The sequence below is a fragment of the Amblyomma americanum genome, chromosome 2 (genome assembly GCF_052857255.1).
Source record: "Amblyomma americanum isolate KBUSLIRL-KWMA chromosome 2, ASM5285725v1, whole genome shotgun sequence".
NCBI lineage: Eukaryota > Metazoa > Arthropoda > Arachnida > Ixodida > Ixodidae > Amblyomma > Amblyomma americanum.
The window spans coordinates 161,661,396-161,805,574 of NC_135498.1; the positions used below are offsets into that span (position 1 = coordinate 161,661,396).

At 47.1% G+C, this 144,179-nt stretch overlaps 1 protein-coding gene and 1 pseudogene across 3 annotated transcripts; one reads left to right on the forward strand and one right to left on the reverse strand.

Moving 5' to 3' along the window:
• Window positions 1-33,805: 33,805 nt before the first annotated feature.
• LOC144121935 (uncharacterized) lies at window positions 33,806-94,892 on the reverse strand. Of its 3 annotated transcripts, none has more exons than XM_077655386.1 (5): window positions 94,773-94,892; window positions 48,698-48,886; window positions 46,329-46,472; window positions 43,638-44,816; window positions 33,806-34,722 (listed from the first exon to the last, which is right to left on the reverse strand). In XM_077655386.1, the coding sequence occupies exons 2-5, from the start codon at window positions 48,867-48,869 to the stop codon at window positions 34,577-34,579; spliced, it is 1,641 nt and encodes a 546-aa protein (XP_077511512.1). In that variant the 5' UTR covers window positions 48,870-48,886; window positions 94,773-94,892; the 3' UTR covers window positions 33,806-34,576. The 3 variants fall into 3 exon arrangements, with proteins under 3 accessions (XP_077511512.1, XP_077511513.1, XP_077511514.1); XM_077655387.1 differs by lacking the exon at window positions 94,773-94,892 and adding an exon at window positions 52,753-52,892; XM_077655388.1 differs by lacking the exon at window positions 94,773-94,892 and adding an exon at window positions 52,388-52,546.
• On the forward strand, window positions 74,456-114,950 carry LOC144120182 (uncharacterized; annotated as a pseudogene).
• The last annotated feature ends 29,229 nt before the right edge of the window (window positions 114,951-144,179 follow it).

A 144,179-nucleotide genomic window follows, 5' to 3' on the forward strand; every position in this document is an offset into this window, starting at 1 on the left:
GTTGACACGCTTCTGGGAGGACGCTTCTCTAGCCGTGGCACTGGGCTCGACCGACATGGTGGCAGCCGTCTTGTGAGCAACCAAGCCTTCACTGAGGTAGCCGACCTCAATTTACGATAACCATGGCTACCGACACAACTGCGGTGACATTTTCCGTGTGACTGCGCAAAACTATGGTTAGTATTAACTGATATAAACTGAACCGCCGTTAGGTCGGCCGTGTAACTAGGGTATTAGACGCTCTTTGAACGACGTACTTTCACCATACATGGTACAGCGAATTTGATATGTAGGCGGACCGACCACTACAGCACGGTGCAAACGAAGGGCGACGACTCCTCGGAATTTGGACTGGTTTCATTTATGGGGGTGTGACGTTCCAAAGCGACTTAGGCTATGAGAGTCGTCGTAATGAAGGGCTCCGGGAATTTCGACCACCTGGGGTTCTTTAACGTGTTCTGACATCGCACAGGAAACGGACCTCTAAAATTTCGCGTCCATCGAAATTCGACCGCCGCGGCCGCGATCGCATCCGCTTCTTTCGGGCCAGCAGCCGAGCGCCATAACCACTCTGCCACTGCGGCGGCTCCTCTGAATTTATCTGACATGTTTGCCACTCCTTAATTTTGCAGTACAATTCCAGAACGGCCGTCTTCTCCTGATTCCCAGCTCTCCTGCTCTCCATGCCGCATGCGGACCCAGGACTATTAGGCACACTGCACGTTCGCGGCCAGTTGCGTGGTTTGCGCACGCGCTCCCGCCCCGCCCTCTTCCTCTTCCACGCAGAGTCGGAACCGCCACACTACCAAATGGTGGCCGTCCAGGAGCCGGCATTATAGGCGTTTCGAAGGGGTAGTTTCGATGGAGGCAAATTCCAAAACGCGTCTTTGGGCTGTGCGACGTCATTTAATGAGCCCAAGTTGGTGAACTCGATCAGAATAACGCTAATCTCTAATCGAGGTTAAACTGATATGATCTGTTTGTGCCGCAGTTGGAACCTGATTAAGGCAACCACGTGCAATGCTGTCATTTTTTCGCGCACTTCAGCGTGCGCACCCAGACACCTTTAGACCGTGGGGGGGGGGGGGGGGGGGGGTAGTGGTATCAGTCACAAAGGAGATGCCCTCGACTCGGTGTGGCAAGCTCAGCTGGAGACAAGCTACCAAGTGACAGGGGGGGGGGGGGGTCTCTTGGTGCCAAGCTTTCGCCGGTCGCAAGCCATAGCCAAAGAGCCAAAGGTCGGAGCCAAAGGTTCACAAACAAAACAAAATTTGTGCAGCAGAGACGATACATAGGATTTCGCAATCACTGGATGCGGCTGAACCCTTTAAATCGGGCGGTGGCTAAAGCCACCTAACAATGACTTCTGAAAATTTGCTCTTATCTTGATTTTAGCCAACAATCAGATAACCTTCGCTTGGTTACTTCTACCCCCTTAAAATCTACTTTACCTTCACTGTCCTTAAACGCCAATGCCTTAGATAAATAAGCCCCGCTGCTTTCTACTGTAGGGTGAAGCCCTTTGCAGAAAAGTATGTGTTCAGCCGTTTCCTCCTCCTCTCCGCACGCAACGCACAACATGTCTATCTCAAGGTACCTGACTCTATTGTCCCATCCTGGCCTCAAACAACAAAGAGCTTCCCCTACAATTATCATAGATATTTCCCTTCGCAATTTCCTGCTTAAAAATCCTGTATGTTCCCTGTGCTGATTTGGCCAGCATCCCTGTTTTCCACAACGCTCTCTCTGTTTCTTTAACCTTTTCCTTAACTGATAACTGCTGATTTGCCCCCTACTGCTGTCCAGGTATTTGCTTGTCAATTTTCTATTCCGCTTTCTCTATTTCGTATCACCATTTCTTATATACAGGTATCTAAAAACTTTCCCACCCCACTGCTTTTTCCCCATTTTTCTCAATCGCTCCTCAAATGCTATCTTACTGCTAAGTTTCTCTGCTCTCGAAAAACGCCCATCCCATATCACCTTGTACCCCCTGATTTGGTGTATTGCCATGTGCTCTCAAAGGTAGCCTCCCTACGCCATGTTGTTTATTTTCTAACCTTGCTTGAACATCCGGTAGCATGCACAAGACCGCATTACCGAAAGTCAGGCAAGGAACCATCACCCCTTTCCAGATCGCTCTTACCACTTCATACCTATTGTAATTCCACAGTGCCCTACTTTTCGTGACAGCTGCATTCCTACTACCCTTATTCATTACATACTTTTCATGCTCTGTCAGATACTCAGCGCCGTTATTTATCCACACCCCAAGATACTTGTACTCGTACACTATTTCTAGCGTGAACTCCTGTATTCTATGCTCGCCGAGCCCCGCCGCGGTGGCTCAGTGGTTAGGGCGCTCGACTACTGATCCGGAGTTCCCGGGTTCGAACCCGACCGCGGCGGCTGCGTTTTTGTGGAGGAAAAACGCTAAGGCGCCCGTGTGCTGTGCGATGTCAGTGCACGTTAAAGATCCCCAGGTGGTCGAAATTATTCCGGAGCCCTCCACTACGGCGCCTATTATTCCTTTGTTCTTTCACTCCCTCCTATATCCCTTCCCTTACGGTGCGGTTCAGGTGTCCAAAGATATATGAGACAGATACTGCGCCATTTCCTTTCCCCAAAAAACCAATTAATAATTATTATGCTCGCCGACCTCATCATTAAATATAATGACTGCAGATATTTCCTTACTAAACTTGAAACCTAATCTATCTCCCTCTATACCACATATGTCTATCAACTTCTGCAAATCTTCCTTGCTGTCAGCCATTAGCACTATATAATCGGCATATATTAGTCCCGGTAATGACCGTTTAACCAGTTCTCCTTGCTTGAAAAAAGAAAGGTTGAAGCCTAGTCCGCTCCTCCCTAGCTTGGTCTCCAACCCTTGCAGGTACAACATGAACAACAAAGGAGACAGAGGGCATCCTTGCCTAAGCCCCCGCTTTATGTCTACAAGCTCTGATACATTTTTTTACCATTTTGTATGCACCCTGGTTGCTTTATATATTTATCTGTTAAAAAATTAATTACCCCGTCGTCCACATCCAATGTGCCCAGTATGACCCACAGATACTCTTCAATAACGTTGTCGTAGGCTCCCTTAATATCCTGAAATGCTAGCCATAGGAGGCCTGTGTTCCTTTTCAGCAATTTCTATACACTGCGTCAATGAAAACAGATTCTCCTCCAACCTCCTTTGTTTCCGGAACCCATTTTGTAACTCCCCTAGCACCCCCTCGTTCTCCACCCAAGCCTGAAATCTGTCCTTTATAATCTTCATCACCACCCTGTACACCACAAATGTTACTGTTATGGGACGGTAGTTACTTACGTCAGCTTTGTCCCTCTTTCAATCATATATCATGTTCATTCTACTTAATCGCCATTCATAGGGGACTTTCTCATCGATTATAATTTTATTCACTACCTGTATTAATGTTTGCTTGAATTTGTCCTAGCTGCTTTATTAACATAATCGGAATATCATCTGGTCCTGTCGACGTGCCACTAGTAACCTTCTTCTCTGCCCTTTCCTACTCTCTTTGCTCAAGTGAAGCTATTGCAGTAACCGGTCTCTCTCCTTTGATAAATTGTGTGCAACACTTCTTTCCTTAAAATTTTCTGTCATCCTTGTTCCTATGTGTTTTATCGCTTCATCCCCTTCTAGTCGAATACCCTGATCTGTAACAATAAAAATTTGTTCTAGCCTAGTCTTATTACTCATTGCATTTAGATGCTTCCAGAATTTTTGAGCTGCTTTTCTATCCTTTTTATTTACTTTTGACATCCATTGGGCACCCTTTCTTCCAATTTTCTCATTAATCAAATAGGATGCTTCTCTTCTACACGTTATGAATGTATCCCATTTTCTGTCTACTTCAACTTCTGGTTCCCCCTTCTTCTTGGCACATCTGTGTTCCCTGGACGCTTCCTGACGTTTCTATATCGCCCTCTTGACCTCCTCATTCAACCAACTCTTGGGTTTGCGTCTTTCCCTTTTAGCTTTACTCGCCCCTAAGCTCACTCTTGCTCCAATAATCGAGCTAATTTGGTATAAGTCCATTCTGTTTCTCTATCCTCAAAGATTATATTGTCAATTTGTTTGGCTGCTGCTTCCAATTGCTCTCCTGAGAAAAAAATTCCCCTCTGATTGTTCATCTCGCTTCAGTCCTACTTTGGTTTCTCTTCTGAAACTCAACTTGATACACTTGTTATCACTGCCTAGACTTCTGGAACCATGTTCATCTATGCTCATTACCCCTAATCTATTATACATCTTCTGTGACATTAGTGCATAATCTATCGCCGAGTGCAGACTCCCTGCCTCCCATGTTATGAGCCCTTCACACTTCTCGGTACTGTTGCATAAAACTAAATCATGCCTGTCACACATTTCCTGCAACATGCTTCATGTGGAATCTTTGTACCCATCCAGGCCTTATATATGGGCGTTCATGTCGCCTAATATAATTATCTCGCCCTGTTTTCCTAGCTCATATATGTCGCTTGGAATACATTCTAACATTTTCCTGTTTTCCTCTTTGGCGTTAGGTCCTGTCCACATGTATACCAAGCCAAAGAGTGTTTGCTGCCCTGCCACTTTTCCTTTTAGCCATAAATGCTCCTTGCATTCCAGTTTAACCCTTTGAAAATTCTTACTTTTATGAATGAATGCCCCAATTCTGCCCCCTTTCTTCTGCCCTCTGTTCTATTGCAATATTCCTGTGTAGTTTGGGTTACAGGGTGGTTGCTCTATGTCTCTAAGATGCGCTTCCACTAAGCCATATACAATTAATTCCTCCTGCTTTAACTGTTCTTCTATTTCCTCCCATTTCAGTCTATTCCTGCCACCTTGCATGAAAATGAAACATATATCTGAATTAATTTGGCCCTGGCGCTTGTGTCTTATTCTTTTCCTACGGTTCCATCGTCCCATTGATCTTGGTTCTTCCTTCTCTACACTGGTTCCCTCATAGCTCTGGGTCCCCCCAAAAAAAGCTGTTGCCTGGCGACCTATCCTACTACCCACCCTCTTGCCAGTGACACCACCGCAGTGAATGCCATCCTGTGCAAAACGGTGGGGCCTGGCCTCGTACACATCCCTGTTAACTTCCATTACCCCTTATCTTAGCCGTAGACTCATTAACCTAATTACACGGTTAGCCTCAACGATCCTCTTTTCTGTTTCGCTAGCCTGCCTCTGGACCTCTGGGATTGTGCATATGGTCACATGCACACTCTCAGAGGCCTCTCTAAGCCTACGCATCCCCACTCCTAACTGCTTCTCGAGATTCTGGCTCCTCCCCTTCAGCACATCTTTGAGACCAGCATGGATAACGACGCGGTGTTCGCCATTCATGCTGCCTCCCACCACCTCCTGGGCTTTGCCCATTGCATCTACCATGCACTTCCCTGACTAGGCCTCCACCCGCACCCGCCTGTCCGCCTTCACTGTCGTCAAAACGCCTCCCTCAGCCCTCGCTACGTTCGAATCACCGACTACCAGAACCCTCCTCCGCTCTAACCGTTCGCTTCTTGACTGCGACTGTTGCCCTCCGGATCGCACTACCTGTCTCTCCCGCCGCCGTATACTACGGTCGCGAGTGTTTATCTCCCTCTTTTACCCACTCAAAGCCTGCTGCGCTACAGTACTGTAGGATCGACGATCCTCGCCCCCCACCTGACACTGCTCCGAAACGGGGTGCCCTGCCGGCCGCGACCTGAGCGCTTCTACCTGCTCTTCTAGCTGGGCCCGCTTTTCCCGCTCCTCCTTCAGCTCGTCCACAACTCACTCCAATAGGTCGGCATTAGCCTCCTCTCTCTTAAGCTTCTCGGCGACCTGACTTTCTAACTTAATCGGTTCCCCTCGTTCCACCTTCAGGTCCTCTTTGAGTTCCTTAATCCTAGCTGCCCATTCCCCTTTCAACGTCTGAACGGCCTCCTCGAAACGCTTACATATCTTGCACGCGAAGCTAGCCCCATCTGCCACGGCTAAGTTCCTGAACTTGGTTTCGTCTAAATACCACCAACGGTCGCACTCCTGGCACTGCACTAACTCCCCGTCCCCGTCCTTCTTGACTTTCCTAGCTTGTCGACCCAACGTCCAGGCCGACTACACAACGTTAAAGCCCGCCAAAAATCCTAAACAAAAACCATCGGCACTACACAATGGAAAAGCCCGCCAAAATTCCTATACAAAAAAACCTTCGGCCCTACACAACGTAAAAGCCCGCCAAAATTCCTGCAGAAAAAACCTTCGGCACTACGCAACGTAAGAGCCCGCTAAAATTCCTGCACAAAAACCTTCGGCACTACGCAACGTAAAAGCACGTCAAAAATCCTACACCAAAAACCTTCAGCACTACGCAACATAAAAGCCCGCCAAAAATCCTACACAAAAACCTTCGGCACTACGCAACGGAAAAGCCCGCCAAAATTCCTACACAATAAATCTTCAGCACTACACAACGTAAAAGCCTGCCAAAATTCCTACACAAAAACTTTCGACACTGGTGACGTAAAAGCCCGCCAAAATTCCTGCAAAAAACCATCGGCACTACGCAACGTAAAAGCACGTCAAAAATCCTACACCAAAAACCTTCAGCACTACGCAACATAAAAGCCCGCCAAAAATCCTACACAAAAACCTTCGGCACTACGCAACGGAAAAGCCCGCCAAAATTCCTATGCAAAAAACCGTCAGCCCAACGCAACGTAAAAGCCCGCCAAAATTCCTGCAAAAAAACCCTTCGGTACTACGCAACGTAAAGCCTGTCAAAATTTCTACACCAAAACCTTCGGCACGCACACTTCCGCTAGTTTTCCTACCCTTAACACGGTTTAAAACTACTGCCCGACAGCATGTACAAGCGCAAACACCAAAAAGCACTTAGCTTCAGACGTAGTCGCTGGAGCTCCGAAAAAAAGCGTCCTCCGAGGGCGTCACGAGCGAAAATCGACTCCGGCTGACACCGGCGCCATCTCTCGGCTTGCAGCCAAACTGCATGGCGCACGCCGCCGTGGCCAAACATAATCGGGACGCTCCAGCGGGCGCAGAGTTAACACCTTAGTATTCTTGCACCGTGCTTCCAACAGATCGTCTTCAGATGCCTCCAGACCCGCTCTCTGTCATCCCCTCAGCTGTTATCCCACTATTATGGCACGTCCCCTGCATGCTCCCTATGCGGTGACCCTCAGGCCACACTCCCCCACATCCTTTTCGGCTGCCCTGCTGACCCTCCTCCGCAGGGACAGCACGGCATCTCGAGCTGAGAGGACTGGGAGGTCCTGCTCAGCTCTGCAGACTCGATATCGCAGCTTGATGCTGTGACTCGGGCTACCAACATCGTGTCCCGACATGATCTACATGATGCAGTGCGGGACCGCGCAGTGGCCCAGGGACCCTGCAGGGTCTAAAACTCACTTGCAGAAATAACGTTTTTCTGTCTATCAGTCTTCATGCAAATTTTTCTCCACAGCGCTTCTTAACACGTGGGTGGAGATGGCAAAAACTGCATTAAAGACAAGAGTTGCATGTAAAAGCGTTGACAATCTTGGTTACGTGCCTGCAACACGCAAATTTGACATTTCTGCTGCACCAGCCACAGCAACTGTCTAAGAAATATAACAGTGCTAACACATGAATTCACAGAATGAGAGGAGAAATATTAGAAAGAAGCGCTGGCTGTCAACTGAAATTTTATTGATGGAAGGCAGACGCCTTATAGCAGTAAGGAACAGATGGGAAAAAATGGGAGAGATACAATCGGGGATAAAAACAGCAACAAAAAATGTAAGCACAAGCAAGCAACATAAGAAAAACCAAAACAAAGGAAAAAACTCATTTTGTTGGCCACTCCTAAAAGCCGCCCTCTGCTGCAAAGAGTTATAAAAACAGGCTGCTAATGCGCCTACTCCCTTACATGGTATACTTCAAAGCTGACACGCCGTTTTGTCTGCACTATTGCAGAGAATCCTGATCTCTCCCAACCAAGCCATGCATCCTTTGCACTAACCAACGTGCACAACCAAACCTATGTACTCGCCCCTTTAAATCACATCAGTTCCAAAAAATGTGGATGCCAGGTAAAACATGAAACTCAGTTCAAGTGTTCCACATTAGTGGTCTGCGTTATTGCCTTGACATGTGGAAAGCTTTGTCAGCCAAACTGGCCCGTGCATTGGGGAACGTCTGGTGGAGCATGCCCGAAATTTCAGTGATTTTAAGGACAAGTACGCACATTTGGTTATGCATGCAATTTAGGAAGTGCAAAGGGTGCGTGGCTCCGCTCAGAGACCAAGATTCAAAATGAGAGTGCCGACAAGACAGCGCAAGTCAGCCTGGAAGCATACCATATAAAGAAATTTTGTTGTAGGTGAATTAGCACCACTCTTCATTGTTCTTTGCTGCAGAGGTCAACTTTTGACAAGCGGCCAACAATTTTCTTTTTCGTGCGTGTTTTGGTATGTATTAATTTTCTTATACTGCTTGCTAGCGTGTGCATTCTTCGATGCTGTACGCTGTATCGCTGCCATCCTTTTCCCTGCCATCCTTTTCCCAGCCATCCTTTTCCCTGCTGTATCGCTGCCATCCCTGTATCGCTGTCATCCTTTCCCCACCTGTTCCTCGCCTTTATAAGGTGCCTGCCTTCCATCAATTAAATTTAAGTTGACAGTCCGCGTTTGTGCCTCGTATTTCTCCTCTCGTTCTGTGGATGCATGAGTTAGGGCTGTTACATTTCTTAGGTTCAGAATGCACCAACTAGCCCAGAAAGAAGTTTTAATGAAACAGCAACTGTCTCTCTTTTTCATCGCTGGTAGCCAAAATACCACCTTATGGCCGCTTAGGCAGCAATCACGGTATTCGCCCCAGGGCAAGCCATCCTGTGGCTGCAGCAAACGAACATGCCAGAACAATGTTGTGTGTATTCTTTCTCATCATGGAATGACAGTGGCAAGTGACAATAGCCAGCGTAATATGCCTTTATGCAAGAGCTGCCAGACCCAACAGAAAAGTCAGCTGTGCTTCCAAGAGAGAAAGCATTTTTTATGCACCTCTATGCAACAAAACAAAGCAGTCTGAACAACGTATTACGAAAGAGGTTTAGTATAATATGTAACTTGCAATCTCTTGCTACTGAAATAAACATGTACATGCTCACCTGTCCATTCACGGCATCAAGTGTGTTTAGTGGCAGGGTAGCAGGAGCCTTTGCTTGAGTAGTGTCCTCTGCACATATCGAGGTCAGAAGACATCACACTTTTGACATGAAACGCAGTTTGGCCAACTCAGAAACCATGACCATAACTCGATGATGGGCTGCAGAAGTCTGGAAGTCAGCTACCCAGCAAAGCAAGAACTCCGTCATGGCACGTGTTGCCCTGCCCGCAGAAGTTGGGTGCAGTGCTGGAGATGATCGCCTTATACCCCACATGCATGTGACAAGCAGCAGTTAGGAACAGCTCTGCTTCATCTCCCATCGCAAGTAATGGCTCAGCACGGGTGTGCTTAATCCTTTTATCACAACATAAAGCAGGAGCGTGCAGAAAAGATGTGCAACGTTTCTGTGCCTCCCTAAGTCTCCAGTGCTGCACCAAATTTCTTCAGCCAAAACAGTTCTAGTCATCATGGTTAAGGAGTATTCACTCTGTACGGTAGCAGACCAAGATTTTTGCAGCTCGCCCATTGTGCAGGATGCGGGCAGTGCTCTTCCAGTAAAAAAGGAGAAAAGGGAACGAAGCTTTCTAGGTTCTACCCGCATGTGAAGTAGCGTCGGCACTCGATGTTGCAGCACGCTACTTCTCTCCCAATGAGAACTCTGACGTTGCACTGGAGCTCTTGGACAAGCTCCAAATGATGCTGATGGAGTCTCAGCAGAAGAAACAGAAGCAAATGCACATCACCGATTACTTTTAATTTTGAAAATCCTTCCCCATAAATAAACATGCATTGGAGCATAAATTGTGTCCTATATTAAAGCACTAAAGCTTGATTCTTACGCGAATGCATTCTAGTACTTGTTTCCGGTGCATAACTGGCCAATCAATTTTATTTGCCATCAGGACCGCAAGAATTTTATTCTCAGAATTGTTCGCCACAAACTTGTGGCGCCCAGATCGTGATAATAATTCTAGGTGTGACTGCTTCGAATTCAGCCCGTGTGATAGGGCGCAATGACCGCTCATTCCTGCTGCCATTCGCTAATTCGAACTTCGCCTAATTCGAACAATTTTCCAGTCCCTTTCGGGTTAGATTTAATGAGCTGTCATTGTAAAAGAAAATGATGCAAATAAATCAAAACAAACATGAGTGCTTGATTTTAATGGGTCACGGAGGTTTTTTTCAGCATAGTTGGAAATTCATTTTATGGTGAACAATTGCACAATTGTTTTTTCTTCAGAAATTTTCTGGATGAATCGGTCTCTAATGAATGAGCAAATTGTCGAGCTGTTAAGAACCATCAGGTACTGCTCACCTTCAACATGCTCCCCTCGGACGACGCATCAGGGGCATCCAAAGTACCCGTTGAAGGGGACCATATTCAGTACCGCTGCCCTTGCGGGCGCATCGACTGAGCAACACAACACAGCTGGTTTAGAGTAGTGTGAAGTTGTCAGATATGTCCACTTAACCCCTTCGGTAGTGTCGACTTCAATTACAAACTTCTTCAAGAAAAGTTGCATGTTCGGGTGTTTCTTGCCGAACCAGAGCCCAGCAAGTACAGGATGCTTAAAGCGCAAGTGCAGTGGCAGTTCATTCAAAATGAACTGTAAGGGCCGCACTGAGGTCTTTGACGATTTCCGAACATGACTCCCGTCAGTGTTGGTAGTGAGTGAGGTCATCTTTCGGAAGTCTTTCCCACATTCTGCTTGAGCACTGAGCACTTGTAATGTCAGAAATGACAGACTGTGGCTCTTGAAGCTTCTCCAGGTTTTCATGAAGCTTGGGCTTCGTGCTTTCAGTTGCAAAGCGGAGTTGCTTATGCAAATTCAGAATGATCAAAAATGAGCCGCGGTCCTTGAGTTTCTGCAGGACACTGGTGCACCGCCAGTTGGGGCACTGTGCTGACATCTCAATCATATTTGAAGAGCACCGCATGTCTCGCAGAAATAGTGGTACTGCACAATGTCTTGCTATTCCTTGCACCACAGTTTGCGAAAAGCATATGTGCTTTGGGGCAGATTTTGTCCAAATAGAAAATTTATTAGCTTTATTAATTCCCCTAAAGCGGCCCACGTTAGGCCATGTGACACTGCATATGCCATAACAGCTGCTATAGCACCCATCTTCGTCAGCTCTGCATTTTGCAACTTTTTGTTACTGAATTGTGCAAAGGATGACAGCAACCCATCATCTTCATCTTCAGAACTCTCAGATTCTTCACTGAGACTGCCACTGCTGAGGCCAATGTCATCACCCACCTCAGAACTGGCTCTATTGCAGGTGTCACTTTCTGGTGGCAGCTAATCATTTTCAAAGTCGTAGTCACTCTTCTTGCCAACGTCACCACTCATATTACAACTGGCGTCGGTGCAAGAATCACTTTCTGGTTGCAATTTGTTATTTTTAAAGTCGTAGCTTGGAGGCTCTGCGTCGGCCACTGCACCACTGGCTCCGTCTTGCGCGGCAACTTCAATGGGCAGAACGTCTGGGTAGTCAGTGGAGTGCACTTCATCCCTCGGCTCCGTACTGCCCGCTGCGTCGTCCGTGTTGCCCCACGCGGTGCTTTCAGTGGAAGGTGCGTTTGGTTGACCGCTGGAGACACTTCCATTACATGTAGGTTTGACCGTGAGCACGGTGGCACTCAACGGACCGACAACGGCTGCCCCACAATGGCCCTTTTGACGCCTGTAGAGAGTTGCGCTCGGCACGTCAAAGTCAGCGCCGGGCTCCAGATACTGCTTACGCCGTTTCTTTGGAGCAGATCCAGACATCGTCAACGTCAGTAAACCTCAGATACGTATGACCAGCAGATTAAGATCTCGGTGGATTTCGCAATCGCGGATGTTTTGAATTCGCACCGACGGAAGGCTACTGGCAACCTAGCAGACGCTTTTATACAACACAGCATCGGCCGCGAAATAGTAGACGCCAGCACGTTTCGTACACGACCGGCTTTTCCAGCTTGCCTGCACTCAAGACTCAAGCGCGATGGCATAATGGGTGCTTTCTATTCTGAGCAGTACACCATTGAACGCATTTTTTCAATTGTTTCAAAGAATTAATTTTATCAATTATACGCACTAAATTTTTAATTAGCATCATCATGCTTTTCAACCACCCTTTTTCTCAAACTTATTTTATTTTTAATTAATAAAATAAAAACAATGATTTCATTACCTTGTCATCGCACAAAACATGGCAATCAATCATAAAATACTAGAGCCGCCAGTTACCATGATACGTTTTTTTTACGCAGTCCCCGAATATAGGTCGTTGGTTCGAATCTCAGACGCAAGCTAGGCTCTAACTTGACTAGTAACTTTATGCTGCACGAAACGGTGAATCGTATGACGCCATCCGGAACAGCAGACTGTTAGCATGATGCGAGTTTTTTTAAGCAGCACCCGATTCCGACACGCACTCGCGCCGACAGGTTTTCGCCGAAGCGAGCTCCTGTCGCGTAATATGAAAATTTGTCAGCGTGTATTTAAAACTCCCTTGTTATCAAAAATGATAAGAATGGTTCAATAACTACAGATCACGCACAGCGCCTTCTTCCACGCTCAAAGAAGGAACTGCCGCACATTTATGTGAAGTTAATTTCATTATCATTTCAAGCTGTTTTCGCAAAAAAAATCAGCTGCAGTGTCCTTTACTGAATTATTCCGTTACGTTAGAGAAGAAAGAAGCTACACCGCCAGACAGCACTCATTTTTATTACCTGAGTGCAGGTGAATAGCCACCTGATTCTTGGCCGATCCCCAGTGTGCGAATGTGCCATCTTTTGATAGGCTAACAACACCAACACAAGGCGTACTGCAGGAATTTGTGGCGTACATCTAATTTGCTTTGGAAAGGCATTTGTATAGTGCTCTAGAATACTTTGTGTCCAGCAGACATTTTAAACGCAGGCGGCACCACCGACATCGTGAAAACGACGCTATGCGATTCGAGAAAGCATGTGAAAAATTTCTTGCACTAACGCAGACGCCGTGCCACAAAGGGCTACACAGTTGCGGCGCGAGCACTGCGTTATTTAATATGATCGCCGCGGTAAAGTCCTCGTACTACACTGCATTTGAAACCGGGAGAATGGCCATACAGTCACTCCGGCAAAGAAATTAACTGTCGCACCGCGCTGCTATGCTCACGGATACCTACACACAGCCCCTATTTGCTACATATATGGGAGCCAAACTGGCCTCATCAGGGCGGTATAAGGGTGCCGACTAAAGTACACAGACTCAGACCTCGAGTGTGATTAACGTATATTTCCCCATTTCCCCCCACAGGCTTTGAGCCTTCCTCTCAAAATAAAGGTCGTTGAATCAGTTATTATTAACGAATTATTAGAGTATAGCATGCCTCCTCTCTTCGCTCTATCTCTGCGGTTCAACGTACCCCAAAGTTCTTTGAAGGCTCAGCCTCTGTGGGGTTATTTAGAGCACACTGACATATGTACCCCTGTCCAAGGCAAGAATCAAGTTCAGGAAATGAATCAATAATTGTACCAGCGCACGAGTAAAATGCTCTTTTTACCTAGAATCAGTATGCATGTTCTCTTGGACATACTGGACTCGTGAGAACTCGTGTGGACTCGTTTTCATGTCATGCAATGTATACATGTGACGCTCCATTGTACTTACATGACGATATCTACAAGGAGTAGAATTTTCTGTGTGTCAACCTTTCCTGTGTGTCAACCTGACTATGTACTGCACTGATATTCGTGACTATAGCGCTGAAGCATTCTTGATAATGTTCAGTCCGCGTATCAATACTGTTTTCTTCAGTGCTAGCAAAGGGGAACCAAATTGAGGTATGGTTCCAAACACCGAACGCAGCCATTCACGGATGTAGCCGTAGCCATGCCGTAGCCGAAACTTGAAATATATTGGTGCAGTGAAGATGGAGCGGTACTAGGGTACTACCTAGCGTGCGTTCTCGCACTTGCAGGTAAGCCTGCCTTTGTATGATTTGCTTAACCGTATCCAGAAAGAGCTTAGCCGGCGCCAGCACTTGTTTAGAGCGCGCGAGCTGTTTGCTCCGGTCCTGAGTAGCATTCGCCATTAGCTGCAATTGTGCCTCGAACATGCCTGGCACCTGCCGGCCTGCGGTTGGCTGTGTGCGTTTTGCTTCTGTTGGCTGTGCAGACTCAATCAGAGGTACTGACATTCACTGGTAACATTTGCATTCGAGCGCAGTCGAGTACACAATTTATAAATTTTATTTTGTGGGGTTAAACGTACCGAAGCGACACATGGACCATGAGGGATATAAAAGTGGTCCGGAATAATTCAGACCTTCCGGGATTCTTTAACGTGCGCGTACATTGCACAACTCTAGGCCGATTTGTACTTAGCCTCCATCGCAATACGGCCACCACGACCGAACGCCAAAGCCACTGAGCCACGGGAGGGGGGGGGGGGGGGGGGGGTCCGAATAGACATGCAGACCGTACAGGCACAGTTTGGCCCTAGCAGATCAGCTACGCTAAAGTATCGCTTCATTTGTTTCTAAGCACACCGCTCGAGCGCTCTTCACAAGTGTAGTGCGGTCCTGTTCTGTACTCGCGTGCGGTCCCAGGCGCCAGGCCGCAAGGCATTGAATACGGCTGTAGCGATGCAGCACCACTACAGCCATGTTCGCCTTGCGGTCGTGGTCAAATGGCTGCCATCGAATGTGTTTAGCTATTTGTCCGCTGCTGAGAGCACGACGACCAGGCGAAGTGCAAGCAGTAATGTTCCGCTCTTGTTTTCCCAACACTTGGCTGTACCTACAATAACCTATACCTACAGTGTACAAATTGTGTTCTCTACATCAAAAATTGATACCACCATACTGATGGTCAATGTACAGCTGCACAGATGGTGTAATATAGTGTGGTTTTGAGTAAGGTATATTTGGTGTTGCCAAGGTGTGAAGCTTTGCGTCTGTGCCGAGTTAGTTCTGTTCATGGCAGGTTGATCAGGAGCACAAAAGCAACAGAAAGTTTCTCATCTCATAGCTGTATTAAAGCTGGAAAGTTACCCCATTTTAACCCATGAATGCAACTAATTCAAATCTGGACCACATTCTCTTTTCAGATGCATTCGATTCATTAATGAAAAAAATAAAACTGATGCGGGAACCGCTGCCGCGTTCCATTGAAAAAGCTGATGAGAGGGTGCCAGGCGATGAAAGGGTGCCAGGTGAAAAGAGGGTGAGTATGCAGTCACTCATGTGTATTCTTTGAATTCTGTAGGTTTGCACCAAGCGCCTTTGGCGTACATAATCACCTATCTTGTGGGTCCATCTCAACCCTATTACTTTTTCAAAAAAGGCAAAAACCATAGAGAATTGAGACTTATAGTACAACAAATAAATTCACTGTATTTTCTTTACCAGAGCTTGCTACAAAAAAAGAAAGCTCTCAAGAAGCAGAAAGCTGAGAGTAGCAGCCTTCATTCTGAAATTATTGAGGAGCAGGAGCAAAAGGTAAATTTATTGGAGGTTTTTTTTTATTTTACGAGTAGCATCACTGGCGGCAATTTATTGGTGCACATTATTTCTGTTTTCTACGTTATTGTTCTTGTGCATTCTAACTTTTTGACTGCGGTGTTCGGCAGCATAAAGGATGCCCTGGCCCGAAAAGATAAATAGGCGAATGCGTAGGGAATTACAGGCTGCCAATGAGTTAAATAGGCAGCTTACGAGCGCCCTGCTGGGGAAAATTGGTAAGCACCTTTGGTTTTATTTTTGCGAGTCGGTTGGCATAATACATTAAACTTCAGTGAATTACACAATTCATGCTGTACTCAGGTGCGTCTCTAAACACATATTGACACTTTGGTCTCACCAAGCATCAGGTATGGTTTCAATGATTGAGCACAGGTGAAGAAACGCAGGCAGGGCATAGACAGTAGGAGTTGAAAGAGGGAAACTATTCACTTATTTATAGCATGGCTCAAGATGGAGACAAAGAAGTCACGTTTTCTCTCCTTGAGGTTTTTTTGTCCACTCTCTTGCAGACTGCATTTTTGTCACGATATCCCCCATCCAGCTGAGTTCTGACCCCTGAAGCCATTAGCAGCAGGTTGCAGTAGGCGATCATGTACAAGCGCAAAAAACAGGGACAAAGAAGGACTGGACAACACGAGCGCTTCGTGTTGTCCAGTCCTTCTTTATCCTTGTTTTTTGCGGTTTTACATGATTGCAAAGCAACAAGTCGCCCAAAGGTCTGTGCTCCTGTGCAGTAGGCCTCCCAGTTTCACATCACACGAGTCCCATGCCCATGCACTCTGCGACGTCGGTGCACGTTAAAGAACCCTAGGGGGTCAAAATTTCCGTAGCCCTTCCTTACGGCGTCCCTCATAGCCCGAGTTCCTTTGGGACGTAAACAGCCATAAACCAAACCAAACCAGTTCAACATCGTCCGAAGGAGCAGATTCCCGGGAGGTTCTCCTTCAAACTGGCCACCCTCTGGGTCCGCAGGTCACCTAGAATATAGCCCAGGAAGTTCACTGAGCAGCACATAAGGCTCTTCTCTCCCACATGTCGAGGCCGCCCAATTTTTCCATCGTCGCACTGTCACGGTAGCTGTGTGACCTTTGAAATAATCTTACCAATAGCCATTTCTTAGCAGAGATACGCAGATGCATGAAATATGTAAACTTTTCAATGCTGCTGTGCTGTGGACATTCGTTTCATGGCATAATGGAAAATCAGTGCTGTCCCACTGATTCGACGCTCCCAAGGCACCCCATTCTGACTCTTTGTTTGCGATTGCCGTCGTTTGCTTCCTGCACATGGCAGACAACGGCATACACCGAGCAGATGATGTTCACAAAAGTTAGCTGTACAACTCACAGCGCTGCTTGTTTGTGGCTGTTACGAATTTAAGCTTAAGAGAGGCCTTCCTTTGCTCTGCAAGAGCATCAACATGCTTAAGAAAATGGAAGGAGTACTGCTATACACACCAGTCTAGTGAGCATGCCATAAGTTCACGACTTTCAGATAATTATCTGCCTTTTTAGGAGCCACTTCGTAACTGCACGTGCTCTGCAATAAGGAACACGGTGGGAACACAGACCACAGAGCAGTGGCCTGATGTGCCCAGCACACCGCTGCGATTTTCTTCTGGTAAGTAGGATGCACTCCGCAACATGGTAGGGGCTTCCAGCCTGAAAAGGCTGGAAACCACTACTAGTCAGGTAATAAGTGCACTATTCAGGTAATAAGTGCAGAAAAGTGCTGCAGCTACAAAGGTAAACATCAGCATCAAACCTCTTGTTGCGGCCAGGACACAGCCGAGCCAACTGCAATGCTGCCTTCCCCGCTGTCGCCCCTACCACCCAGCTTCAGAGCGCAGGGTGCGCCAACGCCACAGAAGCAAAAGGAAGCGAGTGTGGTGTCGGAGAAATTTTACAGTTTTGATTGGGATTGAGGTGAACAGCGAGCTACAGAGCTCGACACCACATACATGCCTTCATTTCATACAAGTGTAGGCAGGTATGTGAAGTGTATGGTTAATACTGTAACACCTACACCAGCATCTGCTCCTGTCACAGCAACCTTATGGTCACTGTTTGGTAGCTCAGCCTGAGACTGTGTGGTTAATTCTTGCCCTTAGTGAACAATTTTTGATGCATGCAAAATGCTGAAGGCATCCATATGCCGAGAAATGTGAGATCATATTTAAGAGCTCCATTTAACTGCAATAATTCAAAGCCCTCAACTATGGTGCCTTTTTCTTTCCCGTTTTTCACTCCTTCCCTCATACGGCATGAGTGGTATCCGTTCAAAAAGACACACGAACTGTGCTTTCCTTTTTGCTCATAGCCAATTTATGTGTGCATGTGCTGAAGTGCACTCTGAAATAGGGTATATGCAGTGTTTGATGTAGGGTAGCATGTCAATTACTTCAATAGGTGTTGAAGTCATAATAACCTCAGCGTTAGCGCCAAACGGGCCTATGAAACGTGAAAGCCACCAGGAATGATTACTTTGACAACATTCATTTTGCATTGTAGGAGTTCACTTGTGGAAACATCGGACAAGGGAAGCTCAGTGAAAGGTCCAACGTTTTGTATTGCAAGGAAAAAAATATATGATGAGTGCATGGCAACTGGAATGCAGTGAAATGCTATTTATTTTCAGTTCACGTGCAGATGTACCTGTTCAAGGTGAACGAAAGTTCATTGCATTTGTGAGGTGCCTGCAAGAGCTAGTGGGCATCTGCAGCACTTGCTGTCATCCCTGCCTCAGTCACTTCACTGTGGAGGGCACACTTCTCACAGCGCAGGCTGTGTGTGCACTAGGCCATAGTTACACCTGGGACAGCCAGCCACATGTGGGTGATAAGGCAGCTGGCAACCTACTAGCTGCGGCAATACTGTTCTCCGGAAACCCTGTGGCTGCATCACTGCATTTTTTGTTGAGGTCCATCAATGTAAAGACCATCTGCGAGAGAACATTCCACAATAATCAGCGGGCCTACTTGCTGCCCGCTGTAAAGAAGGTAACGACTGCATGCTGTACAAAGCTCTGTGCAACTTCATAGCCCGGAAGAAGCTCCAGTTTCATCAGAGAAAGAAAACATACAAAAGCAATAAATCAGTCAGTAATGATGCAGGCCTAGTTCGTTTGTTTTCTGGAAAGAATTTGATGCAAGTAGTATCTTAAAGTTGTAAGGATACATGATGTGTATAGCTGCAAGTGAGGCTTGACATGTACAGGTTCCAATGAGCTTTTAAAGTTAGTATGGCAGACCATTTTTCAAATGAAAATATGCGTTGGAGCTGGCACTGTGAACCTTGGCTAGTCGCTGTCGGATTCATACTCTGTACAATGTTTCGAGATTTCAAACGTCCTACTTTGATTGTTTCATCAATGCAAAAACATGTTTTCTTTACAGATTTTAATTATTGACAAGTTGGCACTGAATTTAGAAGAAAATTGAATTTATCCCTTCTTAGAGCTGCCTATTCAAGCATTATTTACCAGCATATAGCCTTTACTGAGGCCCTTAACTTTCCGCGGTAGAAAATTAAAAACCATGCTAACTGAGAACAATGAATTGTGATTTTACGTGGGAGGTACCAAGTAATGCTTCAGAATACATACTACAGTGTGAACTGTTTTCAAGCTTTTCCTGGTAGCTAAAGTGATTTTCGTCATGAGGCTTGAGAGCAGCTTTTTGCCGGCCTTGGGGCAAAGTACTATGCGCAAGTGCAGAAAAGGCGGCTATGGATGAAGAAAGAAAGTACGGTGGATCGCAGCGACAGAGAAGGCCCTAAAAGAGTTGAGCAGAGTAGGAGAAGAAAGGGCAAACAGGTGCCGGCCTGGCAGCTTTCAAAACCGAGCAGTGGCAGCAAGGTAGTGATGTCCACTGCTGCCGCATCAGCGGCGGCTACATGTCTTAAATGTATTGCAGGCTTCACTTCCCTCTATTGTGGCATCCGAATCTTAAGAATCGCCTCCTTGGTAGCATGTCATCTGCATTTTTTGGAGGCTCTCGGCGATGGTTGGCCAGCCGTGACATAACAAGGTTACGTAACCTAGGCGGATGCAAGCATGAACCATTAATGGATATATAGCCTTAAGATAAATCATTGATTTTTTTTATCATACTGCCATACCAGCTGATCTACTGTCGAAACAATAGCACTAAAAAGAGAATGTGGCTGCTAACAAATTTGCGAAAAATGCATGTCTGTGATTTTTCATGGAACCGCAACAAACCAGGGGCCTTAGTCATGAGTGTAAAACCCTAAAATATGGAGTCTATATCATGTACTGAGATATGGGGCTCATATATGTCCCACAAGTGAGCAGTTTATTGATTGAGGAACGAAATGTAAAGTATGTGTTGTCTTGCATGAAGCTTTTCCAGGAGCAGCAGGCAACGCTGACAGAAGAACTGCAAGGCGTACATCTTGAACTGGCTGGTTACGGTCGCTGTGACTCACCAGAATACAGCACTAAATACCTGACGTACAGCCTGCTCGCCGTTAAAGTGGGCAAAATTGTCTGAATGGAACAAGTTGAGTTTAATGAGGCGAGTTTTCATTAGCTGCGAGCAAAGAGCAAAGAGCAATGCAATCACGTCACAATGCTGACACAAAGATTGATCACCTGACTTGTTTGTAAAAGTCCCTTGGTTTAAATTCTACTGCCACCGAAAAAAAGAATCGCGGCTACATTAGAAAACCCATTCCATTTAGTTAAAATACCATCAGTCATGCAAGCAATGAAAAACCAGAAATTAAAAGAGGATTATGTAAAGGTTTCAGAGAAGGCCTGCAGACTGCACAGTAATTATGCTCCTTTACGCGAAAAGTTCAAGTAGTAATCAGAAACATACAAAACTGACAAAATTCTTGCACTGCTCACTGCATGTTTACATGAGGAATGAAAACTTGTTATAAAAGCTAATGAACAGCACCGTGGCAACATTGATTTGCTAATGACAGTGCTCTGTAAGTAATTGAGGGGAGGTAACACAGGACGTGAACATGTCAAGGGCAATGGTACGACTGAAAGCGATGAAGATAAAACTAAATTAAAAGTAAATACAGTTTAAAGCGAGTAATTAGGTATCAAAAGTAGAAAAAACATCTGTCTTTGTCAAGTAGCAACTGCTCACCAGGCACACAAGAAGGAAGCCACCATGAAAATAATATTACTATAGGGCACTTGAAAGACCCCTGAAGTAAAACCGCACCTTCCTAATATTTCTCAGCTGAAGCCGAGATGAAGAGGAGGAAATGGTAGAGAGCAGGTAACTGACAGTCCCTTAGCATAATGAACAGGATTCCAAGAGAAGACAAACACAGCTGGGTGAAACAGAGTCAAAGAAGCAGGTGACATGGGGAAATTTCCAAGCCGCAGCTGGCACTGGACAGGGTTAGTTGGAAGTAATGGACACAGCTGAGCTGATAATTGTAAGGAATGAAAGAAGCTGCTCAATGAATCAGCATGTTGTAACTTTTTGTTTCTTTCACAGTCACGTGCAGTGCCAGACAGTGTGGTGATGGAAAAGGAAGGTCTCGAAAAGTGCTGGAGACCCTTGAGAATGCAGGTGTCACCGTATGCTCTCTGACCACAGGAAACACTCTAGGGTTCTGTACATTGCTACGGCATGAAAAGACGACGTGTCATGCATTGCTAATACCCTTGTCACATGGGCACTTCCAACTGGCCAGTGAGCTCAGACGCAATGGCCACATGGCAGGGACGAAGTTGCGCAGAAACCAGCAAGCTATGCTGGGTGTGGAATATTGCAGTTGCTCAGTCGATGATCGTGAGTGTAATCTTTGAAGGAGCTTGTCTGCTTTCCATAGCTGGTGGGATGATGCACTGGAGGCCCTGCAGGAAGTCGATCAGTTCTTGCCCAGAGTGTGTCACCAAGATTGTCAATAGCCACTGAGCTGCTAAAAATGTGCCGCTGCCACACGACAAGCTCGAGCACTGCTGGAAGATTCCATTTTTCCACACAAACTTTTGTGTCACCATTGCACCACCAATATTTTTTGGCTTGCAAACAATCAGCCTGCAAATTTTTTACCTTGAAAAGGCTTAAACTGGAATGGTTATTGTTACAGCAATAATTTCCCCAAAACTGAGAATTGTTTTCGGCGAGCTGTAGTAGTATTTATGCAATTTCGAGCAAGCCAATTTGGATGTTTTTGTAAGTCTGGAAACTGACATTGTTACCTGTAGTGTTTTGTGGTTGCCCAATTTTTTTCTCTGCAAAATAAGCTGTATTTTTTAATTGCAGTAAATTTCCCCGCTTTTACTACTATGAATTCACTCATTTGTGCCTGGCTGTGGTTCCCGCCTCTGCTTAAAGCCCTTTCAAATCTCACCACATTTCTCCGCTCCTCTGTTCGTTGAATGGCCATTACAGCTGCCCATGTAGCAGCGTCCAATAGACCTTTGAGTTGATAGACCATCAGTTAAGGGGATTTCAAAATGGAACTCTGACCGGGATATGCGTAAGCCCTGATCTTGTGCTGCTTGTGCAGACAAATATTGTTCACAGCAATTACAGTGCCTGGCTAGCTATTGTAGTCCATTTTCTGACAGACATCCCGGTGGCAGGCGTTTTTGCCGGTTGGAGAAGCCAGGCATCAAGCATTGGTTTGATGTATGGCATGGTGCTAAAGGTAATTAAGGCATCGTGTTGTTAGTGCGAGAGGCCCAGTATATGCTTTGCAAGCAGGGTAATTTTATCTTTGTTCTAAGCCTCAAGAAAATTCTCCAGGCATGCAGCCGCACACAAAATTTTTGAGGGATGGATTGTGAGCATTATTTACCACCTCTACTGGGTGGCTGCTATGGGCCGCGGAGATAAGGACATCGTGGTCAGCATGTATAAGAGCTTGCTGAACCATGTCTGCAGCAAGCACAGCGGCCATGAGGGACCCTACCAAAATTAGATACATGGCCCTCATGAAAAACGCCAGTGGATGAAGCGAAGTAAGGGCTGGTGCCGAATGCTGTTACATTAATACTTGGTCAGTGATGAATTTTAGGCTCAGCTAAAGATAATAAAGCAGCGTTTGACCAAATGTCTTTTCTTCCAGACTCATAAGCCGTCCAAGAGCTAAAGAAAATTGTGAGCTCCCCTTTGTTGCTGCGTGACATCCGTCAGCTGTCTCCTGACGTGCAAACGTTTTCGTTAGAGTCGTGCCACAGCCTGCTTATACCTTTCGCTCCCAAGGCAAACGCCTTCTCGGAGGAAGGAATGCAAGCAAGGTACATGCGCACTTTTACCTGTGGCATGCAAGCAGATGAGATGACAATTTCTCTTCATTCAGGACTCAGCTGGCTGTGATGCACTACAACGAGAACTTTACGGAAGTGCAAGTGGAAACAGCTCATGGTGAACATTGGTGGAAGGTGAAAACATCCAAAGCGAGAAAGGGGCACTTCACTGTCTGCCCACTGAGACCACATACAGTAAGCAGACAATTGCTATAACTCGGGTAGCAGTATTTCACCGCAGCCACCAGTTGTTATAGGCGGGTAGCATGGGCGGTTGTTGTAATGCAAGGTAGCGTGTTTGGGCCGGAGAAGGGATGAGGAAGGATGGAAACTGACATTTGGGAACGACGAAAACACAAACAGGTCTACTGGTAGGAAACTTAATTACATATTTTACGAAAGAAAGAATAAACAATCAAGTATTAAGAGTTAATAGCGTCGAGCGGCTGGATCAGCCTTATCACCAAGGCCCAGAGCCTTCGTTCCTACTCAGGATGCTCGTTAAGTACACTAAGGTTTCGCCCTTTCACCAGGCGTTATCTAATTGAACACGAGGCACAGATCGGAAGAGTCACCGCACATAGCACGCGGAGCCCCGTGGGAATGGGCGAGGAGGATGCGGAGGTCCACTGCTACTTCGCCCGAAGCTGTACGTCCATTCAAACACAGGCACTTGTGAGCCACGGTTAATTTCCCGAAGGCACTGTTCCCTTCTTCCCCTGTTTCTGACCTCTGTCCGGAAACAGACAAAGGCAAGGTCATCTCTTTCTTCCTGAAGAGCGTGGTAAAGATTTCACAGGCAGGTTCCCAGCACATACTTTTTCGTGGGGTCCTCGCGGGGTCAAATCACCTTTCGAAGTTACCGCTACCGCGTGGTCATCCCAGCCGATTGAATATTCGCTTTGATCTTCAGCTGGCGTGCATCCCGTTCATAACACAATATATACCTTAAATATCTGTAATATTGTGGCAGTGAAATTAATTTTCTGGAATTGTAGCCTTTCCATATGGGTCATTAGATTTGCAGCAATACCAAAGGAGTTACTAGCTTATCATTCAGTGGAAACACACATGCTGAATAATCAGCAACTCGATGCTAAATGCACAAACTTGGGTAGATTCTTCGCCTAATACCGCTGTTCTGTACTCAAACAACATCCAATTCGGTGTTTTTCTCCGCAGGCTATGTTAATAACCTCTTGCTCAATGTTGTCGAAAGTTGCGAGGGCTCCTCCTACAAGCAAAACTTTCTGAGAATTCAGCCACCAACTCTACACCACATGACAAGCCACTAGAACAGGACCAAAAAGCAAGACCTCATTTCTAAAAGACATTCCCGATTTTCAAAAAACCCTACCAGACCCGCTCTCACTACCTGCCCTACCATCGGCATTATCATCGTGAGCAACACCTCTCAGCACAACGTGGCAGAGTCCTCCAGTCTGGCCCACAGAGAAAGCATTCGACCGTTTAATATCTTGGCAACATTCACCCTGCCCTGTGTTTGGACACTACATAGACTATATCACTGCCATCTTGCTGGTCTCGCACTCCTATTCCTGTGTGCCAAACTACCCCCCTCTCTTCAAGTACAGTATGCCTTTGTGGAAGGTGATCAATATTTATTGGAGGTCCCAGCAGCCGCGGCTGGTGAGCAGGCGGAACAGGCTGTCGATGTTGCTGGCCAGGCCGGTTGCCGAATGTGTTCTATTCTGCGCGAGCCAGGTCACGCTCCCAGCTTCATCTTCATCAGCGCTGCTGGCCATGCCCCCGCCGCTACAGTTGCTCTTCCCCTACTGCGATGCGCGAAGAAAGAAAAGTAAATACAATATTTACAAGTTTCTTCATGCCAGTGAAGTTCGTGTGAGAGTTCGTGATGGTCGCCGGCAGAAAAAACGAACTCGGGCCGACGAGCCTGGCTGCATCGCAAAGAGCGAGGGGGCCAAAGGATGAGAATGATGACGCAATGAACAGGCTGGAAAAATCGAGGAATTGGAGGCGAGCTAGGCGTGTTTCAGTCGTAAGGTCTACTGGTGGTGCCGCCAGTTGGGTTGATGTTGGCCGGGAAATTTCCATACAGGAAATGCAGCCACGTGGGGATTTACAGGAGGGATGCGGTGTTCGCTGGCCCAGTCGTTGCGGACGAAGGTATGGCGGGGGGAAGCCACAGCTCTGGAAATGAAGACGATTCCTTGGCTGCTGGGGACAGAGAAACGACGGTGCACGACACTGGGCTGGAGATCTGCTGCGTGGGGCTTAGGCTGTCATTTAGGGAAGTGGACGAAGCGGTCGACGGGATGGACCGGCTGTCTGCAAAAGCGAGCCCACTGTGGCATTGGACCGCTTGCTCGAAACAGAGGGCAAAAGTCCGTGATGTAGAGGTCGGAATGGGAAGGAAGCAGTGGTGCTGAGTTCATTGGCGGTAGTGGATGGGGCACGCTGTAATGTGTTGGAAGCATGGAACCACCTTCAGTGTCTTTCTCGTCTGTTTCGGAGGCACAGTCACTGGTGAAGGCGTCAGGTGGGCAGGAATCTGTGGCAGCCGGTTCGGGTGGCGTGTTATGCGTATCAATTATCTGTTGTGGCGTGCATGCATGCCTCGCGACAGGAAGGACACATGGGCTCACTGTGGTTGGGCATGAGGTAACAGGCGAACAGGCGACTAGAAGCGAGTTGGGGCCCGGGTCGGGAAAAAGCTCTTCTTGTGATGGTCCAAGGGCAGGCATCACGGTTGGCAAGCAGGGCTGGGCAGGAGCCGCTGCGGGACGGGAACTCGCAGGTGGATGGCCGTCCATAAGGGCCGGTGGAGCAAACTTGGGAGAGACCGGGATGGGGAGCGGCTCCGATGTAGTAGCTGGCAGAGGGAAAACCGAAACCGCTATGAGGAGGGATTCGACCAGTCGTCGCAAGTTGAGTGGCGGCACTGCTTCTGAGCCCGGCACAGCAGCGCAGAGAGTCGGCGGGAGCTCCAAGCCAAAATACGTCGTCAGGCCGTTCTTGAGCTCGACGTAAATATCGGGGCCAAGAGGTGGCCACTGTTGCTTTGCCAGCAGACTGGGTGGGAGTTCGCGGCTGGCATGGTTATAGCGCAGCAGCTCGCTGGACACGTGGTTGATGTGAAAGTATAAGTCCAGCAGCACCAGCCAAAAAACGAGGTCCCTGGCATAAAACGCAGGCAGTCCAAGCAACCGAGGAAGGAAGAAGCGCTGATACAGCTGGAGGAGCTCACCGGATGTGATGGCAGGCGTGTACATGGCGGCGAGAAGTAGTTGCCGAAAACCAGGCGCGAACAACGGGCATGCAGCGGGAAGGCCAAGTGGAGGGACAGTACGAGCAGGAGCGCAGAGCCGGTGGGGGAGGCGTTGCGTGCATCGAAGCTGTCGTCCAGACGAGTCACCAGATGTGGAAGGTGATCCACATTTATTGGATGGTACCGGTAGCCGCGGCTGGTGAGCCGGCGGAGCGGGCTGTCGACGTTGCTGGCCAGGCCGGTTGCCGAATGTGTTCTGTTCTGAGCGAGCCAGGTCGCACTCCCAGCTTCATCAGTATTGCTGGCGATGCCAGCCCCGCTACACCTTCAATGATTCCAGCTGCGCAGAGTGAAGGAATCCAATGTGTATCAGTCCCAGTGCATCCACCTTTTCAGCTGACCTGTGCTGTTATCTTCAGCTGTGCTAACACTGAGAAACTTTTCCCCTGGCGCCATCAGCCCCCACTATACGCTCACTACAGGTGACTTGTGGGGTCTGACATCCCAAAAAACTCAGACTGTTGTCAAATCTAGAATGGGAATGGGTGCACAGTTTTTGAATTGTTTGTTTTTATTTAGTTTTTGTGTGGTTGATTTATCGCATTGTATTGCATTGCCTTTTTCTTCTTCCAAGTTAATTTGCAACCTAGAGTTTATTTTTATTATGATTTGTTATTGCTTTTTTTCATGTCTGCAGTAATCTGACTGTAAACGTTTTTCATGTGTGTATACAATTTATCCCTGACCTGCAAAAGCCTCCACTCTGAGGCTATCAGTATGTTGTAAATAAATAGAATAAAATGAGGGAGGGCCGCGAATAAATTTCTGCTAACTAGGGTTCCTTAACATGCACTGACCTCGCACAGTTCACAGGCGTTCGCATTTTACCTCCATCAATATGTGGCCAACAAGCTCAGGATCGAACCCGCATACCAGGGTCAGCAGCTGAGCCGCGTAACCATTGAGTCGGCAGAAAGGTTTGAAGATGTTCTTTCCTCACTTGATGTGAACAGGAAGGTCCAAATTTTTACAATATTGTAAAGGCTATGTTCGAAGCCCATTTCATACCACATGTCATGCGAATATGATCTACGAAAGTGCAAAATGCAATATGAGGAAGAAAGCCCAGCAAACTGGTGGAGGCTTTCATAACAGCACTGCCCAGATTGGCAGATACATGCAGACACACAAACAGAAGAGAGAGTGAGAAACTGCAGGTTGATGCTAAGCTCACCCTGCAGGGTGCTGTCATTTTCTAGCGTGTCCCACTGCTGGGCTACCTACAAATGTACTGAAGCCCTTCACCTGCTCAAATTTACCACCATTTTCAGCTGCATCCTGAGCGGCTGTTTCGGAAGCTGGTGCATGTTGCTTAGCTGGGCCCCAGCATTGGTGAGACTAAGGGTGATGAAGAATCTTAATGGTATACATGACTAGGCACCAGATGCTGTGATATCCAAAGGGACAATAAATAAGGTAGTTTCCTAGAATACAAGTTAGGAATTGAAGTGCAAAACACCACTTTTCTGTAAGCAGTGCACACCACCAAAATTGCAGAAAAAACCGCAGTCCCTGTTCTTGCCCATTGTAGACCACTACTAAACTGGCGACCGCCACAGTGGCGCAGTGGTTATAGCGCTCGGCTGCTGGCCCGAAAGACGCGTTTTCTATCCCGGCCGTGGCGGCCAAATTTCGATAGAGGCGAAATTCTAGAGACAGTGTACTGTGCGATGTCAGTGTACGTTAAAGAACCCCAGGTGGTCGAAATTTCTGAAGCTCCTCACTATTTATTTATTTATTTATTTATTTATTATTTATTTATTTATTTATTTATTTATTTATTTGTTTGTTTGTTTGTTTGTTTATTTATTTATTTATTTATTTATTTATTTATTTATTTATTTATTGATACTGTCAGCCGTAAGGCCGTTACAGGGTGGATGCATACAATTGAATACATACACACAGCCACAAGTACACAAAGCCACAAGTACAAAATTTATACAACTTAAAATCATCAATTATTTTGCCAGCAGATAAAGCCTTCCTCATAGCCTGAGCCTCTTTGGGACGTTAAATCCCGATAAACCAGTAACATTGCATGACGGCCAATATAAGAGCCCTATCTACTGCAGAACTGGTTCAGGTAAAAATAAATATTTAGTGGCAGACAAAACCTGCAATGCACAAATGATGGTGACACACAAAGGAAGGAGGAATGATTAGAGTAGATGTAAAAAAACGAGATGACTACTGTGTCCTTTCCTAATAAAAACTCACAGCTGCCATACATCTAAATACTGCACCCATGGAAAGCAGCCCAGTCGCATCTACCCTTTGACCATTCGTGTCCTCGTGACATCCAAAATCTATTCAATGTTTTCCAGCAGGCACGAATTGCACTTTGTGCTGCATGCTGTAATCCTACTACATTGGGGAGAAAAAAAAAGTGGTGTATTCACGATACCGCCTGCACCGATAAAGCTATGCACAAAAGATTAAACCCATAAAGCGCATGTATCTGTAGGCTCTAGAAGGGCCTATATAAACTTGTTGCTGCTTCGCCGAAGGAATGCCTCTGGTCAACAGTATCAAAACTGTTAACGACAAACATGAGCCAACGGCGACACTAAGCAGCAAATAGACAGTAATCTGCAGTTAATGGAAAATGTGAACATCATGGCATTAGTGGACCATTACCTGCGCTATTGGGCAGGGTGCCGAAAGCCCATGTAGCTGGCTGAGGGAAATTACCTCCGAAAGCTGCACACGACGCAGGCTGGCAGCACCACACGGTTGGCTCTGCCGAGCGTCCCCCATATTCATTGGGTGAATGCCCGGTACGCAAGGAACCGGTTAGATCTCAAACAACCAATGGTTATGGTGAACATATAACTGTGTTTCAGTTGTAAGACACTTTTGGCTTACCTGTGCAGCTCCTCGTCCTCTTCCAGGTGGGCGCCGTACTCCCGCATCGCCCAATAGACCAACCTGAGAACCTCTAGGGTGCAGCATACGCTCTGGAATGCGCGATGCTGTGTCACGCACCCTTCCTCGCACTCCGCAACTACTGCCGGAACGTCGAGGCAGCAAACTTGCTCCAGGGGTGTCGGCATTAAACCGCAGAAGCCGCAACTGTACCTGCGCTAGCCCTGAATGTTTATCTGCAGAACATAGCTCGACGGGCGACAGCTCAAAATATTGATGAAAGCAAGCACTCACGCTAGCTATTATTTACCATTTTGTATGACTTACATAACTTGTACAACTAAGAATATGCGTACGATCATTACCAGACGCATCACTTACCCGCCAACAGCATCACCACCTCCATCGTCGGGAGAGTCTGGTGAACCCGCCGACGAATCGCTTTCGTCGTCGTCAAAATTCAACGCCGGCTTTTCAACGGCGTATTCTTGTATGGCTCGAAGCTCATCTGGGCACTTATCTGTATGAAGCGTTGCTTGAGATCGGGGTCCATAAAACGACAAATAAGCAAATCTCGTCGATGGCAGACGATGCGATGATGCGCCAGGCGTGAAGCGAGCGAGCGAGAGCGGCTACCAGAAGTAAACAATGATGACGTATTCGTAGGCGGAGAGTCGCGCCAGCATCTATTCTTTATTTTTTATGGCTCCCTTTGGCGTATGAGTTGAGAGGGAAAAGACGGACTGTCATTTTTAATCACCTGCATCTCTGGTGTTGCCAGAAATACGTGGAAAATTTTTGCGGTAGAAAGATGGGCGGTTCAGTATTTATCAGTGTTCTGGCTTTTCTTACACTCGGTACAAACCCCTTTCTGGGTCCGTTTAAGGACGAGCGGTTATCTTGCCTTCACATTACATGACCTGCCCAAGGCCGTTTCTTCCTCCTGATTTCCACTAGGATGTCATTAACCCGAGTTAGTTTCCTCACCCAGTCTCGCTTCTAGTCTCTGAATGTTACACCTATCGTTTTTCTTGCAATCGGTCGCTGCGTTGCCCTTAATTGAAGCTAAACCCTTTTCGTCAGCCTCCACATTTCTGCCCCGTACGTGAACACTGGTAAGTTACAGCTGTTGTATACTTTTCTATTCACACATATTAGTAAACTGCCATTCATGACCTGAGAGAGCCCCATTCTTATTCTTCTAGTTATTTACATCTCATGATCCGGATCAGCGGTCACTACCCGACCTAAGTAGACATCTTTAGGACTTCCAGCACCTCGCTACCAGTTGTGAACTTTTGTTCCCTTGCCAGACTGTTAAACATTACTTTTGTTTTCTGCATGCTAACTTTTAGACCTACCATCCTGCTCTGCTTAACTCATTGCTCATCATCATCATCATCATCATCATCAGCCTTACTACTCCCACTGCAGGGCAAAGGCCTCTCCAATGTCTCTCCAACTAACCCTATCCTTTGCCAGCTGCATCCACCCTTTGCCTGCAAACTTCTTAATCTCATCCGCCCACCTAACCTTCTGCCGCCCCCTGCTGCGCTTACTTTCTCTTGGAATCCACTCCGTTACCCTTAAGGACCAGCGGTTATCTTCCCTTCGCATTACATGCCCTGCCCAAGCCCATTTCTTTCTCTTGATTTCGACTAGGATGTCATTAACCTGTATTTGTTCCCTCACCCACTCTGCCCGCTTCTCGTCTCTTAACGTTACGCCTATTATTTTTCTTTCCATGGCTCGCTGCGTTGTCCATAACTTAAGCTGAACTCTTTTCGTTAGCCTCCGCGTTTCTGCCCCGTAGGTGAGTACCGGTAATATTAAGCTGTTGTACAGTTTCCTCTTCAGGGAAATTGCTTCATTGCTCATGCTTTGCAATAAATCTCATGAGTGACTCAGCAAGGCGATGTCATCAGCGAATCGAAGATTATTTAGGTATTTTTCATTAACTCTTATCCCCAACTGTTAACAATTCAGGCCTCGGGATACCTCCTGTAAACAGGCGGTGAAGAGCTTTGGCGAGATCGTGTCTTCCTGCCTGACGCCCTTTCTTATTGGAATTTTATTGCTGACTTTATGGAGGACTGTGGAAGCTGTCCAGTTCCCATATATATCCTCCAGTATTCACACATAAGGCTCCCCTACGCCGTCATTCCGCAATGCCCGCATGACTGCCGAGGTTTCCACTGAGTCAAATGCTTTCTCGTAATCAATAAAGGCTATATATAGGGGTTCATTATAATCTGCGCGTTTCTCTATCACCTGGTTGATAGTTTTAATATGGTCTATTGTGGAATATTCATTACGAAAGCCTGCCTGATCATTTAGTTGATTAAAGTCTAAGGTTACCCTGACTCTATTAGCGATTACCTTAGTGAATATCTCGTAGGAAACAGACAGTAAGCTGATCGGCCTGTAATTTTTCATGTCCTTGGCGTGTCCTTTGCCCTGCAGTGCGCGTAGTGAGGGTGATGATGATGAGAGTACTCTATAGTACCAATAACAATGATTGCAGCGAGAGAAAACAAATGTGAATACGAGGACCGGAAATAGGGAGTGGAAAAAGGAAGGAAAGTCAATGCCCACAGACGCCGCCATTTTCGCACTGTGAAAAAGTACTCCTCACGGAGTTAGAATACTTTTTACCGCTGTTCCAAGCGAAGCCAAATGGTAAGCTCGGTTTGCCGATGCCTTGTGGCGTATTACAACTGGCGATTCGAAGCAGAACCCCGATTCTTTGAAGGAATACAAAATCCGTCTTTGCCAATAATAATCTAGAATTTGTATCGAAGTCACCGATTTATGCATGTTTTTCATTTTTTCGGAGCAAGAAAATGTGCTCGGGATCGCCCATGGAACACGTCATTAGACCCTTAAGCCTTCACCGCCACCCCTTGCGCTATGTATTTGCCGTGCTTTTGGTGTTCTGGTCACTAGTACGTGACGCTGCTGTTGTACATCAACGTCTTAATCTTTCTGCCGTTAGTTATGCGCTGACAAATTCTCTACTGCTATAGTATTGCCCTCGTAGCCATGCAATAGAGCCGGCCGAATCAAGAAATAGAAGTGCTCGTCGATGTCGCCAACTGTAGCTTTATGTAGCCGCACACCGAACTGACAGGGCAGTCTGAGCGGCTTAACACATCAGTATGGACGAATAGTGGTAGGCGAGTCTTGTGGCACGTCAAGCGCCGAGAGCGGCCCAGAGACAATGAGCACACCGCCTCGCACGGAAGTGAGAAGGGCCAAATAGAGGCAAGGAACTCCTAGTGCGCCAGCAGCCTGGAAAGTAAGCGTCAGAGGGCGGCGCGATCTCAAGGCGCTAAAGCAGCCTTGCACATCAAGAGCGCTGCAAATCTCCAAGATAATGGACGTTTTTAGCTTACCGAGACGTATTACTGGAGACATGTGCACCGGTATACCGAATGCCTTCCGCGTACGCGCATTGACATGCGTGCGGCCAGGCGGGGCCATTGCGCGTACGCGGAAGGCTTCCGGTTAACCGGTGCACGTCTCCGGTAGTACGCCTCCGGTATGCTAACAGGTCTAATAAGAGGGAGAAGGCGGCGTCACGGGCAGTAATCATAGGACATGGCTGATAAACATGTGCGGTTACGACCTATTATGAGTCGTCTGAGAAACCAACCCGGCTTTAATGCAATGCATTGCATGTTAGAACCTCTCGATGTATGGAAGCTTGTATGGCCCATTCTGTTTCGTGCTGTCACCCGAGCAGCTGGGTAAGTGTACTTAGGGCTGCAATCCTGGGTGGTGCTATAAGACGGCTAGTTTTAAATACTGCATTGCAAAAACTCAATCCCGGCTAGCTTAGTCGGGCGGATTTCCGAGTCGTGGGCTGCAGCCCACGTTGGGCGTGTATGTACAGGGTTGGTCAAACGTTTCCAGGCCACAGGATCTGCTTTTGGGCGGCAAATCCTGCCAATTATGATAGCAATGAGCCTATCAACGTCCTCACAGGTGAGAATGACAGTTATCCTATCTGTATAGAGACCCTGTAAAGCTGACCCTCTTACCTGGGAACTTTTGACCGACCCTCTTACACAAAGAAAGAGCGCCTGCCCATACACTGCGCGGAAATAAGTTAGCCTTCATCTTAGGGTCAGTCTTCCTGCTGCTGCCCTATATTTAGCCTCTTAAACTGCTAGAATTGATTTCGTTTCATTCATAGCATGAAGGCTGAAACGCTACAAATTAAATGTGCCTGATTTATAGGGAAACGCATCGGCTTTGAGACATACCTGTATAGGAGATGTGTTTATAAAATGCGTTTACTTAGCTGCTTTGACACAAACCTTGCGCATAAAATATTAAATGCTTGAAGACTACCGTAGGCTGATTATACTTGCGCCCTCTTTCATGTAGGTGAATTACCTTAAATGTAACTGTCGGTAGCACGGGCTGTAGACTTAGCACAGATAAAGCAACCATCCACTTACCATGATAGTGCTGATACCAGATCATCTGCGTAGGCGACTCTTACTATATTGAGCTGAAAGCAAATAACACGTGCTCAGTGCACAAAATTCTCTTCAAACATGGAAGAAGGTCATAAAAGGAAACCCCTAGGCGCACGTGAATATTGTGTTGTGCATTTAAATCGAAAACATGGCTCACATTCAGAAGTCAAGTCCAACAGCATGTTTCTTTGTGTAGAGAAGTTTTGAAGACCTGCAGCTTTAGTTAACAGATACAAATTTATTGCAAACCAAGTAAGAGACACAAAGTTAGGTTTGTCATTTCTTTTAATATGCAGCCCTGCAGAATTTTCAAGTAACAAGATTTATGCCCCGAAATTATGCAGGCGTGTTCGAAATTTGTTCCGTCCCCACTAAACTGATAAACGCAAGCTGTACGCAGCCAGATGAGGACCGAAGTGAGCGTCATAGTTCAGGTGCCACCCCACCCCCCTTACTCCGTCTTCTCCCATCCTTTTTCTTGGAGTTCGTGCTCTGCTGTGCCCTGCGAATTTCCATCCCCACCCACTTTTGCAAAATACACTACTTTGTCCTCTTCCCGTGCTGGAAACAATTATTCGTACATGTAAAAGATGCCCTAGAAATATATCCAGGGAAGAAAGCACTATCGTCTTTTAAAACTAGTAAGGTTTCAGTGAATTTGTCTTTCGGTCTTTTACGCAGAACCTTCCTGTGTGAATTTTCACATGTAGTATTTTAAAGATTTCCATCTGTGACTAAGAATTTACACGTTTTAAATTTCAGTTCTCATGCCTCGCATTCTTATGACAAATAAACGATATGTCTAGAGGTTATCAAGAGCCTAGCTGGCTGTTGAGTACTTTAGCCAAGCTCCCCACAACATCATGCGACAAAACGGCGTCCTCAATCAGACACACCGGCCTTCGTGCTGAAGGCTTTAGCCGCATGAACGGCGCTATTAGCTGCCGCTGTTAAAAAGACACCAGCTTTAACAGAACTCGCAAGCAGCAGCTAGGCCCTGCACTTATGCGCCCGTTCTTTCCTTGTTTTTCTATCCAGAAAGGACAAAATCCCGAAGAGGCATCCGACGCAGCAGTGAATGGCAGCTTGGAGCTGGTACAGTCCGTCGTAGCTCCCCATGGTGTCTCGGAAAAAACCTGAAGAAAGAGATCCAACTTTACACCACCAACAACTAGTGTTTCATTGTGACAGACACTGTGGGGAAAAATTTGTTTGCTTGTATAGCATACCGCACACCGTATCGACTGGAAATGTAAGCATGTCTTCAACCACTGACTGTGCTCTGGCTCTTCATGTAGACAAATATGATTTTTTTTGTTGAAATTGTGACCTTAAAAGCGCCAAGAAACTTCATTGAGTTTTTCAAACAACGGCACAGGTATGTAGCTTATTGAATTTTACAAAGCTTGGAATACCTTAGGAACACTCATTCTAATATTGTTTCGTTCCATATTCCTCATCTTCTGTTTGTTAATGATCTAGAATGTCGACTCAACAAGAAATTGAATACACGAAATATTTAATGTAACTCCTCCTCAGTGCAAAAATACCGAGAACAAATCGTAAATTGTGAAATAGCAGTAATTTTTTGAAGCCTTCGTGGTTTCACAAGAAAAAATGGCGCGCCAAAAAGAGGGCTTTTGAAGAATAACAACAAGCGCGTTATTTTTCCATCGTCAATCCACCAACCATCTCAAGTAGCCACACTTAAATAAATTACGTTGCCGTGAATGTATCAACGAAGTAACACGTTTTACCACGCCAAATATATTCTCTGTCGCATCTCACAGAAGCGTTTCACATGGTTTATGCTTTCATGGAGCAGCTACCAGAGTGACGTCTTAGGTCATTCATTATTGGTGTGCCAGCGCCACACACGAAATAATGGCACGATGGATACTAAGTGAAACGGCGAAGCACGCTATCTTTATAAGCGGGGCGTCACTTTTGTTGGTTCACTTGATTCGAGGAAGAATAGAGGCGATCATTTCAGGCATCCTGCAATATCCTATTACTGTACACTTTTCGCCACTCTCAGTTTAGCAGTAGTCGGACCCGGATACATCATGAAATAGTTCAATATATCGCTTATTCGATATATAGAAATGCAACCAGAAGCGCTTCTCTGTGACATAGAACAGAAGAAACACAGCGCCCACGCAAGTGACGCGCTTCTTGAAGAGACGTGCCTACTGCCCGCTAGCTAGTCGTGCAGCACTCACCGGGCGTTGCTAGGTCTAGCCTGCCTGGCATGAAATCCGCTGAGGACGACACTTTAAAAATGACAAACTGCCTGTCAAAAGATGTCTAATCCGGTTACTAGTGCCCTGTAAGTTGAATGTTCGTTTTTTTTTAATTAATGTGGGGTTTAGTTTGAGTTCATTTCAGAATTTATTGAATATGCAATTGTCTCGGTGAACAGGGTTGAAGGTAACGCAAAAGGTTCACTGATTACGCCCTGTTGCCAGCGTTTGGTCATTTCAAGCGCCGGCGGAACAGTGCGAATGGGCACAGGAAGTACAGAAACAACGGAGAGCGTTCCGCGACGCCATCGGCACCGAAGCACGCCAGGCGAGGGCCACCATTGGGCCTTAGTTAGGTTGGCTTCGAAGCATGATAGCGATGCGGCGTAGCAAATGTGTACTCCAAGCCGAAGGCCAACCCCAAGCACACCCCATTTTCAACCCATCATGCGGTTAACACAGCGAGCGCTGGTAGCATGCAGGTGACCAAGGCCGCGCAGCCGACCCGTCTCTGCACATGGAAAGTCTTCTAAAAGCGACGTTAGGAGAGGCACTACGTTCGGGACCACCTCCCGCAGTTTGATAAATCGAGCGAGTAGCAAAATAACAATTCGACGTACAGGGTGACATTTCTTCACTTTTAGGCAGAATTTTCAAGGGCATAATCTGTGTGTTCTGTATAGCCGATATTTTGAAATATGCGGACACGACTGTACTTCTTTCATAGTGACCTCCTATCCCATTTGTTATATCTGAGTGTGATGGTAAAAGGCGCTGCAGAACTCGTTAAGAAATATTTTCGGGCGCTCCTCTCTGACTGTTTTCTACGGTCTACATCATGACACACGTACTCCCACTGCCGCTGCATTAAAAAATCGTGCTCACTTATAAGATTTATCTCACCGCCGTAAACTTTCCCAAGACGCGCTCTTAAAAAACGCTTAATCAGTATCCTTCACTTCCGCCCGACCATCCCGTCAGCTTTCTTTTCATGTTTCGGTCGTCTGCCGTGACAGTCAAGTGCATCGCGTGTCGTTCTTCCGCACTTCTTAAGTCCTTCATACCGCACACTATCATTGAGTGCAACAGCTTACTAGCGTACAAAGACATTGAACCTAACGCAACAAGATTTCATGATCTAATACGCAGGGACGTTCATATTTAAATACTTTTTCGCCTTATTTGTTCCCTGTTGTTTTAAAATTGCTTCTTTTTTGGTGCCTAAAAACTTTTGTTATATTTTTCGTTTCTTCTACGCCGTTATTAATTTTTCCTGCGTGGGATTTTTTTAAATAATTTTCTGTTTTGTGTACTTGTGAACTTAGTATCAGGAGTAAGTTATACTACTATGTTTTATAACTAACCTAGTGATTGTACCTTTTCCTAGATCTTGAAGTTCCTAATAATACGTTGCACATTACCCCCTTTGCTCTGGAATACGCTGAAAATAGGGACTTCAGGAGTATCTTCAATAAAGAAATACAAATGTCCCACGAACGTGGAAAAACCTATATAAATATCTCGCAACAAAAAGCGCAATTCGATTGGCCGCGCTTAATTCTAATGTAATAGACACCGCTTTTTTAAAGGCTACTTCGGTAGTTTCTCAATATGCAAGTATTTCAGTTAATTATTTACTGTAGGTTCGGCCTATTGTCTTCATAATTCTCGCCAAGTCCAGCAGCCGTGCTATATTTCTTCCCTGCATGTCAGTTTTGAAATTTGCTTAATTATAGGAAAAAACAGCGCTAGCACATTCAAACACAAAACGAGAATCGGAACACGAGACACAAGAGCTGATTGTGAACTGAAATTTATTGACTGAAGGTGGACATCTTATGAATGCGCGGAACAGATGGGAAAATGAAGGGAACGAAACAGTGGGGGAAAATTATACAGCGTCGAAGAATACACACGCGAGGATTCAATAAAATTCAGTTTACAGCCAGCGCTTCTGTGAAGTGTTTTTTTCTGTAGTTCTGTTGTTTTATGTGTTAGCGCTGATATTTTTTCTAGAATCAGGATGCACGCACTCGCCAAAAAAGCAGCTTTAATTGATATTTACGCTTTGCGCGGTGTCTCTTGGTCTGAATTCAGGGCATGAGCAGGAACATGTTTGCGACGTTATTAATATTACCCGCACGTTTATGAGTGCTGTGCACTTTCTAAGGCTCCGTTTACGCTTGTTTCAGGTCCTCTGCGGAATTTAAATACGGCACTTCGGTTTGCTGTTCTTGTCGTTTTCAAATAGTACCAATCTGTATTTGAAAAAAAGAAAGAAACGACGTTGGGCCAGAGAGGGGAGACTAAAAGGAATTCGGTGTAATTTCGACTCAAAATTCGCAAAGAAACCCTGGAGCTGCGATTTGTGACAAACTCACACATGCGGACATGAGATTACATTGCCGCTTAAGGTGGTTTGAAGGAAGTAATGCTTCATGCGAGTATTTTACGTAGCCGTCCTCATGGATTTCTTTCTATTGATGGGCTGCTTCGGTAACCCATGTGAAAAAGCAACTCCACAGATGGGGAACGCTAAAAACATTTATTGATCGCTGACATTACAATGGCCACTGCTGCTTCTCCAGCCACGCGTACCAAACGAGACCGTCCTCGTTTACTCCGAGGACATGGCGAAGCTCTTCCGCCGGGCTGATCCCAACATGTCCGAAGAGAAGAAGCTGCGCTTTCTTATGAGGGGCATCAAGGAGCAGATCTTAGTTTGAAGCCCGCTCAGAACAGTCGGCGAATTTGTTTCCGAAGCCAATTCGATGGGGAAGATGCTCGACACCCGATCCAGACAGTACGAGCGTGCGCCGTCGCTGATGGCTACCAGCGGTGTCGATGCTTCTAGCCAGGACGTCCTTCGGGATATCACTGATCACAAGAGACAGCGACGGGCTTCGACGAGCCTCTTCAGATCACAGCTCAAGATCGCTGTCACTTCCTCTTTTTAGGCGGCGCGTGCTTCAGGTCAGCGCTAAGCGAACATGCGGAATGCACTGTGTGACTGTGTATAGTGCCAATGCGTCCCAATCGCAGCGTGGTCAATGGCCTCGTGGTGCTTCGGCCCCCGAAGCACCATACTACTGTGCCCGGTCGCCGTCACCACGACGTTCTTCCGCCGACATTACGCGCGGAAGGTCTCCTAGACCACGTCGGTAAAACTAGAAGCGGCAACCTTTGGGGAAGGTTGCTCCCCGTACGACGCACCGACGATCACCAGCCCGATAGCACGCCTCGACGCATCAATTCTCCGCCGCAACAAAACCGCCTGGCGCCGCTCCGCAGTCGTGACCTGACTCCGCGACGCTCCCGTACATCTACGGCTACAACTGCTGATCTGAACACTTCAATCGACGGTACCGAAGTCACCGCACTCGTGGACACCGGCGCCGACTACTCGGTAGTCAGTGGACCTTTTGCCGCGACTCTGAAAAAGCAGCCACACCCTGGACGTGCCCACAGCTTCGTACTACTGGGGGCCATTTGATCACCCGAGCTGGCAAGTGGACGTCACGAGTGACCATCGAAGAGGACACGTACCTGGCCGCCTTCGTCGTACTCGACCAGTGTTCCCGGGACGTAATCCTCGGAATGGATTTTATAACAGAAAATGGCACGGTCATTGACCTTAAATCGAAGCCAGTGACCAAGACCACAATCCACAGTGCTTCCGAACGTCCCGCGGCTCTTTACATCCTTGATGACGTCACCATTCCACCCCTTTCGAGCGCTGTGGTGTCTGTCGGCGCGGAGGCGCTGCGGAAGCTTGAAGGTGTCGTAGAAAGCAAACAAATTATGCTTTTCGACCGCTGCCTGGCTGTCGCCAGAGGGTCCGCTTGCCTCGAAAACTGAGAAACCGAAGTGCCTACGAATTTTGGAGGTGAGCACCGACATGTCAGCCTTGGGACCACTGTGGTCCGCATTCATGGTATCGCCGACATTCGACGAGCGCCCAACCTTGCCATGGTGTCGTCAACTGAAGTTCCCACCGGTGTTCACAACTTCCAGTACGACATTAACCCCGCGCTTTCGCCGCAGCAGCGAGGCCAAGTAGATAATCTCCTTCAGCGCTACGGTGATAACTTCTCGACTTCTTCCAGCGTTGGAAGAACACACTTGGCAAAGCATCGGATAATTACGGATGACACCGTGACCCTATTAGATAGTCACCTTACCGTGTGTCTTCCACTGAACGCGCTGAAATCAGCCGTAAAATTAAGGAGATGCTTCGAGACGACGTCATTCGGCCCTCTCGTAGTCTCTGGGCAGCAGCTGTCATCCTCGGGAAGAAAAAAGATGGTACATTGCTGTTTTGTGTTGGCTACCGTCACCTAAACAAAGTAACTAACAAAGATGTTTATTTCCTTCCTCGAATTGACGATGCTCTCGGCCACCTCTGCTATGCAATATATTACTCATCCGTGGACCCCAACTCCGGATAATGGCAAATCGAGGTAGATGAACGGGACCGAGAAGAAAAGCATTTATTGCTCCGGGCGGGTTCTGTGAGTTTAAGGCGATAGCATTTGGTTTGTGCTCTGCACCCGCAATGTTCCAACGGCTGATGGACACAGTTCTGGCAGACTTGAAGTGGCAGACATTCCTCGTCTACATTGATGACGTGGTTGTGTTCGCCCCAACGTTTGAGGAGCACCTTCGGCGCCTCGAAGTTGTACTCCAAGCCCTAAAGTATTCTGGGCTAATAACGTTAAAAAAAATGAGAAATTCCACTTTGCTTACACTGAGCTAACGTTCTTCGGTCACATAGTCAGATACGATGGAGTTCGGCCGGACCCAGACAAAACCAAAGCTATTGCCAATTTCTGTCCACCGCAGGACCCAAAGGCAGTCCGCCGCTTTCTAGGATTATGTGCTACTACCGTCGCTTTGTGAAAGGTTTCGCTTGAATTTCCGAGCCCCTGACGAGTTTGACGAGGACAGACACACCTTTCGCGTGGGATGCCCCTCAAGCACAATTTCCGAGCCCCTGACGAGTTTGACGAGGACAGACACGCCTTTCGCGTGGGAGGCCCCTCAAGCACAAGCATTCAAAACGCTTCAGCGCTACCTGCAAGCACCTCCAGTTCTGGCTCTCTTCGAAGAAAGCAAAGATGCTGAGCTTCATACTGACGCAAGCAACGTAGGCCTGGGTGCCGTTCTGCTCAAATCCACAGCAGTCGAGAACGAGTCATCGCTTACGCCAGCCCCTCTTTGTCTCACGCTGAAGCTAACTACTCGGCAACTGAGAAAGAGTGTGTCGCGATAGTGTGGGCGGCGTCGAAATTTCGACCCTACCTTTATGAAAAACGTTTTACTGTAGTTACGGACTGCCTTGCGTTGGCTCGTGACCCTCGAAGATCCGTCAGCCCGCCTTGTCAGATGGAGTCTGCGCCTCCAAAAATACTACATGGAAGTGGCGTACAAGCCCTGCCGGAAGCACTCGGACGGCGATTGCCTCTCGCGCGCCCCAGTCGAATCCCCAGCGGAGGACGGCAACTACGACGACGACATCCCCTTAAATGCGATCAGTGGAACGAGCATCGCTGAAAAGTAATGCTCCGAACCGGAACTTCGGGACCTCATGGAATTTCTTAGCGGTAGCCGCCCGACTGGCCCGAAGGCTTTTAAGCGCTCGGTAGCGTCACTCTGCGTTCGCCATGGTGTGTTCGTGAAGAAAAATTTCGCCGCAAATAATCAGCAATACCTTAATGTCATACCTACGAGCATTTGTGACGAAATTCTTCTAGTTCACATAACAAACCGGCTTCTAGACATTTGGGAGTAGCACCCACGTTTGCAAGGTAAAGGAGAACTATTACTAGCCCCGCCTTCAGTCGGACGTTGCGCACTACGTCAGAACGTGCCGAGGCTGTCAGCGTCGCAAAGTGCCCTCAATAAAACCAGCTGCATTCGTGAAGCCTATAGCACCACCATCGCGGCCTTTCCAGCAGATCGGGATCGACATGTTGGGCCTATTCCCTCTTTCTCATTCAGGAAACAAGTGGGTTATCGGGGCAATCGTTGCAACTGACTTCCTGACACGATACGCGGAAGCATCAGCTCTGCCAAGCGCCACAGCCCTTGACGTGGCAAAATTTTTCATCCATCAGATCATTTTGCGTCACATTGTACCGGAGATCCTAATCACCGACAGGGGTACAGAATTCATGGTTGACCTCCTACAGCATATTTTACGCCAAAGTCATACAGACCACCGAAGGCGACATCCTACCACCCTCATACGAACGGTTTAACAGAACGATTAAACAAAATGCTAGGTGACGCGCTCTCAATGTATGTCGACGTTCAGCACAGAACTTGGGACGAAGTACTCCCATAGTCACCTTTTCATACAATACAGCCGCACAGGAAACGATAAACATGCCACCGTTCGGTCTAGTTTACAGCCGCGACTTGATAACAATGCTCGACGTCATGTTACCGCACATGGACGACATCGACAAGAATGCGAATCTTCCCACCTTCCTGCACCTCGCTGAAGAGGCTCGTCAGCTGTCCAGAGAGCGGATTCTCGAACAACAATGCCGAGATTCTCAATACTATAACCTCCAACACAGTGATGTTCGGTACACATCAGGAGACCGTGTGTGGGTTTGGTTTGCCATTCGCCGACGCGGACTTAGCGAAAAGCTCTTCTTTCGGTATTTCGGTCCCTACAAATTGACCAGGCCAATAGGAGCCCTCAACTATGAGGTTGTTCCTGACGGCTTTCAGAAATATCGGCGATCTCTGCACACTGAGGTGGCACACGTTGTCCATCTCAAGTCTCACTACGGGCGGTAGCGGTAGAGCTGGATTTTCGCGCGCACATCATGCTTCCCCTAGTGAAGTTTTATAAACACAGAGGCTACGTATCGGGACAATGATATTTCTTTCCGGGGGCAAATGACACAGTGCATTTCTCGTGTTCGCTTAGCGCTGGCCTGCAGCACCCGCCAACTCAAAAAGAGGAAGTGGAAGTGACAGCGATCTGGGGCTGTGATTTGAAGACTTTCGTCGAAGCCCACCGCTGTCTCTTGAGATCAGTGATCTCCCGCATTCACGCATGACACTATGCGCACCGCTTTTAAATAATTGAACAATGACTCTATGAGTATTTAGAGAAAAGTAAAATTTATGTTTACAAGTTTCTTTGTGGGCAGTTTGTGGCCATAGGCAAGGTTGCACAAACTTTGCCTAGTCCGCGAGTATATTTTTTTGCTGGAGCACCACGTAATTGCTTATTCAAAATCGTATTAACGACTCTTTAGAAGCGGCACTCTTTACGTCCAAGCTTGGCACATGCACCAATGATCATTACACGGCAATATGCTTCCACACTAGTTGTAAGGTACAAAAAGTTAATGGCTTTTACTTTCGACCAATTTATGCACTATTCCGCCTTCATATCATATTGCGTTTATCAGTGTAGAGAAGCCAATATGTCGCGCTTACTTTCGCTCTTCGTTCCTGCAAAGTCTGATAGAAGTCTTCTTATCAGAACGTACTGTGGTGCGCTAGGTATTTATTTGCTTAAGTAACACCAAAAGTTGGGCGAGTTTGTTTAAGCTCATATTTTAAAAATGCGCAAACAACTGACGAGAAAAACACAGGACGAAACGGCGATCAGCGCCTGTGTTATCGTGTCGCCCTGTGTTTTCCCCGTCAGCTGTTCGCGCTTTTTTCAAATATGAACTTATTCCATTATCCATTCTCCGTCTCCTGCTTGAACATACAGTACGCACTATAAAATAAATAAAATAAATTTAGAGCTCTTAGAAATGAAAGAAACAAGTTCTCACCTATAATGGATGGATTGCACAGGAGCAGAGGCAGTAGAGTCACTCCAGCGAATCCCCAACTTGCAGCGACACTCTGTATTCCAAAATAATCGGCAATCACAACGGGCTTCATACTCATTAGGCATCCTACGAGCATCGTGGCGCATGCGCAGACAAGAATGTACGACAGAAAGGAACTTGTGACCGGCAGGGCGAACATTGACGCAGCTAGCAGGAAGAAAGTCGCAGACACTAGTGTGGTCCTGCTGACCACCCTGCAGTCGCCCACCAGGGGCAATGCGATACGCCCTACTAATTCCGCCGGAGCACAGTACATCACAGATAGGTCGGCGTGGCGACGGGCAGATCCCTTGTCGAGCGCGTAGTCTACAATTGTCGTCGGAAACACGGCCACCGTGTAATCAAGCGCAACAATACCCAGCACGACAATGTAGAACCTTGGCTTTGATAACAGCTGGGCAATGTGACGGAAACCCGAAGGTGAATCGACATTACTAGCACAGCAGCCGACCTGTTGTGAAGCAGCGCCGCAAAAACATTTTTTGCTGTTGTGAGCCATGGAAGTTTGATCTGTGTTTCTCGGACACGGCTTCCTTGCGTCGCTACTCTGGTCATGAAGGGTCTTCGTCGCGTGCGACATCGCTTCTGGTGGGAGATGAGGTGTGCCACTTGGGGCTGTTTCACGATACACACCTGCTGACGACTTACATGGTTTCCCAATGCTACAATTACTTTCTATGGCGTCGTTTATTGGTGTGAGGGAAGGCTTCTTTGAGTATTTCGAGTAGTAAATTGGTCGCTGCAAAGGGCGACCAGAACTTAGAGCTTGCACTGGCATGGTTTTACTTGAAATTGTTGCAATTCCGTTCGCCTCTTCAGGACTCGCGTCGGTTTCGCTAGCTGTGGGTTTCTTTTCATTATTCTTCCGGCCACTTTTGTGCCATGGCGGCTCCTTGAGAAGCATTGTGAGTGCCGTGACGTTCATGGTAAGGGCGGCGTACACAAGCAGAGTTCCCCTGACACCGTACGTTTCCTTTAAAGAGGTCAGTATCACTGGGTAAACAAGGGAGCATAGCGTGTATCCCGCGAACTTGAGGCCGCTGGCTATGCCGCGGTATTTGTCAAAGTACATCATGACCACGATGATGAGAGTCACGCAGACGATCCCGACGCCAGCCCCTTGGAAGGAAGAGAAAAACAGATAAGGTAGTGAACACGCACACTTTTCTGGGACAATTTGGCCGCGTTTAACGTGGTATACAGCTAATGGGTGGCGAATGGTCATTCAGTGGTCTTTGCCTATCCGATGATGATAACCTCTTTGCTATGGTGCTTATATGGTTTGCGAATGTGGGCCCCGTTGCACACATTCGGTGGCAGTGCTCACAGAAACTCAGCCTCCCCTGCTACCGACCCGCGTTCTAGGAACTTTTGACCAGCCTTGTAGATTTTTCAGCCTTAGCGCGGATTGCATATATGCTTCTGACTTCCCCGTCCAGGAGTAACTCGGGTCATTCTTTCTATTGTATGCTGGAAGGGGTCTCTTATATTAATTAGGTGGGCACTTCACATTACAGTTACCCTTCCTTATACTAACATAGTTTAGCACGACGTAGCTGGTGCAGAATACCAGTAATTTCTCTTGACGACCACGATACAAGCGTGAAAATCTATTCGTCTGTTGAAAAAGAACAAAATCTAGCAAGGAAATAGTCCCCTAAAATGTATGGCCCTGAATGCGCCGCGTTTCCCAGCACTGCTTGCATAGTCAACCGGCATCACAATTGCAATCTATGCGGGGCAAGAGGCCCTGAGCGCGTTATCCTTTCCTTGTTCATGACGCTACTAAGTGTTGACATTGGCTTTAATCTTAGCTGCTGGAACTGTATCTTAATAACCTCAACCTTCTGATACCGCCTTGAAGGGCCTTTTCACCCTCTAATCTTTAATGCTTATCACTTCGAAATAGTAGGCAGCGTTTGTAGCAGCACATTCCGCGAGACGCGGCCATTACAAGCTGCGAATATTGAAATTTTGTCTTAGATTTCCTGTCGCATAGACAGCACGTAGGTAATATCTCCTTTGTCAGTTTGTAAGCAGATCGCAAGGTATAATATTTCCATGAGCCAAGAATTTAATGCCACCATTATTTGCACTAAATATATTCATTGCCCTTAAATTGGAGTGAGGTTCAAGATTATGGGGTATTATACCTCAATTCGGCTCAAACAATAATGACTCCTTGGACACCCCACGCTGCATTGTGTGGACATGCGGTTGCTGGTCGACCAAAATTGTAATGGCGTGGTCGCTGCCCAAAGCGATAGTGCGCAGCCGACCAGCAGCGGGGGCGGTTAGGCGCAGTCTATCAGTCCCAGAGGAACGCTGAACTAAGACTGGCTGAAATGCTTTAGCCTCTCAAACAGGTTGGCATTGAATTCGTTCACGCCTATATCAAGTGGGATTTTTTTTAAACCGATCAATGAAGCAATGCATCACTATTTGAAGAGCTAATAGAACGAAAAATTGTATATAGACTTCGTTTACTGTCTTTTTTTCTTTTGAGGTTTCTACTTTGCCGCGCTGCCTATTTTAAGCCGACCATCAACGAGTGTCATCGCCATTTTAAACTACTACTCTCTTGCTCCCACGAGAACATCGCGTGCGCTTCTGAAATTCTTGGAAGCTCACCATGCACGGCACCCATCGTCACTGTCATCCAGGTCATATTCGGGGCGAAAACAGCGCCCAGTATGCCTGCCCACAAGCAGATGCTGCCAGCCAGTCCCATGTGGAAGACGGACAGGCGCCGTTGACAGAAGGATAAGAGAAGACCTGTGCACGAAGTGAGGAACGGCGGTAGGGCAAGCATATTCGTTCAATAATTTTGATGATGATATATTTCTACGGCACAAGGGCAGCAATGGACAAAAGACGGCCATGACACAAGGCGTCTCTCTTTACTCAAGGTTGGGTCAAAAACCGAATTTCCAAGCATGTCCCCGGATAAGCCGAGCACCAGGCTAGGGGAATGTTTGCACGCATTTTATCGCCGTCGAGTAACCGGCGACACTGTGGATCACACTATGCAAAAATTGTCTTCCGGTAACCTCAAACAAAGATTAACCCGTCTTTAAAAAAAACTGCTGATTAGAGTAATGTGAAACGTGCACTAGAACAGTGCAACTATTTGTTGCGCTTTTAAAACCCTACATATGACCTATCCTGTTGTCATCCAGTGACAATCGACAGGAAATATTTCTCAGAGAGTAGCGGCTGAAAACCGTCACACTGCGCAAGTAGGCCAGAAACGAGAGCCATCCGCACAGCGTGAAAGCGAAGCCTAGTGTTTGCGAAACATTGAGAGATCTCGAGGTTCGCAACCGCGAAATGCACCTGGCTCAGGGTTAGTCAACTTCCCGGCTCGCAGTCTGGCGAGAGACTTCGTTCCGTATATTGCCCTGCTGCTTGCCGCAGTTAAGATATATAAAAAGAGAGGTAGCGCAGTTAAACATCTTTTTTTTTTTCGTTTCGCACCTGATCTGACACAGCTGATGCCTGCCGGCTCTGCTCGCTGCCGTCACGAGTGTATCGTTTCATCTTTACACTAAGCACGGCCATGCTGCGCAGGGCGACGTTGAGTGCACGGTGCCGCTACGATGACGAGCCGTTGGCTTCCCTCGCCACTTCCCTGCCAGACAAAATATAATAAATACTTAAACCTGTGAAGCGAAATTCTGCGTATCCCTTACGAGCACCACGCTACTTCATGCCAGGTATGTTGTGAAAGGCGTTGTATACACATTCTCAGTTGGCTATTTCTCTGAAGCCTCTAATCTTAAAGAAACCTAGTGGGCCCTAATTTTTGGAGCACTTCACTACGGATTCCCTCATAGCCTTAGTTAATTTGGGACGTTATACCCCGATAAACCAAACCAAACCTTTCTTGAAGCAGCAGTCTTGGCCTGTGTGCTCCTGTTCATAAAGAACCTTATCAGATTCTTTTACGCTCGCCCACTTGGATTACAAAAGTCTACAGTGCGAGGACGCGAAGACGACGGTGGCAAGTGAAGAGCGGCGCCGTCGCTCAAAATCCTTTTCCCTGTGTTGCTTGCATCGCCGCTCGGACCTGCACCCACAGAAGTCTTCACTGGTTGCCCAAAAGTCCTCCCGCGATTAGCGAATAAGACCCCCACTGGCCATTTCCGATTTGTTACAGAGCTCCTGTTGTGTGCGTCTTTGTCTCTTGTCCCGTTTTGCGCTGCACTCACATACAATGGGTCCTCCCCTGAGATCTGTATTCGCCTCAACAAGCACCTCGTTTGCCACTTCTGCGGCTGACGCGAACCGCAGGTATTATTTTCTCTTATCAAGCATCGTCTCCAGAAACAAATGGGCGTCTTTACTTCCGGAAGGCCAAAAAATCTCTTAAAGTGTACTTTTGAGTTGCTAATCTCAATTTTGCCTTTGTCTAAACATCTTGCCAGTGTCATCATCATCGCCATCATCATCAGCTCTGACTACAACCACTGTAGGGCAAAGGCCGCTTGCATGTCTCTCCCACCGTACTCATGAGCATTGCCAGCCACGACCTGAGCAAGCTAAAAAAGAGGTTGACAAAAACGCGATTCCGCATTTACGAAGCTAGGTAATATTTGCGTGACAGAACCGGTGAAACCAGCGTACTTGAATGGGTTCTTATCAAGGCGGTTTTGGTTGGCAAAGATTTCATTACGAACGATGATACATAAGTCATTGTTACGTAATACGTATCGCAAAGTACGTCCAGACATTAGTGGAAACGCAGAAAAGACCGAAGAAGGAAGATTTAGGGAACTTGCGGTGCGTTAAAAAGCACGTGTACTTACTTTGCCTGGTCGTAAGCTGCAGCTACAGCAACGTACACACAAAAGAAGAGATATCAATGAAACATTATGCCGTTCTTTTCTTTTCAAGTTTGGCTTTCACTCGAGAGTTAACAGCAGGTTATAATTCCCCTCGTATGTGGCAACCATACCTTAGACCGAATTTTGTTCTTAATTAGATAGAGTGTTTCTCACCGAACGAGTGTGAGACGCCCGACATGACGCTGGCAGGCCACGATGCAGTCTCCCTGTTGACATCAAACTCCTCCATGAAAGACACGTAAAAGAATCCCGAGTTCATCATCATCGTCACGGTGAAGAATGCTGTCAGACTGGCTGCAGCGGCCACAGTCCAACCGCGGTCCATTTGGAATCCTCGTGTGGCTGCGGTAAGAATTAATAGTGCGCATTCCTAAACATTGCTGCTTCTTGTGTATGCTGTCTGAGTATTGATACGCTGAACCTATAGCCACTAAAAAGTGGTTACGCATTCACAAAGTTAGTTCGTATAGCACGTGACGTCGTGATGCAGATAAACCGTACTAAAATAATGCCTAAAGGACAGTCAACAGGGTAACATGTCTGCATCTAGAAGGCACCACATTACAACTACAAAGTAGGAAATTAGGAAGACGAAATGCGTCAAGCGAGTTACAAAACAGCTCGCGATCTATGCCTACCGTGGAAGTCTACGCTCCAAAGCACCTCAGCAGCTAGGATTAAGAAAGCACCCATGTAAGGCCTGTAAAAAAGTTGCGCATCCTAAATCATGACAAAAAATAAGAAAAATTGGAATTTTGTTATCGTCGTTTCCAAAAAAGCGAAAGCAGCGCATGCAACGCTCAACTTTTGGAGGACAGATGCAATGCCTTTTTCCGCCGTATAGGCGCATATGTGTAAATAAAAGGCACTGAAAAAACATTATTTAAAACACGCCATCATTAGAAGGTAACTACGCTTTTGACAGAATTTAAAAACATGATATCTCATCGTCTTGAAGCTGCATCTGATGGCATTGCGGCCACGCAGGGCAGCGGCTACATTTTTTTAGAAGCGTAAACGTCTAGGCGAGTCGAACACGCGTGCTTCAGCACCAACTAGCTAAGCGGGAAACGACACGCACAGTCGCGACCATACAATACAGAACTTGATACATGTGCGAGAAATCTCTCCGCTGCGCTCGCTTCTCAGCCGAAACAACCGTTAAACTTTTTTTGCACAAAGCGTGGTAAACGTTTAACCGCCGAAGAGTGCTCGGTTATATTTGTATTTAGCCTGCACATGGACGAGGAGCTTGTGTGTGTCACTTTCGTGCAATGCGCGTCGTTTCCCGCTGCGTCAGCTGTCACTGTTGTAGTGTGTGTTTTCTAAACAAGCTACCGGGGACCTGTGCTACCTTCCGTGGTGCTGTATATGTTGATGTAAAAAAATAGATTTGATCGAAAATCTGACAGAATACTGCCTGTCGGGGGAACCGTACACACACAGAGTAAAGAAGGAGAAGGGGTTAAGCCTCAGGATACTTGCTACAGCTTCGACAAGAGGACAGGTATAAGTAATAATACATATTGGCCGCAAAACGAATATCTCTAACATTGAAGTTTTAGTACCAACAGAATTCCCTTGTTCAGAATGAAGTAGGTTGGTTTGAGCCCGCATATCAGGAGTGCGTGCGACGGCCAGATGAGGGGACGTGGACAGCACAGTTTTCGCTGTTTCTCCTGGTAGCTAATCGTTGCTTGCTAGCATATAAAACATTCCTAAATCAAATGTGATTATTATTTCTCCCTGCCCTTTGTGCCGTTATTATTCCAGTCAATGGCTTACCCTTTGTCTTGCGCATGTGATCAGCGTTTTGATAGACGTGTGCCCTTAGGTGACGTCTTCCTCGTGGCAGTGTATAGTTAGAAGTTTTCCGCCATAAGTTAATAAAATGAGAAAATTTTTTCCCGGTTTTAACCGCATGATTGTTTTGGCTATGTGCGGTTTTTCTCCCCCTTTTATTCTTTTCACAAAAAGTATTAGCGGCTTAACAACGTTTTGGCGTAGCTAAAATGCCCGCCGAGAGTTGTCAGTGGTCATAAATGTGACGCGGAGGCGGCGGCTGGTTTAGCGCTGACGTTTCGTACACACCTACTACTGCACGACCTTCCTAATATGAACCTCGTCCGAGAGGGCAGTTCAGGGTGCGATCCCATGGAAGAAAAAATCGGGGTCTGTGCGTGTGCGTGTGTGTGTGTATGTGTGTAAAATTTGGAACCGATGATAGCTCGTGTAGGTGGCAGGTGAAACTGCTGGAATATGGCGATGGTGGACTGGCACCAAGCCCATCGCCCTTAGGAGAACGCAGGAGATTGCAGTATCCATCGGGCCCGCAAGTGCAGCCACCGAATGCACTAACCCTGCGATTGCTGAATGTCAAAAAACCTACAAAATTACGCGTACCACGGTTACACCAAGGCCCAGGGCTGGCTCTGTTTATCGGCACTCGCCACAAAAAGACTTGGGTACTCATGGGGATAAAAAAAAGCAGCCGCACGAGAGAAAATCGGGCTTTCCAGAAATTCTGCACTGCCCCGAGCCAGGAAAAGAATGACCCTGACCCGTTTGGAAATTGAGCATTTGATTGTAGTAGGCGAGCACAGAGCAGGGATTAAAACGTCGTTTCCAAAGAGCCGTGTTAAGAACTCAAAGCTACAGAAACGCAGCATGATGAATGAAAAACTGCCTCAGAAACGTATAAAAGTTACGTACAGGCGTGATTAAATTTGGAGGCCGGGAAAATATGACTGGATTGATTGTCGGCGCTATCTTACGGAAAGTGCTTGTTGTCGGGGTGTGCGCTGTGCTTGCTCACTAATATGTTGATCTGTTCGCACACGCATTGCCATCAGTTCTGGCTTTTTCGACAGAAAAGCCGCAGGAGACGCTCTTCACTTTCGCGGTGCCATGCTGCCTCAGCGAGGAAGTCAGAGCGCACCAGCCATTTTTTCAGTAAATCTCTATCGTAAGTCTATCGCAGCAAACCTTGGCACGCAGGCTAAGCGAAGAATGCCTTTAAGCTCTATGTAGCATCTTGCATGATGACCTGAAGGAATGGTCGTCTTTCGTTGACTGGCGCAGGCGGTGACCGTCATAGGATACACAGCTTGGCAGGAGAAATTAGCTGGTATGACATTCACACTGCAGCATGGACAAGTGGGAACAACCACCGTTGATTCGAAGCAGGGCATTGTTTTAGAGAGCATGGCGAACTAACCCACGAAGTTGTGCTGTGAAAGCGGTTTACGAAAGAGATTGCTCGTTAAATGGCTCGCTCAGTGACTCGCTTGCCGAGACAGTATGCCACCGCGGAAGCGAAGAGCGGCCCTTGGCGGCTTCTGTCTCGAAAAAGCCGTGTCTAACTGAAATGTCAGGGCGAACACGCCAGCACAATAATAAGGGTGCGCTGCGCATATCTACACAAGCACGCACCAGCAGATAGCACTGCCAAGCAGTTCTGCCATCGCTTCCATGATCTCTTCACTTCAGCTTCAGCTTGTAAGCCGGAAGACGTACAGACTTGATCTGAAGCCCCACGATCAGAAAGATGTATCTGGGGGCTAGAGCTGCTGCCGCTGTCAGTGCCGAATTTGATTAGCGACGTCACTTCAATTACCGCCACATCATTGATGTTCACTTGCTCTCGTGATCTCCTATGTGTTCGCGAGTTTGATACCCGGAAAAAGGAATATTTCAATGCAGTGCATCAATTGGTTCGTCAACAAGCAATAGGTGCGCTGTCGCTCACCTGAATTGAATTGAATTGTCGCTCACTTCTGCGGTCACAAAACACGCCGCGGAATACGCGTGAAATTCGCAACAGTACAAGGGGAAAAAACTTACGTTTTTCAGTTTGGAACGCCACCTGAAGCAAATAGAAAAGCCTTCGTGCATTTACTGGCGAAGACTGACAAAGCACGAAACTAAGACTGCCACTGGAGCTCCGAAAGTCAACTGCTGTCCTGTGATACGCCCGCTGCAACACGTGTAAACACGGCCTCTCGCCCCAAGCATACAGGTGTTTTAACGCTGACGACGCCAGCATGCCTGCGCGGGGGGTGCACCTGCGTGAATATGAAGCAGCGGGCCAGACATCCGGGGACGTGCCTCGTAGTGCGACTGCTCACGCAAAGCGGATTTCCGCGCGACAAACGGAAATTAAAAAAAATAACACACAGCTGCCTTAAATAAACGGTGAGGAGCCATACCTTCGAAGTTGTTATATCGGAGGGGCTTGCTTTGTGCGGCTATTCAACTTGCACTAGCCGTCGTTGACTGCTACGTTAAGTAAGTGTTTCGGGAGGCACCTGTACCCGCAGCAGGTTCCCATCGCAATGACACTTTCGCCGTCGCGCCGGTCTGCGCAGGTGCGAAATGCTGCGTAGGGGTGAGGACTTGGGCGCCGCGGTACGTGATAGCGGGAACAAAAGCGGCGGAAAGCACACAGATGAACACCGAGGAAGGGCTTGGTTCATAGCTGTATTTTTGCCTTCGGACGGCGCACGCAAATAAACCATTCAACACTGACTCTGCACTTGCGCAAAACACTATCGAGAAGTTAACAAGGTAACAAATAGAAAATAAACCTGCGCCCTATACAAAGATTATCCCACATACACCAGACCGTGCTACTGGCATATTTGCAAAAGGTAGCGCTCTTAAAGCCGAAGCCTTTCCCTACCGCACCCTATGCCTATCTTTAGTTCGCTAACGATGAAACCCAAAGCAAATTTCAGCCGCCGCGGTGGCTCAGTGGTTACGGCGCTCGGCTGCCGGCCCGAAAGACGCGGGTTCGATCCCGGCCGCGGCGGTCGAATTTCGATGGAGGCGAAATTCTATATGCCCGTGTGCTGTGCGATGCCAGTGCACGTTAAGGAACCCCAGGTGGTCGAAATTTCCGGAGTCTATCACTACGGCGTCCCTCATAGCCTGAGTCACTTTGGGATGTTAAACCCCCATAAACCAAACCAATCCAAAGCAAATTTCAAACGTTTCGAAGCCATTCGTGAAGACGCTGCGCAATCAGACTCGGTGCTGGAAAACTAGAGTTTAACTTTCTTTTTAGCTCGTTTTCCTTTCCCGAGTGGCGGGATGTTTAGAGCGTTAAGCTATACTTCTCGCATTTCGGGTCCTAGCGGTATGCGTTATAACGCAAATCGTCAACCAGTGGTTGCCATGCTAACCGAGGTGGTTACATAGTACATTAGAATAACAGGCGGCAGCGCCATGCGTGGGGCACTTAGTCCTTACATTCGTATAAAATCTGTGTGTCAACCGTTTGCCGCAGAATATTCCGTATGGTGTCATACAATTCAACTTTCGGGCAGCATAAACTTGCTAGTTAAGTTAGAGTCTAGCTCGCGGCAAGGATTCGAACTGGCAACCTATGTACCGCCCATTCCACGTCTTTACGAGTCTTCACATGAGCACTGTGGCTCAACCATTTGGGCGTTTATTGCGCAGTATTCGGGGTGGTAGCATACGTTTTCGCGTTCCGTGCAAGATAAATTTATAGTTAAGCTAGTACGTCTCTAGCTTGAGGTAGGGATTCGAACAGCGACCTATGTTAGTTGTACTAACGATCGATATTCGATCTCTGCCTTAGCTCATTTTTGAAACGCTTGTTGAAACAGCAGAGAGTATACTCTCTGCTGTGTGTTGAGAGTATACTCTCTGCTGCGTCTATAGACGCAGAGAATGTCCGCCGCGGCTAGCGTGGGACATGCCCTGACAAGAGACAAATCTGATATTAGGCTGTGTCCAGTTTGCACACGAGCTGGAAAGCAGTGACTGTGAGGATCATCCGACTTTAGATCGGACTGCGAAGAGGACCCCAGCAATCAGCTCGAAGCATCGATGGCAGCACCTGGGTTGTTTTCTTATTCGGGCCTTTTTTGACTCAATAGTTGCGTTGAAAAGGATATTGACATTACCGATGCTTTGGTCCCGTTCGTAAGGTTGTCACAATATTTCGGCAGGATTAGATAATGCCTGTGAAGCATAGGACTCGGCCGGCTTTTTCGCCCAATTGCCTGCATAAGTAAGGCCCGGAAGCGATTCGATTGTTTTCTAGGCAGAAAATTGTAGCACCTCGAACTATGTTTATTTTTTAAGTATTTACTATTACACAGTCGTATGTTTTTGCATGCTTGTAAATAATTTAGCTTGGTCAACTCGAGTGGGTATTAATTAGTAATTACTTCTTTTTTATTTTTAGCTTAGATGCAAGTTTATTTTTACATATTTTGTTCAAATATTATGCCATAAGTTTTGTTTCGCAATAAAATATGGTAAGAAAATAATTTGACGAAGCTCGTAATATCAAGAGTAATAACGCATTAAACATTGATCGTGATATTTCTTGGGTGTAAAATATTTAAAAAAAACCTCCCAAAATATGGCCACTTTTTCTAAGGCAGTGAAAAGGGTACAAATATTATTTATGCGTTCCACAGGATCACTGCAGCACCTCTAATACTTTTAGCCAATCTTACATTCTTGACCTTGCCGCAAAGATTTCATTTTTCTTCATACTGAAGGAGCCGTCTCGCTGCTTTATCGCTTTCCTACTGCCGAGAGATGCTGCCAGATTTATCTGGAAATTTTATAGCAAAGTGAAATTGGTTCTACACCTTTAGAGATTGTGGGATGCGATTTCCTTGCCATATCTCGAAAGTTCGTCGGCTGGAAACTGAGCACCGCGGAGAGCGGCGGTAATTTTTTTCCGCGACGACCGCTAAGGACGTTTATTGCTATCAACGACGCCGCGAGATGATTTCTTTGGGGGCCCAAATCAGACCAATAAATTGTTTTGTTTGGATACCATTCGCCCTCTTCCTGACTGCCCAACGGTCGTCACCACTACGTAACTTCTGCAGGGACAAATACTGGCAAACCCAGTGAAGCCGGCCAGACCGAACAGCAACTTGGAACAGCCATCATCTCCCAGGACGGTCCACTGAGCACTGAGACATTCAAGTGGGAGCTAGTGAAGATGTTCACGAGCGTCGTCTAGAAAGAGATGGCCCAGATACAACTGGAACCACGCATCTAGCAGCCAAATGAGGCAGTGGCGATGACGGAGGAAAAGAAACTAACCGCCGTATTCACAAACGGGCCTTACCTTTACCTTACCTTCACTCCAGAGGCGACTTTCGTAAAGGTCACCGAAAGTGGAAGGTACGGGAAAGGTGAAGCCGCGTTTCAGAAACCTACCTTTCGGCGTCCTTACGGAAAGCGCCCTTACCCGCGGAAGTAAGAGGCATGGTAGCGAGGCTAAAAAATTATTAAAGCTTCCGTCATTGTTGCATGCACTCATAGCTTTTTTCTATCCTATAAAAAGTATTTAAACAAGTGCGGGAGATGTAATACACATTTATTAGGCGAAATCAGGTAACATAGCTCTAATTTTGACGCACGTTTTTTTTTTTGGTCTAGCCACAATGATAGCCAGCGGTCGCTATAAGAAGCTTTGTTGAGTCGACGTCCGTTTTTGTTTATTTTCCTGTGCCTCGTGTGTTGTGCGTGTGCCTCGTGCGTTGTGCTTGTGCTTTTTGGTTATTCGTGTTTTCTTTAATAAGTAAATCTAGAATTTAAGTTTTCTGTATATATCATATTGAATTTTACTGCCTATTTTATATTGAATTTTATTGCCTATTTATTTGTTTAAAACACGTGTAAATGGAGCAAAAAAAAGAACAACGTTTACGGAGAGCGAGCGCCGCGTCCTGAGGGAGTTGGTAAACACGCACAAGACTGTGATCGAATGCAAAAAGAGCGACGGGGCCTCCCTGGAGAAAAAGAAGACCTGGGGCGCGATTACGGATCAGTCTCAATCAAAATTGTCTCAAAAAGTATATCATTTGCCTCTCTCCTATTGGTCGGCGGCCATTTTGATTTTTTTCGTCACTGACTGACGTCGTAAATGGCGCAGAAGTGGTGACGTTGGCCATCTAATTATGCAGGCAGATTGAGACGATTTTTTGAGACTGGAAAAAGTAGTATCAACACGTTTGAGACAGAAAATGGCGGCTGTTTACATCGTCGTATACGCGGGTGACCGCGCGAGCAACGGTGTCGGAGGGTGCATGAAGACGACTTTGACGCGCGGGAGAGTTATTTCGAGGAGACTGCGCAGTGTCTGTGCGACGAACTCGCCGTTGAACTGGGAAGTGCGCGGGTGAGTGCGCGCTGCGCTTCTTCGCCTCCGGTGGGTTTCAAGGCGCCGTTGGAAATGAAGAAAACGTCGGCGCAGCCCAACCGACTGTGAACAAGCCTTTGCGGAGGGCAGCGGAGACCAATGTCAACGTTGGGTCACAGAAGGGGAGTGTTCGCTTTCCGAGGAGACCCGAGGAGAAGGCGGCGGCGAAGGAGGATGTCCTTTGCCTAAACGTTCGCCGCGCAAGCATCTCCGGCGTCGTCGGGTGTGTCGATTGGGCACTCATCACTATCAAGGAGTCTGGGGGCAGTGCTGCGAACGAGCCGCAAGCGGTTCTACGCTGCGGACGTAATAGTGAGTATACCTCGGCCACTGTTTTTGACCGCATGAGTTGAAGTGCTACAATTGCATGAGCTACAAGTGCGGGCCTCGGCAGCGAGAGTGAGTACGGGCTGTGCTTGTTTTTTCTCAGATCTGTGGCGCGAACATGTGCATCCTGGCCGTGGACTCGCGCTGACCCGGATCCTTCCGCGACGCGTTTGTCTGGCGGCATTCCGAGGCGGAGGAAGGCCTGCTGGACGACGGTGACTTTTTTTCTGGGTAAGCAGTAAAATAGCCGTGTCACCCGTCGGGCGAACTCAGTCACATCTATTGAGCTCCAGCACTATGCATTTGGCCGGATCTGCTAAAGCTACAAGAATCAGTCTGGACAGTTACACAAATGCAGACACTTTACAGTATGATACAGTGTATTGCCACCCTTTCCTTTTGTTAAATATAATTGCAGCAGAAACACAGGACACATATTACATTGTTGAAATGCATAGCCTTTCCTGTTGAAGAAACCAAAGCAAAATGCACATGACAGCGCTTGTGTTTTGTAGGCAATCATAGCGCATCATTTATATAAATATGCTGGTAAAAGACTGACCTTACAGTAGTGCTCACTTATACATCTAAATCCTGCATGTATGTATGCTCTTGAATGTCATATTCAGCAAAGCCTGGATGTGGGCTACTTGGCGTGAGTCTTCTACTGTATAGCAGAGTGTCCTGTAATGCTGTTGAGATCAATGAGAAAGGACATGCTTAGCCGCATCATTTTTTTTGTTATGCAGGAGACTATGTCTACCCACTGGAGCCATGGCTGCCTGCACCAGTTGCATGACATTACAGACCTGACTCAGCAGAAGGCCTGTACAACACGCCACATGCTTTCACACAATTTGTGGCTGAGCGCTGTATTGGTGTGCCGAAGAGCTGCTTCCGTTGCTTTCAAGGGCACCGGATGCACCAGTGCCAGTGGAAGTGGACAGTGCACATCATCACCGCACGTGCTGCACTTCACAGCCTCTGTTTGGATGTGCCCATATCAGCAGAGGGTGCAGGCGACACTGCCTCTGACCCAGATAACAACGGGCCACCTCTAAATGGTGGCTGCCTCGTACAGACGGGATCCCTCCTCACCTGCCTCCTGAGAAGAGCATGCGGTGCTGTACTTTAGGCCTCTCTAGGACGACCCGTCTCCAGAGGAAGGCGTACCGAGGGATGGTGCAGTGGCAGTTGCGATGGAAAATCTAGCGTCCAGAGACGACTCACCATGCTGGCATAGAGAGTCATATCAGGCACTCTTCCCCTGTTGCCACTGTCATTTCCTTGTGTCATTGCACAACACACATCTGCAAGTGTGTGAGCAATTGTGTGATGTGGTAGTGCCCTTGGCCAACCTGTGTGCAGCGAGAAGCCAGCAGTGACAAACAAGTGCCCCCCACCGGCTGCCACTTCATTTTCAGTGTGTTTGCTAGTATATCTTCCAGTCCCTCAGCAGCGTGTTGCACAGTCTCTTCCTGAAGACGGATAAGGTGTTGAAGCAGCTCGCCCAATTTCTGAAAAGCATCATTTTGAACTCTCTTTTGTCAATGCTTATGTCAGCCCACCTGCCCGTTCTCTGCTGCCTCCTTCCAGCTTGGTGGAGTGCCTGTGGTCATTACCTGTGTGACGAACATGCATGAACCAAACGTGTAGTGCTGGAATAAGGCATGAAATATTTGTGATGCTTGTTGGAATCAAAAAGCTGTTTTTTATTGCATCATACATTCAGTAAGCGCGTTTATTTTTTTAGGCACAGCATTTGACACGAGTGTTTCTATTGCAGAAAAGGCAGTGTACATACAAGCATACTTTACCTTGATGTACAATTACCGTATGGCATTTCTGAGTGCAGTTAAGAAAAAAAATCTGAATAATTGAGTTCAAAGTGCATGTTTTCTTTCATACAGAGGCTACCTGTACAATAAATATGGCATAGTACAGTGTACATGATGCATTTTCCAGACTACAAAACATTTTGGCACATATAAGTAGTGTAAATACCAAAGCTAAGCTTTTAGCGTAATGGTGTGTGGCTAGGGGTTTCGCTCTGTGCTAAAAGCTGTACCTACTGCAAGGAAACCACTGTACAACAATGCATAATAAAGATTGTAAGGTGCAGTGGCTACAATGACTGCTGAATGACTAGAACATCTTCACTGATAGACAAAGATGTGTAAACACCACAGACACATCATCAAGGAGATGGTGTGTGATTAGCGGTTAGTTTACAATCACAAATCATGCAACACCGTTACTGGAAATGCTCTACAGCTCTAAGAATATACATGCAGCTCCATTGTGGGAAATTTTGAGCACTCGGTTATTGCCCCATAACTGACACCTTGCTTGGTTTGCGTAACACAGGGCTATGAAGTCTTGTCCATGATGACACGAGACGGTGACAATGCCGAATGGCCGGACAAGCTCCTTGTGCTATCATATAATATGTGTGATAAGTGCAACTGCTGTCAAGCTACTTTTCGCCTAGTTATTTAATGTCCTAGTCATTTTCAACTGGCTGTTCCCTTTCAAACTGGAGTGGCCTGTATACAGGGTGTCTCAGATATGATGGACCATAATTTAAAAAAAAAAAACAAGTGCTCTTCCGACCTGAAAGGAAGTGCATGTTAGAAGCTGCGCAAAGTATTTAAAGCCCTTCAAACACTGCCCTCACCAAACCCAGTTATAGCAACATCACTCCGCCTGCTGAGCAAAATACAATAACATATTACACATCACTGCCCTTTCCTACCTACCTCACTGCCCTGGATCATATGCAATTCAAGCGCTGTGTACCAGCAAACATGAACAAACTTGCTCAACTTTCTGCCCAGTTGCAATTAGCCTCTATACAAGCAAACTACTTTCCAGGTTGACCCTGGATCTACTACATGATCAGTAAATAACGTTAATGGAACAAGCTCGTTCTCTCCTCGGTGACAATAGCAAAGTTATCAAGTCAAGTGCTTCCTTTCTCTCTAAACAAAGTGGAGCATAAACATCACAATTTCTGCATCTTGCACAGGAAAAAAAAGAAACTACGGCAACAACTGAACATAAACCGAACGGAGCTACAAAAATACAAACGGAACATCAAGTGCTTAGCCCGATGTGGGCGGCAACACTTGGTTACGAGGCAGAAGAGTGCTGCCACAGAGGCAGGCCGTGTCGGCTCTCATTTCCCGCACCGAGATTGCAAGCTATCAGCAGCTGCACCTGTCTGTCGGCAGTTGCTTCTATGTGATGATTCATGGTTTTCTGGTATTTTCTAAAGAAAATAAACAGAACCACACGTCACTCGGCGATCGATAGGCGCCGACCGAGAACACAGACTAAAGTTGTCTTCGTCGATTTTCGAGCCGAGCGCTACTTGTAAGTTGATCTCGGCAGGCCCGTAGCATTCACTGCCTTCAATCAGATTTTTCTGCGCACTTAAGACATCCGCAAAGTACCTTGATTTTAGACGACACGCGAAAAAACAGGAACTAGCCGTGGAATCAGCTGTTTTCTTGCAGACCGCCATGTTCACGTTATGCCACGGCCAGCTTGCCCTCATGGCAAGAGAAGTTAACCTGCAGCAAATTTAATTGCAAAACTGAGAATGCTTCTAATTTTCCCTCGTGTTGTTGAAATTGCAACACAGTTTACTACCAAAATAAAACATTGCTTGTTTTCTTCATTGCGTTTTTGTTCATTTTCAGACTAACATGTTCACGCTATACCGCTGACAGCACACCTTCGCGGCAAAAAAAGTGACTGAACAGCAAACTTAATTGCAAAAATGAAAACACTGCTTTTTTTGCTTGGTGCTGTTGGGTTTGAAATACAGTTACTTAGCAAAATAAAACATTACTCGTTTTTATTCACTGCGTTTTTACTGCAAAACATTAGTCTACGGTCCCTTGTCGTGCGATTAGTGGTTTCGGGGCGGAGCCCACCGCCTCCTTGCTCCGCATTGGCCGATTCGGCGGTCGGCATTTCTCGGTGTCGTCATTTTGACGTCACTGTCTCAATATTGAGACAGTTTTTTGAGACTGATCCGTAATCGCGCCCCTGGAAGCTGCTCACTGAGCAGTACAACTGCCGCACCGACGTTCGGTCCCGCACTCAGGCCCAGCTGCGCAAGTGCTGGGACAACTTAAAAGATAAGTGGCCAAGAGCGAAGGCAGCAGACAAGAAAGCTATTTTCGGCACAGGTGAGCTCTGCTTTCATTATTTTGCTTGTTAAAAAAAAAAGCAATTGCTTGCTTTCTGCCTCCATCATCGCATTTAATTTTGTAATCCTTTGTGCTTTCTGCGAAGCAGCTTTCCGCAACACGGATGGCGACGCGAAAACGATGCCAAGGAACAACACACGCACTCATGTTGTTCATTTTCTGGTCCCGTTTCGTTGTTCATTTTCTCGCTCCGTTCTTGCTTCGTTTCGCTGAAGTCATAGTTTTCATGTGACATTTGCCTCGTTTGTAGGCGCTGAAAAATTAAGGAATTTTCAGTAACATTATTGCCTAATTTCTGTGCCCTTTCTCAGGGGGCGGCCCGCCACCACCCAGCCAGCTGGACGACGAATTACAGCACGTTGGAGACGTGGCGTCCCATATGGGAACGAGGGTAGATAACCCTTTTGACAGTGACGGCAGGCGCTACAGCAACAGCGGGCCATTGCAGCGCACCCCGACCGCTGCCACACTGCTGGAGGCGACGCAGTCCGAGCCACAGGCGGAGGCTGATGGTATGATTCTTGCTTGTGTACTTATATATATATATATATATATATCCGATTATACATACCGGCGTGAAAGCTAGGTAATAGTTTAGGGCATGTGTGTGTTGGAAATATCGCTCATAATAAATCTTAGAAGTTTTTTAATCATTTCTCACGCAATATTGATTGTGAATAAAACGTGTCAATTCACCGGGTAATTTTGCTGTGACAGCCACGCAACTGCAACACGAATTAAGCTGCAAGCATGGGATGCGCAGGGGTCATGTTATTGAATCAGGAAGTAGGAATGAAAATTGCGGTCACACTTGCTTAGCCGGCACCAACTTTTTAACCATCATCCAACAAATGAGAGCATATGACTGCATAGTTAAACTTCCTGCACAGTTATCAGGAGCATGATAAGCCCTGCATATTGCACGGGCTTTTAACCTCAGCATGGTGATGTCTTTATTCCTTAGCCTTTGTTGGCATGCCTTGTTCAGGCGGCCTTCTACTTGCCGTTATCTAGAGCATGGAAGTTTAGGGATGAATGCCTGAAGATGAGATTTTGCAGCCTCACTGGTACTGAAAAACAAAAGGCAGAACAGGGACAAGCAGTTTCCAATTGGTTGCAGATATTTTGGGATTATGTTGCTCTGTGCAATTTACCTGCCATAATAATCTGTGCTTAACTCTGTGGTTTGCAGAGTGAGGGAATTGAGTTACTGTAATATCACAAAGTGCTATGCAATATGAATGATAGCAGTGTACTTTGCAAATATCAACATTCCCAGCCTGTACAGGTTCATCTGTGTGCTCTATCAGTCTGGTTAGCCGACGCTTGTGTTGTCATATGCAGCTGTCTAGCTTTGCCTTAATTTTTTTTTCTGCATACTACTCAAGATGACAAAAGGAAACATACCACCAGATGTTTCTTGTTTCCATCTTGTCTTTTGTTTCCTACCTTTTGTAAGCCTGTGTAATTTTTTCTGGCATGGAATTATTTTAAAAGTGCCAAATAGTTGTTTATGGCTGCTAACATACAACTGCTACTGCCTTACAGGGAACATGACTGCTGTTCTCTGTACCTACGGCTACACATTCTGAATGCAACATTCTCATGCACTCAAGATAAGCTGGCATATTTGTGGCATTATGATACTGTGCACACTACTACATCTCTGCTTTCGATGGTAGTGAGATATTGTATTGTTATGAGCACAAGACTGAGAGTTTAATGAAACATGTTTAATTTACGAACAATTCTTCAGAGTTCGACTTCTCATGAGGCCAAGCAACGGACAGCAGTCAAGCTGAAAGTGGCGAGGCTGCTGAGGTTGCCGAGGTTGCCCCAGACGACCAGGACCTGCAGGAGCAACAGTGCAGCGACGAAGAGCACAATACGCCGATGCTGGCCACCACTTGTGAAGTCATTCTTTCTGCTACACAGCCGGCTGGCTATCAGCGACGCAAGGCTGCGCCTGCCCCGAAAGAGTCTGTACTTGCCACAGAACTGAGTTCCCGTCTTGAGGCTGTGGTAGCAGAAAACAAACGAAAAAGAAAAGAACATGTGTTAAGGGTGAAGCACATGAAGGCACAGCATGAGCTGCACATGAAGCACGCAGTGGAAATGCATGCACTCCAGAGTGCGAACAAAAAGGCTAAAATGCAACTTCTGCAGATGATAATTGCTGCGTTGAAGAAAGACCTCAACTTAGAATAACAATAAACACATTGTTTCTTGAAGGAGCGAGTCATGTACATTCATTCATATTACCTAATTTTGTGTAAAGTGGTGCCGAATGATGCTTCCCCTGGCTCTGAACCCACTTTGCGAGTCCAGAGGCAATGGTTGCAGCTGTGGTTGAGGCTGTGGCTGCCGAGAGTTGCAGGTGTTTGTGTGCAACAGAGCAGGAGGCATTTCCTCTGTAGCACGACGACGGCCAAAATTGTGCAGTGCAGCACAAGCTGTTATTACAACTGCAGACATCCTGGTGTTGATTTGGAGCTTCATGTCCAGGCACGGGAATCTCCTCTTCCATATTCCAAATGCCCTCTCCACAGTATTCCTCGTCTTGATCAGTGCCTTGTTGTATCTAACTGAAAACAAACATTCCATATGATGAGAGCACCTGTTATGTTATTGTGCGGTCATATATTCTGCCAAATAGTTTCTGCTTACCGGTACTCTGGGCTGCCTCTCTGTCCTGATTCCCTGAGGGAGGTCATGAGGTAAGGCCGGCACGCATACCCCATGCCGCCGAGAAGCACTCCTGGGATGGTTCCTTCCTCGTAGCAGAACCTTGCACGGCTGTTGTCAAATATACGGGTGTCATGTGTAGACCCAGGCCAGCTCGCCACCACATCAAAAAACTCCATCTGAGGGCCAGTTAGTGCCTGCAGAAAATATGCGAAGAAACAGTGTCGCAAACAAATTACACACAGCTATTCCTTTCCATTCAAGAATATTGCAGCTACATTGAACAGATGTGCAATTTGCGCATAACGTTCTCGTAACAGCTATCTACTTTATGCCGTGTACACCCAAATTTACTGAGCCTTTACTCTCTCATAATACCTTCTTGTCACTGTATAAACTCACCGATGAAAGATTAACATAATCCATAATTCATGATCAGTCAATGAGTAGTTCAGAAAATTAAAAAGGTGCTGTGTGTCCCTGGGCCTAATAAAGCAATGTGTAGATACGGGTATTTGATTGTGCCGTCGGCAAGCCTCGGAGTCTCTGCAAATGTGAAGAGGCTAGCCCCAATTAGCACTGTCAGTAGCTTGCACACTACCAGTCGATGACCTTTGTACTATCTACTAGCATGCGACTTCTGCCCAACAAAATATGATTTTTATATTTACTCGCATGACTGCTGACCAGAAAATATGATTTTGGCAAGTATTTCTTTTCCACGCATAAGCACAATTCACTTGTTAAACCACTTACCTTAATCATTTTGTGAATACAAAATTGAAGGTTGCCAAATACTGCAGCATTTTCTTTTTGTTATGCCTTGAATTAGCAGTTACGTGGCATACCTTGCGTTACAGCTTCACAGCACTGCTTTGTTTTACTCAACTATGATAAAGGAGAACAGAATTGATAATTATTTTAGTTATGCACAGTTCTGCTCTCTCTGTGGCATTCCTCTGTAGCCTCCCATTCCTTTCTTCACCCACGATTAAAAATAAATAAGCCCGCCAAGACGCGCGGTAAAAATTACATACTTGACATGAAATGAACAAGTATTACAGCAGCTTTAAGGTTCTTCTTACCTGCACATTGAAGGAGAAATACCCTTTCCGATTCCGGAACACTTCGGCATTTTCTCCTCCCGGGCTCTTTGTCCGCACATGAGTGCAGTCAATGCACCCAGTGAAGCCGGGAAACTGAGCGATGCCGTAAAAGGCGTGCATCACTTTGTGCATATCTCCGGCCGCAGGAAATGTCACCAGTGCCGGAAACAACGTTTCTGCGACGACGGCGGACACAGTCGACACCACCCTGGAAACCGTGGGTTGGGAGACATTGACGAGGTCGCCGGTCACAACTTGAAAAGTCCCCGCACCGTAAAAGCGGAGGGCGATAAGTAGTCGCAGCAGCGGCGGCACAGGACAACCTCGTCCGTCAGGGTAGTGGTGCAGTGGAAGCATTGACAGCAGTTCCAGCACGGCAGGCTTCGAAAACCGGTACCTCGCGAGAAACTCGCCGTCGTCGAAAGGCTCCATCGGGTTCTGGCGATCCCTGAGCACCCTCCACGATGGCTTTGCGCGGTGGGGAACTTCGTCATTCACAACTTCCATAAATTCCATGAACTCGACGAGCTCGGAAAAGCTGTCGTCGTATTCCTCCATGTTGGATTGACGAAAGGAGCTGCTAAAGGTAGGCCAGGGGCCACCTTTGTGAACGCGCCCTTTCCGAGGCCTAAAGGGCGGCTAAAGGTGCAGTTTAAGGGTAAGGTCGGTTTCTGAAACCCGGAGAGGAGCCGTAAAGGTAAGGACCTCGAAAGTGGAGGTAAAGGTCGGTTTGTGAATACGGGGGTAAGGCTTTTGATATAAGACCTCAAAGCGCAACTCTTTCCTGGCCTCGTAGGCAACGCACAAAAAACCGCTACAGAATTCAAGACGAGCATGCCATACAAGAGAACTTCGACGCATGAGTCTTCCAATAGAACCGTCGAGCCCAAGTCTCCCTTTCTTAGGGCCGTTTCAAATGCTGCGACTGGACAGAAAATAGTCGGCCTAGTCGGTGACGCCGCAGTGCTATTTTTGGTCAGTGCTTTCACACGCAACGCGTGCACCGAATTCTGTCGCAGTGACGCGCACGGTCGCTTGACATTTACATAGGCAGCTCATGACTGAACGCAACATTAACACATTTGCAACTGTTTTATTGTTGCTGTAATTATAATTTTTCTTAGGTGAAAGTAGTCGCTGCGGTGGCTGAGTGGTTACAGCGCTCGGCTGCTGGCCCGTATAACGCTGGTTCGATCCCGGCCGCGGCGGTCGAATTTCGATGGAGGCGAAATTCTATAGGCCCTTGTACTGTGCGATGTCAGTGCACGTTAAAGAACCCCAGGTGGTCGAAATTCCAGGAGCCCTTCACTACGGCGTCTCTCATAGCCTGAGTCGCTTTGGGACGTTAAATCCCCGTAAACCCAACCAATCTTAGGTGAAAGTGAATATTTAACCCTCAGCCCGATGCACAGCGCGCGTTGCGACCTATGTTGCGACCTCCGTTGCGCTACGACAATGTTCGCGCTAATTGATCTTGGCCTTGGATTTCCTTAATGGGATTGATGCGATCACCGACCTGCGATCCAAGATGATCACGCTTTCGACGCACAAGGCCATCACTTTGGTCAAAACTCTTTGAAATAAAGTTGCCGTGAGTGTCCTGGAAGACGGAGTGAGCGTCCCACCCCGTTCAAGCATCATCGTTACCGTAGGCGCACGGAAAGCCAAAAACACTCAAGCTATCATCGAAGGGAATGTGCAGTTGCTTCTAGACCGAGGAATCAGCATCGCACGTCTCTGCAATGGCCAAGCCGAAGTACTGCTAACTTCAGCGAAAACTGGCAGACTAACAGAGGAACAACGATTGTTTTCTTCGACGAGATATCTGACGTGCGAGATTCTTACACCAGCTCCGACCCATCCACAAAAGATTCGTCTGACCAGGTCGTTGTGAAACGCTTTCAGTCAGCCTGCAGCTCTTTTCGGTGTTTCTGCGTGTATACTGCGGGGATGCCGTCCCCCGTCATACGGCGATGAATCTGAACCCTCCTGGGCAACCTAATGGCCTGGCGGCCTCCTCCTCGAGCTCGTCGACGAAGTGGTGCAGTCGTCCGAGTGAACTCGACAGCGAGGTGAGACTTACCTCAGCCGTAACACCAAGAGAAGACTTCTAAAAACCGGATCGTCACCCAGTGAGTCGTCTGTAAAAACAAGTGGCAACACACCGGCACACACTATCCTCGTCCTGCCTGTGCAGCCAACCGACAACATGAGGCGGCTTAACAGGCAAGCCGTCTCTGTAGAGCTCGAGATCCTCGTGCCTAACGAAACCAAAGACGTTCGAGTGAATGCGCGGAAGAACATTGTAGCCGTTGATGTCCACCACGCGGCTGCGTTGGAACCACTGCGGGCCATAACCCAGCTCGGCGGTTTATCAGTACGTACTGATAGCCCGCTCGACGGGATGAGTCCTCTTCCGGCGTAATCTATGATGTCGACGAGGCTATTACGCGGGATGGTTTGCTCATAATCGTGAGGCCGGCAAACGGAGGCACCGTAAGTCTACGGGTATCACTTCTGGGCAATTCCCGCTGTGTGAAGATTTTGCTCCAAGGCGACAGCCTTCCATCACACGTGAAGGTGGGCCATTTTCGTCATGCCGTGCGGCCATTTATTAAAAAACCCCAATGCCACAAATGTTTGAAACTGGGTCATGTGAGAGGGGTCTGCGACAACACGAGAGTGTGCTTTCGTTGTGCCAGTGCTCACAGCGCTGAGTCCTGCAATGCACAAGTGCTTATGTGTTCCAACTGCAACAGGCCTCAAGACGCCTCATCTAAGAATTGTCCGCGCATAAAAAACGAGCGTGCCGTTCTAAAGCAAATGTTTCGAGACAAATCTATGCACTGTGAAGCTGCCGCGACTTTTCTGAAGAGGTGTTCTCGCCGCAAGAGCTCAAGAAAGTCTATTGCAAAAAGCAACCACACCGACGCGCCTACGGCACTTCCTTCTCAACCTCCTCCCGTGCCGCCACGTCCGAGTGTGTCCAGTAAGCGAAATATCGTCAAGGATAAACAGACCGCGTCGTGTGCGGATGATTGGCCAGCGCTCCCGCCCTTACGTCCTGCTGAGCTTCCTCAGTGCAAGCTTCTTTCGCCGAGCTCACCTGTCGTTAGAGAAGGGCTCCTAGAGCAAGATCGCCAAGCCCTCGTGATTCTTGAGACGGCGGTCTACGCCATTCGCCCTCTGATACAGGCCCTGCAATTGTCAACCGCCCGACGCGTCTTACTGGTGCAAGACTCTGGTTTCAGCACTACAAGATCTTTAAAACAGAATGGCTGGCCAGCTTCCCACGTTTCGTGAGGAAGTAAGGGCCGCTGCGGTCTTCCAGTGGAACGCAAGAGGCCTAAAGTCACGAATCGCAAGTTTTCGGCAATATGTTTTCAACCACCACTTCCCGATATTAGTCATCTGCGAACGTAACTTATCCCCTAGCAGTCAGGCTTTCCGGAAACCAGCCCTTCTTTGCTCCGACATGCGGGGAGCGCAGCAAAGTTGTTGTTTACATCCGCAGCGACATTACGTACGGTTCTGCCCAGTTCAATCCCACAATCACATTGAGTACGTGTGTTTCGTAGTCAAAAAAGGACCCATGGAGTTCACACTGATTGCTGCCTATGTCTCCCCCTCCTCTCAATTGGACTGCGAGAGGTTGAAGACAATTAAGGAGGCAACCCGGGCTCCTTGGATTATTAGCGGAGATTTCAATGCCCACCACCAACTGTGGGGAAGTCCTATAGCTAACGCCAGAGGGAGGAATCTTTCCTTATTTGCTTCAGAAAATGAACTTTACGTAACGAATGACGGCAGCCCGACATACCTGAGAGGCAGTTCATACAGCAGCTGCCTAGACCTGACGCTAGTTTCGCAGTCTCTGCTGCGGCGTGTCCAGTGGTTTTGTAATGTGGAGACCCACGGTAGTCATCACATACCAACCTACCTCAAGACTCCAGGTCTTGGGGCGTCCGACCCAGCTAAACACGCGCACATTGAGCAGCGTTTAAAACTGGATCTGCTGACCTATCAAAGGCAGGCAGATTTAGCGACCCGCCTTGCGAATCCAAACTCATCACCACCTCGGCTCCTTCATGTGGACAATTTTACCCTACTTTCCTCAAGAAAGGAACTCCTTTGGCGCCGCACACGTGCTCTCATCCCTCCGTGTGCGGTAACTCTCCCCCGCGGTCTTACCCGTGCTGAGGCGATTGCGCTTAGGAGGATCCGGGTCGGGGTTGCCCTCACACCAGCCATCACTCGGAAGTGGCCTCAGTACCGAGAATTGTTTCCTCGGCCAGGTTGTCCGGTATGTAAACACGAGGACATTGAGGCCGACATTCATCACTTACTGTGGGACTGCCCAGCTCTCAAGCCTACAAGGATCCGGCACCTGATGGTAGCAGGTCTTTCACCAAGCAACCCTTCTTCATACATTGCCTGGACGCAGGGACCGTACCATCGTTCTCTACTGGACTTCACCAAATCAGCTAACCTTTTTTTCATTCATTTAGATCATTCATCACATCTTCACTTATCACTGATGCCCTGGGGCAATAAATTTCGCTTTAAAAAAACTGCAATGGAAGAGGCGTGCAAAGAAGCCCTCACTTCCAGTTTGCAGGAAATTCTAGCAGCAGCAATGAAGGCTGCTAGAGGCTTCCTGACGTAAACAAGAATGCGCACCGAAATTTCTATCGAATTACACCACTTACGTGCAATTCGACGGCGTGCAGAAACACGTTACAGACGGAGCAACTGCGTAAGGGACCTGAGAGAGGCGCGTCGTTTGGAAAGGAAAGTCAAGCGACGAATGCACACGCTGTCGAAAAAGCGTTGGAAGTCTTTCTGTCAATATCTGGATTCTCGAAATCCCATGTCCCTAATTTGGCGGACAGTGCAGGGCTTCGAAAGATTCCACAGCAAAGACAGCCTTCCTGTGCGTTAGCTCTGCATCAAAACCATCACCATATTGAAGTTGAAACTGACTTCTGCAGCAAAGCCGCGGGTGCTCTGAATACCTCGGGTTCCCAGCGTGTTCCTCTTGCATCACAAGATTCAGCGATGGATGTTGTCGTTACTCGTGAGGAACTTGATACTGTCGTTGCAGAAAGTAAGCGTTTTTCTGCACCAGGTGCAGACGGCATTGCATATGCGGCGCTGTGCCACATTGGCCACGACGCGCGTACAGTGCTACTCAGCCTTTACAACCACTCGTGGCAAAACGGAATTATCGCTTCCCAGTGGAAATCCAACCGCATGATATAATTACTAAAAGCACGGAAATCGCCGCTTGATCTCTCATCATACAGGCCAATAGCTTTGGCCAGTTGCGTGGAAAAAGTCATAGAAAAAATACTTCTGGCTCGTCTTGAGTGGTACCTTGAGCACAACATGTATCCTAATGCCTTTGCGGGTTTTCGACGGTGTCGCTCCTCTATAGACAACGTCATTGATATCGTGTCTACAGTCCAGAATCAAAAACGCCAGAAGCGCACGTGCGCTGCACGTTTTATTGATATCAAAGGTTCATACGATAACGTGACACATGAGGACATCCTTGATGCTCTAAAGGCTGTTGGAATCGGTGCACAGATATATAGGCGGATCCAAAAGCTATCTGACCAAAAGGACAGTTTTTTATTATGTGCGAAGATGGCTCCACTCCCGTGCATTACACCTACCGGGGCGTGCCCTAGGGCGGAGGGCTCAGTCTTACTTTGTTTAATCTAACACTTATAAGTCTTTAGGAGTACCTACCTAATACCGTCCATATCTCTATGTACGCCGAAGATATCTGCATCTGGGCCTCCTCTGTGAAACAGGGAAGAAAACTGAGCAAGTTGGTATACGTTCATGATGATAAATCTAGGCACTGTGTCCCCTCTGTCTCCTCTGTGACGCGTCTCCAGGTGCGATGAAGAGTTCAGAGGGCAGAAACCATAACTTCCTCTTATCTCCGAGAGCAAGGTCTGAGCGTGTCAGCCGAGAAGTGCGCAATAGTGACATTTACGCGCAAAAGTATGACACGTTATCCACTAACTATACACGGCCATGCCATTGCCTATCGTGCATCTCATCGTTTATTAGGAAATGTTATAGATCACAATTTATCATGAAGCCCGCATTGCAGCTTTGTAAAGAAAAAGCTAATCTCTGTTACACACCTGTTCAGATATCTTAGCGGCAAATCATGGGGCTTGTCTATTCTATCAAAGCTGCAACTGTACAGAGCACTCTTTTTCGAATTTTTGCTGTATAGTGCACCAATGCTTTCATGCACATGCAAGACGAATTTGCGTGCCCTCCAATCTATACAAGGTTAGGCACTTTGCACATGCCTGGGTCTCCCTCGCAGCGCATCAAGAGTTGCTACCATTGCAATCGCCCAAGACTGCCCACTCTACTTGTATATAACCCTTGACACCCTGCGGATTCGCATACGGCATCTAACAGGAATTTGCAGCACCACCTTGTGTCTGGCGGATCAAAGAACACACGCAGCGTTTTCAAAGATTATAGCAGCCCACCAGTCGTCCATCCCAACACAGCTCACCCCGGCAGCACGGCATTCCTCTGCGCTGGGGTATCTGCGGGAGCCATGCGTGCGCCTTACAATTCCGGGCATAACGAAAAAATCGAACTTATCGACAGCGGCCATTAAACAGTTGAAACTCTACCTACTCCACACTGCATATGGTGACCGAACTCATGTGTATACAGATGTTTCGGTCTCAGGTACAAGTTCAACCTACGCCGTGGTCATTCCTGCGAGAGAGATCACTATTATCCAGTAAACTTCGCATCGGACAACCTCCACCGAATCAGAATTGGCCGCTCTCCTTGCGGCTGTGCAGTACATCGTTGCACAAACACCCCGCAATTGGGCTGTGTTCTGCGACTCAAAAGCAGCCCTACATTGCCTTAATTATGCTTTACGCCAAGGCGACCACGAACAACTCGTAGCTGAATTGAGACATTTTCAACACCAGGCACAGGAAGAGGGTCCTGACATCGTCATCAAGTGGATACCGGGACACTGAAACATTGTCGGAAACGACGCAGCTGACGCTGAAGCTCGAGCTGCTCATGGCAGTGCCTAGCATTGTCTAGATACCGTTTACAAAAGCCGACGCAGCAAGACATCTGCAATGCTTGGCCGAAAAGAGATTTTAGTTTCATGGTCTTCTGCTGGCAACTCCACATGCCGTCTGTACCGCCTAGATCTCTTACTTCAACTCGGTCCTCCGTCCGGCCTCTCCCGCTGCGTTGCTACGCTGTTGTGTCGCCTGTGGCTAGGAGTGGCGATCACAAAAGCCTAATTCCACTTAACCGGATTGGCAGAATCTCCTGCGTGTGAGATCTGTGGGTGCGACGAGACTATAAATCAACTTCTTTGTAACTGCCCTCGGTTTCAGCGTGAGCGTGCACTCAGGGCTGCAACACTCCACCGTTTAGATACTTGTCCCCTTACTGAAGCGAAGATTCTGGGTCCTTAGAGTAAGCCTTCATCGCAGAAGACAGCTTTGAAGGCACTTTTAAAAGTCTTGAGAAGGATTCAAGACTGAGTGCAAGGTTGTGAACTATCAGTGTGTGCCCTGCGTTCCCTGCAAATAATCACCAACGGAAATGTGGAAAAGTGATCATCTCCCTTTGTTCTCTCCTTTGTCTATCTCTCCTTCTGTTCCCCTTCCCACGTGCAGGGTTCCATACCGGGCGCTGCCTAGTTAACCTCCCTGCCTTTACGTTTGTCTTTCTCTCTCTCTCTTCGCCTGACCAAGAGAACTCGCCCACTTTAGACATCAACCCAGCGCTGCCTAGGGACAGACACGACCAGACCCGCAATCTGCATCGAAGCTACAGCGAGTTTTTTTCGTCAACGCCGAAGGTAAGACAAACGCTGATTGGCAAGCATCGCATATAACCGACCATTACGCTCTAAATCCCCGCCAAAGCCCCTACTGTGTGTCACCGCTAGAACGAGAAGCTATCGGGGACCAATGCAAGAAATGCTTCGCGATGACGTCATCCAGCCTTCAAAGAGCACATAGGCGCCACTGGGTGTTCTAGTGGGAAAGTAAGACGCGCACTTCGATTCTGCGTTAGTTACCGCTGCTTGAGATCATAACAAAGGCCGTCTAATCCCTCTCCGCATCGACGACACACTGGACCTGCTCTGCAATGCCAAGTATTTCTCATCGATGGAGCTCAAGAGCGGCTACTGAGAAATTGAGGTCGGTGAAAGAGATCGCGAGGAGACGTCATTCATCACTCCGGATGGCCTCTTCAAGTTAAGGGTGATACCATTTGGTCTCTCTTCCGCACCAGCGACGTTTCAGCAATCAATGGATACAGTGCTGGCAGTCCTGAAGTGGCAAATATGTCTGTTATACTTGAATGACTTTTTTGTCTTCGACAGAAACTTTTAAGAGTATCTGGAAAGGGTTCTAACAGTGGCAGAGGCCATCAAATGTGTCCGGCCGAACCTTGAAAGCAGAGAAGTAACACTTTGCATATGCAGAGCTGCTGTTTCTAGGCCACATCGTTGGCATCGTTAATAAGCATAGACCCGAAGAAAACAGCTGCTATTCAACAGTTTTCACCACCGGACGATATGGAAGCAGTACGCAGGCTCTTCGGACTGTGCGTAGGTTACCGTCGATTTGTCAAGAACTTTTCGCTCATCGCCGAGCCTCTGACCGACCTGTGAAGCGCCGAATGTGAAGCATTGAATCTGAAGCGCCGCAACAGGAAGCCTTCAGAGAACATCAGCGTCGTTTACAGTCCCCACCGATTGTCGAGCACTTTGATCAAAACGCAGAGACTGAAATTGATACCGACGGGAGCAGCGTGGGCCTAGGCGCCATCCTCCTTCAGAAAACGACGAACCGGAGAGAGCAGCATACGCTAGCCGTTCACTGTCCAAGGCCGAGGCTAAAGATTCGTAAACTGAGAAAGAGTGCCTAATTGTGTCACATATAATAGGCAGTTTGAAATAGAAGTATGAACGAAAGAGGTTTGAAGAAGGCAACAAGGATGGCGATAAGAATGGCATATTGACACGTGTCATTTATCTTTATCGGGCCACCACGTTTCGCCGCCTAACAAGTGTCATCGCACAGTGCGGGACGCGCCTGCATCTATCCGAAGTTTCTGGCAAGTCATCGATGCTTCTGTTCGCTGTCTGTTGTAGACGAACCTTAGGTTATCTGATTTCATCGCCTGACGCGAATGGTGTAGAACTTTGTGGAAGGCACGCGGGTCCTAACGATTAGTCTGGAACATTCGGCGACTGCTATATAACAGCCGACGCGCTTGACCCGCGGATCAGATTTCTGACGATCGCCGACCGTGTTCGCCGCTACCGTTGTGCTGTAAGTGTAGCCTCTTTTGTGGGCACAGGTTCGCCAAATGAAAGTTAGTTTTGTCTTTCACAGTATTGCTACTTTGTTCTTCAACGTCACCACCACGTGACATCTGGTGGAGGTGCTTCTTTTTTGGTTTTTTCATGTACCGGAGGCCCCCGACAAGCCGTGATCCAAGCCCGGACCGCAAAGAGAACACCAACGTAGTCCCGGACAATCGAGCAATACGCCGTCTTCAACAGCTGCCCCCGGAGCACGGACTTCTACCTAAGAAGATCAAGAAGATTGTGGCCGAGGCAACCCCAATGGCAGCCCCAGCGTCCCCCATCGTGCTGCAGCAGCCCAGGGAACCACCGACGTTCCACGGCTCCACATTTGAGGACCCGGAAAGCTGGCTGGAAACGTATGAGAGGGTCGCTACGCTCAACAGCTTGCAGGCGACGACAAGCTGCGAGATGTCTATTTCGCATTGGAGGACACCGCCAGGACGTAGTTCGAGAATCGAGAAGCCACCTTGACGACGTGGGACCTGTTCTGAATCAGCTTCCTGCAAACATTTACAAGCGTCCTGCGTAAAGAGCGAGCCCAAGTTCTAATGGAGACCAGGGCGCAGCTGCCGAATGAGACGATCGCAATCTTCCCTGAGGAAATGAGCCGTCTGTTCCGGCACGCCGACCCGGAAGTGTCCGAAGAGATGAAAGTCCGCCTACTGATGCGTGGTGTAAAGGAGAAACTTTTCGGCGCAATGACACGAAGCCCACCGACGACCGTAGAAGAGTTCCTTCGCGAGGCCACCAGCATTGAGAAGGCACTCGAAATGCGGAACCGACAATACGATCGCCGCACGAACTCGACAAACTACGCCGGAGTTCAGTCACTGGCCACCGACGACCTGCGCGAGACCATCAGGGCAGTCGTACGGGAGGAGGTTCAAAGGATCTTTCCTTCTTCTACAACCGAAAAGGAATGCCTCGCCATCATTTGGGCCACAGCGAAATTTCGCCCTTACCTATATGGCAGGCCATTCAAAATGGTCAGCGACCATCACGCATTGTGTTGGCTAGCTAACTTAAAGGACCCTTCAGGACGGCTGGCACGGTGGAGCCTCAGACTACAAGAATACGACATCACTGTAACCTACAAGTCCGGACGAAAACACTCAGATGCCGATTGCCTATCACGCGCCCCCATTGACCCGCCGCCTCAAGATGAGGATGACGACGCCTACCTTAGAATAATAAGCGCGGAAGATTTCGCCGAACAGCAACGAGGAGACCCGGAGCTAAAATCCCTAGTCGATTATATGGAAGGGCACACCGACGTTGTCCCTTGGGCATTTAAGCGTGAATTGTCTTCGTTCACGCTTCAAAACAACCTACTCGTGAAGAACTTCTCACCAGTCCACGCCAACTATCTTCTTGTTGTTCCGTCAGCGCTGCGTCCAGAAGTACTGCACGCCCTACATGACGATCCGACCGCTGGGCACCTCGGTTTCTCCCGGACGCTATCAAAGATACAAGAAAGATATTACTGGCCGCACCTAACCGCCGATGTCGCCCGTTACGTCAAGACATGCCGAGACTGTCAGCGACGCAAGACACTACCGACAAGGCCAGCGGGATTACTACAGCCGATCATGCCTCCTTACCGACCTTTTCAGCAGATCGGGATGGACTTGTTGGGACCGTTTCCGACATCAACTTCCGGAAATAAGTGGATCGTCGTGGCGACGGACTATCTCACCCGCTTCGCTGAAACTAAAGCTCTGCCGAAAGGCAGCGCAGCCGAAGTGGCGAAATTTTTCGTCGAGAACATCCTGCTGCGACATGGTGCTCCTGAAGTCCTCATCACCTACAGAGGAACGGCTTTTACAGCAGAGCTCACGCAAGCCATTCTTCAATACAGCCAAACAAGTCACGGTAGGACAACTGCCTACCATCCGCAGACGAATGGCCTCACGGAGCGCCTGAACAAGACCCTCGCCGAGATGCTAGCAATGTACGTCGACATCGAGCACAAGACAACGGATGCGGTCCTGCCGTACGTAACATTCGCTTACAACACGGCGGTGCAAGAAACAACCCAGATCACGCCATTTAAGCTGGTTTACGGCAGGAACCCGACGACGACGCTCGACGCCATGCTGCCGCACGTCACTGACGAGGAAAATCTTGAAGTCGCTATCGATCTCCAGCGCGCCGAAGAAGCTCGACAGGTCGCCCGCCTACGGATCCAGAACCAGCAGCGTACCGACAGCCGACACTACAACCTGCGACGACGCTTCGTCGAGTACCAGCCCAGCGACCGTGCTTGGGTATGGACCCCGATAGGCCGACGAGGACTCAGTGAGAAACTATTGCGCCGCTATTTCAGACCTTACAAGGTCGTTCGACGTATTGGCCCACTGGACTATGAGGTCGTGCCAGACGGCATTTCGCATTCACAGCGGCGCCGCGCACCATCTGAAGTGGTCCACGTGGTGCGCCTTAAACCCTTTTACGGACGCTGACGAACTTCCTTATTTTTGTTGTTTTCTTTGCTACGAGTGCTTTTCTTTATTTCGTTTGTTTGCAGCATCGGGTCGATGCTTTTCAAGAGGGGGGTAATGACACGTGTCATTTATCTTTATCGGGCGACCACGTTTCGCCGCCTAACAAGTGTTATCGCACAGCGCGGGACGCGCCTGCATCTATCCGAAGTTTCTGGCAAGTCATCGATGCTTCTGTTCGCTGTCTGTTGTAGTCGAACCTTATGTTATCTGATTTCATCGCCTGACGCGAATGGTGTAGAACTTTGTGGAAGGCACGCGGGTCCCAACGATTAGTCTGGAACATTCGACGACTGCTATATAACAGCCGACGCGCTTGACCCGCGGATCAGATTCTCGACGATCGCCGACCGTGCTCGCCGCTACCGTTGTGCTGTAAGTGTAGCCTCTTTTGTGGGCACAGGTTCGCCCAATAAAAGTTAGTTTTGTCTTTCACAGTATTGCTACAGTGTTCTTCAACGTCACCACCACGTGACAATATATTAACCAACGAATAGAGAAGATGAAGAACTATTCGGTGAGGTGGAAAGACGTGATTGGTGGAGAAGAGAAAAGAAGAGGGCTACGGCAAGGATGACGCGTAACAACACCAAGGTTATAAAAGCCCAAAGGAGAGCGTGGCACGGGGGTGGAGTAGAACAGAGAAGCGGAGGTTCCGGCCCGTCAGGAACACTTCGGCTAGAAGAGAGCAACACCGGATACTGCTCCGGTGATCTCAAGTTATACGGCGCCGCACGGTGGACTTCCTGCCGTTCCTGAGCCCATTCCGGGGAGTCAACGGATTACGCTACCACGTGCTACGGCCAGGGGTGCCTCCAGTGCTGTGCCCACCCATCCGGGTGGTGCCCCCAACGCCAATATCAACAGTAGCACCTCCACTGGCACTTGGACTGGGAGATCGTACGACGCCGCCAACGACGCTGCCAGTGATTCCAGCCTGAGCACATCGAACGCCACCTCACGCCAGCTTCTGGGCCCATGCAACGCTGCATCAGCACTGAACCGTGAGCAGGAACGCCGATCGCTAGTTGTGCACGCTAGTAGCAGTGTTCCCGCGCCAAGTGTATTGGTAGTCTTGGTGTTTTGTGTGCTAGTGTTTGTGTCACGTAGGGTGTATTAAGTGTGCGTCTTTGTGGGTACACCTGTTGCCTAGTCCATTCTTTCGGTCCGAGTGTTCCCTGGGGTGATCCTTGACACCTTGCCATCATCTGACCAACGTCGACAGTTCGCCCCTACCAGTAAAGACGACCGTTCACTGTGTTATGGAAACAATGAATAACTGCGCAAAACGGACGAGACAAAGAGAAGAATCACAAGAGACAAGTGCTTCTCTCTCTTGTCCTGTCCTTTTAGTGCAGTTATTCATTTTTTCTATAATTTCGTACCAACAATCCCCTCACCGCACTCTTTTAGCGCTTACTGTGGTCAGCGATCATCACGCACTGTGCTGGCTAGCCAGTTTGAAGGATCCCGCAGGCCGCCTTGCTCGATGGAGCCAGGAGTTTGACGTCACTGTCATTTACAAGTCGGGACGTGATGCCAAATGCCTCTCACAAATACCTATAGATGCACCGCCGCCAGACGACGATGAGGACGCCTTCCTGGGATCAGTTCTAGCTGCATTGCACAGCAGCAATGGTTGGACCATGCCTAAAACATCTCATCGAGTAATTAGAAAGCAATCTTTCTTCATCTCCCGCCTCGTTCAAGCGAGGATTGTCTTATTTCTGCGCGCAGAATGATATCCCCGTGAAGAACTTCACAGCGAACAAAGCAGCCTAAGTACGTGTACTTTGCAAGTGTGCGCGAAGAAACTCTTCAGGTTTCACATGACGAGCCTGGACAACGTCAGTTTTCTCGTACCCTCCGCAGAATTCAAGACAAGTATTTTTGGCTACGACTGTGTGCCGATGTCGCACTATATTTTGAAAGCTGCCGAGATTGTCAGCGACGAAAGACCTCTCCCAGCCTACCAGTAGAATTTTTCAACGCCATTCAACCCCTCTGAAAGTCCTTTCAGCACTTCGGCATGGTCTTGCTTGACCCTTTTGTGAAGTTAATATCTTGAAATATGCGGATCATCATAGCGACCATTACCTGACCCGCTACGGCGAGGAAAAAACCCAACCGAACGCAACAGCAGCAGAAGTCGGCAAGTTTTTCTTACAGTGCATTCCGGTGCGACACGGAGCCCGTGATATGCTCATTACTGACAGCTGCACAGGATTCACAGCGAAACTGACGCAAGCCATTCTGCATTACAGCCAAACGAGTCATTAGAGGGCAACTGCATACCATCCGCAGACCAATGGACTCACCTAGCGCCTGAACAAAAGCATCGCTTATATGCTCGCCATGTATGTCGATGCCGCATCTAAGACCTGAGACGTCATCCTGCCTTACGACGTCTTCGCCTACAACACCGCAGTGCAGGAGACCGCCCAAATGACGCCTTCTAGGCTCGTCCATGGTAGGGAGGCCACGACCACGCGAGAAGTCATGCTACCCAACGTTGCCGAAGAGAACGTGGATGTCGCCGCCTACCTTCAACGCGCAGAGGAGGCCCGAAGACTTGACCGAATACGGATCAAAGACCAACCGTGAAACGACGCAAGGTGCTGTAACCTACAAAGACAAAACGCGGAATACAAGCCAGGAGACACAGTGTGGGTTTGGACGCCCATTCGACGCCTAGATTGAGTGAAAACCTTTTGCACCACTCTTTCGGCCCGTACAACGTTTTTCGACAGCTAGGTGAACTGGACTATGAAGTCGTCCCGAACGAAATGACTGCATCCCAGCGACTCCATGTACGACCAGAAGTTGTCCATGTCGTCCGGCTAAAGCCCTATTATGCGCGCTAAAAACCTAAGGAAGTTGTGTTTCAACGTTTGTTGTTTATTTTGCACAGTTCGTTTTTTTTCTAGTTGCCTTATTTTTTAAAGCATCGGGGTGATGCTTCTTTGAGAGGAATTAATGCTGCGAATCTGTGTAGTGTTTGTTCATTCCTCAAAGTTGCCGCCACGCCACTTTATTACTTTGTGAATGCATGATGCGACCAGATTTATCTCGATTGATCGCATCTAGGCGGACCCGATTCTACCTCAATCCGAAATATTCTAGTAATGTTGCGGGTTTTATCTAGGAAGTTCCCCATCAACGGCGGGCATTCAGTTCGACGACCGCCGAGAACGCTGGTCTCTACGCTGCCGTCGAGTGATTCAGTCCATCAAGAGTTTTGTTTAGACGCCGCCTTCGCTGTCTTTCCGCCCTCTGGATTGCAGTAACCACCACGTGACAATTTTCTAACCGGATATACGCTAGAGCAAGTTGCTTCAGTGCACAGACTGCCATCGTGTATTTCTTTAGTATTCTGGAAACATGCAAACATACCGGCGCCTCATCTATCAGGCACGATGGCTTGACGGGATGGTATGGAAGGGCATAGCCTGAGAGTATTTGAGGCTGATGGCAGCGGAGTGCACTTGCAAAATTGCTCTCCGGCCGCTCATGCAGGATCTTTCTCAGTGGGTGACAATGGTGTAAGGTAAGTACGCGGAAGGGCTTCATGTGACAAATATGTCGACATTGGGCAGGCACGTGGTTCCTCAATCGTGCCTTCGTTGCACCGAGTTGTACCGAGGCAATCCAGGGCATGCCCTGAGCGCCTGCGCTAGAACGCCTTCTGAAGACCGCAAGCAAGAAATGCCCATATAAAGAGAACTGGGAGGCTGTATCGGATGTAGCCTAGGAACAGAATTCGGTGTAGTCGTAGTACGGAGCGCCCCGTTGAACCCCACTTCATGCCAGCTACACAGCGAAGGACACGGCAAAAACTAATCTGCCTTTTCTTTAACATGTTGATATGCCTCGACCAAGGCACACCGCGGTCAATAATAAAACCCGCTACTCCGTGGTGGGAGACATAGTGTATCTCAGCTCCGTATTGTGTTATCGGGTAGAGGATAACAGATGTGCGCGTGAATGCGACCACAGCACAATTTTTGGTGCTAAGAATAAATCTTGACGCCGTAGGAGTCTGGTTGCCGATGTTATAGCTCGCTGCAATCTCGCAGGCATTTGTGAGTGTGTCGAGCCAGAGACCCAGATGCAGAAGTCATCGCCATATGCACTGATATGAACGTTAGCTGGCAGCTCAATCCATTTGCAGGCCGTCCATTTCTTTATTAGATACCTGCATCGCCTTATGACATTACAGCAAGGAAGTGGGGCCACAAAATGTGATGCGGAATTCAAAACAATGCACACAAACAAAAGAATCACGTTTCACAATCTGATGATACAAACAAATTGTCTAAAATAAATAACTGCTGTTAATAGCAACAATTTCGGGAAGCATTGTGTTCCATTTCCAAACCGATCCAGTCGGCGCAACGATAAATAAGGTTGAGCTGAGGGCTCCTCTCTGTGGAACTCCGCGCTAGGCATGTAATCTGAGCAGCCGCTGAGGTAGCTCACAAACCACATGTAGAGCCGGCCACCAACACCCGAGTCGTCAAGTGCATCAATAATGGATTCATGGAGAACGTTGTCGTAAGCGTCTTTGACGCCAGAGAAGACAGGCACTACGAGTCTGCGACGATGTTTCGTGTACTACTGTAGAACCAAGGTTGATGACGCTGTCTGTTGAAGATCGTCCTCCCTCAATCCCGGTCATTATGTCCACATAAAGGGACTTGCTATCTAGATAGCTCTCAAGCCTTACTGTACACCATTAACTGCATAAATGTTCCAACACACCTTGCAAGGGCAACTGGCCGATATGAGTTAAGCTCATAAGCAGGCTTTCCAGGCTTCAAGAGAGTAACCATGCAGGCGGCTGACCTTCCAGTGTTCTGGAACATTACCGGAACCCACGCTTCTTTGTAGTAATTAAGCAGCGCAGATTGGCCATGCACACCGAGGTAAGAGAGAGGTGACTAAATAACGCCACCAGGACCAGGTGCACATGAATAATTACACGACGCAAGAGTGGTGTCAAATTCAGGAATCGTGAAGAGCAAATCCGTCCGTCCGTCCGTCCATCCATCCATCCAGCCAGCCACACTGTATTTATTTAGGCCCAACAGCTTGAAAATCGCCAAATTATCTGAAAAACAGGGGCGTGTGGCTTATTCCTCAACGTGTGGGCGAGAGCGTGCAAAACAAAAGCGAACCTCTCCAAGTTAGAGCCAGCTATCACGTTGAAAAATGTGGTCGCGACATGTATTTATCCGAAACGGGCGAGCAGCGTGCTTCCGGCTCGTGAACGCATGCCGTAACGTTCCCGTAGCGCGCACAGTGTTTCTGCGCATGCGCTCTAGTAAAGAGCAGAGTCGCACGTCAGCTGACTGCGTACATCCGAGAAAAAAGTATTTATTACAAGAAAGCCGGTCGAGATTGTGAGGGACGAAATACACTACCGATTCGAGCAGCAGGAGTCCTGAACCCTACTGAGCCACGACAAGGCTTTCTATCACATCGCTATGGCTCTCTTGGGCCCTTTACCGAAGTCAACGTGTTCAAATAAGTGTATTGTCCTTGCGAGCGGACCCGCTGCTCCGAATCCGAAGCCTTGCGGAATGGCACAGCAGCAGTAGTTGGGAACCTTTTCATGGAGTGCAGCTTCCTGCGACGAGGTGTACCGGAAACGCGCATCATGGACATACGAATAGTTTTCAAGGAAGACCTGACGCAAGCCACTCTGCCCATCTTCTAGACCAGCCACCGGTCGCAACCGCGGATCATCAGCAGGAAAACTGTCACACGGAGCACCTGAACAGGGCCATCGCAGGCATGCTGGCCATGTATGCCGACGCGAAACGCAATGCGTGGGATATAGTCCCATCATGAGAGGGTAATAACTGGAAGGATAAGAATGAGGTGTAGCGCATATGGCAGGTTTTCTGAAATCAGCAATAGCAGCTTACCATTATCCCTAAAGAGAAAAGTGTACAACAGCTGTATCTTTACCGGTAATCACCTACGGCGCAGAAACGTGGAGGCCAACGAAAAGGGTTCAGCTTAAGTTAAGCACAACGCAGCGAGCCATGAAAAGAAAAATGATAGGTGTAAGCAGGCAGAGTGGCTGAGGGAACAAACGCGTGTTAATGACATCCTAGTCGAAATCAAGAGGAAGAAATGGGCTTGGGCAGGGCATGTAATGCGAAGGCAAGAAGGTAACCCCTCGTCCTTAAGTATAACAGAGTGGATTCCAAGAAAAGGGGAGCGTAGCTGGGGCGGTAGAGGGTTAGGTGAGCGGATGAGATTAGTAAGTTTACAGGCATAGAGTGGGCGCAGCTGGCAAAGGACAGGGTTGATTGTTGCGACATGGAAGATGCCTTTGCCCTGCAGTGGGTGTAGCAAGGCTGATGATCATGATGATGACTCCCATACGTCGTGTTTGCCTACAACACCGAAGTGCAGGAAACCACGCAGACGACGCCTTTTAGGCTAATCCACTGCAGGGAGTCAACCACTATGACCGACGCCATAATACCGAACGTCAGCGACGAAGATAACCTCGACGACATGGCCTAGCTGCAGCGCGCGGCCGAAGTTTGTTGGTATGTCAGGCATGCATTAAGGATCAACTGCGCACCGACGCCCGAGGTAAATATCTTCCCCGATGCCATATCAACGGGACATAAGCCGGATAACTAAGTGCGGATGTGGACGCACATTCGCCGCCGCGGGCTAAGTGGAAAACTTTTGCGTCTCTACTTCCGCCCATGCAAGATCGTTGTTCGAATCAGAGCGCTTGACTACGAAAACGTTCCTGAAGCAGTCACAGCATCCCAACAGCACCGCGCATGGCCAGACGTTGTGCGTACTATGTGCCTAAATCCTCATTTTGAGCAATAAAGAACGCCCTGTGCTTGAAATTTCCGTGTTTTGTTTTTGTCCCCTCTGTTTTCGTCGTAAACATTCGGGTTGATTACTCTATAAGAGAAGGGCAATGCCGGGAAACTTTGTAATGTTTATTTGTTCATCCTCGAAGTCACCAGCGTGCTGCTTTATCAGTTTCTGACGACAAATGCGGCTGCATTCATCTGGAATGTTTATAGACGCATGGAATTGTTTGCGCGTTTATCGAAATTGTGTCGGACGATTACCAGGCATTATATCCAAAGTTCCTTGTCAAATTTGAAATTTACACATCCGAGAGCGGCGATAATTCTGTCTTTCGACGACCGCCGAGTGCGTTTGACGCTACCAACGCCACCCAGTACATTTCTGTCTCGGTGCAATTATAAATTGTTTATTTTGGAAGCTTTTCTCTGTCTTCCTGACAGCCGGAATTCGATTCCCAATACGCGTCAATATTGAGAGCGGCCCTTTCAAATTTGCGCCTGCCGTTTATTGTTTTCTTCTAGGAAACGACATCTATAAAAGAGTAGACGAGATGCATACCCGGAGCAGCCGAGCAGTTGTATACTCCAGGTGGGGAAACGAATGCTCTGAGCGTGCCTTCCACCTTTTATTATACGTGTGTCTAGATGTTATTTTAGATCACTGCTATATGATTAATAGGTAACAGTCAGGGGTCGCCGCTTTCTTTTATAAATTTTTAATAAAGCTACCTTCTTGAAACTCGCCGGCCCTGCCATCCGCACTGCAGCCTTCTTCTTCCTCTTAAAACATGGCACATACCCACTGCAGCGTTATACTCTGCATTTCTACCTCTCTTTCTCTGACCGCATTCACGGCTTTGTGGAGCCAGCATCGAACTTGGGAAGTGGTGCTTTCGAATCCGCGTGTAGCCACTCGAGCACTTTTTAACATAACAGAGCTAAGCGCCCCGTGTCGCAGAAAAGGCGGTGTCATCGGCGCCGGCGGCCGCCTTGAGCGAAAAATGGCGCAGTGTATGTCACATATCGGTGGACACCTGTACCGCGCCGTAAGGAAAGAGATTTTCCTTCCCTTCCGGCGCGGTACGGGTGCCCAGCGAGAATTGTGAGACAGGCGTCATTTCCTTTCCTTAAAACCAATTGTCATTTCATTTTCCTTCCCTTACGGCCCGGTTCGGGTGTGCACCGAGATATGTGAGACAGGCGTCCTCTCCTTAAATTGTCCAACTGGCCACGCGTCGCGCCCAAACGGGCGATGGTGTTCCGTGAACTCCTTGGCAACGCTGCAACACGCTGCCGCGTCTCACTCTTAAAGACGAAGCTTAAGCGTTCTCCAAATTTTTTATAGACTGTGAAACCATTCTACTACTGCATACCGTTTGCATAAAATAGTCGGTGTTCTGCACAGCGGGCGGCGCTAGTAGCATCGACACCATCTCTCGCATTCTAAGCCGCCGTTCAAAACACACTGAACATAATGCTAACTCAAGATGCAAAGTCTATCCAGCATGTCCAGCCTATTTGTAACCATTGTCTAGGTTGTCTACTTTTGAAGTGCCGAGTAAAGGGCAGGAAAACGTTGGTGTGATACATGGTTACCGAGCGCAAAAAAAGACGAAGACGCAGAGAACAAGACAGCACCACAAAAATGTGATTGGTTGGCGGACGAGTGTGCGTTAAAGACCTTTTTACAAAGCACTTCCTGGAGGTCGTGGCATTTCTTAAAGCACCTAGCGCAAGCGTGGAGAAGCCGGAACAACGATTTTTCGGCACCAGTTATTTGCAGGCGAAGGATAAGAATTTCACATCTATGCATTTCCGGTAAATCGGTCTGTACGGGCCACTTGTTTCAACGGAGGCTATCGTTTTCTGAAGGGGAGCTTCTGAGAAAGAACGCTATTTGTTGTGGCGGGAAACAAAATAATAGCAGAAAGATAAACGAGACTGTCGACATAAGTCAGCAACTGCAGTAACCGCGAGAACGAGCCGGTAATCTTGCGGTCATTAAATGCAGCATAAGTATACCTTTATATTAGTTCTGTCACATCTGCGTAGCAGAGTTCCTTTTCAACGGGCCTTCTGATGTGACAAAAAATTCGAATTGCTTCGGGTAAGAAAGGATGAGGGGTGAAAAGTAATCCCGCACATGCTTTTAATCTTGGCTACTTCGACAGCATACTTGCAATGCAGCTAATAATTAGTACGTTCAAGATGAAGAATATGCATGCATCTCTGAGGAGTTAATTTCAAATAATTTGATTTTGCATTGTAAAGCTTAATCAAGCTCTCTATATCTGCCACACCCGAATACTGTGCGACGTTTTCAGTCTTACTTTATTCCACAGTCTAATCAGACGGTTCTGAGTACCTAGTGCCATTTTTGATAGCCTACAAACATTGGGAGACTGAATGTTAGGGGAAGGCCGAATGATATTTGACGATAAAAAAACCATCACAAACACGGGCAAGTTCAATTCAAAGGTTTTATTCCTCTTACAGTGCGGCTAGAATAAACATAGTACGTCTTTCACATAGCACACGGACGAGAGGCTAGACACCACAATGCCCTGACTTCAACAACGTTTATTCCTGCGCGCAGCATATACATATAGAGCACAGCGCGCATGCGCAGCAAGAAAAAGAAAACACCAAGAGGCATGCCAGAACTTGCAGTGGCGCCGAACTGCACGAGGATACATGCTTCATCGGCATAAGAAAGTAAACATGAAGCTGAAACCTAACCAGCAAAATATTAGGCGATAAACAACATCACACGACTTTTTAATTAAAAATTCTCAAGATACGATGCTCTTTCTTGCTCAACAACACCGATGGTGTGCTGAAACTGCTGAAACAGTTTTTTTTTCTCGCCATTTCAGCAGCCTCAGGTGTCTCTCTTGCTGATTTTTTGACATACTTGTGACATATTGTGGTTCTTCCCAAAAAGGAACCACGTTCATTACACTGCATACATTGAGATGACGAGATGCCCTGATGACGCCGTTGTGTTCGATGAGGCTCTCGTTGAGACATCTGCCCGTTTGGCCAATGTAGGCGCGGCCACAGGGCAAATGTACCGATTCAACCACGTTTTTTGCGCACTCTACAAACGATTGCCGGCGTCTGCCAGAGAAGTTATTGATCACAGTGACGGTGCAATTCACCTTTTTACACAGTTTTGATAGTGCAGGAAACACCACATGCAGAGCTGCTATTTCTCCAATTTTTTGAGACTGGGCGATGGCGTGCAACTTAAGTATTACTGTAACAATTTTTCTCCGATCTGTGTGTCAGCCACACATTTGTTTGGAACCACATTCTTGCTTTCTCTGAGCATGCTCTCGGTAACTGACAAGATTGTACAAGGGTAGTCAGCACCGCTCAACCGGGTTTCCTGAATAGAGAACGCAGAATCGAGTCTATGCTTACAAGGTTTCGCGAAAACATTACAAAAGCAAGACTTTGCAATTTCTCGTTTAACTAGTTTGGAGTGGGCCAGAAAAATTATGGGTTGCTTTCCTTGCAGTTCGTGGGCTCAACACAAATGGTGACTGCAAAAATAAATACCCGGGTCAAGACATTTCATGATGTTGTTCACAGAAACTTCATGTGTCAAGCTTAGTGGTTGAAAGCAGTCTGAAAACACTGGCAAGATAGAGAAGACTGCTGCGTGGTCGCACATATCTTGTGTGTTTGTTATAAAGAGAAAATCATCAACATACTGAAAATGCCTGCAGAACTGGGCCCTTCACTTCTACGTTTCAGGTGTCGGTCCTGCTTCGCTAGGAAAATATTGCTCAAACATGGAGCATTGTAGAAGCCAATACATTTTTTCTTTTTTTGTGATTTAATGATGCCTTCCCAAACTGTGAAAGTTGATTTCGGGAATGTTGCAAGCAATTCGAGGAAGTTGTCTGCAGACAAACCACTAGTCTTCTGAAAAGACATAACCACATGTCTGTCTAAGCTGTTTCTAGCACTGGTCAACAGATATTCCTGTGAAATAGAGTAGTAAAGGACTTTAATGTCGACTGAGAAAGCCGACAAATTAGCCTTGGTCTCTTAATTAAGAAACCGGATCACCTTGTCCTAGTTCTTTACTTTGACAGTGTCGTCCATGCTAAGCCAACTGAAATTTTGCTACTGGAACCTTGCAAGAGGTTTCTGCAATGTTCCATTTTTCAGTGATAATTAGCGGCATACGGCAGTCTATTTTATGAGTTTTTGCAGCGAAGAAAAGTTCCAAGCCGATCTTTTTCGTCTTTTATACGGGCTTTACAAGCTTGTCTAAATTAATGATGTTACATAACCTTATAGTCGAATTTCTTACGGGCTCTAAGTCTCCAAGGCTCATTTATTCTGTTGAACACCGAGAGCACAGCTTGTTCTACTTTTACCTTATACGCGATATCGAAAAGCCCCACAGAGCTTTCTTTTTTTCGGCAGGAAGAGGCTGAAGTTATCCCGCAAATACGATACAGTTCTCTGGATGAGTGGTCTTAGAGCCTGGACCTTACAACGAGAGACAACGCCTGCACCCTCAGAAAGGCATATCCCACTCTCTGAGCCAGGCGCCAGACTTTACACCTGCCTCACCTTCGCAATTGTTGTGCGGCTGTCTTCCATGGCTCCACGGCGAGCGTGGGTCCACAGCTGAGTACCTGTCGCACATATGACCGCAGCTGGACATCACGGACGATTTGGACATTCTTTCGATGTACCGGTATCTTCAATGGAAGCATCCGGTGAAGCGTAAGAAGCGCTTGATGGCGAAAGAATTCCGTTGCCCTGTCAACTTCACGGGAAAATTCCCGTCAACGGAAAGCAGCGCTCACAAGACTCATGCCTGAGCCGGCCCACAGCCGAAGGTTATCTTTGAGGACACGGCATTGTCGTCACCGCTACGAGCGCAAGAGTTTGCACATCCTAGTGCTATAGCTATTCGGTGGTACCAGTCCACCACACTGTGCCAAAAGATGAGCAGGGGTTATCCTGTGGCAAATGCAGAAGCCGAGTGGCCTGGCCTTGCACGAGGCCACTGCTACCTTAGATACAATGAGACACCGATCGCTGAGAGTGATAGAGCCCTGAGAAGAAATGAACTTGTTCATTATCAGTTGTTGGGCGAGTTGGTGTTTCACGCTTTCGTTCACACAGCACAAAAGACGATCACGAAAAACGTGGACATTTCTCCTAGCTCTCATACTTCTGAGCCCTGGAAAGCTTGCTATATGGCTACAAAGTTTAGTAAATTTCTCTAGAGCGCCACAGCTTGGCTATATTAAGCAAAGGAAGCGAGATAGTTACGCAGGTAGTCATTTTCCGCACAATGCCAGTGCTTCACTGCAGCTACATAGACTTAGAACCTACAAACTAAGTGCACTAATATCATGTCCTTAACTTAGCCGCTGGGCTAAAATTTCGCACTGTTTATCGCGCAGCTCACCACCCAGGAGCTGAATAAATAAGTTTTCTGACGTCGGTACTAATAAATTCAGAACCTTGACAAGTTCCACTGTACGCCATGAGATTTACGTTACGTAAAGAGGTAAAAATCGCTCAGCTAGCTCATCGGTTCAGCGACACACTTTGGCAAAACAAAACACGGGATTACATTTTAATACGATACCATTTAGGCAGTCGTGTCACAAAAAAATTCTGATTTCTCCTTAACGAAATTCCGCGATTGGTCCATTTGTTGATGCCATCAACAAGGACACGCGACTCCAATTCTCCAGTCAGAGAGCAACGCGACATTCTCTGATTAGTCGACAGAAGTCGGCACGTCCTCTTGTGACGTCAATGCAACCTGCCGACCGTTGAAGCTGCTATATTGGATTTGAAATAACTTGCGGTTATAAGGCAAGAGAAGATGAAGTGTCACTACAGTACGTTTGGCAGCTGTCGAGGTGGTGGTGTTTTGGGCTTATAAAAGCAGCGGATCCCCAATCATTAGGTTATCACTGCATTCGTGTAAAGAATAGAGCCTTCAAGTCTTGTAGATGGAGCTGGCTGTAATGGTCGTGAGGAAAATGCCGACTTCATATTGCGAGCCGGCTTTTTTGAAGTAATGTGGCAGTAGTCCTGAACGTGGTACGAATGAAAGTGTGAAAGTGTTGCCTGCTCTTTTGGTTTGTCCCTGGGTAAATAATTTTGTTTGTGTTTTTTTGAGCTGGGCAAACTCCTTGAGCACACAGATGGGAGTTGCTTCATGTAAGCCACTTATGGCTCGCATAGATTCGTAGTTGAGTGCTCCAAGTTTGGATCATTTTCGTTTTGTATGTTGTTAAAATTTAGCCTAGTATAGTAGCTGAGGTTAAAAGACACAAGGAGCAAGTCGGAAAGCTGTATCTCAGCGACCATCTCCAGAACGACTGGCTATTCTGCGTATGAGGCCAAGTGTATTTATAGCGTTCTTGCACATAATTTAAGATCAGGCTGTGGGTTTTCCTGAAGAATGAATAACCAGGCCAAAACATTGGTATGTTCCACTTTGGGAATTGGTGCATTATTAGTAGTGAGTACGAACGGAGTGGCTTAGAAAATTCGGCGGGCCATCTTTATTTCCCACATGAACATAGCAGTTCTTGAAGTTGTTCAGGGAGAGGCCGGTTTCGGCAATAATTTGGAAGATTGAAGGCATTTTCCAGGAAGTCTTGCTGCACCTGAGCTGAGCGGTTTGTAGACCAGAGAGTGATATCATCTGCATGCGTTAAAGCTTGAGCATTAGGAATGGGAGAGGGACTGTGTATTTGAGGAATGTATGCGATGTTAAAGATGGAGCTACAAATCATGCCTGCTGGCTTCACAATTAGAAGTAAAGTGTCCGGTGGGCGTAGCATTTTCGTGGGTAGCAAATGTTCAATGTGGAAAAAAATCATGAATTCCTCAACAAAACTGCAATGGTATTGCAAATTATTAGATTGTATTGAGAATGGCTGTGTGGAGACTGTTTTCGTAGGGCTTCGTGATATCTATTCCTAGGGCTGCGCTTCCGAGACGATTATGAGGAGACCAACATATTACGTCAGCGGTAAAACGGTCTTCAGAATGGCCAGGTCTGTAATATGATCAGAAGCCAGTTTGGGAAGACGAATATTTCTGATGATGGTCGATATATCAGGAGAACCCAGTAGCAAGCAGTTTTGCTTATAACTTGCAAATAGTTGGGGCAAGATATATTGGACGTAGTGCACCAAGAGGAGGTGGAACCAGCGAAAATGCACGCAGGACAGAATTACGACGTACAGCCACAACGTTACCGATAAAGGAGGCCTAGCATGTGCGTGCCTTCTATTTCTTGTCCAACGTCTATTTCCGCTGGTTTGACCTTCAGTGCATAATGAACCAACCAGCCCAGCAATTAGGTCTCTTGCGCCAAGAGTTATGGGTAATTTGCTAGGTTTTGTAATGGGACAATCACTGAATGCTTCCAATCTGATGGCATTTTACTGGAAATGCAGATTTCGTCGAAATTCTTAGAACTGAAATTAATTCTTCATTGTCCAGAGTGCGCATTAGGTCATAACGTACACCATCATGGTCAGGAGCAGTGATATGTCGGGTGTCTTCAATGGCAACTGTATGCTCAGGCATGAAGACCGGGCATGTGACCTTATGCTGCGTCATGTTTCGAAAGAATGACTATAACAGGTTCAGGGGGCAGTCCTAATTCGGAAAAACTGAAGAGCCGCTTGCGCCGCAAGGTGTCTGGTGAAAGATGAAGGGTAAAGCAAACGCTCTTGGCGTAGTCTTTGAAGGAGTGCTTGTGTTTCATGGGATTAAATACAAGTAATAGGTGGCGGTTCCCCACATGAGTGCTGAGGGGAGAACACCGCTTTGTCCAGCGCTTGTCGAGAAGGTGCTTAGAATACGGACACGCTTTAGGCGTTACTCTTTGAAGTTCCGCTTTGTCATTTTGAACAAACGGATACTAGGTGACGTATACGTCCACTTGCTTGCGGAGTGCCCAGATATTAAGGGGGTGAGGGCAAGAATGTAGTTGGTCTTAGTTTATCGTTGAAAAAATTGCGTTCTGATTTAGGACAAGGAGGTAAAGTTACTTGGGAGTCCGAAAGTTCATAACCTCACTGCTGACGAACAAATAAGGGCGGAAGAGGCCGCTGGGGTGGCTGAGTGTAAATGGCGCTAGGCTACTGACCCGAAAGACGTGGGTTCCACCCCGGTCCTCGCGGTCGAGTTTGGATGGAGCCAGAATGCTAGAGGCTCGTTTACAGTGCGATATCAGTGCACGTTAGAGTTCAAAGTGGTCAAAATTATCCGGACTCCACCACTACGATGTACGCCATAGCCTGAGTCGCTTTGGGACGTTAAGCCTCATAAACTGGACCTGATCAGATAGGCGCGCAAGTGATGTGACACTAATGTGAGGCTGAGGTTTCAGTGCACGAAATTTCCTTTTAGGCGTGGAGAAGGATGCGAACACAACCGTATTTTACTTGCATGGCACCACCCCTAAGTGACTCGTTCAGGAGCCAGGTGGGGACAGGCCACGCTTGAGTAGCAAAGAGAGGGTCTGCTGGGTGGCAAGGTAGTATGTCCGCTTGGAGACACTGTGCAGCAAGGTAGTACGCAAAAAAGCTTCCATCACTGCCTATTGCCCCAGGCCACTCCAATTTTCTCACTAAAATGCACGCCCACTCGGACTAACTGAACACTCCGGCTGGCATCGGTATTTCGTGCTACTTCTGCGGTGGGTTTAATTGTAGTAGCATGGGTGTAAACATCCTGTAAATTTTGTGACTGTCGAGAAATTAGATAAATATGTATATTAAATATGTAAATTTGTAATACTCTAGTTCTGTACAAGTCTTCTTAGAAAATTATTTGAGGTCGCGCAGAAACGATTTGATTGTCGGAAATCCTCACTGTGAAGTCGATTTAAACTAGCAAGCAACTACTCATTATTATATTTTAGCAGCGTAGCTGCGGCATCACACTTTTATTTTAGCGCTCAATGAAAGCCTGAAAATGAACAATAAAAACATCTGACTGGGGCTTGCGACACCATCTCGCAACGCTGTGTGTTGTGCTTTCAATGGAAGAAGCCTCTGGCCTGATGAGAAGTTTTGACTCATTTGTTCTATAAAAATGAATACTAACGCTTCCTTGCCAACCGAGATTTTGAGAATTTTTCATCCCGTTTGTTTTGCCAGTGGGCTGAAGCCGTGAAAGCAAATTCGTCTCAATCGCTTTGCTGCCACCCGCATACCATCAGAGATGGAGGTGCACGCATGATATATTCCTGATGAAGGTGCATGCTCACGCACTTTCAGGCTAATGATGACAGCGACGACCGCTGCAGCGACTAGTTAAGCGCACCGGCTTCATTAGTTCAAAGCTAATGCGAAAAAAAGGGCACGAAAACAACGGGTTAAGAAGAGGCGCTAAGACGCACACAAAAAGCGCAGAACAGAGCTTTTGTAGAGGAGAGGGGACTTACATTCCGTAGATGGCAGTCCACGCTTTCACTCACTGCGCGTTCCTTCGTCTGATTGGAGGCGTGTGAGCCGACGCGTGGCACCGTGGCAAGAAACTCCGAGAGGCCAGTTGGAGGTTCGAAGCTAAACTTCAGCCCTTTAGTAGCGCCCCTTTTACAGACTCTCTCCTCAATTCGCCTTATGCCTCTTTCCTACAAAAGCCCCGGTTCTGCGCTTTCTCTGTGCGTCTTTGTCCCTCTTCTTGTCCCATCTTCTCATTTTTTTTCCATTCACAATGTATCGACTAGCCCATCATAAAGTCTTCAAATAATTCAAAGCGCATTTGAGACCATAACGTTAGGAGCGAAGTCGAGTGGTTTCTCTTGTACTTAGCGGGATTTTAAAATCCCCATAAAAAAAACGTGTAATAGGTGTAGTGCAACAGTAAACTGAATTTCTGTTCCTGAATTTCCTCTAAAACACAGCTAACTACGTTTGGGCGTAGAATAAATACGAAATATTCTGCCTAATTTTTCTTAATTTACGTTGATTGAAAATTTGGCACAGTAAAAAAATACCCGACGTTTCTCAACACGACCGCAAAATAAATGTGGTTGGTTTCACTCTTGAGCGGTGTGCCAAATTTTCGACTTTTTCTCAAGCTACATAAAGACACACTCTGTAGGTGCTCAGTGTATAAATGGAAATCACCACTGACCTGATCGGTTACAATAACACAGTGCATTCCGGAGTGCATTTTAATAATACAGGCCTGCTTTTCAGTTGATAAAGTGTAACGGTTCTTCTATTCTAACAGCATATATCACAATATCTCTTGAGCAAAAAGCAATAGGCTGATCTGCGCGGCCCAAACCATCATGCATTTCTTCACGCTTCTGATATCAGCTTGACTTTACATCAATACAATGCTAACATGTTTCCATGATGGTGGACTTGAGTGACCCAGGCGTCATTCATACAGTGTTATATGCTTTACTACCCAACTATTTCCGACTTTCATCAGAAGGTCACCAGAATCTACCGGATGACTTGGTGGCTCAAGTTCATTTAAAAATATTTCTCATTTATAAGGGAAGGTTGCCCTTTAAGATGTATGTCTAAAAGAATCTAAGGAAACGTCTCACGAAAGCGCTGCCTGGCTACTATAGCGATCACGCTTACACAAGGCACCCTGGAGTTTAACGTAGTTTAGAGAATGCGTAGCTGAGAGGAGATTATTCTTGTTCTAATAACGGCTGCGCCCTCACAAAAAAGCACATAGAAGTGGGCATGTCTCTGGGCTTTGTCTCGAGCTTGGTGAACAAGATAAAAGTCTTATTATTGCCTGCACTGGGCCACTAAAAGACTCTGCCGTTGCTGAAAATCGTACATACCTTGAAAATTACAGGCAAGAAAACATTGATAAGTGCCTAAACCCCCATTATTCGAAAAGGAACGTGGGGCACATTCAAAGCTAACTATAAATGTTTACCTTTTTTGCTTCTACTTCCCTTCCAGGTCTTTGGCAAAGCTGACTGGTGTGTCACATAGATGAGCGAATTTCCCGCCAGGCACACTTTCCGTCATGAGCACTTACTTCTAAGACGGAGGGCTGCCTTCTTCCCTGGAATGCGTTGCTTTACGCACCGACATTCTACTGTGTCGGGTGTATTTCCTGATAGCGCCTGACTGCTCACCTGCGGCCATTCGTGTACTTTATGGCGTCAGCAAGGACGTTTTGACGCGGTAAAAGAATGCCGCCAGCGGCGATAAGAAGACCATAATTTTGCCTATGGGCAACCTGCGCTGAAGTTTGCAGTGTCGATTGCAGTGTCATAACACACTGCCCAGCGAGAAGAGCAAGCACTTTTTGGCGCACTCTCAGTGCATTTCTGCGCGCCACCTGCATGCGCCTATTGTCGTGAGCCTCCACGCTCTATCGAAGCCACACGAGCCGAGCGTCAGCTATTTGGGCTACACCGAGAGAAGCTAGGCGATGAATGCTATCATACAAACGCGGGTATCTAATCGTGCAGATTATGTTCTCGCGTTTGCAGCGGCCCAAGGGGCTGACAATAGCAGTTTTCAGTCGCCGAATGGAACAACTGCAGTGCCATTTGGGCAGCGGAGGTTCCCTATAGCATCAGAAACATTTGAGCTGGCTTTATGTGCGCAGCCGCAGTGCGTCAAATACACCCTTGTGTTATTTGTCACAAGGCTTGCCGAAAAGTTGTTTCTGGGCAACTTTGGCCAATGCCTGCCGTGGTCCAGCTCGCTTACGGATCGGAAACCAGACAGACCCCTATAACGGGTTTCGCTACTTGAAGTAAGACTCCGTTACCGCCCTATGATCACGTTTGTTAGACAAGCCTGCGTGGAGGATGATCCCTGAGCCCATCTTTTGAAGCAATAAGCTTTACAACGTCAGCTTTTGCAGCCGTCAGAGGGGCCGCAAGTTTGACCTTGAAAACTGGTAAAGGTTAGCGGGGCCGGAAGTTTCACCTTGAATGTAGCTAGAGGTCAAACCATCAGCGTAACTGGTGGTAGGCAGGTTCGAAACATGACGTCAGCTGCAGCAGCAACACCAGCGGCTGTTAGGCGAACTATCTCGACTTTCACATTTGACCATGACATTCGGTCAAGCGGGAAAGCATCTGCAAGCATCGCATGCGCAGGTCATGAAAGTCTATCCTGCATAAAACGCCGGTGCACTTTGATGCATTAAGCCTAACGCTAGGTGTATGTGATGCAACGCCTACCGTGGAGACCGCCAGTCGCTCCACCGGAAACGTAGTCAGGGAGATGAAGTTATTTGCTTTCGACAAGGGATAACGAGAGCTAAAGCACTAGCAATTCTTTCCCATCTATTCCATTGTTTCCTTCTTCGTTAGAAGGAATCATGTTTTTATAACATCAAACATTTATTACCAGATGTGCTGCAAAGGAAATAACTCCAAAATCAAGTTACAGAAATATTTAACAGCTTTTTTTGTATTTCTGAACTTAATAAATAGGGCAAGCAGAGACCTTCTTCTTTAATCACTGTATTGCGATCTTTTAAAATAGCTTCATGATCGGCGTGCACAGTTCTCTGCATAAAATGGTTAGATGGCAAATTTATGATAGCAGCCATTGCCTAAATCTGCACACGCTCTCAGTGCCTTAATAAGAGTCAGAATTGTAGGCTCCATGTGCTGGTGTTTAAGAGAACACGCGTCGCTCTTGTGACGGAAACAATTAAAAAAACAGCGAGGTCCTACCTGTACACGAAATCTTGCACAAACTGAAGGAAATTGGCGAAGAGTTCGTAGTCAAGACGGACTTCTTTGATGTTTCAGGCCGAGGTGCTTGTCATGTTTCACGTTTGGTGCGTTGCTCAACGCAGATATTTTATAAGATCCCATTTTCAATCTGCAAGTCGTATGTGGTGCAAACTGGATGTTGCCTGATTGCTTGGCTTTTAGAGGAGGGAAGGAAATTTACACTCCTTGCAGTCTGAAGGAAACCTGGCCAATCAGAGTTTAAAACAGATCCTATGTTTGAAAAGGCTATAGTTTTGGAACGGTCAAACGAGAGGACAAAACAGGGGTCATTGAGGTTTTAAATATCGTATCATAGAAAGTGGTTAGATGTAAGCTCTCCTTCTATTGCCCCTTCAACCCACCCTGACGAGTGTATTAGTTTGGGCAGGTGAGACGTGGTGTTGCCAGGAATTTCATCCTAGCTTCATAAATGTTTTCCTTGCTCTTTTTGCTGCCAGTACACAATATTTCTGTGGTTTCTCTACTGCCATTTGTTTTATTACTAAACCAATGTTACGTATATTTGTTTTTTTTTCCATTAACTGAATAAAACGCGTTGGTAGACCGTACTTAACACCTCCTGCCAGCCTTCGCAAACTACGCCCATACCAATCCAAACAGCGCAGGTCTTGTAAAAATGTATTTGGAGGGATGCGTTCTCTACGCCGCACACAACCCGTGTAGTACGTTATAGGCCGGAGGACAACGGTTGCGTACACCTAATTTTGTGCTTCAATTCACTGTCATCCCAACTGTTCGTGCAAATCTCGATGGCGGATGGCAGATTTGAGTTGATGCGGTGCGCCATTAGTATTTCTACTAGATAGTACCTACCACTGCCCGTGTGGCTCTGTGTGACAGATGTTTTCACTGAATGCTGCGAGATTTTTTCAGTAGTTGCTTAGCTGTCCTCTGAGCTCAGCCATGCTATTATGTGGGCAAAGTGCATAATTAAATCACGTGGTTTTAACTCTAATGTTTTACCAGTTGCTTGAACTAGAACGAGAAACAGGGTTAGTTTTGTTCGTTCTAGTTGCCGTGTGCACTAAAGCGTGGAATTATTGGTTCGAGGACACTAATAACGCACTTTACATTAGTACCATTCAACTCTTTTATGTAGAAGAACCTAGAACAGTAGTGGAAACTCGCTGTTTAGCCGCCGCGGTGGTTCACTGTTGATTTTATTTCGCTGATTGTATAGCAGCTCTTCAACAAAATCGCTCGTGTATTGGCGTCCTCAGTCACTGATTATCACTCGTGGTATTCCATGCCGCAAAAGGACAGAGTTCAGAAAGAATAGTGACACTTGATGCGCAATAGGCGATGGCAGACTAGCCGTTTCACAATAACGTGTGAGTTAGTCCACACGTTCCACAGTCCAGCGATTGCCAATTGGAGGTTTGGGAAAATGTGCAAGCATTTCAATTCCAATATGCTCGAGCTGGCTGCTAGGAGCGGAGGTAGGGCGTTTTAAGGCGCTGACACCGCGTGCATTTTTGGCCAGTAAATCCGTTCTTGAGCTCGACGGAGTGTACGAGTCGATCTCAGATGTCTGGAGGTGGGGTCGTGCTGCATGACACGCAAAATGGAGCAGAATAGAGCCGTTGGAACAACGAGACAACGAGCAGGTATTGTGGGCCAGCAGGGAAGTACTTTTTCTATAACAGACGGTCGCGGATAAAATAAACTGCAAGAAACTCCCTGGTTGCGCGCGGCGGCATAGAGGGGTTGTAAAGGCGGATCTTCACGCTCCTCAGTTTTCAACACTTCAATTTCAAGAAACTATACAACAATAGATGAGATGTAATGGCCGAAATTGGAACCGCCACACTCAGTTGAGGGCAGCGGCATTCGCGAATGACAGTCTGCATGGCGTGTCGCCGGCAGCTCTTGTATACGACATTGAAGTCACACTACTGGTGACGGACTGCCCAGGCCATGAGGCGAATGATTGAATCTCGAAGATTAACGAGCCTGCAGAAGGCTTGATGATAAGTCGTGATGGTGAATGGGCGTCCATGCAGGTATAAACGGAGCCACTGCACGGGCGAAGATCACATGAAGGCATTCTCATTCGGTGACTGCGTAGTTGCAAGCTGACTTGCTGAAGGAGCGGCTTGACTTTGCAATACCGTGTTCCCAATCATCGTGGCCTTTAACCAGAACAGCGCCGAGGCCATCATTACTAGCATCAGTGTGAACTTTCTTTCATGCGGAGGGCTCGAAATGCCGGAGAACAGGATGTGAGGTCGAGAGATACTTCAGCTGGCGGAATGAGGCATCGCACTCAAAAGTCCATTCAAATGAAGCTCCTTTGTTGAGAACGTACGTCAGTGGATACGCAATGCCGGCAATGCGGTGGATAAAACGCTGGAATTTGGAACGTAATCTCAAGAAACTGCAGGCTCCTTTGACTGTCCGTAGTGCTTAAACTCACCCCACAGCCGCCGTTTTCTTGGGATCTGACCTCACGCCCTGTTCATAGACCACATGGCATAGCACTAACGCTTGACACTCAGCAAAGCGGCGCTGCTCTGAAATGACGGTCAGGCCGGTGGTATGCAAGCAGTCCAACACACGAGCTAAGCGCTCGTTATGCTCATGGAACGTTTTACCAATCATGACGATGTTATAAATATAGCATATACAAATGTCTCATTGCATGCCGCATAATTCCCTGTCCACAAACCTCTCAAAACTCGCAGGAGGTACATTGCAAAGCTTAAACGGAATCACATTAAATTAAAAGACACCATCCTGCGTTACAACCACCATTTTTTCTTTGTCGGCCGGAGGCACCGGAATCAGCTTCATCGCAGATCTATGCAGGAAAAGCAAGGAGCGCCAGAGAGGCAGCCTATGGCGCCACCAATGCGAGAGATTGGGTACAAATCCTTTTGGTGATGGCATTTCAACGGCGGAGACCCATGCAAAATCGCCATGTGCCGTATTTCTTGTTTAGCTGCCCAAGGGCTCGACGACGCCTGATTGACATCCTTGTCGAGCATTTCTTTGACTTGTCCGTCAATTACTTTGCACTCCGGCGACAGCACACGATAAGGCTTTTGACGGATCGGGCGAGGCGATCCGGTATCTACAGTGTGACGGGTGCGAGACGTGGGAGTAGAAGGTAGTCCACGGGGCTGGGAGAAGTCGAAGACAGCCGTGCACTTCAGCAGAACAAATAACAGCCAGCGCCGTTGAGCGGTGCTGAGCGTTTCGTTGATCATGCCAAGAATTGGGCGTTCAGCGCTGGACTCTCGGACACGTAAACCGGGACACCCGCGACCGACGCCAGAGCTGCAGGCAGTTTTAAGCCCCTTAGCAAAACAACGGTTTGAGAAGATGAATTAGTTCTCCGCAATCCTGGGTTCCCCATATAGCAACGGATATCAGGCAGTTGAAAATGCGCTTTTAGCCCGTCGACTGTACTGGTTCGACTAGAGCTTCAAACATTTACCGGCTGGTATGTGCAACGAACACCGGAACGCGCGCTACAGTCCACGAAGACACGACTGTATCTTGGAATACACAGAACACCTTGGCGGCGTCACACACACTTTCCATGAGGCTGGGCACAATCGATATAAACCTCGCCACTTGCATAGTCCACTGTTGCTCCACACAGCATCAGAATGTACATTCCTAAAATGACGTCATCACTACAGCTAATTATAATGACAAATTCCGCTTGAAAAACGACTCCACCCAACTCAACTTGCAGATTGCACACTACCAGGGGACAAAACGGCTCGCCACTTAAGCCTCAAAACGTTGAGGTTTCAACTCAAACGTTACAGTTTGTCCCCACAGGCATTTAAATATTCTACTTATCACAGAAACAGTTGCACCTTTACCAGCGAGAGGTAATGTAGGCACGCATTTTATGGTCACACAGACTTAACTCTTCAGCATTGAAACAGGAGGAGGAATATCAGAACAGAGACGACGTCCAGCGACCTCCCCTCCGTAGCTCTCTTCTCCCACAAACAACCCTCCGTCCTTCTACTACGTCATTTTTTTAAGGGATGTTTAATGCCTCAGTGCATAAAAACTATCAAGTGCGAAATGAGTAAGATGCTTAAATAAATGAAAAAAGGAGGGCTGATTTGATGAAATCAAGAAGTGAACGACGATATGGACCCTGTGTCCAGGCAATATAGCAATTCGGATTTTCCGGTGAGAGTCCCACTGCCGCCAGGTGGCGAATTCTCGTCGGCTTCAGCGCCGGGCAGTCCCACAGCAGGTGGTGGATATCCGCCTCACAGTCTCTCGTATTGCAGACTGGACACCCCGGGCGGGATATAAATCTCTAAAATGCGGCCACTTGCGTGTAACAGCTGCAGTTAGGGCAACCCCGGCCCGTATCTTCTGAAGCGCAACCTCCTCTGCACGGGTAAGACCAAGGCGGAGGGTTACCGCACACGGAGGGATTAGAGCACGTGTGCGGTGCCGTAGGTGTTCCTTTCTTGTTAAAAGGAGGGTGGTGTCATCCAGAGTGAGGACTCGAGGCAAAGACGAGGTCGAGGTCGAAAGGCAGGTCGCCGAATCTGCGCGGCTTTGTGCGCTCAGGAGGCAATGCGGAACCCACTCAACACGGATTTGCTGCGGGATGCGTGCCGCTGGACGATGGATGTCTTGGCAGATTTCTGGGGTGCGACTGACTGGACGTAGTAGGCGTCTGACGTGAAGGGCGTTGGTGCGAATGACAATGCGGGCCGTGGGTAGCATGGGAAAGGCGGCCACGGAGCAAAGTGCCTCTTGAACCGCAAGCATCTCCGCACAGAAGGAGGAAGGAGGCTCTGAGAGGCGAAACCTTGACGTTTTGTTCAGAGCAGGCTTGCAACGACAGTAAACTGCCGTTGTTGTTTCAAAGCCTGGATGCTTGCGTCAACGTACATAACGATGGCGCCACGCGGCAGATTGGCGTCTTGCTCTGTAATTCTGTCGCGAAACGATGATGCTGCGCGTGTAGATGATGGCCGACGTAGATCAGTTGGCTTGTTGTCGCTTAGCTGCACAAAACGCCAAGGAGGAAGAACTGGCGGGGGCGGCTGTAGAATGGAGTGCGATGAAGCATATGTCCTGAGTGCACACGTTGTGTGTGTTAGCCTTGACTTTAGGCGGCGAGCATCGCGTCGTTGCTGCCCCAGCTCATCTAACGTATTCAGCTGCGCATGTTCTTGGAGCGCCACGATCGGGGTAATGCGGGGAAGGCAAGAGATGACCCTCATTGCCTCTCGATTAATAGCTTCTAGACGATCCCATTGAGCCCTCGTAAAATGCTGGAATTGGGCTTGGGAAACGAGGCGCGGTTGCACAACCGCCCGCAGCAACTGTCGTGCAACATGACAGCGGGTTCCGCCTGTTTTAGGAGCAATGCGTCTAATCAGACCCAACGCCTGAATTGCTTGCTTTTTAGCCCGGGAAAGTCAAGCAGTGCCTGTTCCTGACTCGCGTATTGTCAAGCCCAAAATTTTTACGGTTCGACTTTCTTGAATTGGAGCTCCCGATAGATGAAGACGAATTGGTGTTGCAGCCAGTTTACGGCGCCCCCAGTGGTTGGCGACTGACACGAACATGGTTTTGCTCACTGAAAGCTGCAGACCAATTGAAGAAGCAAAAGTTGACGTAATATCTATGGCTGATTGTAGGCCTGCTGCTTGAGTCATCCGGTCGTTGTGAGTGCTCCACACCGTTATATCATCAGCCTACAATAAGAACTTAATCTCAGAGACATCATGTAAGCGCCAAGCAAGGGAGATAAAATAAATGTTAAATAATGGTGACGATAACATCGATCCCAAGGGAAGGCCGCGAAAATTCACAAATGATCCGACGGCCTCACCACCGAGGCGTATGGTAAAGTGTCGGCCTTCAAGGAAAGATTTAACAAAATTGCGCACTCTAACGGCGAAATGCAGCATGTCAAGCTATTCCAGGATGGCAGCATGACTGATATCGCACGTCTTTTCAACGTCCATGGCCAGTACAGTACGTACATTGTGGCTGCGAGTTGAGGCCAGAACTGCTGAAGCCAAGACAGCCAGTCCATCTTCTATGCCTATGGACGTATGAAAGCCAATTTGGGCGGGATGGTAGAAGCCATGGTGCTCAAGCCACCACGACAGTCGTGTGGCATGCATTTTTTTCGGTAAGTTTGCATAATGTTGGCGCAAGCGATATAGGCCGGAAATTTCCGACGCCTGTTGGCAGCTTCCCCAGCTTTGGTATGGGGATCACAATAGCTGATTTCCAGGTTTCTGGTACGACGCCTTCTATCCATACCTTGTTAATGGTGGCGAGGAGTTGAGGCAGTATAGCGGAACTTAAGTTCTTGTAAACGTCGTACGGAATGAAGTCCGGACCGGGCGCAGTCTTCCGACGGGCCTCGTCTATTGCTGAAAACAACTCGGGCATTGAAAATGGGCTTGCAATTCCCTCGGCGTCGGCTGTATATGGGAGCTTATCGACATATGCTGGAAAGGCAGTCAACTCGGCTCATATGACCCTTGGAGGAAACACATCATACTTGGGGAAAAACTTCCGCGCTGCCTCTCTGGCGAAATCATGCGGAGCTAAGTTAGCTGCAAAGCATGCTGTGGCGGCGGGAACCATGTTCCATTGTAGCAAACGTTCGCCAGAGAGCAGCATTCGATGACTTTGTCGAGAACTACTCACACCACGCATGCCACTGCCGTCGCGAGAGATCGCGTTCATATCTGCGAGCGTTGGCAGTAAGGTAATTCAGCCTTGTCCGTGCTTGCGCAGAAGTCGGGCCTCGGGAAGCTGTCATCTCCGCTTCTCGGCGAGCAGCCCACTGTTTAAGCAGACCCACATCCGGCGCCGGGCGATTCACGTCCGTCCAGGTGACAGCAGTAGCCTTATTCGGCGCAGTTTGTATGCAGTCCACAAGTAGTGTAGGTGATTGCATAGAGAGGTCTTCGACGGTGGTGGGAAACGTGTCCCAATTGACCACAGTACATCTACGGCGTAGTCTGCGGGCCCTTGATGGATGAAGACCGATGATGATAGGATGGTGGTCACTACCCCAGCAGTGTGGCTCCAGGTGCCACGATGGAGTCCCGGGTCCTGACCACCACGTAAGGTCCGGAGCATGAGTGGGACTGCGAGCATGGCGCACCGTCCGCGTTGCTGAATCTGGATGGTTAAGTAAAACAAACAGCGCCTCCGCGAATGCGTCCCGCACACGCCTACCACGGGGGCTTGAAGTGGGGTACCCCCAGTCTGAATGAGGGACGTTAAAGTAACCACCGACTAAACAGGCCACCCTGGGTGCTGTCGTCGTAGAGTTAATAACCACCCCAGATTAATGCGGGAGGGAGCTCCACCGGCGAGTCTTACATACTATGACACGACCACAACAGTTGCCTTCGGAAGATTCACAGCCACTGCGACTACCTCTTGATATGAGGTGCACCAGTTTTCTAGTGACAGGCGAAATTGAGGTAAACGCGCATCAACGTACACCGCCACCTTTCCCGGAGGGGCAACAGTGTGCACACGACGGTCGTTCATTGAAGGAGATATATATTCATTTAAGCCCGGAATGGATGGCAAGGCATTGGTCTCCTGCAGTATCAGGGCCCACACCTGGAGATTGTTCGTGCGAAGCCGAGATTTGAGCTCTCCCAGCTTTGTGGAGAGGCCTCTGCAGTTTCATTGGAGAACACCAGAACTACGTGTACTCGCCATTTTCGATTAGGCTTCCAAGCGTTGGAACAGAACTGATGTAAGGTTAGATAACTGGTTTACCACAAATCGCACCAGTTTTCTAGTGACAGGCGAAATTGAGGTAAACGCGCATCAACGTACACCGCCACCTTTCCCGGAGGGGCAACAGTGTGCACACGACGGTCGTTCATTGAAGGAGATATATATTCATTTAAGCCCGGAATGGATGGCAAGGCATTGGTCTCCTGCAGTATCAGGGCCCACACCTGGAGATTGTTCGTGCGAAGCCGAGATTTGAGCTCTCCCAGCTTTGTGGAGAGGCCTCTGCAGTTTCATTGGAGAACACCAGAACTACGTGTACTCGCCATTTTCGATTAGGCTTCCAAGCGTTGGAACAGAACTGATGTAAGGTTAGATAACTGGTTTACCACAAATCGGAGGAGGGATGTTGAGTTATCCTGCAGTGCTGCAGAAGACCTCGTAGAGTTTGCGAAAAACGCATGAGGGCTGGACGTAGTCGAAGGCGCTGCAGCATTGACTGGCGTGGAGTGGGATTCCACAGGTTAAGTCTTTGCAAAGTCCGGACCTGTAAGACAGTGTGCTTTGTGGCCGAGCCTCATCTTGCGTTGCAAAAGGGCATGATCGGCGCCTGTGGCCAGGTCTGAAACAGCTGTAGCAATAGACAGCAGTCGGTTTGTAAGGGCGAGGCCGCAGAATACAGCCATAGTGGTAAAGTACGTCGTTCTGGGAGAGTTGGTGGGCCCTGTAGTGTGACGATGCACGAGCGCCCCGTTCCCATATACCGCGCTTGGATGACACGGTCGGTTGGACAGTACAGCTCACGCTGCAGGGTCGTCTGGTCTTCGGCAAAGTCGACGTTGCAAACAACACAGCGCTGTAGTTCCGAACCTTCTACTAAGTACACCTGGACGGGCACCGAGATCTCGCTTGTAGTCTATATGCACTTGAGAGTTTGCAGACGCTGGACAGCAGCCAAAGTCGGGAGCCACAGAGCGACGGTACTACATTTCGTTCTAGACATGAAGCCACGAAAACCTTTGGTCCCAAGACAAGCGTCCAGATTCGCCTGAAGAATCCTGTTCGGAATGTCTGTAAGGCTTTTGGCTGCCACAGCTTTAATGGCCAGTTTATACGATACCGATCCCGATGTCGGCAGAGCCACCTGATTGGCATACGCTGGCAGGAACGCTTGCCTTGTGAGCTGCAGTCGGCAGAAGATGAACCCTATGCAGTGTCCCCTGATGGGCGCTTTTGAGAACTGCGGGAAGCCGGTGGCATGGATGGAGGTTATGAAGACAGGTCCATTGGAGACCTCTCCTCCTAACGCTGTACGGTTGAAGCCCCATCTAGCAGTGGAGGCTGGGCAGCCATTGCCGAGTTCCGCCCAGAGGGCAGATCGCTCACGAGCTGAGGTGCATATGGAGAAGGCGGGATGTGCGCTGCCGCTGATGGACCGGGAGCAGGGACCGACGCCGACGAAGCCACTACTGCCAGCGCGTCACCGGTGGCGCTAGGCTGTAACATTCGCGGTGCCGGTCGCACTCTCCGTTGTAATCTACAGATAAGATTGTCCCGCTTGCCACAATATATTCATTTCTTTTGCCACTCCCTGATTGGATGCTTAGCGCTCAAAAAGCGCGTCACCGAACGAATAAAGGTCATTGTCTTCCTGGCGCTGCGTGGGTCGTCTGTTCCTTGGGCGGGTCGTCCTGCCGCCCTCGGCGTCTAGCCGTCGAATACGTAACAAGGCCTAGCCTCGAAGCCCAGTCCAGCGGCCGGGAACACTGAAGGGCATTTGCTTACTGCCACCCAGTCACACTGCGCATAAGCCTCGGGAGCTTCCTCAGATGGTGCGAAGTCAGTTCTCTTGATATAAGGAACGTATTTATGCGGATGGCAAGATTTTTCACTGGAGCGACGTACAGCCACCTTAGCAGGGACACTTCGTCTTATTCACTCGTTCGTGCCAATATTATTATATGAACATAATTATGTGCCTAACATCACTGTGAATTACACATTCTATGAATGAAATCTGACATTGCATTAAAGACGACGCGATCTTTGCAACTTGGGGGACTTGGGGTCTCAGTAAGACGCTGAGGTGAGAGGCAGCTCAATCTGCCATTTTGCAACAGTTTGCAGTAATTACTTGCCGTGACACGCGCAACGCTAAAAGCCACACGCCAGTGCGTAGCGTGCAGTCCCAACGGCGTTAAAATCCAGCACGCCTGCTGCCAGATCACGTGGCAGGACTGTTCATTATTTAAGGTTGGACGTGATTGTAGGCTGCGTGTACGTGTGTTTTTTCAACGTCACTATCGACCCGCAGCGGAATGCCTTTAGCGTGTGCTCCTCGGCCTGTTTATCTTTGTGTTATCCGCAGCGCGTGTATATTTTGGTACAGTGATTCGATGCGGGATTACACCAGCTCGTAATACCACTCGCCACTCCACCCACACTACCGGGGGGTGTCGCGTCAAGGTTGTTTCGCATGCACGCGACGGAGCGAATCGAGTGACACGTTGCAGCTGTACCGCAAAAAAGAAACTGTCTGCTCTATCACCTGTGTTATATTGGTAACATTGCCTGCAGCTCAAAATTTTTAGTGGCAGCCGGCCGTAAAGAAAAATCATTGCCAAATGCTGACGAACAACAAACCCTTGGATAGGAGTGCTTTGGAGCCTTTTAATATAACCATATCAAATTATATGGTTTCCAAGAACCCAAGCTGTGTAGAGCTTATCGTAAGAACTAGTGTGAGCAAATGTCAATATGTGTTTAAAGTATGGTCGGTCTAAACATTGCCTTGTGTGTGTGTGTCAAATGTGAACAATGCAAACAATTGCCAGCAAGTGCCAGACATTGTGGGTGCAAGAATACACAGCTCGAAATCATGTTATGCAGGTGAAGTGCCTGCTGTTCAGTAGTGAAGAGGTCCGAAAAGAGCTTCGTTGGAGAGGATGCCTCCACTGTCCATATGAGGGGCGCTTTACTTGCCTATGCCCGTTCAGCGTTTGTATAAGAACACAAGTATGTATTGAGGTTTCTAAAATATGTTTATTAGACCTCTGTGCAGGGATCAGTGTGTTTGTTTCGATGTCTGCTTTTAACCAGAACGTTGATGGCATGTAATGGCATTCCCCTATACAAAGCAATATGTATACCATCTTTGCGAAACGTAACCGAGCAGCGGATACTTCAGCGGGACCGGGCTCTCCGCCGAGCGGCAGCGCTTCGGCGCTGGCCGCTGCTTCTCGGCTGCAAGCGTAAACTTAATGGCGTAAGCCCGCGTTCTCACCCTCCTCTTTTAACGATAAGAAGTAAGCAGGTAGTATGCGCGGTGAGGAATTCCGCGCCTTTGGTGTGCAGTCACTGAGCAAGGGCGCAGGCTTACTCAGCCAGTTTGCACTCGCAGCCACGGAGCAGCAACCAGCGCTGATGATAGCAGCGCCGTTGCTCGGCTGTGAGCCCGCTCCGGCCGCCGGCACGCTGCTCGGTTATTTTTCGTAAGGACTGTACCTCTCTTCTCATTACGTCATCATAAATTATTCCCACTTTCATGGTGAGTATGACGAAGTGCATAAATTCATAGAGGTTTAGGGTGGATTCACTGCCTCTACCGATATTGACGAGGAATCTGAGATTCCCGTAGTAGATCATTTCTCTCGCTGGCCATCGAGGCACCCCAGGCGTAGTGCTCTAAGAGCACTATGCTTAGGCCAGCATATAGGGTGCCTGCTGTCCATCGAGGCACAATACCTAAAGCTTCGGCGTGGCAGCGCACCGCGGACATCAAGGTACCCTGCGCTGGCTTCGGTGGCCACACGTAGCGGTGTTTAATTTGGAAGTTGATGACCGTGTGCCACTCTACCATGTACCTGAGTTAAAAGACACCTTTAGCATACCGTGCACAGTGCTACCGTTAACGGAATAACCTGAGGCCGTGCGCAGCCAATGCGTGTGGGCAAATCATTTTGACGGCGCCACAAGGCGCCACGTACAAGGCAGCTGCACCACCGGGACAAATCAGCGCGTGCTCAACGGCCTGGTCCATGTCGAGGATGAAGTGGTCCCTGATGCGCAATCGAGATTTTTGATACGGATGAAGGAGTCGAATGCACTGCCTCTCGCCCTGCGTTATAAGTGAACGTTGAAAACCCTTCGTGGTTCAAATTATTCCACAATCCTCCACTACATCATTCTTTCTTATATAATTTAAGAAAATTTGTACTTCTGCAAACATATTCATGATTTAGGCCCAAGCAAAGTGCGCCTTGCTGTCCTCCCCGCATTGCCGTCGTGGATGATAGGGACTGTATGAATCCGAAGCAAGCATCCACATTTTTCTTTTTCTCAATGGTGGTCGGAACATTTCTTCTGTCATTTCTAAAATTTTGCAGTGATTTTTATCAAGAATCATTACCCCGTTTTCTAAAACTCGAGACGGAGAAAAATACAAAGTTGACACCATAACACCAACGGTGGGAGAAAAAAGGGAAACCCGTGCCCTCACACAGCGAGTCAGTCCAAAACTCGGCGCTCTGCTCCAAGACTGCATAAGGACAACGAACACACTGGCATGGTGTCAGCTCAGCCGCTTTCTATCTCTGCCTCTTTATTACCCTCCCCACCGGTTCTCTAATAGCTAAGACCCCTTCAATGAAGCAGCGCTTTACGAAACATCGGTATGAAGTGATGGGCTACAGGGCAGTATCTTAAGCTATTTAGCAGGAGGACAACGTTGTTATCCGATTGCACTAATACCCATGTCACATGGCACCCGTCATTGAAAATTATAGCAAAAAGATATCTATGTCATCATTCTATAGCAATGCCGGTGTCACGTGGAACTCTTCAGAGACTGCTTTAGCAAAGGCGCCGTATTTCACATGGTCAAAATATGAAGGGTGTTAAATAGTGCAGCTAAGATTGCTCCTTAAACATGAAACATTAATTGAACTTTCAGCCTTACTCCGACTGTCTTTACTGACAACTTCTCTTGTAATCAGGCAAAGATTTTATTCTACCCTCTATTGCCTCTCACTCTAATTGCAATATTCCTACTGCCTCTAGATTTGAGGGCAAAATAAGGACCATCTACTCCCAAATACTTCTGACTGTTCACATGTGGTCAGTGTACAAAGAATCTGAAAATGCTGAATGAAACAAGCTGCATGCTTACTGGTCCTATTTGCATCACTGTATATTCGCCATAAAACATTACGTGGGTGATTATCTCGGTCAGTTTTGGTGTTTGTTGCCATTTAACTTGCTGGGTGACGACACTGTGTGAGTTCAGTGAATATACTTGGTCTAATGCATTTATAGGATATAATAAGCTTGTAGTGGGGCCTGGGTAACTCAGCCTTCCGGCAGGCTGCATAACGGCTGAGTTAAACAAAGCTCAAAAAGAACAGCATACAAGATATTGATGCGTGCTGAACTTACAGTAGTTTACATTATGAGTTCGCCAAAATATATGGATGGAATTGCACACACCAAAAACTAGAAAAGACAAAATACAAATGACCGGAAGCCGAAAAAAGAAACGCTAAACGTGACGCATTTGTTCATCGGCAGAACCAGAAACTGAGAGAGTTGGTGCATACTGAAGAAGTAAAAAGCAGCGCAGCAACGATGGACAAGAACGAAGGATGAAAAACAAGCGCTGAATAACAACTGAGGTTGATCGGAAAATACGCAGGTATTAATACTCGCCGAAAAAGAATAAGGACACATGCTTCTCTGCAAATGCTTCTGATCATATAAATCAAGAAACTTAATCTCACAATCATGAAGAAGCATCTAAGCTGTGCTTACACACGTGTTACAATTCACATGGAGGTGATACGCCTCACACAAATCCCTTGTTAATTTTTCTCTATATCTGCAAATAACTCTTGTCTCATGGAAAAGAGGTGAGCACATTTTCTTTTCGGGGGAACCCGGCATATTATTCAGAGAACAATCTCTGTTAAGTAACTCAAGGTTGGACGATGGGGGGTCCTTTAGCGATCATGCACCTAGGTACAGTGGTTGTAGTGAAAAATGGCATATTAATAAAGACGCATTCGACGACTTGCAAAATGCACGCCTTTGAAAGCACCAGATCGTAGGGGACTTACACCACGCTTTGCTGTGTCGTCATATATGGCTGAGCATTTTGCACAGACTAAGCGCATCACAGAAGGCATAAGGCCGCTGCATTCTGAAGGCCATTGCATCATAGTGCTGGTTGTAGTATTACTGTTTTTACTTCTATCTTCTAGTGTGTCAACAATTTAAGTAATGGTTCATGCTTTAAGTTGCTTAGTGATCTGTAGATACCGGATGTTTGCTTGCGTCTTTCAAATTATGCCTTAGACATTAATATATATGTATCCCCCGTGATATTCGCCTATGACTGGTAAATATTTTGGAATTGTCTTTCTCCTTCAGGTTGCTTCAGTTTCATCATCCGAACGATGGCTGAGGCGTGTACTTGGTGTTTATTTCTTGTGCACAATGAAAACAGGCAATACAACTGCTGAATCGAAGTTTATTGTCATTTCAGCGATGGAAGCAAGCTGTTTTAATAGTTGTAGTGAATTAAAGCTACACATTAAAGTTTATATTGCAGTTTCTCGGGTGCCTTACAGCACTTTAAGGCCAACTAGGCATCACAGTTATTCTTCGGCTCATCAAACCGAAACGGTATGAGAGAATTAAATGCAATTATAAATTATTTAATGGTCGTAGGTGATTACTACGGTGTGGACCATGCATCATCTAACGTCTAACGCAGAATTAAAAAACATGCAGATAAAATTGCCTGTTAAGAGTCCTTTAAACTAATTTTCTAGGTGTGGCACATTTTATTGTTTTCAATTTGCAGAGGTAGCCCTGTTGAGCGCTGCTTGCCTTCTTTATGTTGTTCGCTTTTTATTAATGGTTTCCGCCCTAATTTCCTGTATTTTTAGTGGTATCATCACGTAGTGACTCCTTCCAATTTTTCATTACTCCATCCCTTCTCTTCCGTCCTTTTATTTTGTAGCGGTCCTAATGGCAGCTGGCAGCTTTTCTTTCTTTTCTCACTTCTGTGTGCCAGTGCTCATGTTTCTAAAACAAGTATAGTTTACTTAAGGGATGAATCCTAAATTTTAAAGCATCATTAACGTGCCAGCTTTCGTTTTTAGCAGATGCCATGAGTGATGATGCTTACTGCTGCCAAGAATCTTTCATTGACATAAATTGGTTCACAAGTGCAGGACATGGCTTGCTCTCATAAGCGCACATTGTTGGATTGTAGTTTGCTCATGCTCTCTTGGTAACTGCCAGAATGGCCTCCGTAGGTGACTTATGTATTATTGTGCGGAAGTGTAAATTCTTATGCTACTACTGATGAGCGGTTACAGGGTGCTTATTATGCCTTCTTCCACAGTCATATCTTTTTGGGGCTTCAATTATTATACTGACGTTCACTTGAGCAAGCATCTTGCTCCAAAATGCCGGTAGAACTTCATGTCATTTGTCAGTTTTTTTACGAAGTGCATAACTTCAGGTAGGAATCAGTTTCAGGTCTCAGTGCTCATTCATTTGTTTTTGCTTTTCATCCTTTGTGTCAGATGTTAGGTTCTCGAGGATAGTTTGAGCCACAGCCTTCACTATTTAAGTAGTGTCGCACAATGTATCAGTCATCGCAATTGGTCATTAAAACTGAGCACTCCAACCTAGCTTTATGTGCACACCAAAGCTGAAATTTGAAGGCAACTTTGACGACAATTTAAAACTGAATTGGTCGTTTTACGGGCATAATGTTACAGGCCACTTGAAGTCCGGAACGAGCTTAGTAACGTGCCAAATGGCTATCAAGGTAGATGTACACTGGTAGCGAAGGCTCCATAGACGCCCATTGGTCCAAAAAATGGCGGCTCGTGGGCACTCCAGCGCCCCCTGGATTTTGGGGGGCAAACTACGCAAACGTGACGTAGAATGACGTCACGCATACGTATGCTTTTGGCGCGAATTATAAAGCGGTCTTTCTGTAGAATCCGCGTTTTCGAGCTTGCCCGTACCTCTCGAAGCTTGCTGCCTTTCAGCGCGCCCCAACCTATGCCAGTCAAATGTGCTCGAGTTCCTGCTAGTTATGGCCTTGTTAATGTGCAATTGGGAACGCAATGAAAGTGACTGGTAAAGGAGGGGCAGCATAGAAAGGCAGCAACACTTCCAGACACTGGCGAAGCATGTCTGTGGCCGGGTTAGCCGGGTATCGAAACAAGGCCTGTAAAGACGCGCTGTAATGCACCGCACACTCATGAATAGGGGGCAGGTCAAGAGTGTTGCAAAAATACAAAATTTGCCAGGTTTTAATAAAATGACTTACCTCTTTCATAAAACAAGGTGCTAATATATTTTTTTTTTCTATTGGCAGATTACATTCCAATTTTGTAGCTTTATCATTTCTTTATATGAGTGTTTTGCCCCCCATCCTCTGGTTGTGCTGCAGTCGCGCTAAACCACTTTTCGGCCCAGCCTTCGCCACCACTTTAAATCCGCCTTGTGGCTACTCCAACTGCATCAATATGTTTTGTGTTTATGTGGAACAAAATAAACATTAATTTCACATGGTTTCTAGCGTCTCTTTTTTCAAATGCCACTTCTGAACAAAGGCACAGCTGCTTGATGGCTGGTGAGACCAGTCGCAAGCTAGATTGTTTTCACAGTTTACTAGAACAAAGATAAAGTTTCCGCGCGTATGCAACAACAAACCACACAAAAAAATATACTGCACCATATTGGTGCCGATCACAACCGCGCATAGCAATAGCTAGCATTCAAACTGCGCACGCCCAAAACAGAAACAGAAGATGCCATTTCAGTCGCTTTGTGCGCTACAGTCTCCTGAGCCAATGGGTCCAATGGGAGTGTCCGCTGATCGAGAAATTTTCTTCGTATGTGTGGCGTGCGATCAGTGCGGTGATGACTCGATAAGGGCCGCAAAAGCAGCGCAGGCTAGATTCCGTCGGGAGCGCTGCTGGGGCGCGGTCACGCTGTTGGCAGCTAGCGCGAGCTGTAGCTTTGTACAGGTAGAATTAATATGAACAGGAACACGAGAGCGCGTGGCCGCCGCGCTTCACAAAGCGCTGCCGCCAACAGGCGCAGTGAATAGGCTGCACCAGGCAAATGAGCGGGAAGAGCTGATCGTCCTTACTGCGCATGCGCCTTTGTGCGGATTACCTTTGACTCTCGTCGACAGCGCATGCTGAGGAGGGGCGGCCGCGCCCTCGTGTATTCCCTTTGATATTGATTGTACCTGTGCATGTGCGACGAGGCTGTACCTTATCTGTATGAAGACAGAAGTCGGAAACGACTGCGCCAAAGACGGAAAAACTGGTTTGCGGGTGTGGGTACTCTGCGAGCAGCCTGCCACTTTCACGTTTTTGCGGCGTTGTAGTTTTGAGACGTTCAGATGCTAACGGCCTTTTTGCTATGACATTATCATTGCACGCTCGAGTGCCTATGCGACCTGTTGTGCTCGCCGCCTCGTTTCATGCTTTGTCGTGCCGCAACTTTTGTTCGTCGCGAGAAAAAAAAACGGCGTCTTCTATGCTGACTGCAGCTGTGTTCCTTTTCGGGCGAGACCATGGCTCCCGACTTCGTTCGCGGGAAGGCGACGCCTTCATTTGGCGGTGAGTTGTTGTTTTTACATCAGCATTGGTTTGCTCCCTGAGAGCGACGGATTGGTACTACTCTTCCGGGGTTACTTCTTTCTCGCTTACCAATATTGGGCACTTCAAAGGCACCTTGAAAGTCAGCAGTGAAAGGCTAGCCGTGCATTCTTGCAGCGTCTTAAGAGGCTGATGTGAAAGCGATGTGGCAGGAGCACTCAAAATGCATGTCTAACGCGTAACCTCTAATCTAAGCTAGTTAAATCAAATGCGAAATTCACAGAGATATTGGCACGACCGCTAATGACACTGGCTACGGTATCATCTTACGGGCAATCTACTCAAACGTCGCCTTCTCTCCTCGATGTAGGCACCTTATACAGGGATTATAACGGACGGGAAAAGTTGTCAGTGACAAGGTATGAGAGGTGCGGAGACGATAAGTAGAACAACCAGAGTTGATGGCAACTCTTGCCAGCGCTTTGCGTACACGTATGCCATCTTTGGCACTAGTTTGTTCAGCCTTAACTTCAAGTTATGCAAAGCTGCCGTTCTCAATAAAGCAATATTTCGTGGAGCGCTTTCAAAACAAGTTCCACAAGCCTGACAGCGCCTTCCGCATAAAATACGCGCTTTGTTTCGGTTGCAATACGTAAGTAAGAGCCTGCTTGAGTTTCTCGAGCTTCCAGCCATTTCAAGAGGGTAGGGGTCACAAGCGTACCTGAGATTGCAGAGGTACTTCATGCCATACACCATTGCCATCCAATGCTGAGCTCTGTCACGATGCCGCACTTTCAGGACATCAACGACGTGGTGAAAAAAGCGTCCCGAATTGAGGCCTTCTTCCTGGCAGAGCTCCACTACAAGTCACCTCACGCGGTTGAGGCCTCCCTTGAGCCGCCTTGGGCATGGCTTATATCCTCGGTTGCGTTCTACCCGGCGATCCCGCCCACCAACGATTTCCCGTCTAGGGACACACCCGCCTACCGGAACCCAGTTTGATTTCCACTCTGCTTCTATTCCGTGCGCTATAGACCCAACAAGGCTCAGTGCTAAAGACCGGCACCGAGTCCGCCTCCTGCCGCAGCGCACCGAAGAAACCGAATCGGCCTCCTTCGGCAGCTGGCCGAAAATATGGCGTCGTAGGCGAAACGTGTCAGCCTCCTTCAAATGTGTGGTGAAGATACAGTGTGGTAGGCGCAACGAGGACCGCAGGGAGCCTGTTGTTTTTGTTGTCACAAATCTGTTGCCATAAAGCAGGGGCCCGGACAGCCTTCTGCAAAGCGTCAGAGGAGGAGATGAAGAACAAGATCGCCCCCTCCTGCCCGGATCACCATCGCCATCAATGGTGTTGGCCTGTTCATCGTGAGGTGCTTCGTGGCCTGAATGACGGCCTCATCATTAGCGCGAAAAAGCGGTAAGGGTTTTGCTGTCGGCTTTTCAACTTACATTGTGCCCGCCTTCAAAATGCGGCGTTGGTTGCAGTCAGAATGACCGGAATGGTAATGCCCGCTCCTTTAGACACATGCTCTGGTGTTTACATTCTCTGCGATCTCGTCAAAAACGCTCGCGACACTAAGCGACTACATAAGCAAAATGGAAACATCACTCTTCCGATGGTATCTGCTCAGGTGGCATTCGCAACGCCAGCAGCCCGCTTAACGGTTACGATAAATGCGCGAAAGTTAACACAGCGCTTCTTCCAACTTGGCGGACTTTTCTGCACAGTGATCTTGCGCTGTAACTCTGTAGCTAAGCAAGAATCGTCGTCGATCTATCTCGGGCTCCTATCTCTTTGGTATCAATGCCATAGAGATAGGAGCCACTGCTTGTAACCTCTTCCGGGTCAGCGCGACAAGAAGTGGCATTGTCACTGTTCTGACCTACTTTGCACGATCACTTCCAGAGAGGCCAGAAATCTGGGCGGCACTTAAGCCTTTCACCGCAATGCTCACTGAGGCCCGTGCAACTGCTAACGTGCTGACTCACAGGATCGACAATGGCTGTGGCCACCCGATCAGTTTCAACCTTTGTCGTCTGAGCATCCACCAGCCAGAGCTTACGGCGAAGTTCTCGGCGAAATGGTGGTCACGGCTGCAGTAAGAACTTCGAAAGGTCCTCGGGCTTTTCTCTATGTTCTAGCACCGAGAACTAAATGGCGCGGCATGATTGTATGTCGACTATAGGCGGTTGAATGCTGTGCCAGCCCAATACTCGTAGCCTTTTCCATCGATCAACTGTTTTATCTACTCCGCTTAGCGAAGTCTTTCATTATGCTAAATATTAACAAGGGTATCTACAAATATATATAGACCACGGTGATGCCAACAAGAGTGCACTCAATTGCCGTCGAGTGCTGTTAGAATTTGTACGATTGCCCTATGGTGTAATGGATATCGGGCTTTGGGATGGTAAATCAACTACACGATCGAATACATGGATGAGCTGGTAGTCCTTTCGGAAACCTAAAGAGTGACATCATCCATATGACAACTGTTTTCCAACGAGTGCAGGAGGCAGACATCATCATAAACCCCCGAAATGTTCAGTTGGAATCGAGTAGGATAAACCTCCTTGGTTTCATTGGTGAACAAGGCATGATCCGGCCAGACGAGGAAAATATCCGGGTCACGCTGTAGCTCACAGCCCCAACAGGCATCAAAAGCCTCTAGCAATTTTTAGGCACAATTGCCTCCTATTGACACTTCAACCCTAACTGCGCTGACCTAGCAATTCTCCTCAGCAGCACCCCGAAGGTGCCAGTTGGTCCTGGAATGCCACGGAGCATGTATCGTTGGGGAGCTGTCAATGGCTATCGCTGGCAACACACGTCTTCGACTCCTCGGCCTTAACTTGCCCGTTCCCATGCACACTGATGGAAGTGAGTGTGGCATCGGCGTTTGTGTGCATAAGGAGTATCAAGGAAGCTGTGACCTCTAGCGTTCGCAAGTCACACTGTGACGCGAACAGAAGAGATCTATTCTCTAGCAAAGAAATTGCTTGCCATTTGTATTTGCACTCAGGAAGTAGACATATATTTGGATGAAGCTCAGTTTATTACTCAGACTGGTTGTCAGGCATCTTTGTGGTTGTCAAAACTGCAAAACACAGTCAGGCACTTTTCCTGCTGGTCGCTTGCTCTCCTGAAGTATAATGATGGGGTGGTAAAACGGTGGGGCAACTTAAGCAATTCTTAAGAGGATAATGCGATAGCATTAGGGCGTTTTCTTTGATTCGAGCATGATGGGACACGCCGTATCTCTACCGAGAGCAGCTTACCACTGCAGCTCAATCGCGCTCAAATCCGGTATTCTCCGGATTTGAGTGCCATCTTAAATTTTCGGTTCTAAATTTTAGAGGGGGCCAAATTATCTCTTTTTCGGAATCAGGAATTTTTAAGACATCTGGCAGGGGGCTCTCTTGTGACAGAGCCGCTTGCGACTGTCTCTCGCACCAGCACGCTGCCTCTATAGCAGATTTTGCGGCATTATCCTGTCTAGTACGGATTTTCTCTCAGTCTTAGATTGGGGATCCTAAATTTTGAGAAATGCGCAGTTTTTATTATTTCTTAAATTAAATTGTGTACAATACTATTCTCCAATTTTTGAATGAGAGAATATGCTGGTATCCTGTGGACAGAGTTCAATTGACGACAGGCGTAATACTGTGGCGGTATGTACAAAAAAAGATTCTTCAGGGAATTAGCTGATGCCCTGTCCTGAGCTCCACTACATGGGGATGGCGAGTTAACACCCCACGTCGTGGCTGTTGTAATGCCCGCATATGGCTGGGGCAGACTGGTCTGCCGTCAACAGCTACTCAACGCCGTGCTTACTGACGACCAGAGCCAATATGTCAATGCCTGAACAGCACCTGCACCGACCAGAGCGTTGCACCTACCGGCAGCTACATCTGCTACAAAAAAAGCAACGAATGCCTCGTTTTGTGGTGTATGCCTCCTGCCGACACGAACAGTGGTGAGTGCCTATACCGTCTTGTCATTTTTTAAGATCCTCCGCAAGCCTTTTGTAGCAAGAAATCTGTCATGTTGTGCCGTGTCTCGACATGGCCGCACACGAGGATGGACTTCCTGAAACGATCGCTCGCATCTGTTAAACCAGCGGGCCTCATGCAACCTGTGTACACCCGATACACGTGGGAGATTGCCGCCGGCGATGTGATGGATTCGAAGTCTAGAACAACTGAATGGAAACGCTCCCCGCTCGTAACTAATCAGTTGTCTAAATCATAGTTTCGTAACCATTGCGCAAGCCCGACACAAAGGACAAGCCTTTAGAGACATTCAGTGGCTTTTGCTTTGTGGCACATCTCACCATGGTCAGCGCTACTTATTTCACGAGCAGATTATTCGTTCATACTTGTGAGACTTTAGGTTTACAGCGCAAAAAGGCAATGCCCTATCATCCTGAAGCCAATATTGCAGAAAGCGTTAACAAGACTTTCACGGAGCGGCATGAGGGTAGGGACGCCTGACTACAGGAAATGGCCTTGCCAGAAGCACAACAGTAAACCGTCCAGTTGGTTTTATGGTGGCGTCTAGCCTTATCAGTCGCGAGCTCCGCGTTTTATTGAGAATGTTTTTTGGTGTGCAAACTAGCGCGATATGAAGATAATTACTTTCGTTCCAGCTAAAAATATTTTTGTGTCGTGATGGCAACTTACACCGAGAGAGACATGCCCATGGAGGATAGACAAATACTTAAGCTAGCTGAGCTGATGTATTTCTTGCAGCCCTCTTGATGAAATAACCAGTATTAGAGGACATTGATGCAAGTGGGTGAACCCTGAAGCATTCTCCTTCAAATCTTTTTAGGCTCTACACTCATGATCTTTGTAGCTGCCCGGCTGGAACCCTTACGGAGGCTAGAGATAACTAGGAAATCGCCCTCCTAGAACACTGCCACCAGTACAGCAGGGGCAGCCGATCACTGGAGCTTAGTGATAAAGCAAAAGGGTTTGCAGCCTCTCTTAATTCCCCAAGGTAATCTGGCCCATGCGGGACCGCAAAACGTTTGTCTCGGCTGTCTTACATGCGTTCTAATACAAAGGAAGGCGGGCAGACTGGGTCAGACAATCTGACCGACCTCAGAGCGTGCCTTTAGAGAAATCTGTGAGAAGCGCGTATACCCTGCGTTAAATCAGAAAGGAAGACAAGACTGGAATTTTTTAATGGGCTGCGTTCGGGATCACTAGTGATTAGTAACCTTGCTTTAAGGTTCATATAATTAGTGCCTGTTGCGGCACTGTTTTGCTTTTATACCGACATTTTATATGTGCTTTCGGAGCATCTGTTGCGCGACCTGTTACTATTTCGGTGCTGGCCTGGCTATGCTAGATTGCGCCGCAGTGGAGCCGTCTCAAGCCATGATATATTTTTTTTGTATAATGAGAAGTATTAAGTAACATGCAGGCGATATTTCGACCGAAATATACGCTACTAAAAGGGCCTGCACGTTTACGCGAGGCGAAAGGTAGGTAAGCAAAGAAATTATCAGCAATATTTCGCATTAACACTTCTCTGTCGAACAATCAATATGACAATTTTGTCGCCCGGCCGCTGTTATGATTTAAAAAAATACTTTTGAGTGCGTGCGGCATTACTTTTGCGGCATGTGTGGCAGAAACAGTAATGAGCGCCGAATATTCGCAGCGAGTGCTCACATCTTGTGGATGACTGAAAATGGAAAGCTTCACTCAGTTCACCCCTGGCAGCATTAATTACACCGGACAGAATGCTGGTAAAGCAGCTTCATGAAGTAGGGTGAGTGAAACCTACCGCGACCTTTTCTACAATACAAGCTCCTTAAGAAGAACTTGACGGCAACTAAATGGCGCTTCTGCAGGTGGCGCCATGGTTAGACTATGAAAATTCTCGCGATGCCAACTTAAACTGATCTATTGGGGCAAGAAGCTAAACTCCAGCTTCCTCTATGAGTGGCTTGTACACGCTCATTTTCTGGGCAGTTATTTTTTCTGGTTGGGCGAAATGCAGTGCCTTCTACTCGATAGACCTGTCACAGCATATGGCGGTGATAAAACCTGCATACATGCAGTGAATATCCGTGGGGCACAACATTGGTGTACACTGGTAAACACTGCTATAGTCGGTTGCAGCTTAGGAACGAAGGGGGTTTTCACCGTCAAAGCACCCTTTCCAGCCAACGGCATCGTCCAATTCTCATGGCCATACAGTTGTGACAATGCGGGCAGCGGCGCTATAATGCTTGGAGGGGACGGTCTGTGACCATGAAGGGAGGCGACCATCCCATTTTATCTGGCACTGCCTGCGCTGTCAGGTCAACGGGGTCACGAGAACCGGCCGACGCAATTGGCTGGAAGGGGACCCTTTGACTAGGAAAACCCGCTTCGTTCTTGAGTTTTATGAGACTCTAGCCGCATATACGCATTCTCCTCTCTGTGAAATCTAAAGAAAGATGTTTTGGCATTCAAAGTCTGCAGACATCATGGCAGCGCACAGACGTACCGACAAGTGCACCAAATAAAATCAACAAATCTGAAAGCAAGTTATCCCTCAAAACCGCATTATTTATGCTTTAAAACGTTGATTTATTTGTCTTTCGTTGCAAGGATCTCAGACTGCAGGAGCCTTTGATGACTTCATCGAACGAAAGCGATTCTTGGATATGCAGGTAGGTTGCGATAATACGAGCCCATTAGAATCCTGTAAAAAAGTTGATAGCTCAGGTGAGTAAACATTCTAAGGACATTAGGATAACTCAAGAAAAACAGATGAGGGACACCACCTTGACAATGGTGAACTCGACAATGAGCGTGATCATGGCAGCGCATTCCCGAAAGCCTCGAACCCTAAAGGTGGCGTTACGCGGCGCCGCTTTCATAAAAAAATGTGGAAAGGGGGATGTGTCCTTCGCCTTTCCGGAAGCAGGAAAAGCAGCATTAACCCTTTCCACCACGTTGCGGAAAGCAGCACTAACGTATCGCCACAAGTAGCGCTCGAGGCTATCGGCAATGCGCTGCCGTGTTCACGCTCTTAAATTTCATGAGAGCACGTTTGCTTTATATACGTGATTACCAATTCACAGGCAGCTCGTTATGAAAAGGCTTAGAATTTATTTTTGTGTCGTCGCTTGTCCGCGCTGTTTTCGTCATGTTTAAAAGAATTTATTGATTTTTTTAAGCTGAACAAGCTACTAAGCTTGCGAGAGCTTTGCGACATAAACGTTCAGCATTAGTAGCAGTTCATGTATAATTTTCAGGCCGAAATGCGTCCGCTGAATGAAGACAACAGGTAATTAATACTATGTGCGTAGAAAATTCAAGGTTAACTAAAAGAAAGAACTTCATTAGTGCATCGTAATGTCATCTGTTGATTTATTGAAACACGGTAACTTCTCACGAAATGTCCCAATTATTTATTAATTCCTGGCCGTGCGTTATAAATTTAATTATCTTGAAAATGATAGCTCAAACTGATTTGCCAAGCAATCCACTTCGACAATTTGCACAGGCCGTTTTTATAGAATGTTTGGCTTGATGGGGTTTTATGGGGTTGCATTTCAAATCCATTGAAATGCTACCGCCAAGGCCGGGATCAAATCAGAGTCTCTCTGGTCAGCAGCCGAGCACCATAATCCCTGAGTGACCGCGATGAATTTTATAGAATATTTGTCGTCAAGCCCAGAATAAAAAGAGGCAGTTTTTCAGCATAGATCATTTGTATTTCTTTCAATCTGTCCCTCGCGAGAACTCTATAAAACATCTAAAATTTAAATATCTAAAAGAAAACACCTAAAATAAATGCTATATTCAAAGCTTTCTTATGACTGTAATGATCCCGCTATATTACGAACCTGGAAGCACCACCACACAACTAAAGAAATTTTTTTTCCATTCTGCGCATGCGTTTCTTTTGCACTCAGGAATCTTAATAAAAAGTTATAAATACCACGTTACGAATGTGCGCGTGGGGCCCAGTCCCGGCATTACTTCTTGTATTTATTTGTTCAAGCTAAAGGCCAAGGCTTCACCGATGGCCAAGCATTTGCAGCTTGTGTAGTGAAGTTGTGGTTTTACTGTAACATTGTTCAACTGCGCCAACTAACGGGCACAATACATGCGAGGAATACGATCTGAGGACAGAAAGCCATGCGACATCTCAGTGAGAAATGCTTAAAGCACACACTTCTGAATACTCCCAAGGTTTGGAAATGCATCTGCACACATTTTTGCAGAGCACGCTCTTATGCATATTCGATTAAATGTAATTGCTGCACTCAAGCTTGACGCCAAGTTCCAGCGCAAAAAAAAATATTTGCGTACGATGGCTCACCTAACATGATTGCATCAGTAAATTAGCAAGTGAAAAAAAATTGCTTTAAATAATAACGGTTTTATAATCAAACAGGTAATTCTGAAAGTCTAATTACCAACGTTTGATACATCGGAGATGCAGATAGCGAGTGATGCCCATTTTAATCTTGCACCGTCAGAGCAAATTTTGCAATAAAATGTTCGCATTTCATTCGTAAAATTCTACATCAGAAGCAATCATATCTAACTGCACTTACCGTTTCCTCCGCCCAATGATCCCTCAGCCCGGCCAGTGTCAATTCCGCTGTTTCCTCCTGCGTGGATATTATTAAGTGTTTCAGGCAACCATAGGGTGATAAACAATACCGTATATACTAATGTGCTCGGAACAACCGACGCTGACACGGATTTGAAACATATGACATTAGTTTTATAATCACGACGGAGATGCATCGAGAGTGATGCCCATTTTAATCGCGCGCCGTGGCCGCAGATTTTCCAATCAAATGTGCGCCTTTCTTTCGTAAATACATAGATCAGAACCAATCATATCTAACTGCACTTACCTACTCCACCACCCAATGATTGTTCAACCCGGCCAGTGTCAATTCCGCTCTTTACTCGTGCATGGATATTAGTAACTGTTTCAGGCGACCATAGGATGATAAAGAATACCGTATATACTAATGTGCTCGGAACAACCGACGCTGACACGGATTTGAAACAGATGACATTAGTTTTATAATCACGACGAAGATGCATCGAGAGTGATGCCCATTTTAATCGCGCGCCGTGGCCGCAGATTTTTCAATCAAATGTGCGCATTTCTTTCGTAAATACATAGATCAGAAGAATCATATCTAACTAAACTTACCTACTCCACCACCCAATGATCGCTCAACCCGGCCAGTGTCAATTCCGCTGTTTCCACCTGCATGGATATTAGTAAGTGTTTCAGGTAACCATAAGGTGATAAAGAATAAGGTTTACACTAAAGTGCTTGGAACAACCTACGATTGCGCGTATTTGAAACTGACGACGTTAGTTTGATAATCACGACGGAGATACATCGCGAATGGTGCCCATTTTATTCGTGCTCCGTGAGCCGAAATTTTTCAATATAATGTACGCAATTCTTTCGTAAAGTTCTATATCCGAACCAATCATATCTAACTTCACTTACCTACTCCTCCGCCCAATGATCGCTCAGCCCGGCCAGTGTCAATTCCGCTGTTTCCTTTTGCATGGATATTATGAAGTGTTTCAGGCAACCATAAGGTGATCAAGAATAAGGTTTACACTAAAGTGCTTGGAACAACCTACAATTGCGCGGATTTGAAACGGACGACGTTAGTTTGATAATCACGACGGAGATACACCGCGAATGGTGCCCATTTTATTCGTGTTCCGTGAGCCCAAATTTTTCAGTGTAATGTACCCCATTCTTTCGTAAAATTCTAGATCCGAACCAATCATATCTAACTTCACTTACCTACTCCTCCGCCCAATGATCGCTCAGCCCGGCCAGTGTCAATTCCGCTGTTTCCTCCTGCATGGATATTATGATGCGTTTCAGGCAACCATAAGGTGATAAAGAATAAGGTTTACACTAAAGTGCTTGGAACAACCTACGCTGGCGCGGATTTGAAACGGACGACGTTAGTTTGATAATCACGACGGAGATACACCGCTAATGGTGCCCATTTTATTCGTGTTCCGTGAGCCCAAATTTTTCAGTATAATGTACGCAATTCTTTCGTAAAATTCTAGATCCGAACCAATCATATCTAACTTCACTTACCTACTCCTCCGCCCAATGATCGCTCAGCCCGGCCAGTGTCAATTCCGCTGTTTCCTCCTGCATGGATATTATGAAGTGTTTCAGGCAACCCTAAGGTGATAAAGAATAAGATATACACTAAAGTGCTTGGAACAACCTACGATTGCGCGTATTTTAAACTGACGACGTTAGTTTGATAATCACGACGGAGATACATCGCGAATGGGGCCCATTTTATTCGTGCTCCGTGAGCCGAAATTTTTCAATATAATGTACGCAATTCTTTCGTAAAGTTCTAGATCCGAACCAATCATATATAACTTCACACACCTACTCCTCCGCCCAATGATCGCTCAGCCATGCCAGTGTCAATTCCGCTGTTTCCTCCTGCATGGATATTATGAAGAGATTCAGGCAACCATAAGGTGATCAAGAATAAGGTTTACACTAAAGTGCTTGGAACAACCTACGCTGGCGCGGATTTGAAACGGACGACGTTAGTTTGATAATCACGACGGAGATACACCGCTAATGGTGCCCATTTTATTCGTGTTCCGTGAGCCCAAATTTTTCAGTATAATGTACGCAATTCTTTCGTAAAATTCTAAATCCGAACCAATCATATCTAACTTCACTTACCTACTCCTCCGCCCAATGATCGCTCAGCCCGGCCAGTGTCAATTCCGCTGTTTCCTCCTGCATGGATATTATGAAGAGTTTCAGGCAACCATAAGGTGATCAAGAATAAGGTTTACACTAAAGTGCTTGGAACAACCTACGCTGGCGCGGATTTTAAACGACGTTAGTTTGATAATCACGACGGAGATACACCGCTAATGGTGCCCATTTTATTCGTGTTCTGTGAGCCCAAATTTTTCAGTATAATGTACGCAATTCTTTCGTAAAATTCTAGATCCGAACCAATCATATCTAACTTCACTTACCTACTCCTCCGCCCAATGATCGCTCAGCCCGGCCAGTGTCAATTCCGCTGTTTCCTCCTGCATGGATATTATGAAGATTTTAAAGCAGCCATAAGGTGATCAAGAATAAGGTTTACACTAAAGTGCTTGGAACAACCTACGCTTGCGCGTATTTGAAACGACGTTAGTTTGATAATCACGACGGAGATACACCGCTAATGGTGCCCATTTTATTCGTGTTCTGTGAGCCCAAATTTTTCAGTATAATGTACGCAATTCTTTCGTAAAATTCTAGATCCGAACCAATCATATCTAACTTCACTTACCTGCTCCTCCGCCCAATGATCGCTCAGCCCGGACAGTGTCAATTCCGCTGTTTCCTCCTGCATGGATATTATGAAGAGTTTCAGGCAGCCATAAGGTGATCAAGAATAAGGTTTACACTAAAGTGCTGGGAACAACCTACGCTTGCGCGTATTTGAAACGGACGACGTTAGTTTGATAATCACGACGGAGATACACCGCGAATGGTGCCCATTTTATTCGTGTTCCGTGAGCCCAAATTTTTCAGTATAATGTACGCAATTCTTTCGTAAAATTCTAAATCCGAACCAATCATATCTAACTTCACTTACCTACTCCTCCGCCCAATGATCGCTCAGCCCGGCCAGTGTCAATTCCGCTGTTTCCTCCTGCATGGATATTATGAAGAGTTTCAGGCAACCATAAGGTGATCAAGAATAAGGTTTACACTAAAGTGCTTGGAACAACCTACGCTGGCGCGGATTTTAAACGACGTTAGTTTGATAATCACGACGGAGATACACCGCTAATGGTGCCCATTTTATTCGTGTTCTGTGAGCCCAAATTTTTCAGTATAATGTACGCAATTCTTTCGTAAAATTCTAGATCCGAACCAATCATATCTAACTTCACTTACCTACTCCTCCGCCCAATGATCGCTCAGCCCGGCCAGTGTCAATTCCGCTGTTTCCTCCTGCATGGATATTATGAAGATTTTAAAGCAGCCATAAGGTGATCAAGAATAAGGTTTACACTAAAGTGCTTGGAACAACCTATGCTTGCGCGTATTTGAAACGACGTTAGTTTGATAATCACGACGGAGATACACCGCTAATGGTGCCCATTTTATTCGTGTTCTGTGAGCCCAAATTTTTCAGTATAATGTACGCAATTCTTTCGTAAAATTCTAGATCCGAACCAATCATATCTAACTTCACTTACCTGCTCCTCCGCCCAATGATCGCTCAGCCCGGACAGTGTCAATTCCGCTGTTTCCTCCTGCATGGATATTATGAAGAGTTTCAGGCAGCCATAAGGTGATCAAGAATAAGGTTTACACTAAAGTGCTGGGAACAACCTACGCTTGCGCGTATTTGAAACGGACGACGTTAGTTTGATAATCACGACGGAGATACACCGCGAATGGTGCCCATTTTATTCGTGTTGCGTGAGCCCAAATTTTTCAGTTTAATGTACCCCATTCTTTCGTAAAATTCTAGATCCGAACCAATCATATCTAACTTCACTTACCTACTCCTCCGCCCAATGATCGCTCAGCCCGGCCAGTGTCAATTCCGCTGTTTCCTCCTGCATGGATATTATGAAGATTTTAAAGCAGCCATAAGGTGATCAAGAATAAGGTTTACACTAAAGTGCTTGGAACAAAAACGACGTTAGTTTGATACTCACGACGGAGATACACCGCTAATGGTGCCCATTTTATTCGTGTTCTGTGAGCCCAAATTTTTCAGTATAATGTACGCAATTCTTTCGTAAAATTCTAGATCCGAACCAATCATATCTAACTTCACTTACCTACTCCTCCGCCCAATGATCGCTCAGCCCGGCCAGTGTCAATTCCGCTGTTTCCTCCTGCATGGATATTAGTAAATGTTTCAGGTGATAAAGAATACGGTATACACTAAAGTGCTTGGAACAACCTACGCTGGCGCGGATTTGAAACTGACGACGTTTGTTTTATAATCTCGACGGAGATACACCGCGAATGGTGCCCCTTTTATTCGTGCTCCGTGAGCACAAATTTTCTAATAAAATGCGCTTAATTCTTCCTTAAAATACACATCAGAAGCAATCATATCTAACTACGATTACCTACTCCTCTGCCCAATGACCCTTCAGCCTGGCCAGTGTCAAATCCGCTGTTTGCTCCAGCATGGATATCATTTAGTGTTTCAGGCGACTAATTGCTAACAAGAAAACGTGTACACTAAATTTCTAGGAACGACGTTACGCAAAGATATGAAGCTGATCACGTGCCCCTGCAAGACTTTAAGCACTGTCAACATGCGTATTTTTAAAGCATTTTGTGTCCGATGTGTTCTCTGCAATTATCCGAGTGCACTTCTAATGTATTGCTTAAATGGGCAATCTTCTGAAACGCAGATAACGACCCTGGCATTGCCAAAATATTCACTCGGTAGTTTCCTACTGTTCATAATTTTCTTATTTGCGGCATTATGTTGAAAACCAACCAGCCTTAGTGATGTTTACAGACACGATTTATTTTAGTTACGCATTTTTTGTTAAGACTGCCTTCTTACAACACGGGTACTTTTTCCGCGCATTAAACGGTTTTGCATCATTGATGGGGCATATAATATTCTGAGATTTTGCTGAACATATTATGTCACCATTGTTGTGCCTCAGATTATAAATCTTTCGAAGTGTGAAATTACATCTCAACAAGGGCGGAAATGTATCTATAATTAGAAGATATTTTGCGCAACATGCTTCTATAAATTTTTTCTGTGTACAGCTTCTTTAAAGCTTAATGTGTTTTGCATCCTCATTTAGTATAAATTTGCTTTACTGGAATCATGCCTTGAGTTTCAGTATCATAAGAAAGCTCATAGTTTACAAGCAATGTTTTCCGTTGTCACGTTCTGTTTTTAGGACAGGTTTCCTCCTGGGGCCTGCTGAGGCTTCCAATTGAGTCCGAGTTCTTGAAAGACTGGCATCTGCACCAAATCTCAAAAGTCAGAACCTTATCTGTAAACTCAAGGATAAAGTGTTATATGTCGCTCAAAGGAGGCCTGCAGCCCTTTGCCTCGGTTGATTGCCATGACGTCGCGTTTAAGCCGTAGTTTAACAGCGGGGTGCGTAGGCGCCGCGCTATTCATATTTCTTATATCGTGCTGTAACCATTTCACCTGGACTTCCACGAAGGACAGCGGGACTAAAGCCATGTCTGGGCTTGTTCTTCCAGTATAAGATATCTGTTTGTACCGTTGTCAAACTTCCAGAATGGTTCTTTGTGCAAACATGTACAATAATTCATTCAAAAGTGTTGGTTATTACAGATCACAATTTGGCCATACATACCTACTCCTCCCCCTAAGGATCGCTCTGCGCTGCCTGCTGGTATTTCTTCCGCAGCTCCTGCGTCAGGTTTTGATTGATTGCATTGCGCTCTCGAATTTTTACGGGAAGAAACAATTAGCAGCAAAGGGTGCAAACAACGCCACTAAATTGACGTTTATCGTATATTGCATCTGCAAGAGGCATCACAACTTAGATAAATATTCTGAGTCCAAAGCGTTTTATTTATTCGCTGTACCAAAGGTCTGCGACCACTATTGTACTATGTACTTTCGTGATAATTCCTTCACAACTCTGGCTGCGAAGGATGCATGTTTGCGAAAATGCAAATTTTTGGGGTACCGTCGCCACCGATTCTTTCGCTCGCATTATCAAGTTCGTGGCTTCTTCTTGTCCTGTTCTGCTATGTTTATGCTTCTCTTTGAAGAAAATGATAAGTGTAACGATAAATTTCTTCACAATCCGAAAAGATCCTTTCTTCTCTTCAAAATGGCTTAAAAGATTCGAATTCGAGACAATATGGCCTGCATGAAATATCGTTTCGTACTAGATTATACAAGGCGAACGGATGCCTAATTGCTTTCAATACTGCAGCGATATTTTACTTTCGAGGCTTATATACATATTGGCTGCTCCAACTACGTATTCAGTTTTTTCGTAACTATTAAAACCGTTCACAACTTCCATTCAAAAATTTATACATTTCTTGTATGCTTCTGGAAATACTGGCAGGCAGTATATTCAGCTGATAAACAGATCTATCCAATGTGTTGAAGCACAGGTGCTTATAATATTAATATATAATAAGGACCTATGCCAGGATTATATTCCTTGCCTCCTAAGTTAATCCGTAGGACACGCGGTGTAGTAATGAAGTGGCTACTCTCCGCTGGCCCAGTTATTCGCACGATACTTTATAGGAATCTGGCTGTCCTTTTTGATGCCTGAAGAAAACTCTGAGACTAAAAAAAGGGTTCATTCTTTGATGTTTGCCTTGTTGGGGTAAAGGAGTGAGTGTCTAATCTCCTTTTTATTTAGTCAAACTTGCGATGAAGCTCGAACATTTCCTCCCATCAACAGTCTATTGCCTATCCCAGCGGAGAATTTTTCGCGAGTTCTTCCTGTACCAGACAAAAGTTTACAGACGCCGAAACGCCTGCTGAACAGGCTTTTTCGTCGAGACTGGCCGCCTGATGACGCCATTATGGTGTATCGTGGAAGCTGTGGTTACCCCACACCGCGACACCAACTTCAGGCAACTGTATGATTACAGAGGGAGACGTCTCTATATCAGAAGCGTTGGCATGTCGACACCGTTTGGCATCGGTACTCGTCCACTGGGGCTAGTCCTATAGTGAGTGAGTCTATCTTTTCTCAGATGGACTATGCCAGTGAGACAACAATAGCATATCGCCAAGGCCAGGAATCGTTAGAAACGGGAGTCCGTTGGCTGAAGCGAGCCTCCCGACACGCTTGCTCTCGCGAGGAGGCCCCAGACCCCTGACATTTTTTAGGGTAAAGGAGTGCTTATGGCCGACATGTCCGGATACGCGTCTTCCGGTATCGACCACGAATGAGCATGCATGTTATCAGCTGGCAATCTCTACCTTCTCTGTGGATATAAAATGTCAGCGAGAGACGCGAAAACATTGCATTCTGCGCTCCTGCTGTGTATACCTGTCTGGTTTTTCAACATACATGTCCTCTAGACTCACTTGCTGGGGGAAACTATTAGACGGGAAGCAAATATTTCAGCTGTTACGCTTTGACTGACGAAATAAATGCGTCAATTTTTCTACTAATTTTTTTTCAAAGAGATAAGCTGAACCTCATACCAATCCTCAAACAGGTCGCCTCTCTCTATGAAGGCTATTGGACCCGCCGTTTTTAATGCTTCTGTTCTTGCGATAGCCCTTAGTTTAAAACTGCTGACAGGTTAAACAAGTTTAAGCAGGCTTGATCAGTTTTTTAACGGGAACCAAAAAAATCAAGGCCTCCGAAAATTCTTCTCAGGCTTTGAAACTGTGGCCCGGACGGTCCTCGGGTGCATCATGCATTCGTGATGAAAGCACACTGAGTTACTGACTCTGTCGATTCTAATCGCTGATTCCATTTTCCAGTACATTAGTTTGGCATCAGGCAGACTATTGTTTACTAACGTAAAGTTTCCTCACCTAAAAAGAGAAGATCCAACGTGAGCAGTAGGAGCGAAAACATGCCGACGTAGACCATATTGGATGCCTGAAAAGCGGCTGAATGCAAAAATTCAATTTTTAACAGGCTTGAAAATATTTGATAGTGCGAGCTGTTTAAATTGGCTTGGTAAAGAAATCAATTCTATCATTTCGTTTTGAAAGAAACGTCGCCATCTTTGAGCGAAACATTTTTTTCTAAGGATCGCCGAATTTAAAACAAAGCCTCTTGTATGAAGCTCATTTGGTTGTCTTCTTTTGCGGTCTCTGCGGGAAAGCTGCTCTTTGTGCTAACGAGTAAAGATTATGATACACCTATTAAGTATCATCTGTCAGTCGCGACTTTCCAACATGCTGCTTCTATATCAGAAAAATAAAATATCACCGTAATTGTCTCGCGCAGTGGTACGACGTGGCTTTCTAAAGTGTGGTAAGCAGCATGTGGTTTTTTGCTTTAAATGATACTTCTAAGCACCCCCCGCAGTGAATTCCGCACTGGCAAAATAGCTTGCATAATTTGCACGGGTTGTATTAGAAGTTCCTAGTTAATGTAGATTTTTTTTTTCAATAAACGAACAGAAATCGGTTAGCGCTATAAACCGAAATTACACTGAAAGTATGCACTCTTTCAACAACTTCGATGTGGTTTCATTTATACCATCTCTGATAAAATTAGGCAACATAGCAGTCGAATATAATGTTGAAACAATGGCTTTGCTTCATAATTATCGTAAAGATCAGGGCTTATTTTCGGAGAAGAGAAGTTCCGATCTAATGTTTTGTTCTACTTTGCCTTCAACGAATCCAAACACTCGATTTCATTATTAGGTGTTGTACGAAGATATATTACGCGAAATGCTGTGCAAATAAAAACAATGATTGAACTTCAAACGACAGAATAAAAGGCTGCTTTAAGTGCCGAATAAAAACCTCAGGAAAACAATGAATGCATATTTTTCTGATACGTTCGTTTTTGACATCCGCAAAAAATGCCCGTCCCCAACCCCTCCTCGTTGAATTCCCGCGCCCTGTTAGATATTGTTGACTACAGCTACTGATATTTATCGATTTGTTCTCCTTTACTCCCCTCGTTCATTGTGAACGAAAATCTGCATGCCCATGAGACATTTCGTGATTACACGTGTCAGTAATGATTCGATAAATTTCATGGTTCCCAGCAACTTCACCCGTATCTTTGAGAAAGGTTCCCCTTTGTTGTGCCCAGGTTCACGGCCCATGTGGGTATGAGCCTATGATGTACCCAATGAACACGAAATTCATCCCTTTATTTTAGTCTGCCCCATGTATAAGATAGCCATAGTACTACACCATCCAAGTTCCAGAGGAGATTTTTCTAAATATTAATAATAATAGACTCGATTCCAGGTCATAAAGCCGCCGTGGTGGCTCAGTGGTTATGGCGCTCTGCTGCTGACCGGAAAGACGCGGGTTTCATTCTGGCCGCGGCGCTCGAAATTGAATGGAGGCGAAATTCTAGAGGCCCGTGCACTGTGCGGTGTCAGTGCACTTTAAAGAATCTCCGCGGGAAGAAATTTCCGGAACCCCTTCATTGTGGCGTCCCTCATGACCTTTGTGGCTGTCGGACTTCAAAGCCCGATAAACGATAAACCATCCGGGTCATATACTTTCATTTTATAGAACAAGCAACGAGTAATGCACTGTGTCGAGCGGCTTTCCTCTCTTCTTCTGTCGAACGGAACCCTCTACTGCCGACTCTCATCCATCTACAACGCCAGTTACTAGATTGTGATTAACTTCAAGCTATGCAACACATGATAATCCCTCTCATGACACGTACTATGGTTTCATCAACAGCTAACCAAAGTTTATGCATGTAAATATTGTCATTAAATTTACGGAGAATATTCGCAGTACTTCGTGGATCTGCCTTTCTTAAAGCGTTAGAGTGAGTAACCACACAGTGATACAACGTTACTATACAATGTTCTGAGCTAAAGTGGCTTTTTTCGCTGGCTGGGGCTGAATTCAATAAAATTCTTTAAAGCTTTACACTCCCTGTGCATCAGGGTACAAAACGATGTTCAGGAACTCTTGCAGGCTAAGATATCATAGGCATATTTCCGTTCTGGCCAAGAACTGCTCATACAAGCCCTCAGGCAGAAACCAGAGTGAAACACAGCGAAAGATAATCAGCTTACGTTCGAAGTACGGTGCTCCGGGTGCCTAATTCCGAACGATGGCCAAAGGTCCTTATATTTTGGCATGGGTTCCGGGTTCCGCGAGGTAAAGGCTAATAAAAATGAAGTTTAAGACGTCATAGCGCTTTGGCGACCGATAAACAGTTGAAAACAATATACCTTTTCCTTGGTGAGAATCTACGTCCGGTCGTATTGATCGCGCACATGCGGTCAACGAACGGCATTAAGTCGCAACAGTAAGCAGTGATATGAAAATGGTGATTGACCTTTCGCTCGCAGCCGACAGGATCCTTTGCTGAATACTTCGAGCAGTTTGACGGGAAGTGTAAAAACGCATGAAGCCATTGACCGTTTCTTTTACTGAAACAATTCAGATTTTATAACTCTGCCGCTGCGGTGTGGGCCTACTTTATGGCATTTTCGAAGGGTATGCCTCCAGCAATGAGCTTACCCAGATTTCCGAAAATCCCTAATAGGCTCAGGTTGTGCGTGTAGGCCGCCATTTTCTAATTCTACAGGTCCTTCTTAGCTGATCTTCATTTTACTTACAGATAGGTTCGATAAATGGATGTTTCACCATGGAAAATAATGACTTTAGACGATCGCGCACCCGGTCAAAGAGGAGCGCACACGTACCTCTCGCCACGCTCGTATTCTTCAGGTGGTGGCAGGCAATCGCGTGCAGGCAAACGCGCTGCCCGATAATTCTTCTCTCACATGTTTAACTCTCAATTCAGCACTCACATTTTTCCCCCTCCCTTTGACAAAAATAAGCACAATAAATAGACATGATGCTGAGTGGCGTCATCGGTGATTAAGGTCATTATGCGAAGCAACTGGTCTAAGCCGTGCAGGCAGACAAGGGGATTAGTTGGCGAGTACGATGACTTTGAGAAATGCAGGACTTTCGACACAAATGAAGAAACGGACTTTTTAACGACGATGCCAAGGCTAAATACTGGTAGCTCCAGAATTAGAGGAAGCGCAGAGAAAGTAATGAACTGCTTATTTTTTAAGAATGTGTAGCATTGCGCTTCTCTCGTCGTCAGTGTATTTGCCCTCAGGACTCATGAACGCTGTAAGATAATTGTAGCGTTACTGTAGAAGAAACGGGAGAATGCGTGCCACAATCCAAGTTGACTCTTTCCTGGTGCATCAAAGCAACTTGTAAGTTTTTTCAGTGAGAAGCAATACTAGCACCCTTTATAATTTGCACTGGTATTCTTTTCTGCCTGTGGCTTTCGCATAGAATAACAAGGACGTCCTATCGGCGGCTGGAAGTCTGCGGCCTCGCGATTCTAGGTACAACCACAGCTATACTAGTTTGCTTTGCCGCGTTGAAGTATCCACCATTAGCGCTGCAATGCACGCGCAGACTGGAATTGATCTTGTAAGGCACCATATAGGTCATTGTTTACTACCTTCTGATCTTTGTGTCGTTCCGCCGGTTGCTACCTGGGTTGTTTCGTTATCTTCTTCTGTAAAAGCGTTCTTCAATCGCGCCAGCACCTGACGCAGAAGCATCGCGGCTATGGCGTTTTGCAACTGAGGCCAACAAAAGAGAAAGGCTCTGTGAATGCCGATCTTTTTGCTTCCTGTTTGTGCACCATTTTTAATATAGCTTTCAATGTTTCATAGGCAGTACTGAAAACGTTGTGCCAGAATTGAATATCGGACCCGGCATCTAGAGGTGTATGCACACGAAACACAAAGACGCCCTTCCATGATGCCGTGTCACATACGTAAATCTCTTTTGGTGGTCGAAATTAGATCCGTGTACTCAAATGTGCGAGCTCTGAAGCAATCGTGGAGCTTCATGGTGTTAAACGTCATTTGGCACACCAAATTATACTATAGCGCACCATACCTCGATGATCTAATCTACGAGCTGCAGTCACAGGTGGCGTTAGGCTTCAAAAGCGTGGCACCTCTCTTATGGGCAGAGAAAATTATCTCTATCGCTCGATACATTTAGGGCGGATCATAAGTGTCGCTCCAATTCTTTCTTAGCCAGGTTGATAAAAAGGTGGTGTATGATTTTCCTTTCGCGTTCAGGCACATTTTTTCATACGTGGATACCTCTTCAGACGTTTTCAGATCTCTTGAGCTAGAAACTGTGGCCCATGTCCTCGATATTTTTTAAAAAGTTGCTGAGTCCTCAAGTTCATGCATGAAGTTCCCAAGCATAGGACTGCGCAATTTTTGTAGCGATAGCTACATTATGCTACCACTTCGAGCCTTCAGCGTGGCAACTCTTGAGCTTCGTGGTGGTGCCGTAGCTGGTCAAGTGGTTGGTCACGTGGTGCGGAGCAGCTGCCGGTGGCGCGGTGCGCCGGCTAAACATATTGGAGGGGAGAGAGTGGAGAGGGGAGAGGAGGAAAGTGAATCCAGTGAATCCAGGTCCAGGGACGAAGATGAATGAACGCCGAGTGATACGGAGCGGCGAAAGACTGAATTTTCAATTTGACTGAGTTCCACTCGACCAGATGTAGCTATCGCGTCACTCCAGATTTAACCAAAGCTAAACAACAGCCTTTTTTAATTTTCAGATGACGTTCAAACCTAGCCACCTCTGTTGGAAACGCTCTCTTAGAATCGAGTAGCTTTTGTTAAACTACACGTCCGTCGACTAAAAGCTAGTAAAAACGCCTTAGCACTCGGTTCACTGGTTTTCAGTGAAAAAATCTTGTCTTCACATGTTGAGCCATGTCTCTCAGCCCAGGCTCACGTCTGCAGAGTGCCGGTTTCAAGACTCGGTCCTTGGCTTGTGGGCAGATAAAGTCCTCTGGATGATTAAATCATCTGAGTGCGACTCGGAACAGCGCATTAGTCCAAATGAAAGAAGCAAACAAGTAGCACTAATGCCCTACGTCCACTCTTTCTCGCACAAATAAAGAGAGTGGGGACCAAGTATAGTGTAAATGTAGTATTCTCAACTCCTAATAAGAAATTAAATTGAGAGGAGCGGTCTACACAGAAAAAGACCGAGTTGAAAGGAAGACAGCCTGTAAAATAAAACGCGAAAATGCAGTCGCACTTTGTGAGTCCGCAGAGGTCTACTAGATTGTTTCTGCGGCGGTCATACATATACAGGGGGATCCCGTTAACCTTTACAGATTTTCATGTTAAAAACTATGAGATATGTAGGAGGCATCTTTTGAACTGCATTGTACAGCAAGGTGGATATAGTGTGCCTGATATGGACTGATTATTCAACGATGGATTAACTGCAATGAGCTAATACACTTTTACATTTTATTTAAACACTTTAAGGTACGTTCCAGAATTGACCCCCGTTAACATCGAAGGTCTGCCATGTTTTTAAATTATATTATTCAGCAATCTCTAGTGCATTATCGAACGTCTAAAAAAAAACGGAAATACGAAAAGTTCGCAAATAGTAAACTTTTTGAGTTGGCATTCCCGCAATGCATATTTACACGCCTTCGTTTTTTGCGTCTTGAGGTTGGTGTATTTGATGATGAGAAAGCAGTTAACTTCATTTAAGTGCGATACCGCGTGCAGCTATGCTCTTTTATAAATAATTATTGCGGGGCAGCAAAGTTCGGAAGATTTCAAACGCGTATTTTTGATGTCCCATATATCGAACGAAATTGTCAATTAACAAAAATTAACAGAGCGGTTCACTTTGGTGCCGACGGGCAAAAATTTAGCATTATAATGACGCTGCTCGGGCCAAAAATAAAAGTTCATTAAACAATGGATAAAAGTTATTGTCTAATTATTGATCCATGTGGCGTACACAACGCCCACCTTGCTGTACTGTCCCGTTCAAGAGAAAAAAACCATGCCTTCGTACCTCTCAGAGTAGTTAAAATGGAAACATGTGAGAATTTAAAAGGTTAACCCGAATAAACCAGAGAGGCTGGCGTATCACCTAGAGGCCTTTGGAGCACTAGAATTCTTTAGAAAACAACTTCATCAAATCTGCTAAAACACTCTGCCACATGATAGAGTATGCCACTTTTGTTTATAGTGGGATTTTGTATAATAACTATCAAATCTGCACAACAAAAGTGGCACAGGCTTTCTGATTGCAACACAAGCAAATGGCTCGGATAGCCAGCTTTCCGCGGCTTGGTCACCAAAGTCATCATCATCAGCCTTACTACACCCACTGCAGGGCAAAGGCCTCTCCCATGTCTCTCCAATTAACCCTGTCCTTTGCCAGCTGCATCCACCCTTTGCCTGCAAACTTCTTAATCTCATCCGCCCACCTAACCTTCTGCCGCCCCCTGCTCCGCTTACTTTCTCTGGGAATCCACTCCGTTACCATTAAGGACCAGCGGTTATCTTGCCTTCGCATTACATGCCCTGCCCAAGCCCATTTCTTTCTCTTGATTTCGACTAGGATGTCATTAACCCGTGTTTGTTCCCTCACCCACTCTACCCGCTTCCGATCTCTTAACGTTACACCTATCATTTTTCTTTCCATGGCTCGCTGCGTTGTCCTTAACTTAAGCTGAACTCTTTTCGTTAGCCTCCACGTTTCTGCTCCGTAGGTGAGTACCGGTAAGATTATGCTGTTGTACACTTTCCTCTTGAGGAAAATTGGTAAACTGCCACTCATGATCTGCGAGAATTTGCCATATGCGCTCCACCCCATTCTTATCCTTCTAGTTATCTCCCTCTCATGATCCGGATCAGCTGTCACTACCTGCCCTAAGTAGACGTATTCCGTCACAATTTCTAGGCTCTCGCTGCCGATTGTGAACTGTTGTTCCCTTGCTAGGCTGTTAAACATTACCTTGGTTTTCTGCATGTTAATTTTTAGACCCATCGATCTGCTCTGCCTGTCTAACTCATTGATCATGATTTGCAGTTCACCTCCTGAGTGACTCAGCAAGGCAATGTCATCAGCAAATCGCAGATTATTAAGGTATTCTCCATTTATTCTTATTCCCAACTGTTCCCAATTCAGGCCTCGAAATACCTCCTGTAAACATGCGGTGAACAGCATTGGCGAGATCGTGTCTCCTTGCCTGACGCCCTTCCTTATTGGAATTTGATTGCTGACTTTATGGAGGACTATAGTAGCTGTGCAGTTGCTATATATATCTTCCAGTATTTTGACATAAGGCTCTTCTACCCCCTGATTACGCAATGCCTGTATGACTGCTGAGGTTTCCACTGAGTCGAATGCTTTCTCGTAATCAATGAAAGCTATATATAGAGGTTGATTATATTCTGCGCATTTCTCTATCACCTGATTGATAGTGTGAATATGATCTATTGTGGAATATCCTTTACGAAAGCCTGCCTGACCATTTGGTTGATTAAAGTCTAACGTTGCCCTCACTCTATTAGCGATTACCTTTGTAAATGCTTTGTAGGCAACGGATAGTAAGCTGATCGGCCTGTAATTTTTCAAGTCCTTGGCGTCTCCCTTCTTATGAATTAAAATAATGTTTGCATTCTTCCAAGCTTCTGGTACAGTCGAGGTCATAAGGCATTGCGTATACAGGGTGGCTAGTTTTTCTAGCACGATGTCCCCTCCATCCTTCAACAGATCTGCTGTTACCTGATCCTCCCCAGCTGCTTTTCCCCTTTTCATTGCTTCTAAGGCTTTCTTTACTTCATCTTTCGTTACTGGCGGGATGACGCATTGCTGTGCACTGCTGTCTTTCTCATTAGCGCTCTGATTACATTAGCTACTGTACAGGTCTGTGTAGAACTCTTCGGCTACGTTAACTATCTTATACATATTGGTAATGACATTGCCCTGCTTGTCTCCTAATGCATACATCTGGTTTTTACCTATGCCTAGTTTCCTCTTCACTGTTTTTAGGCTACCTGCGTTCTTTATAGCATGCTCGATTTTCTCCATATTAAACTTCCTTATGTCGGCTACCTTGCGCTTATTTATTAACTTTGACAGCTCTGTTAGTTCTATTCTATCGGTAAGGTTACATGCCCTCATGTTTTGGCGCTTCTTAATCAGATCTTTCGTCACCTGAGATAGCTTCCCGGTATCCTTTCAAACTGTCCTACCGCCTACTTCTACTGCGCACTACGTAATTATTGTTGTCAGATTATCGTGCATTGAATGAACATCAAGATTATCTTCCTCAGTTAAAGCCGAATATCTGTTTTGCAGCGCTAACCTAAACTCCTGTGCTTTCCCTCTTACGGCTAACTCGTTAATGGTCTTCTTCTTCACTAGCTTCTTCCGATCCCTCTTCAAGTCTAAGCTAATTCTAGACCTTACCATTCTGTGGTCGCTACAACGCACCTTTCCGAGGACGGCCACATCCTGAATGATGCCAGGTTTAGCGCATAGTATGAAGTCGATTTCATTTTTAATCTCACCATTGGGGCTCTTCCATGTCCACTTCCTGTTTTCTCGTTTGCGGAAGAAGGTATTCATGATCCGTAAATTATTTCTATCCGCGAATTCGACTAATAACTCTCCCCTGCTATTTCTAGAGCCTATCCCATAGTCGCCTACCGCGTGGTCGTCAGCCTGCTTCTTGCCCACCTTCGCATTGAAGTCGCTCATCAGTACAGTGTACTGCGATTTTACTTTATTCATTGCCGATTCTACGTCCTCATAGAAACTTTCAACGGTCTGGTCATCATGGCTGGATGTGGGTGCGTAGACCTGCACCACTTTCAGCTTGTACCTCCTATTCAGCCTAATTACTATAACTGCTACCCTCTCGGTAATACTGTAGAACTCCTCTACGTTGCCAGCTATATCCTTATTAATGAGGAATCCCACACCTAGTTCTCGTCTATCCTCTAACCCGCGATAGCACAGTATGTGTCCGTCCTTTAGTGCTGTATATGCCTCACCTGTCCTCCTAGCTTCGCTAAGCCGTATCACATCCCATTTAATTCCCGCTAGTTCCTCAAACAGCACTGCTAGGCTAGCCTCACTAGCTAAAGTTCTAGCGTTAAACGTTGCCAGGTTCAGATTCCAATGGCGGCCTGTCCGGAGCCAGAGATTCTTAGCACCCTCCGCTGCGGCACAGGTCTGACCGTCGCCGTGGTCAGTTGCTCCGCAGCCGCTGGGGACTGAGGGCCGAGGGTTAATTGGTTTGATCATAGAAGGTTGCGGCAAGTACTACACCAGGGTGGCCAAATCCTGCTCTGGTGAAAGAGTGCGTTGTCGGTTCTGGTCACCGAGATCAGGCCGCACTCCAGGCCTGGTTATGCAAATCCATCGACGCGCGGATTTTTTTTTTTAACCCGGTGGAGAATTCTGCGGCACCAGGATTTGAACCGCGGTCCTCTTGCACGCGAGGCGGATGTTCTACCTCTACGCCATCGCTGCACCAAAGTCAATGGGCTTGTTAATAAAGGAGGAGCGATCAGTAACGATCGCACCTGCGACCACGAGGCTAAATTAATAGTGTTCAACTGTAGCCTATAGACTATGCCCATTCTTGATGTTTGACTATAAAATAGATGCACATTTTTCCGATAGGCGAAGTTACGAGTTCAGCGCAGTGCATTCTTGGAAGTAAAGGAGTGCCCAGAACACCCTTTTTGAGAGAATTCGCTTGTCCCATATTCCACTCCTTTCACCAGAATGAAATAACTCTCTCTAGACAAAAAGGGATACAACACCTTCTCATGGATACTGTACTATACCTGCAATAGACTGAAGGCACTGCTCCGCAGGAACAAGAGTACCACATTGACGCAGCATCCTACCACTCTCTTGAAGAACTCTAGGAGTCTGTTAAAGTGACCATACGCCTTCAAGGATTATCAGCCCCGGCTTTATTTCACTCTTCCCGATAGAGTTTCAGAGCTGTTGAAAGACATCATTACCATCATCATCAGCCTGACTGCGCCGACTGCAGGGCAAAGGCCTCTCCCATGTCTCTGCAATTAAACCTGCTCTTGTCAGCTGCGTTCGCCTTGCCCCCCAAACTTCTTAAATCTCATCCGGCCGCATAACCTTCTGCCGCCCCCTATTACGCTTGCCTTCTCTTGGAAACCACTCCGTTACACTTAAGGGCCAGCGGTTACTTGCCTTTGCAGCACATGCCCTGCTCAAGCCCATTTATTCCTCTTGATTTGGACTGGGATGTCATTATCCCGCTTTTGTTTCCTCACCCTCTCTGCCCGCTTCCGCTCTCTGAACGTTACACCCATCATTTTTCTTTCCGTGGCTCGCTGCGTTGTCCCTAACTGAAGATGAACTCTTTTCGTTAGGTTCACGTTTCTGCCACGTAGTTGAGTACCGATAACATACAGCTGTTGCATCCTACTGTATCCTACTGCTTTTCTTGATTTCTTGATTCTTGCTTGTGTCCTTCGCCTCTGACCATGACCTCCAGTGCCTGAATGACGGAAGCCCGACCTATATACGAGGGGTGACTTAACAACAGCGTCCGGTGGTTTTCGGATGTGGAAACCCATGGAAGCGACCATATCCCAACCTATCTGATTATTACCGGCCATTCCACATTTTCCCCAGCCACATGTAGGCAGCGCATTGAAAGGACAGTTTTTAAATTACTTATGGAGGCTGCTTGCTCAGAGGGCTTCTCTACCGGTCTTGAACAAAAAATTAAGGGGGCCATGGAACACGCCACCTGTCCCTTTAACCCTGTCGCTAACTACACCGATTCTGACTTCGAATTGCAGCGACTGCGATGAAAACGGCGCAGGGCAGAGCGCAGATACCGACGCAAAAAGTCGCTCCTAGACCTGAGAGATGCTAGGCGCATACAGAAGATTCAGCGCAGAATTCAGGCACTGCAAACACAACGGTGGAGGACATTTTGCCAAACACCTCATCCATGGAAGCCTTTGTCACGCGTTTGGAGTGTAATTCGGGGTCTTCGGACGTACCCTCAACAGCGCTACCCGTTCAAATCCGTAGCGCTCCACCAAAGGCGCCGTGTTGTTGAGGTAGCCGAAGATTTCTGCGCAAGAATAACAGGCCCTCCGAATCCAGGCGCAACGCTGCACTGCAAAAATCTTCCACCCTCACGGGATTCTCGGATGGATGCACTATTCTCCGTGGAAGAACTTGGTGCTGCACTGGCTTGTTGTAGAAGGTCATCATCACCAGGGCCCGATGGTGTGACGTACTTCGCACTTGCCATCCTTGGCCAAGAAGCTCGACGGGCTCTTTTGGACACTTATAACAAGTCATGGACAGCTGGCATAGTTCCTCATGATTGAAGACTAGTCGTCTGGTTCCACTTCTTAAGCCGGGAAAATAACCGCTCTACCTTTCATCATACCGTCCAATTGCACTCGCCAGCTGCGTCGGCAAAGTCATGGAAAGAATGCTGCTCACACGCGTGGAATGGTACTTGGAGCGATATCAGATGTATCCAACCTTCATGCCTGGGTTCCTACGGGGCCGCTCTTCTATCGACAACGTGGTTGACCTTGTAACGTCGGTGCACCACAGCAGAAGTTTGAAAAGGTTGACCGTGGCATTGTTTTTGGATATCAAGGGCGCGTACGACAACGTAACGCATCAGGCCATTTTGGACGCAATGGAAGCTGCTGAGATGGGAGGCCTCACGTTCAGCTGGATACGCAGCTATTTATCAGAGAGGTAGTTTTTTGTCCTGACTGCGGACGAATCAACGTCCTTACACCGAAATTCGCGCGGAGTCCCACAGGGTGGAGTGCTGAGCCCAGTTCTCTTCAACCTTGCTCTTATCTGCCTGGTCGACGTATTGCCACAATCTGCTCAGATCTCGGTATATGCAGACGGCATCTGTATTTGGGCATCAGAGGTGACCCGTCCTCAAGTTCTTGCAAGACTTCAAAAAGTGGCATCAATATTGACATCTTCGCTTGCAGGGCTTGAACATTTCGACCAAAAAGTGTTCACTTGTGGCGTTCACACGCAAAATAATGTCACGTTACACCATTCGCATCAATGGCGAAGCCATTCCCTATGAGAGAAGCCACAGATTCCTTGGTGTGGTCATCGACAGGAACCTCTCGTGGAGTCCACATATCAACGACATGAGAAAGAGACTAATTTCGGTTGTCTGCGTCCTCTCCTTCCTCGGGGGAAAGTCCTGGGGCGCATCGCTCGATGCTACAACTGTACCGTTCCCTATTTCTGGGCTACATGCGGTACAGTCTTCCGATATTCTGTTCCATTAGAAAAACATATATCAAGACTCTTCAAAGTGTGCAAGCGCAATCTCTCCGTATCTGTCTTGAACTGCCTAAATGTGCATCAACAGCAGCAACTGTTCTTGTTGCCCGGGAACATCCTGTTACTACATACATTGCTGTTGACACCATGAGAACACATATTTGGCACCTCACACGGGTTCCATGTCATCACCTCGCAACACTCCCAATAATTAGGCCGCGTACTTCATTCGCCAAATCATTGAAGACCATCGCGCATATCTTCCATCGCAGTTCACCCCTGCGTCAAGGCCGAGCTCACCCTTATGGAGTCTTTATGAACCTCGGGTTCACCTCTATATTCCTGGTATTACAAAGAAAGCTGGTGTATCACTGCCCACTCTCAAACAACTGACATTGAATCACCTGCATTCTTACCACAGTCACCGCATACATATTTACACAGATGGATCAGTTCACTCGACCAGTTCTGCGGGGTCGGTGGTGATACCGGCCCAATCCATGTTCATGAAAGTGAAGACGACCCATGCAACATCTTCAACTGGTGCGGAACTCGCAGCCTTATGGACTGCGGTAGAGTTCATCAGTCAAGAACCTTCACATGACTGGACGGTTTTCACCGACTCTAAAGCAGCCCTTCAAGCCCTGCAAGCTGCGCTACGCCGCGGGTCGCAGGAGCAACTTGTTTCTGAGATCCGTGTACTGCACCACGGCACCGTTTCCAAAGGTCATGACACCATTTTTCAATGGCTGCCAGGACACTGTCGTATTAACGATAATCACCAGGCCGATGCAGCTGCGCGTTCTGCTCACAACGACGGACTTCCAGTGAGGATCACAATATCGAGACATGACGCTGCGTGTGGGCTTCGCCCTTTGGCGCTGGAGCTCACACTTTCAGAGTGTAACACGGGAGAGTTTTGCGACCTCCGCCTCAAGGCACTGGACCCTGAACGGCGCCTTCGTCTTCCACGTAACTTAGAACGTCGCGACGCAACGCTGCTATGCCGTTTATGGATCGGAGTTGCATTTACCAATTGCTATGCTTTCCGGATGGAGATGGCCGACAGCCCTGCCTGTGAGAGCTGTGGTTGTGAGGAGACCATCGCTCATATTTTCTGTGAGTGTCCTGCATTTGCGAGTGCAAGACATACACTGTGTTGTGCCCTGGACCGCCTCGATACTCGCCCATTAACAGAGCAAAAGATCCTCGGTCCGTGGCCACAGCAGTCGTCTGCCCTCAAGGCATACAAGGCACTCTTTGCCTACATGAGAGCGACTGGATTGAGTGACAAATTGTAACAGCGTTGTGCGTGTGTGTGTTATGCCTTTTTCCCTTCTCTCTTTCTCCTTTTAGTCCCGTAATCCCTCTT

Coding starts and splice junctions, on each gene's coding strand:
- LOC144121935 (XM_077655386.1), bottom strand. CDS start 48,869: ATGGACCGCGGTTGGACTGTGGCCGCTGCAGCCAGTCTGACAGCATTC. Junction 46,473..48,697: donor GGGCGTCTCACACTCGTTCG/GTGAGAAACACT, acceptor CTTCGTGCACAG/GTCTTCTCTTATCCTTCTGT. Junction 34,723..43,637: donor GTGCAATCCATCCATTATAG/GTGAGAACTTGT, acceptor CTCTTTCTTCAG/GTTTTTTCCGAGACACCATG.